Here is a 126326-nt window from a genome sequence, read left to right as displayed (position 1 = left end):
CTTAAAAGCAATTCTGGAGATCTACTGTTATGTTCCTTGCTTGGTTTAGGAAATTACCCTGTATCTCTACATTCTTGATGTTCTTCACACTGTCAACTGCAAATGTGCAAACTACCCAAACTCTGTTTAGCTCTAGACCTCTTTTTCAAGGCTGAATTTAGAGGCTGGGAATCTGCTGTTATCTTTTTCTTGGCAGCGTGGTTTGACAACTGTCTCGTACTGCTGGTGCAGAGCTAAGTAAAGTTCAGGAATTTTGGCAATGTATTCAGAGTGACTGTTGGAATTCCAAAAGATGCAACGACCTTATAGGTGAAGGATACTCAAGTTGACCTACCACAGTGAAGAAACGGCAACATTAAGTCCTTTACGTGGTAGACTTACAAGGTGAACTGCAGGGAGAGTTTTAGCAGAGATGCGCTGACAAAAAGCCGTTGAAAAACAAATTATATACATACTAAAGTATTATCGATGTTCTTTAATATTAGTTTTTCTAATAACCTTCAATCGTATAGTTATTTACATATGGTTAAGGATTGACAGAATTTGCAGATATCTCTGAAGCCTTTGTAAAGGGCTGCAGTGCCAGCAAGTTTTCAGTGAGCACTGAAAAGCTGGTGGGAAGGGAGCAGATGTTTAACTAACTTAGCTGAAGGAACCCTGCATCATGGTAAAGCTAAAACTGACAAGAAACCTTTCTTTTACATGTTGCAAAATTACTTAATGGCACTTAAATCCTATTTAACTGGCATGTTCCAAGGACCATTTAAAAAAAAACTTGACTTGAACTAGCTGCAGGGTCTCTCTCAACAGCCCAAGTCTTTTTTTCTTCCCTTTGAAAGAAGATTTCTAGTCTTTCTCCTGGCATACAGAGATTATGGTCTCTTCTTATTTTGGGTACAGACTCTAAAATTTAAACTTCGGTTCTGAAATCCCTGTGGCATTGGATTTCAGGAAGTATATAGGCAGACAACCTCTTAATTTTTTACTTCTTTGCTTCCTTCTTAATTGTCTGTGTAACCGTGTAATGCTTTTGACAGGATAATGTACAATTTTCCAAAAAATATCAGATTGTTACCTAGGCAATCATCAAAATTGAAACCTGTGTTGCTGAAGTTACATTTTATGTCCATTAGGTGTGTTCATTTGAATGGTATGTTCTAGTGGTTTGTGTTATTTTATTTTACTTATTTATTTATTATTTATTTTATTTTTATATTTTTATTTTTTAAATTCTAATTTTATTTTATATAAAAGTTCCTTTTTAAATTAAAACAAAAAACTTCAGTGTCTTGTTAAGTATCAAAGAGAAACTGCAGATTAATTTCTGCATTGACTGACTTGGTGACCATATTGGCCTGTCCAGTGTTTTTATCTTTTTTTCTTCTTCCTGGGGGAAATCGAATGCTGCTCTTAGGCCCAGAAAAAAACGCTTTGATAATAGAGGTAGTGAACGTGGTAACCATGGATTTTGTGGTTAAAATAAGGTAAGGGCTTTGTCTTTAGTCTTTTAATCTGCTAAACCTACCTGTTTAGGGTTTGGGGTTTTTTTTTGTCTCTAGCTCTTCCTGAGACTCGCAGTTCTGGAGTGGTCTCAACTGGAATTTGTAGCTTTCTGTGAAATATGTTTTCATCCCTGATGTTTATGTTGAGTTTAGTGACCTAATTTAATACTCATGATAAATGTTGTCTCCAGTGGTGGCTGATTTTGTCCAAATTATTTAGACTTTAAATAGTTTAGGACTCAGACACCAAATATGTCGTTTATTAATGTTTTGTTATGCAGTGATACAATACTAGCTCAGGATGCTAGAGAGCATTCTGTTTCATATTTTGTAATGGGTTTGTTGGAAATGACTGCTTTGTAAGCATTCTGGTGCCGTGCCATATAGTGGTTGACGGAGTAGAATGAATTTTCAGCCTACTAAATTTTGACTTACAACAAAATTTCATCCAATGCTAAAATCATGGCATCCTGGCAGAATTTTTCAGGGGAATGTTGGTGTCATTAAGAGATTAAACTGCAATGGTTTCTCATGTGAAGAGAGTCAACTCCTCATGTCTTAGATATGTTGAGTAGAACTTGTATAACCACACTGCAGCCAGCTTGAATCTCAGTGAAAATGTGTCCTTCACTGAAAACAGTACGAGAATGATGTTCTTGAGCCAGCATGGAAAAATCATGCAATATTTTCTTGCCTTTTTTTTTTTTTTTTTTTACAACTCATGAGATGGATGAAACTGAAAGCAGTTTGATGTGATGTGATCTTCAACTTCTTACTGATCTATAGGTGGTCTGAAACAAGTATGTGAGCATTGAAAAAAATTAAAAACACAAACCAAAAAACAACCAGCAAATTATTGTTTTCACTGCTGGCTTCTCATGTAGTTATCAGGCCAGCTGCAGGTTTTCACCTCAAGGAGAGATTCTCCCTGGCCACTGAGGCAGAAGCCGGTGAAGCGCTGAGGAGCCGAATAGCTGTGCGGTCAGAGCTGTGGGCTGCTGCCTCTGATGACCTGCGATTCCGGTATCCTTTGCACAACGCTGGGGTTAGTTAAACAGGTTTCTGTCACCGTCTAGTGGCTACATTTAGAAATTGCAGTCCAAGTTTTTTAAAAACAGTTGAAAGCTGCGTGTATCTTTTGAAAGGCTTGCCTGTATAGTGTGAAACCACCGCGTGTTCCCTTTGGTGATGGGGTTTTTTGTCCATTTCTGCCTTCCCTCCGCTGGACCCATCTCAGTTGCTCCAGCCTCAGTTTGAGGATTGTTATTAAGAGGAGACCTCTCCTTCCTTCCCAGGTGTGGCTTTTGGCCTCGCAGCCCTGCCCTTCAATGTTCTATAGTGGTATCAGCCTCGAGGTGCCCCCGCACCATTTCTGGGCTGCAGCTGAAGAGGTCGTAGGTACCTCCTGAAACTGGAACATTTGCCTCGAGTTGCCTGATTCCCTGTGTGTAGCTTTGCTTTTGTTTTGGCATGACATTTGTTTTCATACTGTGTATTTTCCAGATGAACTCTGTCACTAAATGTGCGTGTCCAGCTGCCTTAGCCCTTCTCAGTGAGAAGGTGAATGAGGACTCCTCACTGAGAGGAGGACTGGTTTATTGTAGCAACTGTATTGTTACGTTGTTTATTCCTTTTCTGTGAAGCAGTAAAAGTTGGGTTTTGATTTCGGTTTTTTCTGCATGTGGAATTTATCCAGCCTAATGATTTTGGAACAGCAGATCTCTGGGTCTTAATAGGAATAACTATGCATTTTGTGTATTCTATGACTCTTCAATGATTCTCTAGAGAGACACCGTTCATAAGAAATTTTTTTTGTCCATTTTTCTACTAGCTATCTGCATTTATTCTCATACTGTTATTTCTTTTATGCGCTTAGTGTTCTATGCTCCTTTTTGTTACCTTCTTGCCATTTCAGCCCTTGTTGGTTTATGTCCTTACCTGTATTTTGAAGGAGGATTACACTTGGATAATCATTGGGTTAAGTCTAGTATCAGTTTCAAATATCATTTAACACGCTGAGGCAAAAATTACATCAGGAAATGCCCTTGCTTTTGCTGAGAGCTTGGACGATAGACCTGGAGCAGAATGATCTATATGCTGGGATTTTAAAGCTTTCACTGGTAGTAGAACACAAGGCTTGAAAACTTCTGTACTTACAGTACCCAGGCCACGGAACAAATGCTTTTTCTGTCTCTCTTAAGAAGGTGTTGTTCAAAGATGCTGTTCCAAAGACAGGCTGTCTGTGTTTGTTATTGGGCTTAATATTTTCCCCTTATGTTTATATTTTCCCCTTATGTTTATGCTTCTTTTGACTCATACCCCGTGTTTTTTGTCCCCATGCATTTGTGTTTGAGTGTTGTTTGTTTTGGTGGTTTTCGGTGTTTTGTTTTGTTTGTTTTTTAATTTCATCCTGTCTTCCTATCATTGTGCTGAAGGAAAGCAATTGAAAAGTTTCAGTACATGTAACTGAAACTGAGGGAAACAATTGGAAGATGGACAATTACTATAGCAAATCAATACTATTAAGTTGACATTAGGGATAACAATTGCACTTTATGCTGCCTTTCTAAGATTTACTATTCCAATCAATTTTATGCTTGGATTTCTTTTTAAAGGCAATAAATACAAATTAAAAGTGAAACGTTATAAAGGAAAGCCATTTTCTAGCCCCCAAAACCCCTGATCTCTTAACTTCAATGACAAATTTTATTCAGACTACTACCCTACCAACTTAGTCAGGTCACTATCCCACCAGCAGACTCTAGGCCAAACACATCCAAACCCAACAGCTCAGCACCTCACGCAGGTGTAAGTGGCATTTCTGGAGGTATTCAGTAACTCTTTTTGAGATGACCCAGTTTATGTTAAAACCTTTGAAAACCAAAACATATTTAGTTCTCTCTCAAAACAAAGAAAACCCAAACATGGAATTCACTGTAAAGGCCTCTGCAACTTCTCACGTTTAACATTACCTTAGACACACATTAGATTCATGCGGTCATGTTGAAACTGGAAATTATACCTTTGGCTTTTTTTTTTTTTTGATGTTCAGTCGCTGCAAGTTGGCTGTCATACAGCAGGAACTTGTTCATGAGTCTGAGCCCCCAAAAAGGAGGGAAGAAGAAATGTTGGGGACACGCAGTCATACATCCATGTCTCTCAAATATAGTGTGACTTTAAGGAGACAGATAAAACGTTTCTCTTGTTCTTTATTTCATCTATCAATATTTTTTAAGGAACAGTCCTCACAATGCATGTAATATAAAAGGAACACAGCAGTCAGAAATCATCAGCATCATCATCAGGAAGTGAATCTCGTGCTTCAAAATAACACTGATCCAACCCCAGCAAAGTCCTATAAATTTAGCATAAACCAGTATTCACAGGCACTGAAGAAAGAAGTGTTCATTATATGTTTCAGTTATATTCAGTTAACACTTGCCTCTCAATTTTATGTATTGCAATTCTGGGTTGACGCAAAGGGCCAAATTACTAGGCAAGGTCCAAGGGGTAGTGGTCCAAGCAACAAGAGAAACACTTGCATCTTCATCCAGTGGGAAGCTCACAATCACTGAAGGATCTTGAACGTCCTTAAAAACAAGATAAAGCCAAAGGGGGAAAAAAGGGAAGGGGGGAAGGTTTACTGCATGTCTCAGTGAGAAAGTACAAATTTAGGAAACAGTCGCTACTACTGCCATCCACCAAAATCTATCTTGCCATTTGCCTAGTTCATCACTGTTGCCATAGAAGGTCAAGTGGCAACATAAGACAGTGCAAATTGTCAGTCCAACAAGGCCACGGGGTTAAAAATTTGGATTAGCAGGGAGATTGAGAATTAGCTGCCAAAACACCAGAGAGAGCTGACTGCCAGTTCCCTCAGGTACTCCTTATAATCCCATTTTAAAAGTTTATAATCAATCTCAGCTGTCAAGAAAATCTGCAGTTTCTCAGATACTGCTACAGAAAGTCTTTTCCCACCTTTTCCCCTCGAGTCAGGGAACAGGAAGAACAGCCATCACTTCAGAAGATGAAATCTCTTATTAAGGAGCTGTTGTTAACACAGGAAGAAAGTTTGGGCTACTTAAAACAAGAGTCCATCAATATTTAAGAGTAAAAAACAAACAAACAAAAATCTCCGGGAAGGAGACCTTTGTCAGCTATTCTATAAAATTTTGCCTTCAAATGAGTCAAAAGAATCCCCTGAAAACAAGTTTTTCTTTCAGACAAGCACAACCCTATTCAGTCATTTCACATACTATGAAAAGCAGATTGAAAACGCAAGTCTGATCTTACAAATGTGAAATTTTCACTGTTAATTTTAAGCACCAAAAAAAGGGTGCACAGACCCTCACCACAGGCATAGGTCCTATTCCCTCATCATATCTAGCGCAAGGTTTCCGTGCAGCATCACGGAACAGTTCACGGCCTCGTGGGACAGGCAGCTATTTCTGTCTGAGCTAAGGGCGGCTCCAGAGGGAGTTTTCTGTGAACATCTGCTGCAGTCAACAGTAAAACATAAATATTACATAACTCCCAAACCACATTCAATACCAAGCAAAGATCGAGCGATCACTACAGTTCTGTCTCTACCAATTGTTAAAGAACACTGTAGGCTATTCACTTTGTTTTCTGAAGCACTAACTTAACCACTTAGATAAAAACAACTAGCAAGCCATAAAAAATAACATGCAGGCTGCTCAGTAGCAGCATCGTATAATGTTTAATTCACTGACAACAGCAGTGGCCCTACAAATAGAATATGGTGCCAGTCCATACGCCACAAATCAGCGTATTTATGGTCTGTCCACAGTGAACACAGGATAGGCATGTTGGTGTGTTACTAGAGATTCTCCCTCCTAAAAAGTCTAAGAAAAAATAACAAGGCAATCGGTGGTTAAACTGAACTGGACACCAGAGCTGGTTTGGGAAAATACCCATTCCAGGCTGTTATTCACGGACCACATTTCTGTGTGCGTACCATCGTTACCTCATGTGTGATATAAATGAGACCCTCCCCCCAAATCCTGATCTACTGAGTTCAGCAAGGCAGAGAAATGGGATAGCAGCAAAAAGCCTTTTCTTCTGCCTTATGAGAGAGAAATTAATTTTAAGTCCTTATCTGAATTGCCCCCTGCTCATCTAGGACACTTCTGAACATCAAGCTTCTGTCAGGATATATTTTTCTAACCTCCAACAGAAAGACAATTAACATTTCAGCCAAATTCTTTGGGAAAATAGGACTGACACACACATAAAATCACACACACGTGCACACACACACACACTCACACGGTTAAAAACACGATTTCCCACCAACCAGGAAAGGCCTTTAGCATATTGACCACAGATATTAGGCAGAAAGTCTTCCATTAAAACCCACCAGGAAGTTTTTTCCCCACCTGCCAAGTCTGAACACTGAAAACATGCAGCACAGACACCAGTGGATCTCTAGAAAATGTCAGGCTGCTGCCCCCCAGCACCGGCTGCAACGGCCCCCCAGGGTTACAAAAAAAGGCAACTCCATTTAAAAGAATCCCATGGGAATGAATGGATCAGGCCCTAACTGTGGTGTACTTTCCTCAAATCAAGAAAATAGTTTCTGCACAAGCCAATGCTCTGCTGGTTTGACATAAAATTTACTTTCTTTTCTTAAAAAGTTAAAAATACAGAAGGTTCAGAAACTTATTTTCTCTTTGCAGATGTTCAAACTGCAGCTTAAGGAGAAAACAACGCTTCACTGAAATGGTGCTCTTAATTTTTTTTTTTTCAATCATCACCACCAGTAGGACAGAGGTTGAGGAGCAATGACTCCACCACTAATTCAATGACATAGTTTGATTCCAGATTCACATTTCCAGGTGCCAAGAGTCCAGAAAACAGCCATGCCAACTTCTGCCTTTGTTTGAGACTTTTTTTTTTTTATTGAACACAGCAGCAGCCATTGTTGCCATTGTTGGCATCTTTGAAGGTTGGTTGCTTTGAAGGCATCTTAGGTTGGTATTCCTCAAGGTAATGCAGCTGTTGGCGACTGAAAGCTCCCCTCCTTTCCAGCCTTATATACTGAACTGCATCTTCGTTCTTCATTCCATATTCAATGAGAGCAACTGCAACCAGGACAGCAGACCTTCCCAACCCTGAAGCACAGTGAACAGCGACACAGCCTTCAGGCTTATCACGAAATTTGCCTTCTATCAGGTTTAGCCAGTCATCAACTATCTCTTCGGGGGGTGGTGATCCATCAGTGAATGGCCAGGCTAGAACCTGGATTCCTGCTTCTTCAATAGGAGTTTGATCATAAGTGGCATCACAAACTCGCACCAAGGTTGTCACTCCAAGCTTCTCCAGCTGCTCTATGTACTTGCTGAGGGTTCCCTCACTTGGGCTGTGAGTGATCAGGAACCGCATCTTCTTATAAGTAATTTCTGTGAGGGGCAGATAGGGCATAATGGCAAACAAAATGTGTAAGGGGCCAAAAACCCATTGCGCTCAGCTCTCGTCAGCCAGGGTGCTGTGCTGGGCCTGCTAGAAGGCTGCCCTCACAATCAGAATCGTCATAAATGTGTGATGTGGATTCCAACAGAACACCTGGGGTCATCGGGGGCCACACCTATCCATGAACATCAGCTTGGGCTCAGCACAGGAGGGGCTGCTGCAGTCAGCACTTGTGTCAGGCGGGGCGGCCGCGCTGTCCCCTCACTCTGCAGCCGGATGCTTGCCCGGTTCCCCCGGCCCGGTCTCAGTCTTGATCCCTCTTCGCTGTCGGGCAGAGGTAGGGGACCAAAAAGATGACGAGGGTTGGAAGCAAGTTCCAGTTCGGCACCACGGGCAGTCCCCCTCCCTACCTGCTTTGCTTCCCCAGGTGCCCTCTGTAATAAGTTTCAGGCCCTGGATCTTGAAGAAGAGGTAGGTGAGGATGTGGTGCAAGGCCTACAAGGTCATGTAGGAAGAGGCGGTTGACTCCACACCTCAAGACTGCCTCTGATAAGAAAGAAAGAAGGGTAATTGTAGTAGGCGATTCCCTTCTGAGAGGGACAGAGGGCCCAATATGCAGAGTTGACCCTCATCATAGGGAAGTTTGTAGTCTACCTGGAGCCCAGATCAGGGATATCACCAGGGCAGTCCCCACCCTGGTGCACCCAACGGACTACTACCCACTGCTGATCTTCCAGACAGGTGGGGAGGAAGCTGCATCCCGTAGTCTGAGAGGAATGAAGAAAGATTTCAAGGCCTTGGGACAGTTGGTAAAGGAGTCTGGGGCGCAAGTGATTTTCTCTTCCCTGCTTCTATTTTTGGGTGACGACGTGGGATGGAATAGAAGAATTCAGTCCATAAATGATTGGCTACAAGACTGGTGCTGCAGGCAGGGCTTTGAATTCTTACCTGGCAACAAAAGCAATATACTTGCCGAGTATTGTCTCAGAGATACAAACACAGTCCCTCTGTTTGCCACCAAATGATGATCTGTTGATTATGGCAGTGTCACAACAAGAAACTGAAACAGCTGCTGAATTTTCAAAGGTGCATTTGCAGGACCAAGGCTGGGCAATTAATCTGTCTAAAACGCAGGGCCCTAGTGCTACTGTACTATTTTTAGAAATAGTTTGGCATAGGCAGCTTAGAGAAATACCAGATAAGGTACAGCACACAGTCCAGCAGTTTTCTGTACCAGCTGCAATAAAACAATTACATGCCTTTTTAGGATTTTTAGGGCATTGGAGAACTTTCATCCCTACATCTACTGTGGAGGAAGATTCCCCTTGTGAAGGGTTAATAGCAGAGCACAATACAGTTGATTCATTTGAGTCTTAAAACAGTAAGGAAGCAGATAATATGACCTCTGCCAAGCTGCATGCTCAAGCTCTACATGTGCATATAGCTTGTGGACATGCATCAGCTTATGCTGCACACGCATGGGACATTGCTCACAATCAAACCCCTTTGCTGTTATATACTTGTAAAACATGCTCACATCATTGTACTACTTGTACACAGCTACATTTAAGAGCATGGGGAAAGGTAAAACAGGGTCAGTGGGCTTTGAATACTTGTCAGGTTGATTATATTGGCCCCCTACCTCCGTCTAGGGGGTGGCAATATGTATACACTTCTGTGGATACAGTGTCAGGACTAACTACAGGGGAAATGAAATTATTCACACCAATGGATTATGAAGTGGGACTGCAGCCTATTAATCTAGATGTAAAAATTCATATGATTGCAGAGAATGGTGTATGGTTTTGTACGCTGACTTCTTATGTTACATCCTTGCTAATGCCAGATTCTTGAGTTCTTGTATTTAAGGTATCTTCAGTGAAAACCTGTGTTTTAGCTAGAGGAGACAGCACTGGAACAATGTTAGGGGTGTCACAGACTCAACATCCAACTGAAGTCCAATCTGAAAAAGTGCAGGCCATGACTTTCCAGTCTGTGTGCGCAATTAACCCACACCAGGTTGTTAAACCCAGAATGATACCAGCTGAAGGAGCTGGAGCAGCAGCGTATGTATTACTAGACGGTGACAACACTCCTGTTGATTAACTTAGATTTGTCCTGGTAAATTTGGTTTTGTTCAGCTGCTACTGTACCCTAATAATTTGCCCTTAATGTTTACGAGAAATTAACAGCTGCAGATCTCTTAACAGTGTGTTTCACTAGCGTGACAACCCTTATAGCTGCATTACAGAATTGTGCTCTGCTAAGGGATTTTAACATTAATGTTTCTTATTGTTTCTCTGAGTAAGTAGTGGCTGCAAATGCTGCTTCAATTTTGAAGGCATGTGTTGCTTCAACATAGATGATGAACTAGCCAGCATGAAGACATCTCACATCTTTGGGACTAATGCAGCAAGTGAAACAATCTACTGATAATGCCTGTCTGAATGACTCATTTAATTCCTTGATGAGATGAATGGGACACCTGATTATTATAGAAATTATGCATTATTGTAGAAATATGTTTTTTCCTTTTTCTGTATGTGTTTATTGTGTGCCTCTGTAAATTGCTCTGTGCTACACCTCACAAGCCCAAATGAACAACTCCGCCTTGTCGGCCCCAGCAGAAGCAAGTCACATGAGCAAGGGGGTGGAATGTATGGGAATGTAGCGGATGATTTGGCGAGGAGGTTAGTTAAATGTAAATACACCCAAGTGACTTGCACCTGTCTGTAGAAAAAAGCACATACATCACACTAATTGTTTTACTGACCTTGTGTGCTTGATGAGTAGAACCTCTGTGTTAGATAACATAGGCCTGTGAGAAACTCCGGGCACCTTATCACTATGTCTGAGATTCCTGCTTTATTGTGAGCAAGAGTGGGAGGCTGCGCCTGCCTGAAGCTTTGAAATACAGGCGAGCTCAGCAGGCCCAGTGATCTTCCAGCAGGGCTGAACTTACCAGTGCCTGCGTCCCCGCTTGTGTCACCTCTGCCTGGGAGCTCAGGTGCGACTTTGGAGATCCCCCAGTAGAGAGGTAACTAAAATAAAACTTGCTCTTTGCAATGCATACTGTGTATCTAGTAGAGAAAGTGGAGAGGAGTCTCTCCTCTTTGCATTTACTGCGGAGGAAGTCTCATTTTTTCCTTGTTTCTTATGCAAATGTTATGCCTGCGGTCTCTAGGCGAGTGAGCGGAGGCCTCCCTTACCTCTGGATGACTTCTGAATTCACAGATGTTGTCAGTAAGTTTATACCACCCAGTTAGTGTAACATGACTTGTCAGAGGAGAGAAATCCACTCATTTTCCCCACTTGTGGGATGTGTTGCGATGTGGATTTACTTGCCAGGTAAAAGGAACTTGCAGAACTCCAGACACAGGTCCATAGCAAGGGGTGCCTCTGTAGTTCTCAGTGCGAAGAAAACAAATGGTTTTTAGTAGGTTTCCTGCTGCTACAGTTTGATAGCAAAGCATGATCCTGTAAACACAATTTACTTGAAAAAGGCACAAAAATCTTGTATTGCATTTGAACTCAAACAGCTCTCGTTGCTTCCTGCTATGTATTAAGACAAGTAAGGGGACATTGGAGGCCACGTGTTTATCTTCTTGCTGGTAGGAATCTGAACTAAAGGCTCTTGGAAAATATTCTTATGATGCAGAATTCTTAGCTAATGAACATGACTGTATTATATATCTTTGTCTTTTCCTTTCTTAATGTTTTGACACTTGTTCAGTAGATTGCCTTCAATTATTAATTTTCAACTTCAAAAGGGGTGGCTGAGGAATAAATAGCCTTTCCCCCGGGCTCAGGCCATCCTGCTGCAGAACTCGTCGAAGGAACTGGTTGGTGTTGCGGGGCGCCCGCATGCCCGGTGCCCGCCGGCCCAGGACGTTGACGGGCCGGAGGGAGAGCAGCACCCGCGGCCGCACGGGCCGGTGGCAGCGGCGGAAGGCGCGGCGCTGCTGCTGCTGCTGGGAGTGCTGGTAGTGGCTGTGCGTGCGGCTGCCCAGCAGCTTCCGCGACCCGCCGGGGTGTCTCCCGCGCCGCCCGGGGGGCCAGCGCGACCGGCTGCCGCCCCGCCGGGGCTCGTCACCCTTGAGCGGCGGCGGGAAGGCGGCTCCCGGCGCCCCTTCGCCTCGGGCGGGCTCCCAGGGGGGGCGCCGCGCTCCGCCGCCGCACACCATCAGCTCCGCGCGTCGCAGCATCGCGGCCCGGCGCTCTCACATGCTCCTCGCCGCCGGCACAGCCCCGCCGGGCAAGTCCAGCGCCGTCGCCGCCCTGCCGCGCCTTCTGCCCTCTTCCCCTGCGCCGAGCGGCCGGTTGCCAAGAGCCCTGCGGTGTCCCCGCTGGCCGGGGCCTCCCCGGGCGCCTCTACCTTTTCACGATCCGCTCTGTTTTTTTCTTGAGCGGAGCGCGTTTATAGTGCATAGCCTGGCTGAAGGGCTGCGGGCTGGGGGGCAGCTTGACGGGCTCCAAGCCGCCGCCTCACAGAGATGATCTCGCTACTCCCCAGCCGGCCGCTACCGCGCTGTCAGCGCTCCGTTGACGGACGGCCTCCTTTTTTATAACATTCGGCGCAGTCCAACTGCAGCCGCGCCGCGGGGGGCGAAGCACAGCCGATCCTGAGCAAGCCTGTCCTCGTCGAACCTCACTCTCCGTGCCCAGTGATCGCGAGCGCCTTGTGAGCCACGACGAACCGCGTTTGGCCGCGCGGTCCTGTCTCCCTGTTTAATCGCGGGATCTTTCCCCCCGTGGGACGCGTTTTGGTTTGGCTCAGCGCTGCGGGAGCGTTTGTTTCTTCATCCCCTATTCACGAACACCATTTGCGCTCAGCTCCCTGCGCAAGCGCGGTTGCCCCGCGCCGCCGTGACCTGCAGTTTCCAGGAGAGCGGCGTGTCCAATGGGAAGCCACCTTATTGCACCGTAAGTGTGCCGCGCGCCCATTGGCTACCGCTGCCGGGTGTGCCCGCCGGTGTTTCCTGTCATGCTTTCCCGGGCGCGGTTGCATCATTGCGGGACGGGCGGCGCTGAGGTGAGCGGCGAAGGGGCCCGGCTCTCCCGACACCCCGCAGCCGCCTTCCTCCCCACACCGGCCGGGGAGCGGCTCAGAGGCCTGAGGGAGGGCTGGCGCCGGGGCCTCAGCCGCGTTGCGGGGTTTTCGGGGCGCTTCGTGGAGGCGCCGGTGCCGGGCGGCGCCTCTCAGGGTGTGACAGAAAACCGGCGGCTCGCACACGGGGGGCCGGTCTCGCTGTTTGCGGCGCGGCCGGTGCCTCTGCTGTCACCGGCCGGTGCCTCTGCTGTCACCGCCCGGAGCTCTGAGGCGCCGTGGCGGGGCGGGGGGGGCTCCGGCTGCTCCGCTCCTGCGTTTTGATGTTACTCGCGCCTCGTTTTGTGTGTGTAACGTTGTCGTTACGTGTAAGATATTTTACTTCCCTGTGTGCTGTACAGATTGTGCTTTTTCTGGAACTTAGTGATTACTTAAAATAGGTACTTATTAAGGGTTAACCAATTTCCTTTTTGCAGAGTTTGTTTCCTATCACGGCGAAATTTTGTTAATTAGTTGAACGAAGAACCTAAGATGCCTTGCAATGTGTAATATATCTTAAGCATTCCCCTTCAGCATCCTTTTAAAAGAGGGGAAATTTTTGAGGAAGGTGCGCTTTTGATTAGTGTAGCTGTGGTGGTTTTGATATTTTTGTTTTCAGTACGTGTTGCCCCCCCCCCCCCCACGCCCTGGGAGCCTCTGGAGACTGAAGAAAGCACATTTTTTCAGTTTGTTGGTGTCGTGCTTAGGGAGCGACTGTCAGGTAACAGCAGAGTTTAGTTGGCACATAACAGCAGCAACTGACACTAGTTTCTGATTTTTTTTTTTTTAAATACATAGTTCAAAGTCATTTCAAAACAACCTAGATTTTTTATGTTTGCACAATGACAAATTTTACACTTTTAATCCAGGTAATATGAAGACAACAGAGAAATTTGCATAAGACATTAGAGAGTAAAACACTTCTTGCATAGTACAAAATGTGTTTGTGTCTAAACATAGTATTAATTTATTAGTCTGCTTGCTTTTTTTAAACAATCTTTTAATTGGATTTTCAGCATGAAAAGGAACACTCCTTGCTGGGGGACAGATGGGCTTTAGTCCATCTCATACAGTGTTTTGTCTTGAGTGACGTGTTGAGATGAATTCATCTTAATACACTTTCCCAAACCCATCCTCAAGTATCAGGCTCAGCTTGAGGAGACTTAATTCACCTGTTTGGAAATTAAAAAAACATCACTTCCTTGTTTGCCAGTTTAGTTTTCTGATGTACTCAGTCTGGGGCATATTTTTCAATAAGAAAAGTTGATCTCATCAGTTTTGTGATCTATCAAATAGAGCAGTGGGATAATTGGACCCTTATCAGTCTGCTATGAATAAGGTGTACATATAAGTTTTCTATGTTGCCATCAACCCCCAAACTTTTGTGAAGAAAACCATGTTTTTAATTTTTTTCCTGATGTAATTCCACTTATAAATTACAGTGTCAGGGAGACTGCCCATGAAGGTGGCAACTTGATGTCTTTTTGAAGAAGAAAACTGGTTGCCCTTTTTTTTTTTTTTTTTTTTTACTAAGTGTATTCTTGCATTTCCAACTACTTGGTGGTTTATATGAAGTGCTAGTTAAAGTAGGATGAGATTGTTCAGTTTAAAAAGAGATTTTAAAGATAGACATGCATGACTTTTTTTCCTACCAGTTCTCAGGTCTGATTATTGTTGCAGGTTTTTTGCCTGTATAAGGCATTACCATGGATTTTCAGAAGCAACGCTTGTTCTGTAGCTTAGCATTCTGTTCCCATCCATCGTTTTATTTTAAACTTAATTGTTTCCATCTGTTCTAGAAACTGGTGCTTTTGATTATCAGATGGTCAGTTAGAATATTGTTACCCCAGAAATTGCCTTTCCGTAAAGCTCAGTACCTAAAAGGGCAGAAAGAGGGAGTCTAGTTCTGTATGTAGGTGAAACAGCGCGTTGTTTAACTTTGGAGAAGGTGTCTGTAGATGGGGAAAGGATGGTCTTCCTCGTCTCTGGAGGGAATTTTGTGCACAGGTCTCTTATATGGAACAGCTTGTGGGAGAAGGTGACGGGAACAAGGATAAGAGATGGATCATATACCCCTTGAAATCAGGAGACTGTGCACTTTTAGTTCATGCTGGTTCTGACTATTTTCAGTTTCTCAGTCAACAAAATGAGCAATATCTTGAAATCCACTTGGTTTTAATCATCTGTATGTGGTGTATGTAAAGTGCAACAAATTTCTGAACTATTGGTTCTCTTCATTCCTAGTGGTGTTTTTATGAAATTTTTGTTTTTAAAAATTAATTATTGATTAAAAAAATCTTAATATTGAAAAAATGCATGCTAACTTGCTCTTATGGTTTTAATGCTTTCTAATTTTTTTTTCTTCTAGATAAGAAGCTCAGCATAAGTTGGAGACTGCTGGAGTACAATCTACGAACTTTTGACACCTTTCCTATTGGATGTTATTACCTTTTCGAAAAAGTGAGTGTACTTAAAAAGTTCCTCAGTGGTGCATTGTCTTAAACTTGGACACTTTTTGTCAGCAGAAAATGAATAGAGAAACAAGAAAACAAACCCCCTTCGTGTTTACTAATCTGTGTGTAAATGTGGAGTGTTGTCCGAAAGTGTTGTTTTGTTAGATGCATTTGTGTAAGAGTTTCTGTGCCATCATTTGTGATGTTTTCACTCAGTCTGTGTTCAAAGTAATGAGTTGCCCTTGATTTTTTTTTTTTTTCTGATTTAAAATACCTGGATTGCTTATAGTAATGAACTTTTTTGCTGTACGTATAGGGAGTTATTCATATCTTTCTCTCTCTAAGCTGATGATGCTTTTCCTGAAAGCTGATGATGCTTTTCTTTTTTGCTCAGCTGAGGTTGAGCCATAGATGGATTTTTAAATGTGGTTTGTCTCTTGAGTCAATCTCTTTGAAATTCTTTGTAACTTGAACAAACTGACCTGTAGTGACTCTTAGTAATTCTCTTCAGTAATATTTTCCTAATTTTGACATAATAAACTTTTTCTGTGACATTGCTGAAAGTGTGTATGAATTTGTGCCCTGTGGTTACTGGACGCTGGTTTGTCCATCCAGTGCTTCAGTTGGTAGAAATGGGCCCAAAGTGATACTGTGATTTACGCATGGAGCCTGTGATACGTGAGCAGCTTCCATAGCCCGGTCGCAGTTACAGACCAAACTGTCAACGTATCTTCAATTAGTAGATTATAGGGACTTGACAGCTGGGCCAGTTGCCAAAACCTTTGCTGTTATTGTGAATGCTGATACTGATCTAAGTAAAATGTGCAGATCCTTATTCCCCTTCTCAAGTCAACTGGCTTGTAGGAAATAAGCTTTAAGGCTGAATTCTTCTATCGGTCATGTCCATTGTCTCTGGCACTGTGATCTTGGGGCTGTGATTGGATTACTGAGGAATGACATGGCCTAATTAGTGCTTTGTTCAGTGCTTTGAGATACAATTATGAAAACTCATGTGCAGGTTGCATGTACTGTAACTTACTGTGCTAAGACTAGTTCTTACCTTGTGAAGAATACATCCAGGCCATGTCTGTGTGTTCCTTGTCAGCTCATTATTTCCCCTCCAGCTGCTGTGTCACCTGGGTACCAGGTTGTGGGTTTCTCAGTGAACTTTTTGTCTTTTTTGGTAATCCGTGTTTATTAGTATGGGTTAAAGCACTGAGCCAGCAAGTTCTATGGCATTCTGGGTTTCATTTAAGTAAATGTTTTGGAACTTTAATGCTACCAAGCTGCATGTCACCTGTAACTTGAAGTATTGTCTTCATGCATTTGCATTTGTTGTTGCTTATGGTTGCTATTTGACAAACCTGAGTAAATCAAAAGATGCGGTCCTTGTGCCATTGCTTGTAATTCCACAGTGCTAAGTGAAACTCGAGGTTAACAGTGCTCAGCTTGCTCTGATGCAAGTGCTGCCGCTCCTTAGCACTTAAGTTAGACGTGGAAGAGCCTTTTTCTTTGCAGTTGTTTATGATAACCTTCATAACCAGTTTTCTTCTGTTATGGAACTCCTGTCTTAAATCTCTGTATTCCACAGAGCTTTTGCTTAGTGCTTGCTGTAGCATTTTGTTGAAATTTGATCCCTTTGGATCTTGTAGCAAGTCTGGACCACAAGACAGCTATGTCGGGTGTTTCTAATGATGTTGAGAATTCTTTTCCATCTGTTGTGAAGAAAGTTTGTGCGTAATTTTGCTTGTAGTGATTTTTGTTGACTTACCCCAAACTGAAGAATGGGTTTGGGTTCTCTGGCCAAAACCCACCAAGTAAAAAAAGACCTTCAGGAAATAGCCAGCAAGAAGTAGCCCCAAGTAGCTTAGTTCTGACATACTTGTAAAACTGAAAGGAAAAAAAAAATAAAGAGACTAGAAAGAGGCTAGTAGTTTCCAGTACTGTGGTAGTTAGAGCTTTTAAAGATAGACAGCTGGGGTCTTTGAGCTTTTGCTTCATCTATTTGTTCAGATTCTTCCCCACATGTTCATCTTTCATTAGTGTGTTTCAGCTATGCTATCTGAAGCTTTTAGGAGCATCTGAGCATGGTGGCCTAGCTAGATGGAAAAATGCCATTTTAGACTTTTAAGTGGTGGGAACAGATGTACAAAGGAGCCTCTTCCTCACTAGTTTTAGTTCCTACATTTAAACTAAATCTCAGTAGTTCACAAACTTATGCTGGAAGGTCAGTTTGCATTTGGAAACTTTCCCGAAAAAAACCCCAAACCAACAACCCAAACTTGTAACAAAAAATAATTTACACTGACTGTTTTCTTTAGGAAACAAAAATAAAAGCATTATAAAAAACCAATGACCATAGTTAGAGTGAATGGAGAATCCTTTTCCTGTTATAAAACTTGGATGCTAATTTGTCAAAATTAGAAGGCTTTTTTTGTTTTAGAATATAGTGCTTGCTTCCGTGTCTGCACTGAATCAAGCTCTTTGAAAAACTGAGATGTGGTTTGGTGCTATGGATTTGTAAGACAATTTGTATTTGTGAAGTAATGTTTTGGTTTTTTTTGGGTTTTGTTTTTTGTTTTTTTTCAATTTACTCAAATGTGTTTTCTTTTCTCTGCTTCATCGTTGCTGGGAAAGAATGGTTCAACAAGTTCCAGAAAACATAACTTTTCCAAATGAGGAAGAGAAGATATTGGAGCTCTGGAAAAATCTCAATTGTTTCCAGGAGTGCCTAAAGCAATCAAAGAATAGACCTAGGTAAGAATCTGCTAAAAGCTGTAGCAACTGCATGTGACAATGTAAGGCTGGCTTAGCTGTAATTATTTCCACCCCCGGCTGCCCCCCGGTCCTGTTAACAACAGCTGCTGCCTTTCCAGTTAGCTGTCTTGGGTAATGTTGCTGTCAGTGTCAGTTACCGTTTTTGTTTCTCTTTGTGAAGAATCAAAAGTGTACAAACACTAGTAATAAACCTGTAATTTCCTACTTGGTGGGTTTATAAAAGAAATCTGCAGGTAAGCAAGGACAACTCCTTCCTATGTCTGCCAGCTGTGGAGTGACATGCTGGCATTTTCAGTAGTGATCTCGGCAGAACTGACATTCAGCAGGAACTGAAGGAGTTGAAATGTCCCCTGCCAACGTGACACCTGTGCTGACTGATAATAGAAGAGGAAGGAATTGATGTTGTCCTAGTAAGACACAGGAATCATAAGCACTCAGATACACATATCCTGTTTGAATATTTGATGCACAGGTTTTGATTTAATTAAGAATGTTGTCTTGTGTCGTAGGTTTAACTTCTACGATGGCCCTCCGTTTGCTACTGGGCTTCCACACTACGGCCATATTCTTGCAGGAACCATTAAAGACATAGTAACCAGATTTGCTCATCAGAGTGGTTTTCATGTTGACAGAAGATTTGGCTGGGATTGCCATGGTTTACCTGTGGTACGTGTAATAAATCTGCCTACAGATGCTGCTCCTTGCTTCTCAATCACGTTTGTATTGCTCTCATGCCTGGCTTTGTTGCTAAAAGAGAAAAGGAAGTTCTTTGGCCGGTGTGTTGTTCTGGCTTTTGCGCGTATGGTGATTTCAGGTGCTTCCTACTGGTCGCCTGCCCTTTTCCAGGCACTCTGTTCATTACTATAAACATATATTTATTTGGTGTGTATTTCAGAATTTTTTTTTCTTTTGATAGTAAAGAAAAATCATACCAGCATTGTCCTTTGAGGTATCTGCTTAGTGCAGGTGCAATACTCACAAAATAGCAAAAGGATAAAGCGTGCCCTTTAGCCTCATTATACTGCATAGAACATAAGTAAATTATCCAGAGAAATCCCAAAAGCTTTTGATGACAGCCTTTGTTTTTGTCTGATTGCTTTCAATGCTCCCAGGAATATGAGATTGACAAAACCTTAGGCATTAAAGGGCCAGAGGACGTGGCAAAGATGGGAATTAAAGAATACAACAACCAATGCAGAGGAATTGTGATGAGATACTCGAAGGAATGGCAGGTAAGTAAAGACTCGGTGCATATTCTGCTGAACATTTCTCATAGTATGTGTGCAGAAGTCTTTCAGCTAGGGGAAGCTTCATCCCTCTGTCTGTTTGATTTCATACATAAATCTCATGTCTTCAGCTACCATGTTTCTCACTGGTGACCCTGAAAGGGGAACAAAAACCCCAACATTGTGGTTCAGAACAGGGAGCCAGGGGTGGTGTCAAGAGAAAGTTACTTAGTGGTAGCCTGGAGCTCCAAGTGTCTAAGTAAATACATTGAACATCTACTAGATATATGGACACCTAATAGATACATTGAACGAGTTCTCATTTAGTGTCTTTTGCTGTATAGAAAATGGAAAGTAAGATCTGACTTTGGTTTTCAAATGGAACCACTAAAGGAAATGCACATTAACCTCCCTGCTTTTCTGCCCTCCCACTTCTCAGTCTTTTGATTGCCAGAGGGTAGGACTATGTCTTGTATTTCTGGAACAGCAGAAGTTCTAGCATCTGGTTTTGTGTCAGAATAGGTGTGGGTAAAACCTCAGCCTTTCTAGAGAATATTGATCTAAACTTTGATATATTTGAGGAGCTCAGGTGTTCTCTGAAAATACAGAGGTGAGAGAATTCATTTGCTTTGCTTTCACTTTACTGGTCTGACATTCAGTGTGGTGTGTGTGTAATAGTATCAGGACAGGTGTCTGTGGGCTTGGTTATTTGCAGAGCTAAGGGTTCCAATAGCTGCGAGTTTAGTGAGTGTCACTTGTCCAAGTGAATCCCATAGCTGGCTTGTAACTCAGTAGTTTTCACATTCTGTGCCAACAGACGTGACCATAATCTATTGTGAGGCAGGGACTAACACCTGTCAGTCTTGTGGTGGTTGGCAGCCCTGTCATAGCTTTGCGAACTCAAAGGCGGCCGTTGGCCCTGAAATAGTTTTGATAACTTCTTGTGACATATCAGATTCTTTCAGCATTTCTTTGTCTTCAAATTACATCATGTTTTCAATGTAACTGAAAGCTGATAGACTCTGTTCTGGGTTTTGACTGTCTCTGCAATGAGTAGTTTTAAAAATAGAAACGAGACTGCTGTAATCAAAAGCAGTTTTCAGGCATTTGAACCTTGACTGAACCTTGAATGATCCACCATTTCTATTTGATGAATGATCCAAACGATCCACCGTTTCTGTTTAGTAGCGTTGAACACGTTTGCCTGTTGTGTGACCTCGGTTCTAAGCAATTATGTTCACGGTTTCATTCTTTCCTTATTTTTGTCTGTTTAAATATACTCTTAGGAACTGTTTTCAGACTAAGATACTTCATAGATGTGTTTCATGGATACGGGACAAACACCGCACTTAAAAATCAAGCCGTTGTACAGAATAAATGTTGGAAATGCGTCATGATCTTTTAATATTAAGCTGTCTTTCAATTTGTGTGTTTTCCTTAACAGTCTAGTGTTACCAGATTAGGACGCTGGATTGATTTTGAAAATGACTATAAAACTCTTTATCCTGAGTTCATGGAGTCTGTGTGGTAAGTTAACTTAATACATTGTATGCATGCTTTATGAATTTGCAATGATAAGAAGGCTTCAGTTATCGTAAACGTGTATTGGTTCATACGTCACTAGAACTGTTCCGAAATATGCCAAATTCAGATAAACAATGGGTAAAGTAATTAAGGGGATGTGAAATCTCTTGATGTCAAAGTGAGGGAATTAATTGACCTACCTTTTTCTTCAGGATAGTTCAGTTTTTCAAAATAATGTACAATAGTACTGCTTTTATGAAGCCCTGAAATCTTGCTGCTGCACATCAACTTAAAAGCAATTCTGGAGATCTACTGTTATGTTCCTTGCTTGGTTTAGGAAATTACCCTGTATCTCTACATTCTTGATGTTCTTCACACTGTCAACTGCAAATGTGCAAACTACCCAAACTCTGTTTAGCTCTAAACCTCTTTTTCAAGGCTGAATTTAGAGGCTGGGAATCTGCTGTTATCTTTTTCTTGGCAGCGTGGTTTGACAACTGTCTCGTACTGCTGGTGCAGAGCTAAGTAAAGTTCAGGAATTTTGGCAATGTATTCAGAGTGACTGTTGGAATTCCAAAAGACGCAACGACCTTATAGGCGAAGGATACTCAAGTTGACCTAACATAGTGAAGAAACGGCAACATTAAGTCCTTTACGTGGTAGACTTACAAGGTGAATAGCAGGGAGAGTTTTAGCGGAGATGCGCTGACAAAAAGCCGTTGAAAAACAAATGATATACATACTAAAGTATTATCGATGTTCTTTAATATTAGTTTTTCTAATAACCTTCAATCGTATAGTTATTTACATATGGTTAAGGATTGACAGAATTTGCAGATATCTCTGAAGCCTTTGTAAAGGGCTGCAGTGCCAGCGAGTTTTCAGTGAGCACTGAAAAGCTGGTGGGAAGGGAGCAGATGTTTAACTAACTTAGCTGAAGGAACCCTGCATGATGGTAAAGCTAAAACTGACAAGAAATGTAATGCTTTTGGCAGGATAGTGTAGAATTTTCTAAAAAATATTCAGATTGTTACCTAGGCAATCGTGAAAATTGAACCTGTGTTACTGAAGTTACATTTTATGTCAATTCGGAGTGTTCATTTTAGTGGTATGTTCTAGTGTTTTGGTTTTGTTTTGGTTTTGTTTTTTTTATTTGCCTGTATAGTGTGAAACCACCGTGTGCTCATGTAGCTCACTGTAGCTATTGCTGTACCGTAAGAAGATACTCTTGAGTCTTTTTGTGATAAGACTAGCTAGTGGGTGGGGAGAGAAGGAAAACCATTCCTAGTTATGGTAACAAATTGGTACTTTACATGTTTGAGAACATAGCTGCATGCTGCAAACTGCTCTGTTTGCTGGGGCAATGCAGTATGGAGCTCCCTTTGGTGATGGGGCTTTTTGTCCATTTCTGCCTTCCCTCCGCTGGACCCATCTCAGTTGCTCCAGCCTCAGTTTGAGGATTGTTATTAAGAGGAGACCTCTCCTTCCTTCCCAGGTGTGGCTTTTGGCCTCGCAGCCCTGCCCTTCAATGTTCTATAGTGGTATCAGCCTCGAGGTGCCCCCGCACCATTTCTGGGCTGCAGCTGAAGAGGTCGTAGGTACCTCCTGAAACTGGAACATTTGCCTCGAGTTGCCTGATTCCCTGTGTGTAGCTTTGCTTTTGTTTTGGCATGACATTTGTTTTCATACTGTGTATTTTCCAGATGAACTCTGTCACTAAATGTGCGTGTCCAGCTGCCTTAGCCCTTCTCAGTGAGAAGGTGAATGAGGACTCCTCACTGAGAGGAGGACTGGTTTATTGTAGCAACCGTATTGTTACGTTGTTTATTCCTTTTCTGTGAAGCAGTAAAAGTTGGGTTTTGATTTCGGTTTTTTCTGCATGTGGAATTTATCCAGCCTAATGATTTTGGAACAGCAGATCTCTGGGTCTTAATAGGAATAACTATGCATTTTGTGTATTCTATGACTCTTCAATGATTCTCTAGAGAGACACCGTTCATAAGAAATTTTTTTTGTCCATTTTTCTACTAGCTATCTGCATTTATTCTCATACTGTTATTTCTTTTATGCGCTTAGTGTTCTATGCTCCTTTTTGTTACCTTCTTGCCATTTCAGCCCTTGTTGGTTTATGTCCTTACCTGTATTTTGAAGGAGGATTACACTTGGATAATCATTGGGTTAAGTCTAGTATCAGTTTCAAATATCATTTAACACGCTGAGGCAAAAATTACATCAGGAAATGCCCTTGCTTTTGCTGAGAGCTTGGAGGATAGACCTGGAGCAGAATGATCTATATGCTGGGATTTTAAAGCTTTCACTGGTAGTAGAACACAAGGCTTGAAAACTTCTGTACTTACAGTTCCCAGGCCACGGAACAAATGCTTTTTCTGTCTCTCTTAAGAAGGTGTTGTTCAAAGATGCTGTTCCAAAGACAGGCTGTCTGTGTTTGTTATTGGGCTTAATATTTTCCCCTTATGTTTATGCTTCTTTTGACTCATACCCCGTGTTTTTTGTCCCCATGCATTTGTGTTTGAGTGTTGTTTGTTTTGGTGGTTTTTGGTGTTTTGTTTTTTTTAAATTTCATCTTGTCTTTCAAGTGTTCCTCATGAATCACAGGAGAACATTTTTCTCAGAATCCGTGCTGTTTGGATGCAGTCTGCTTGCTGAACTGTGTAGCTGACAGGAGTGTTTTTTCTTACATAGTGTGGTTTGTGTGATTTTTTTTTTTTTTTTTTTAAATTTTTTTCAAGTCTCCAGAGGCTGTTAAATTGTCTTTTTATCTTGACATGAACTGATACTAGGGCACAGAGCAATAATTTTGTTATCTATACTACCATGGATGTGTTGAAATAATACTCTTCTAGCTCCTGCTGTCATAATGTTTTGCCCACCTTACTTTTAGCCTTTGTCAGTAACAGAGTTCATTTTTTGTTTTTTAAACAAAAAAGAGGGAAAAGTATATGAGCTTGAAAGTAATTTTTCAATATCAGTAATGGGTACTTTCATTTTCTGGAAAGCTAGGAGCTTTCAAACCGTTAGAAAACCCTTAGCCAATGAGTCATTGCAAACGGAATCACTGGATCACATGAAATCACTTGATACCCCAATGAAACAGGCTGAAGAACTTGAGAAGCTCTAAGATCAAATCCTTTTTTTCAATATGAAGTGAATGTATGATGTGTTTGAGGAGAGAAACTTGGTTTTGCATCTGCTAGAGGATAATGTGGGATGTTGGATTTTGTGTGAGATGCCAAAGGTATTTTGAGTATTGCACTGACAGATTGAGTACCTTTTGGAAGCAAAAACTCCCTTTGTAGCAGTTTTATTATATCCATGTGGTGTTTGCATGGTGTGTATATGACTTGGATCAAAAATTATTTTAGCAAAGTTCCAATTTCTTGGAAATTATGCCTATGAAAATAACTCAGTCTTGGTTAGTAACTGGGTTTGAACCAGTTTTATCATCCCCTCCTGACACTTTAGGAGCAACAAATGTGTGTTTTCAGTTTGTGTTGTGCTTTTTAGAAATTGAAGCTACCTTGCATCTCTAGGGACCAGATTCTCTGTTAACAAGTAGCTGAAATATGCATCTTCAGTTCACCTTTTCCCTAACTTTGCTTTTCCTCAATAAAGGAGTATGTAAGTGCTGCTGCCAGAGCCAAGAGGATGTAACTAAATTTATTTATGTTTGAGGAGAAATGTAGAAGAATTTATGGCAACAGGATTTAATTTCTAACTTCTGCGAATAAACCTTTTCTGATTGTCACTAGGAGCCCTGTGGTTTTGTTAGCTTATTTCTTCAGAACAGACTGCAGTTTTATTTTTGGCTTACAAACCTGGGGTATCTTTCCAGCAAATTGTCAGCGTTTTGCAAACATAAGGGTTAAAACACTTTGATAGGTTATTGTCTAAAATACCAGATACTGAATTTTTAAGCAAAACCTGATATCTACCTGCAGTGTTCGAGCCAGGTTCATCTGTGGCGGTTGCTTTGTGTTGGGTGGGCAGTGCTGCCAGCAGGAAGCTCTTGGGGAGTTGTCTCCTGTCCATTTCTGGTCTCCCAAGAACTGTTCTCAGCAGCTTGCTTGTTACGGAAACCAATTACGTGTTGTTCAAGATAAGAACAGCTTTTTGTAGTGATAACGAGGGCTCTTGCATCAAGCAGCAGACTTGACTCGATCACAATTCTACTTATTATGTTGGAACAGTTGTCTGAGAGAAGTGGTTTTGCTAAACTACAAATGAGTGGTCGTCATGAACCGTAATGAGAGCTCTGGAGAATGATGTGGTTTGAGGGCCCATCTTTTTGCTCAGCCGGGAAACAAGTGGGGAGCACTTGGTTTGCAATAGGGCAGAGTTACCACAAGAGGGAGATGCTGGCTTGGATTTTTAACTTGGCAGCTCCATCTAGTGTTCATCTTTCCTAAAGTTTACACTTATATTTACAGCTCAGTTAAATATTCAGTGTTTCTCTGAGTAGTTTTCTTCTATGCTGTTAGTAGGCAGTGTTCTTTAGAAAGTAGAGATAAAGTGGAGCTTTTTTCTATAGATATTTTACTTAACTCTTTTTGAAAGGCAAGTGGAACACCTTCAGTATAAATGCTGTCACTTGTCACAGTCTGCATTAATTATGCCCTGAGATGGTACATTTAAATTTTAACTTGCACAAGAACTTCTGCAATTAGCCACCTCAAATGTATATGCTGAAAGCTGATGAAACTGTATTCATGAATCATTTATAGAAAAGACTGATTTATATTTATGCAATGCAAGTTTGAGTGGATACAGTCTCTGCACTCACTGCTATGATTTGAATTTGAGTTAGGGGTCAGGCAGCCACAACTTGCCTGTGGATGACATTTGTAACTTTACCAAGGTTACTTTTGAGTTGTGCGTGTAAGGTGAGGCACCTTTGGAGTGCACAACTCTGAAAGACTTATGGATTTGGCTCCTCTGCGACAGAACTTGATGCTGCTGAGGGTCTCTTAGCCTTTATCCATTTTAGAGTTCAGATTGTTTAATTTTTCTTATGTTAGTCACCACTCATAGGAAATTTTTGACTTTTACTAGAGGCCCATGGATGAATATGAGTGAACTGCATATCTTCTCCATAGGACAGTCTGTATTTTCTGCAGCTGTCTGATCTGCAGGATGATTATTCTGATTAGGACACTGTATGACTTTCATGACAAACCAGTGTATATCTTTTGATGTTCTTTTTTCAGGCTATAGATAGAAATCAGTGCGATAATCTGCTTGCATTTTGTCTTTAAGGTTAGGACTTAAAACATAGAAGGCAAGACACTGTCTTAAATGCAGGTCCAAATTCTCAAGCACAAAATGACAGCCTGCAGAAAGTGCTGCTTGCCAGGATGGGGTTGGTTGCTTAGCAATGAGCTATTTATCTGGAAAGGGACCCAGAAAAGTGATCAGGATGGTTTGAAAACAGTCTGAGTAAAGTTTTTAAAGACAGCAGTGTTGGAACAATTTGGATGTGGAATTTGAAATTGCCAGACTCTGCAGAAACTCTGATTTTTTTTGAGTTGAATTTGGCATGATTATTTGAGCCTTGCCCTCTCCTGCCTTTACTTTTAAAGTAGCCAACGTGCAGGCTATACCACTAAACATGCAAGTCAGTGAGACCTTATAAGCTGATAAATGTTGATGATCCTTTAGAAAATTCTGCAGTATTCTGATACAGAGAAACAGAGTTTTGTCTATCACGTGGACATTTGATGAGTTGCCATGTGAACTATTTTTCTCTTCCAGTTTCCATTCATCTTGAGCATTGACTCAATTTGTTATATTGCAATATTATTTGCTGTTTGGATTATTTCAAGAAGACATAAGGATCCAAATATGCTACAGGCTGTATTGAGGATTTCATAAGCAGAGTTAAAGCTTGATGTTAGACTGTGATCTAGGACAGGAACTGAGTCCAGAGTGGCATGAGCTAATAAAGGAGAACATAAATGTAAATTGAGGGACCACAAAACTGAGTTCATAGCTTTGCATGGTCAGCTGTGCCTTCTTGTGAAAAAGGCTCAAGATTTACTTGGAGTGGGTTGCAGGTATCTGTGACCCGTATCTGTCTCTCTTCTGTAGCACTGGTTGCTGTAGTAGGTGCTTAAGATCATGTAATGAGTGAGCTGCTGTGTCACTATATGTCTTCTCTCTAATTTATGACTGATTTCAGCTTTGTTAGGAGTTCAAATTTCAGGTGGTCTTTGTATTCAAGAAATTTGAGAAAGATTAATCAGCAATATGGATTTGTTTCATCAGAGTGCTATGTGCTGTGCAGTCAGTGCATGGAAAAACCAAGCTGGGAGAATCAGCTAAAGCTAAAAATCGGCCAGAAATACAGATGCAATCAATTTCTCTTTCCTTTTGACTTGCAAATGTTGTTTCTAGTTGATGATTGATTGTTTAAAAAAGGCATTCAAAATGGCACTCCATTTAGAGCAGGACCCCATTTTGCAGTTGATTTACCAAATCTGAAATGCCAAGTGCTATTCCGTGTTTTTTGTTTACTTCCAGGTGGGTTTTCAAGCAACTGTATGACAAAGGACTGGTGTATAGAGGTGTGAAGGTCATGCCTTTTTCAACTGCATGCAACACCCCACTGTCCAACTTTGAGTCCCATCAGAACTACAAGGTGAGTCAGTTTATGTGGACATTATATGTTGCAATCGGACTTCTCTGTTGTCTTCAGTTTGGATTTGGAAAGCTGTAGTATTTTTTGCTTGGTGGTAAATAGCCATATTATTACACTCCAATTGATAGTAAAAATTTAGGTAAACGGGTTATTTTTTTATTATATTTTGCTGTATTTGTTTGGGTCACTTGATATTAGCCTTCTTGCCTGTTTTTCTTGGTTACTACTTACAGGTATATAAAGTACATACTTTGTTTTATTCTGGTAAATTGCTCTCAATAGGAGTGTTGCCCTGTGTTGAGTTTTCATGGTGAATACTTAGAGGGAAGCTGCAGCTGTCCCTGTCTGTGCAGATCTGAAGAGAAAGGTCGTTGGCAGAGTTGAAAACCTCTGTGAGGGGCTTAATAAGAATTGTCAAAGACTCTGTTTGATTGTAGAACAGTAGGATAATAGTTCTTCTAAGCATGAACAATTTAGACTGAGAAATTCCAGGAAATATATGACTTAGTATAATGCCTCGTATAGTATATTTTATAAGATGTTCCTTTAAAAAAGAATGACGAGATTTAGTAGGTGCAGCTTCTCATTTGCAAGAAACTTATGTTCGCATATGTGAAGGCAAAATTTGTGTCCCAGTTTTCCAAGATTCATGTTAGTATGCGGACAGAGGTTTTGTATCCTGTCCAATCCCCACACAGGCCTCTATATCCTTATATTATAAATCTTTCAATAATGTTGTTACAGCAGAGAGCTAGCACAAATTGTACATCTCAGATTAATGACCTTTATTTAGAACACAGACTTTTGTGGTTTTTCGGTGGTGTGTGTGCGCGCCCCTTTTCCATAGAGCAAAGCTCTTTTATCGAGACTTAATCAAATATTTAGATGCTATTTGTTACTCTAGAATCAGTAGAGTATGTGTGCGGCATGTGCTGCTATGCCACTTCGTGCTACTGAGCAGCCTGCATGTTATTTTTTATGGCTTGCTAGTTGTTTTTATCTAAGTGGTTAAGTTAGTGCTTCAGAAAACAAAGTGAATAGCCTACAGTGTTCTTTAACAATTGGTAGAGACAGAACTGTAGTGACTGCTCAATCTTTGCTTGGTATTGAGTGTGGTTTGGGACTGTCATGATCCATTTGGTGATGAACTCGTGGTGGTTTGTTTACCTTGATCTCAAAGCGCAAAATTAAGGCAACCAAAATGCCAAGGGGTTATAATTCAATCAAACAGTGTTACTTTATTATTTTGCCTGTAAAGCAGCACGCGATAGAGAGAGTAGAGAAAAAGCAAAGAGAAGAAAAGGGGGAAAAAAGGTTTGGCTGCCACCACGAGTTCCAAAGGCGTCCCTATGGTCTCAGGTGCCGTACAGCGTCCTGCTGGTCCTCCGTCGCGATCCGTGATCCTTTGGTGGGGAGATCTCAACGATGTCCCGTCAGGAATCATCTTCTGTGCTTCTTCACCCCTCCCCTCCTCCCATGGATTGAGGCCAATCTCTGCATTTGTTTTGCAATGCAGGCTTAACTGTGCAGGCCTGAAGAGTCCCCGCTTTGCTTGCCAGAACCCGTCTGCGCCTGTGTTGCTTCGGTTCAGGGGTCTCTTGCTGGTCCGTTGGGTGACCTCAAGACCTTCGGCGAGCTTCTGCGCATGCTCTTCTTCATTGGCCTTAGTAGCAGGGAGGAGGTGGGGGCAAGTTTGGCTGAAGCAACAGGTGAAAATCCATCTTCTGGACAGCAGCTATTGTCTCCAGGTCGGAGAGACCCGTACAACACAATTCCTTTTAGGAGGTGGGGGCAAGTTTGGCTGAGGCAGCAGGTGAAATCCATACAGCAGCCATTGTTACCTGTAGCCCCCAGGTCAGAGAGACCTGCACAACACAATTCTTTTCCTCAGGCCTCTCTCCAAGTCATTGTCCAATTCTTTCTATCAGGGCAGCTGTTCTCCAAGTCCCTGATGGCGATGTTCAGGCAAATACTCTTCTTCGGACCGACTCTTACAGGGAGTTATGTAATATTTATGTTTTACTGTTGACTGCAGCAGATGTTCACAGAAAACTCCCTCTGGAGCCGCCCTTAGCTCAGACAGAAATAGCTGCCTGTCCCACGAGGCCGTGAACTGTTCCGTGATGCTGCACGGAAACCTTGCGCTAGATATGATGAGGGAATAGGACCTATGTCTGTGGTGAGGGTCTGCGCACCCTTTTTTTGGTGCTTAAAATTAACAGTGAAAATTTCACATTTGTAAGATCAGACTTGCGTTTTCAATCTGCTTTTCATAGTATGTGAAATGACTGAATAGGGTTGTGCTTGTCTGAAAGAAAAACTTGTTTTCAGGGGATTCTTTTGACTCATTTGAAGGCAAAATTTTATAGAATAGCTGACAAAGGTCTCCTTCCCGGAGATTTTTGTTTGTTTGTTTTTTACTCTTAAATATTGATGGACTCTTGTTTTAAGTAGCCCAAACTTTCTTCCTGTGTTAACAACAGCTCCTTAATAAGAGATTTCATCTTCTGAAGTGATGGCTGTTCTTCCTGTTCCCTGACTCGAGGGGAAAAGGTGGGAAAAGACTTTCTGTAGCAGTATCTGAGAAACTGCAGATTTTCTTGACAGCTGAGATTGATTATAAACTTTTAAAATGGGATTATAAGGAGTACCTGAGGGAACTGGCAGTCAGCTCTCTCTGGTGTTTTGGCAGCTAATTCTCAATCTCCCTGCTAATCCAAATTTTTAACCCCGTGGCCTTGTTGGACTGACAATTTGCACTGTCTTATGTTGCCACTTGACCTTCTATGGCAACAGTGATGAACTAGGCAAATGGCAAGATAGATTTTGGTGGATGGCAGTAGTAGCGACTGTTTCCTAAATTTGTACTTTCTCACTGAGACATGCAGTAAACCTTCCCCCCTTCCCTTTTTTCCCCCTTTGGCTTTATCTTGTTTTTAAGGACGTTCAAGATCCTTCAGTGATTGTGAGCTTCCCACTGGATGAAGATGCAAGTGTTTCTCTTGTTGCTTGGACCACTACCCCTTGGACCTTGCCTAGTAATTTGGCCCTTTGCGTCAACCCAGAATTGCAATACATAAAATTGAGAGGCAAGTGTTAACTGAAGGTGACATATAATGAACACTTCTTTCTTCAGTGCCTGTGAATACTGGTTTATGCTAAATTTATAGGACTTTGCTGGGGTTGGATTAGTGTTATTTTGAAGCACGAGATTTACTTCCTGGTGATGATGCTGATGATTTCTGACTGCTGTGTTCCTTTTATATTACATGCATTGTGAGGACTGTTCCTTAAAAAATATTGATAGATGAAATAAAGAACAAGAGCAAACGTTTTATCTGTCTCCTTAAAGTCACACTATATTTGAGAGACATGGATGTGTGACTGCGTGTCCCCAACATTTCTTCTTCCCTCCTTTTTGGGGGCTCAGACTCATGAACAAGTTCCTGCTGTATGACAGCCAACTTGCAGCGACTGAACATCAAAAAAAAAAAAAGCCAAAGGTATAATTTCCAGTTTCAACATGACCGCATGAATCTGATGTGTGCCTAAGTTGATGTTAAACGTGAGAAGTTGCAGAGGCCTTTACAGTGAATTCCATGTTTGGGTTTTCTTTGTTTTGAGAGAGAACTAAATATGTTTTGGTTTTCAAAGGTTTTAACATAAACTGGGTCATCTCAAAAAGAGTTACTGAATACCTCCAGAAATGCCACTTACACCTGCGTGAGGTGCTGAGCTGTTGGGTTTGGATGTGTTTGGCCTAGAGTCTGCTGGTAGGATAGTGACCTGACTAAGTTGGTAAGGTAGTAGTCTGAATAAAATTTGTCATTGAAGTTAAGAGATCAGGGGTTTTGGGGCTAGAAAATGGGTTTCCTTTATAACGTTTCACTTTTAATTTGTATTTATTGCCTTTAAAAAGAAATCCAAGCATAAAATTGATTGGAATAGTAAATCTTAGAAAGGCAGCATAAAGTGCAATTGTTATCCCTAATGTCAACTTAATAGTATTGATTTGCTATAGTAATTGTCTATCTTCCAATTGTTTCCCTCAGTTTCAGTTACATGTACTGAAACTTTTCAATTGCTTTCCTTTTGCACAATGATAGGGTATTTTTTCTTCTCGAACAGAAACAAACAGTGAAAATCAGTGGACTGGGTTTCATCCTGTGGTTTCTGTTGAAACTTAACTTTGGAAAAGTGTTCATTAAGTGGCAATATGGGGAAGAAGCAGCCGAAAACCAGTGGTTGATCAGCCAGATTATTCTGGGCAGTTTTGCAGCTAATAGGATACCATCTCGCATAAATTGAAAGGTTTTGTAATGCTGCAAGTGAGGGTATTATTATTGAGATTTATGTCACTTTCTGTTTTATTTTACATTCTAGATAATGCCACAGGAAAGATTTACATTTTGATGGAATCCAGGCTGATTGCACTGTACAAATCTGACAGCGAATATGAGGTACTTGACAGGCAAGTACATAAATTATTACACACTTGTTAACTTACAGTATTTTTATAGATCAGAAGTTAAATGTTTCAAGAAGTTGGATTTTGCAGTTATCTAAAGACAGGTTTCCCTGCAAGTGTGTATATCTTGCAAAAATCTAGAGAAGTCTATTCTACAAATAGAATAGGAGTTTAATTGAATCATTGTATTGTGGTGGGGAAACAAAAAGGTTCCTTAGTCCTTCCTTTTCCTTTGTGTTTTCTTAGAAAGACATCACTTTAAATTAAAACTCTAAAAAAACCCCCAGAGATTGTCCAAATGCTGAACACGCAAAAAAGCAAAGCCATTGTCTTTAACAAGCAAATACTGCTTCCGTAGCATGGTCTGCCTAAAGTTCTATAGTTAGTGGTAGTTAATGCTTTCTGAAGACTACTTATTCATCTTGGTTCAGTGAAAAATATGAATTATTTAATAAGTCAGACTGGAGAGGGGTTGCAGGTATTAAAATCTATAGCTCTCTTAGGCAAAATATGTAGCTTGGTTTCAGTCATTCTGTGTCAAGGAATGCACTGAGTACTTTGGCCTTTTTTTCTGTGGTGTTTTCATAGGAACTGTAAAGTACCTGCTCTTTAAGACAATCATACACAGGTACACAAGTTTCAGTTGTCGCTGCTTATGTCCCTGACTAGTTGTATTTCCAATTGTTCCCCCACCCCCAATCTTTTAAAAAGATCTTTTTAAAATCTTTAAAAAAAAAAACCCTATATTTTTTTTTTACCCTGTCTTTGTCTATACATAAGGCTGCTATCAAGTTTTATTCTCCTTGCAGAGCAGTATATTTTTTTTCTTTCTGTATTAGTGCTACAGTCTTCCCAAGCTGACTCTTTTTTTGGTCATGCTCCAGTTTTTGTGTTATGTAATAAATTAGTTCTCTCAAATGTGAAATGTGAGACAATTAAGACGTAGCTGGTAGCTGAATGGATCTTTTAAAGATTTAGATCTATGACTACATAAGTTCATGGAAATGAACTTGCTAATTTCTGTTTTTCAGTTTTTTCTTTATTTGGATAGCTGTTAAATTCTCAGGCAGTTAGGGCCTTGAAGGAGAAATTCCTGACACTTGTTCTATACCAGGTGGCAGGCTGGAATGATCAAGGAATGATCTTACTGAAAATTTTCTGTACTTAAATACTCTGAAATTCCTGAGTACAATCTGCCTTTCCCCCTGACCCTTCTCAAACCTGACTTTTCTGTCCCTTTTTTTCCCGGATGCAGATGGTAGGTTTTTGTGTGAGAGCAGATGGGAATACTTGTGTGCTTCACTGATGAGATGGCTCCCATCTTTATCAGAATACTTTCTGCTGCTTTTTTGCACACATGGATTGGTCTTGGTATACTGCCCCACTTGTGACCATTGAATGGCTTGTTATTTTAGTCAGTGGTAGATATGAAATGAGTGAGGATCATTTTCCCCCCGTTGTGTTACATTTTAGTCTATTTACATATTAACCACTTCATTTCTTTACACTGTTTTCCACTGTTGTGTCTTTTTGGATTCTAGGGAAGCCAAAAAAGAGATTTCTGAGCCTCTCAAGAATGAAGTATTTTAAATGAGTATGTTATTACTGTAACTTAGGTCATAAGAAGGCAGCCCTGTATAAATTCTCGTCTTAAAGTTCAGGACTCTGATAAATGAAGTGTTCCAGATATCAAAAGAGAAAGTCAGGACTGTGATCCACAATGCTTGCCTCTCACTTCCGTTAAATAAGAATTTAAACACTCTTTTTTAAAGTCAGTTCCAGGACTTCATGTTCTGTATCTGAGCGTTACCACATCTGTGTTGCTGAACATTGGGATGCTTTTCTCTCATCTGATTCTGATTAAGCACCTCAAACATTCCAAAGGCTGTTTGTAATATAAAATATATAAACTGTCCACAAAACTGTGGCTTAAAATAGAAAACTCTCCTTTTCCTAGTGGATATTATGTATGCTGAGCTGAGGAGTCATGCTCTTTAACTTGGCATTGCATACTACTTGAGTTTCTTTTTGTGCAATGAAACAGCTTTGAAGAGTTCCCCACTTGGAAGTAGTCAAATGTTTTATGGTTTGACCATTAGTTTTGGAAGATGTGGATCAAGAATAGTATATGGAGAGACCACAGCTGTGACACATTCAGAGAGGTATCCCATCTATTAAACAAACTTGTATTTTAACTAGACTCTTTCCTGAAATGGAAGATTTAAGTGCTTTCAGGAGAGTTCTGAGCAGTAAATCCCAACCTAATCACCATCTTTGACTAGTGTCAGAAGTCTGAAGAGAGCCAGATCGACAGGCTGTGTCTCTGTCTTCCATTTCTTGTCTGGCTCTGTTGGTTGCCTAGTCAGTCCGGTCTGTGGTGGATCTTTCTTCGAAATGCCTGTGGAGAGCTTGGATGCCTGGTTTTAGGATAAAGAGTAAGGCGTCCAAGCTTTAATGCTGCAACACCCTGTATCCCATTCTTCCGTGCATAGAACTTCCAGGTGGTTTGGGTCAGTGCTTATTTGGTTCTGTTGGACATGCTGAGCTATAGGGCTTTGATGTGGTGACTGTGAAATGGAAGTTGTGTTTCATCCAGAAGCTCCTTGCCCAGCTATACCAGAAATGGACTGTTATTAATGCTTAATCCCTACATTAATTTATAATGATTGCTTGATTGAAAGACCAGTTGTACCAATTGACTGTTAGCAGAGATGCATTTAGGACATGGTATGTTTTTTTGTCTTGAGTCCAAATTGCTGAATAGATGTAGAAATGGGAAGCAAACTATTAAGAAAATACTTTTTTCTTTGCCTTGTCTAGTCAAATTCTGTTAGGGATGGGGAAAAAGGAAATAAAAACCTAGCAATTTTCAAGTTGTTAATTTGTGTTCATGTTAATCTTTCTCCTCAGGTTTCCTGGCATTGCTCTTAAAGGCAAGAAGTATAAACCACTCTTCGAGTATTTTATTCAGGTAATATGAACAAGTTTGGTGTTTGATACAGGTTACAAAGACAAAAGTAAAACCAATTCTCAGTATTCCTTGTTTATATTATAAAAATCTTGTGTCTTGATAACCAACCCCATGTTCTATTAAAGCAGTTCAAAATCCTAGCGAAAGGCTGAAAAACAGAAGATTGACCTTTTTCTGTATTTTTTTTTCCCCCTTGTTTACTTTGACTTCAGATCGCAGAGAAACTTCCAATACACTTTAATAAATGGGCAGCATTCTTTCAACTTTTCATCTGGTGAGCTTTTGTTGTCTGGATTGCGGAGAACAGTCACAGACATGTAGTGTTTTCCATTGAAGAGTTAAAAGCCTTTGCTAAAATAACAACTGAGAGATATATAGATAGATGGATAGATATGATTTTTATGGATGTCCACCTGTACAGCACTTAAGCACTGCATAAGTCTAGTGTAGTTAATAACACTGCAGATGATAATAGAATATACAGCAATAAGAGAAGGGGTAGAGAATTTATAAATTTTTAAAAAAATTCTGATTAAAAAGGGATTAAATATTTCAAAGAGTTGAAGTGGATTACAGTACTGCTGGACAAGCAGCTGTTAACTCCTGTGAAGGATTTGGTCATTTGCGACTACCATCTGTTCTGAAGCGTGTGCTGAAGTCAGCAAAGGTGAGAAAACTTCGGCAGGGAGCAGGATCTGTTATTTCTAGAGAAAGGTCAAGCACATAGCTTAATCTAAAAAATGGCACTGCAGGTGTAAAGGTTTGGAATGGATAATTTTTTAAATCCTGCTGTACTTCTAAGGAGCGGATGGGAATCTACTGCTTTTTTTTTTTTTTTTTTTTTTTTTAGAATGGATGTCTTATCTCAAAATATCCCTCTGCAGAACAAGCCAAATCTAATATTTTGTAACATGTTTGGTTCAGCTGTGAGTGCAGTGATTTTTATTTTTATTTTTTATTTTTTTATACTGCTTTTGTGTTAAGGTATAGAAAATTGCTCTTTATTTTTCATTATCTACGTATTGAACTCACTGCAAATTTTCTGATCTTTTCTTGGCAATTTTTTTTTTTTAACATGATACTTACTACCTTCTCATTCTCTGGAGGAAATAAAGAAAAATGTGTTATTATAGAAGCAAACTTCTTTTTTAAAATCAGAAGGTACAGCCAACATAAAAACCATAAAAACACGAGGACTTCTGTCTATAGAGTCCCTGTAGCTTTCTTAGTTGTATCGTGCCTTACAGGAGTGTATTGATTTGCGGTCTGTTAAACACAGACCTTTGTGAAGATCTGTGGCTTGGAGAGGAATTGACTGTGAGGCCTTCTGGACAGATCTTGGATTTCATCACATTTGACACTATTTGAGTGAAGTGTAATGCCTGGGTGTCTTAGCTATGGGAAATGATGAAATACTGTTAGGAATGTCACATTTTACTGTGTTATTTTTGATGCATTTTTTTACTCTTGTGGTTGGCTAGTGGCTCTTCCATGTTCTCAAGAAGTCTGTTTTGAGATATATGTATATGCACACATATCTATGAGAGAGACATTTTTGTGTTGCAGTGCAAAGATAAAGGTGCCTTTACTGTGGTAGTGGACAGTTACGTGAAGGAGGAGGAAGGCACAGGTGTCGTACATCAGTCCCCCTATTTTGGTGCCGTGAGTATGAACCATATCTGTTCTATTCATTTTGTTCCAGCACATTTCTTGGCTTTCCAGCTCCTGGGGACTGTCCGTCAGGGTGAGGAGGATATAAAACATCCTCCCATTTGCTGCTTACAAATGTAAGACTACAACGTAGCATTGTATTCTAATGAGTTCTTGCACTCACTAGTGCCCTTTGTGTGCTAGGCCTGAGATTTTAGGTGTCCCTTGGTTTGGTTATTGTTGTGCTATGTGAAGTGAACTCAGCACTGGATCTTCTGAGTGTCATCGATCTTGGCTTTTCTCGAAGTCTAAATTTACAGCTTTGAGAAGAAATGATCTGTTGCACTGATCATCAAAACTGGCTTTGCTAAGTGATAATTTTGGATGGTGAGAGCAGTTCTGCTCAGCACACTGCCCCTCTTCAGCATTTCAATTTTATTACTCATTGGGCTTTTAGAGAATAAAAAAATGCTTTGACTGCTTTTGTCCTGAGACTTTATCCTTCTGTGTAAAAGGATTTTGTTGTACTCCATTCTTTTTTGTGTTTTTATTGTCCTTTCCCTTAGTTTATTCCTCTGAAGGTTAAGAGGGATAATTTTTCATGGATTTCATCATTTCAGTTTTTAGACAGAGGAAGTAAATGCAGTAACCAGACTCATTATCCTTTTTGTAATGTCCTGTCTTCAGCCGTTATCCAAAGATGCCCTCAAAAAACTTGCAATAGAGCTGCCAATGCCCTGCAATTAGCAATCCCTGGACCACGAGCTCTATCATAATTTCCAGAAACTGTTGGCATTAGTAATAGACCTCTTTGTATTCATGTGGAATATCCCATCCATTTCTTTTTTTTTGACTGCGGGTGGGTGGAGCAGGGGGCAAGGGTCAGAGGAGAAGAAAAAAGAGCACAGTCTCTGACAGAAAGTGTATCTTCTTTGCATCCCTTCCCCTCAATGTTAAGTCAGTCCCTTTGATAAATAGGGATAGATAGGAAGGTGGTTTTTTCTTTTTTTTTTTTTTTTTTAATTCTGCTTACTGATACATACTCTGTGTTGCTGATAGCTTAGAAATGTATTCTCCAACAAAATTTAAAGTAAAAATTCACCTTTATTTAGTTCCAGGATTTGTAGTTTCATTGTCTTCTGTGATGCTTTTGCCAAATACAAGCTGCCACACAGCATCAGAGTGCTCTATTATTTCAGTTCAAAGGCAATGAAAATTAAAGCTCACAGAACAAGACAAACCTGTATGAAAAACTCTGTAAAGTGATTGTACCTCCAAATTAACATGACACTAATGCATTTCATCACATGTAGATGTATCTAGAATCAACTTTTAAAGCTTTAGTAACATTTTAATTTGCATGCAAGCCCTATACTTCTCAGTATAGACACAGACTGAGTCACAGAAGTTTCATAGATACATTGCTGTTGCACTTCTATTTTGGTAAATTGCAAAAGTATGTTTTTTTGTAAGAAGTGCTGAAGGTGAACCTTTTGACTTCATGTTTTTGTTTTGGTTTTGTACATTTCAGACAGAAAAGCTTTGAGTTCTCATCAATTAGCTGTTGAATAGCTTCAGTTTTATTCATTTTGTGTATGAATTTTAACTTTTATTTGTAATCTTTTGAGAGACCTAATGGTGGCAGGGGTACAAAACTGAACACTATGACTTCGCTCCTTGAAAGAACTGAAATTTGTCGTAGCTTTCCAGTGGAGCTTAGCATTTGTGGATTTCTGTATGTGCCTGAATATATTCTTGGCTTGTGGTTACTGAAGCAAATCTTAATTAAATCAAATGGCAGGTCAGTCCAGAAGGCTTTTACATTTAAGTTTGAGTTCTTCAAAAGAAAGGAACTGTAGAAAACCAAAATAGCAAAGCCCTTTATATATCATTGTCTGCATCAACGATGCAAATCGAACTGAACCACCTCTTGACCCAGGTCCTGTGAAGAGGAAGGTTTGTCATTATGTTTTAGCTGGGTTGTGCGCTTGCCAAGCTTTGTAGTCTTTCCTGGCTGCTTCTTCAAAGCCTTTTACAATTTGCTGCCAAATCAGGGTTGACGTTAGTTCTGTCATCTGGCCTACATTTTAACCACGGCAGTCTGCTTGCTGCAGCTCAGCAGTAATAGCTGATCAAAGGTCTCAACTGAGAGAGTGGGCTTATCTCAGTTAATCTATTGGCTGAAGAAGCAGGTTGACCCAGGGGAGGCTGAATAATCGCGATGGCTGTCTGCAGCTGCTGAGGGCTGGAGAGAGACTATGGCCCACAGTAAGTCAGTGCTGTAGCTGCAGTGGGGTTTTTTTGTTTCTATGTGTAATGCTGTGGTACATCAAGTAGTCAACTCCACTATTGCCGCGGAAGAGTTTCATCATGGTAAAGGGTACTGTGGATCAATGAGCAACATCTGTCACATCTGGCTTGAGGGAGCTGGTAACTACAGGGACTAGTGGGTAGGGTTGGAGGTAAAGGCTGAGGACCACAGAAAGAATCTTGAAACCCTGCTCTGTCACTGCAAATTTGACTTACCAATATTGGTTCTATCTAGGAAAGGAAAAGAAAATTCTGTTAGCTATGGAGCACTTGCTTACTTACACACTTGATTCTGGTGTGGCCTCCTTGATTAAGGTGGACGAATTGCTTCAGAGTGCAGCTCCTATGAAGTAGCTGCAGTGTTCTTGTTTTACAAAAGGTGAATGAGCTCTAAGCGTAGAGGAGGGTAACTGTTGAACTGCTGCCAGGTTTGGCGGGCAGGGTCACTGCAGCTTCTGTTTCACACTACATGAAACTTAAGTTTTTGTCCCTGAAGTCTGTGGTTTCCCCCGTTTGCCAGAGCAGCGATATGGGAACTGCCAAGACTCAAAAATCAGCCTGGCTTGCTGCAGGCTTAGACAGGGTCTTGCTCTTTGAGGAAAATTAAGCAATTCTGTGAACGTGCTGAGAGTGACTGATCTGCAACTGTCCGCTTCTCTTTTCGCCTTCTGCCCCTAATAATGTTTGCTTGCCCTTGGGCGGGAGGTGGGTAATCTGGAGTGATAACTGCTCAAGGTACAGACTTACTTTGACTTCAGACTTGAAATTAAAATCTGAACTTTCCCATTCCCCTGACAATTTTGGTTTGCCTTTTTTTTTAAGATACCATTGTTGTTTAGTTATGTTCATGAAAAGTCTGAAGTACCCTATTTTCCTTTAAGTGTTTTTCTTTTTTTTTCCCCTCTCTCTCAAATTTTTTTTTTCCCTTCCTTACTGCTACAGGAAATTAAAAATTTAAACAGAGGCTGGCCAGGAAAATAAACTGTGATGTTGTCCACGTGTGTGGTGCTTGGTCAATAGCGTTTGCCTATTGGCCAACAAAGATTGAGAAATACAGATTCAAAGGCTTTAGATCATTTAGGCATTCAGAAAATTGGAATTCTTGTGTGGAGTTCTGGAATTAAATGTAAACACACTGCCTTCAGAAAAATGCCATGCAGGCTTGTGTGTTAAACAGATGAGTCTCTGAGTAGTACAAGAGCATGATGTGGTGGCGGTCAGTTCCTTTGCTATCTGATAGTAGCCTGAAGCTGTTGGCTACATGTATGTATGTGTGTACATACACACCAAAGATGTGTGCATATATGCATGTATCCCCTCTACTAGGTGAGAGAAAACAAATATAGTGAAGAAATCATAATTTCTGTGAGGAATAAAAGTACGGTCCTGTAAAATACGTATTTTCCTATGTATATTGGGGTTAGTGAAGGCTGAGTGTTTCAGTATTCTTGTCCAGTCATCACATTTTCTATTTAATATTTAAATTCTTTTTCCAGGGATGGATATTTTAACCAGTATTTTGTACTTCTGCAACTTGGTACTTGTCTCTTTTGTTAGGATGATTACAGAGTCTGCATGGATTTTAATATTATTCAGAAAGATTCTATGCCTGTTTGTCCTGTTGATGCATCAGGCTGCTTCACAGCAGAAGTGACTGATTTTGCTGGACAGTATGTGAAGGTAAGTGGTCTTGGAGAAAGTAAATGCTATTTTATTCAAGATAAATGTTATATATGGTAAAAGTGTCCTTTTCTCTTAGTGGCTTTGTCTTTGGGACCTGGAAAAATTAAAAATGTGTTTTAACATTTGCATCAATATTGGAATTGTTTATTACAATATCTGAAAAATAATTTGAAATGTCACTAATACTGTGTATCTAGTAGAGAAAGTGGAGAGGAGTCTCTCCTCTTTGCATTTACTGCGGAGGAAGTCTCATTTTTTCCTTGTTTCTTATGCAAATGTTATGCCTGCGGTCTCCAGGCGAGTGAGCGGAGGCCTCCCTTACCTCTGGATGACTTCTGAATTCACAGATGTCGTCACTAAGTTTATACCACCCAGTTAGTGTAACATGACTTGCTAGAGGAGAGAAATCCACTCATTTTCCCCACTTGTGGGATGTGTCGCGATGTGGATTTACTTGCCAGGTAAAAGGAACTTGCAGAACTCCAGACACAGGTCCATAGCAAGGGGTGCCTCTGTAGTTCGCAGTGCGAAGAAAACAAATGGTTTTTAGTAGGTTTCCTGCTGCTACAGTTTGATAGCAAAGCATGATCCTGTAAACACAATTTACTTGAAAAAGGCACAAAAATCTTGTATTGCATTTGAATTCAAACAGCTCTCGTTGCTTCCTGCTATGTATTAAGACAAGTAAGGGAACATTGGAGGCCACGTGTTTATCTTCTTGCTGGTAGGAATCTGAAATAAAGGCTCTTGGAAAATATTCTTATGATGCTGAATTCTTAGCTAATGAACATAAATCTTTGTCTTTTCCTTTCTTAATGTTGTGTTGACACTTGTTCAGTAGATTGTCTTCAATTATTAATTTTCAACTTCCATTTTTAGCTTAGAATGCAAATCCTGTTTAGTTAGTAAAGTATAGTAAAACATGCTTCAACTTCTCTAACTATAGTCACATTAGAGGAATATGTTGTAGTAAAGTCTAAATATTAGGTAAGAAGCACTATATGGCTTCCTGCCACAAAATCAGAAGACTCAGTAAAAGATTTAAGATATTAAATAACGAGTTCTGACTTGTAGTAATGCTACAGAAAATTTGAGTTTTGTACACAGTTGTGTGTATGTGGAAACAAAGTTGAGGGCAGAAAGTGTCTGATGCTGTATACCAGGATTTGGAGAGCAAGTAAATCTCTAAATTTAGTGTTTTCCAGTGCCGGTGCAGTAAGTGCATGAATTGTGTAGAAGCTTTTTGGATTTTTTTGCGTGTCTAAATACTGGATTATTTTATAGGGGTTTTATTAATTTGGGTATTGGAGACAAATCCTGTAGTAGCTTACTGAAATTGTGAAATTGGAATTCTAAGAAAAATTTTTTGTTCTGTCGTTTTAGGATGCAGATAAGAACATCATTAAATTACTGAAAGAAAAAGGCAGACTGGTTCACAGCAGTAGTTTCAAACACAGCTATCCTTTCTGCTGGAGGTAAGAAGGGCATATGGCTTTAAGATTGAGGGTTCTAACTGAGTAGTTCTTCAGATTTGTCTTATTTTTCCCCTCACTTGACCTACTTAATTTTTTTAGGAAGACTAAAAGTAATAGGAATCAAGGATAGTGAATTAGGAGAGCTCCAATTCTGGTTTGGTAATGAAGTAAATTAGGTTTTTTTGACCATAAGTCTGTTGAATTTAAATGTAATGCTGCAATTTTTTTTTCTATTACAATTTTACAGGTGTGTTTTTGTAGTTCTCATTTATCAGTGTTGCATGTAGTACTGCTAACTACCTTTTGAAGATGGCTGTAACAAGTCTAAAAAAGCTAATTTTCTAAACAGCTAAGTACTGAGTGGTGGAAAAGGATATTTTGGTACCCTTGGAGTTGTACACAAATAAGTATATTGCAGAATATCTTTGAGTGTGTGTGTGTGCGTGTGTGTGTGTGTGTGTGTGTGTGTTCAAACTTTCCATGTTTTGGATAAAATGGCTGTATTATAGCTGTTATCAGAGTTACTTTTTAACCTTGTAAAATTACTTCTTTCTTTGGAGTCTGGTAGAATGCGGTTGCTTATAATGTGACAATTTCTGTATCGTTGATTTAAATCGAAGTTAGCATTTATCCACTGCAGTGGGTAGTAAGTGTAATACATAAATACCTTTTTCTGTTCAGTCATTGCTGAATCGAGTTCACAAACAACGGTTCTGTCTCTGATTAGAAATAGCAGTTGACGTGTTTATAGTATCTGTGGGGACCTTAGAAATGTTTGGGTTTTGTCAACTAGAAATTCAAGATGAACTCTGGAATGTCAGAAAGATGGTTCAGCACAGTGAATCTTCCTTGTCAGACTGGGAATTCTGCGGAGGTTGCAGGAGGACTCCATGTGCATATCTCCATGGGCCTTCAATATAGTAAACAAACATCAGAAGATATGGTTGTGAGAAATACAGACTAGGCAAATTTAATTTAGAAATGAAGCATTTTTCTGGTAAAGTGGTCTCTGGTTTTAAATGTATGCAACTGCTTTTGAAATTCTGTTGTCAAAATTGAGAAGTGCACACATAAATATATAGATATAAATCATTGAGCAATGTCATTTAAAAAAAGAAACTTGAGTAATTTTTTAGAAGGAACGTTGTATTAAACTGCTTTATTGCAAGTAAAGACACACTTAAAAAAATTCTAATTTAATATCTGAAATCACTTGAACTTTTAAAGCCATATCTGATGCATACAGCACCCATACTTAAATAACTGATAAAAGCTTTTCTCTAGATGTAGCTTTAATGCTACTAGGTGAAGCGTTTTAGTAAGTGCGTTTATCTTTGATCTACAGGAAGAATAACCTTTCTTTGCTCTTGAATAGCATGACTGCTTTGTTCCCAAGAGCTACCTAGAGGAGGAAGGGGAATTACTCTTCAAGGGTTATGTCCTTGATGAACTGGGACAGTTTTTGAAAAATGGCAGCCCCAAAACAAGCAACGCTTGTGTTTTTCTTATGTAGCAATTCAAACGTACAGTCGTGGCCTTCTGAGGCAAACCAGTAATGTAGAAATGCTGATTCTGTAGAACATACTTAATCCTGCCACTCTGTTGACATTTTTGTTGATTGATGATAAGTTGCAGGCAGCACCTAGCAGCAAATTATGTGGTGGGAAGAACAGAATAATGGATTCTACTTGAAAAGCTCATTTCACTGCCATCAGAAATCAAACCATAATTGGAATATGCTAAAAGTAGAAGAGTAGTTTTTAACTTTGAACATAGTTATAAGTTATTTTGATTAATGTGAGAAAACTTTGAACTCAAACTCTCCTACTTAGGTACTACTGTTCATGCTTTTCCCTGAAACCAGGCTGTTAGTGGATCCTCAGCACTTCAGCATTTTCCCTCTTTTTACATATAATTGAATTAGGATCCTTCACTACATATTCTTGTTACTGTGATATGTAGTAATTTTCTGTCAACTAAACTTTAAAATCTAAGAGAGGGGAACACTAAAAACTTGGTAAGTACACACTAGATGGTTTTCAGTTAGAATTCCCCTTCACTGGAATTGCTGCAGGTCGAGATCGTTGGTCAAAACTGCTCTGTGTACAGATGAGATCTGGAGAGTCTGGATGGGCTAAGCAGGAGTTTAACAAATCCAAAATACCCAAGGTAACTAGTGTGACAGCTGAAGTGTCCACCACAGCTACTGGGTGCCATTCCCTTAGAAAGCAATACTAGGCAGCTCTGTCATGGACAGATAGAGCTCTGTCTTTTTCAAGCCAGTGAAAGCAAAGCCAAGAAGCATCTTTCATAGCATGTGGACAATTACCTATCATTTGTTTCCTAAATTATGAGAAAATGGAATGGGAGTAAGAGCACAAGAATTTGTTTTAAACAGCTGTGCAGTCCAAAACAGGTATGAGAATTATTCAGAGCGTGTGGTGTCCAGAGAGAATGGTCTTTCTGTCTAAATCTTTCGAGTATAAAGGTTGTATTTCAGAGAATGCTAATTTTGTGGCACTGCTAAGGAACAGGCAATTTGCTCAGGTGCTTTCGTTCCTCTGATACAATTCTAAACAACGTATTTATAAGGGGAACAAAACACTGTTTGGTTGAGACAAAGGGCAATGTCTAGGCAGGAATTTTGTAAGCATCAGTCTCTGATTGAGGTCTGTCTGGCTGGTTTTTTAATTGTCTTGTATTGATGGAAAACACAACCCAGTAATCGGTATTTCTCATTTGATTTTGCAGCAAAGAATTTAATCTGTTTTCTTCAACCCTCTCACTAGTCACGAGGGGCAGGAATGTTTAAGATGTTACCAGTGGGCTGAGCAGGTTTTCAGCATGTTGTTCTGTTTTTGTCTCCTGCTGAGACACTACTTGGCAGTGCAGCCAGAAGAAAGAAAAAAAAAAAAATCAGGAAAACTCTGACATCTCCCATTGCTTATTACCTTCATGTAGGTGGAAACAGTGCTCTGGGGGTGCTTTGGAATGGTTATCAAGTATTCAAAGGTTATAGGGTTGGGTTGAAAGCCTGGGAAATGATCACAGCTTCAGCTGCTTGTCTCTTTTTCATAGATCCTTTGTGTCTGAAGCTACTTTTGCACTAAAGCTTGTCTTCCATCCGCCCCATCTGTCAGCTGCTTACTCCTGATAGAGGTTGGGTACCAGTTTATTGTCCCAGCATTCATTTTGCAATATGTTAAGACAACGTGAGAAATAGTTATTGTCAAGTTTTAGTCTTCATGTTTCCAGTGACTCAAGATCTTGCACGTGATAGCAGTTCATCATCCTTCAGCACATCTGAAACAAGATGCTCAGTGAAACGAAAATATTTCTGGAGTACCTTGTAGCTTACAGAATACTGCTGTGTTAGGAGTTAACAGAACTATTCCCTTTTTTAGGTGTTAGGACATAAATTTGAGAACCAGAACTTCCAAACTTAGTGTGTTTGCATTTAATAGCTAGAATGCTACTATATTATTATTGCTTTGAGCTCTTATCTATAACCTTACAGGAAATGGTACTTCAGATCTTAAAAGATACAGATTGGAATGTATAGCTTTTAGTTAAAAGGAAATATCTTCTGAAATATAATATTAAGAGAAGTGATATGTTGTTTATTATTGGGCTTTATGCAATGTAAGTGCAGTTTTTTCAGGTTCGAACGACCTTTGCTGTGAGTTTTCTTTTCTTCTGTTGGTCAGGCAGATGTAGCTTTAGGAAGTGCTTCCACAGTAGCAGTTTTAATTTACATCTCAATCTCCAGTAGTTTATGCATTTCAAATGAGTCCTTGACATGGATATAAATAAAATGAATTAAACTTTTAAGATGGGTTGTTTACAGTGACGACTGCATGTAGGGGATAATGGTAATTTCTCAACTATTGTTGAGCAAGTGTATTTCCAATTTCTGAGGCAAAGTGACTTCAACAAAAGTAATACTTCAAGAAACATTTTGTGGTGTGGGCACTGTACCCACAGACAGATTCCTTCCCCTAGGCTTCAGTCTCCCTTTTCAAGTTGGAGTAATGGGATGGATGTGAAGGATTAGAAATACCTGAACTCTAAGTAATCCCAAATTGTGAATCTGCTTCTGTCCCATATGGGTTTTGTATGACTTTCGTTGACTGTTGAAGTAAGGAACATATTAAGATATCTTTATTAACTTCTTACTTTCATATACTGCTTTGGATCTCTTTCCTTCTCCTCATGGAATGGGACATTAATCTAGTTAACCCTGGGTACTGTTACTTTATGATTTATTTTTATTCTTTTAAATGTAAATAGTAAATACATAGCATACTGTTTTCTGACTTTTCGGGTTAATATACATATTAAAAAGATACAGCATGAGCTCATGTAGAAGACTTAAATATGACTCATTTTAATAGTTACTAAAGTTCTTATCACTCTGCTACATAGGAACATAAATTTTAAATTCAATTATCATTAGAATGTTCTCATAATTTCCCTTACTATACAAATTCCTTAAATCACTGTATTTGAAGGCTTTTATTTTTTAATTTTTTTATTTTTTTTAGGATTTGACTTTAAAATAGTGGCTCGCATAAGTGTAACAGTTTGTAATTTAAAAAACCAAACCAAAACTCAACCTTTGTGATAATTTCAGGAAAAAAGAATTCAGTCTGTAGAAAGGGGACTGTGGTGTACACAAATACATTTTAAGAAGTATTTTATAAGTAATGTAGCACTGAAAATGTGTTTGTTTTGTTCCCTTCCCCATCACCTTCCTTCTACAGGTCAGATACTCCCTTGATATACAAAGCTGTGCCAAGCTGGTTTGTAAGAGTGGAGCACATGGTGGAGAAGCTACTGGAGAATAACGCCCAGTGCTACTGGTAATGTCTCCTGCATATATTTTTGTGTGTGTTCCAGAACCCTACAAAGCTCTGTTTCACGGTTGGTGTGCCAACTTCATATTTCCATTCTGGTTTTCTGAGCCAATGTTACTGGAATGGGGCTGGTAACCAGTTTTAAATAGTGTTTTATCTTGTGTTTCACAAATGTGCCTCAAACTGGTGGAGCAATGGGATAGTCTTCCTGGTATAGACAGATACAACCTGCTAGTTGCGTGTCAGCCCAGGGCTTGAACATGTTTGCACACTATCCCTTTCTTGTGTTAAGGCTTTCTTTGCTTGTGTAAAATCCCAATGAGAAATATATTTTAGGGTGTAAGTAAGGATGAATACATACTAATAATTTTCAGTGAAATACTTTAGAGTCGTTAAAAATATCCTCAAATCATGTTATACGATCCTGAGAAATTCAGCATGGGATAAAAACTGCAAAGGAAAATCAACCTGCGGAAACATGGAAGTGCACAGTTAAGCTGCCCAAAAGGGTCCACTAGAGGGGGGAACTTAGGCAGCTAAACTCCAGGTATTTATTGTTCCAAATTCAACTAACCTTTAGATTTTTTTTTTTTTCCATCTAGTTATTGCAGATAAGTTTGATACTTTGTCATAGGTGCATTTGAAGAAAAAACCAAATAAAACAATACCCCTTCCCAAACCCATCCTCCCTCCAAAACACCCACAAAAACCCCAACCCAACTGCCTTAACTTGTGTGTAATAGTTGTAAGTAAACTCAGTTTCAGAGCTTGAAATCTTTTTTTTTCTACTAGTGGCAAAAATTAAATCTTTATATGTACACAGGGAATGTGAAAAATATTTATGTGAAATTTACAGATAAGTTTTGGATAATTTAAATACACTATTAGATTAGCAGGATGATGGAACTATTGGCAATGGTAGCTGTTTTGAGAGTCAATGGTGAGTTTATGGTATGTTAGTAACAAAAGGACCCTATATTCTCCACCTCTGTAACCTGTAATTTTATTTCCTCTCCTCTCATAAATAACTTGTGCCTGGGAAGTTGAGAGCAGGTGAGGGCAATGTGGAGGTTCCAGCCTGCTCAGTTGTACTGTGTGCCATCTCAGTTGTCGTTCAGTCTTGTTGTACGAGGACTGTAGGAGAGTTGGGATCCCACCACTGTGGGCCTCTGGTCAGCAGCTGAAATGGTCTTAAAGAAGGTGGCTCAGCTTCCAGTGAACCCTTACAGCTTGTGCTGCGTTTTTTCATGGACAGTAGGTAGCAATTAAATTCTCCATGAGCAGCTTTTGCATAACTGCTTACGTGGTACGAGCACTGTAAATATTGAAATACGTGGGAAAAGTTAGTGATCCATGATACAGACTGTCCAAAAACGCTGCAGCGTTGGCTTGCTAATCAGCACATGCCCAGTCGGGCTATGTAAGATTTTATAGATTAGTAAGTGTTGCTTTCTGTTTTCCATAACAGAACATACTGCGATCCTTCTTTTGGGGAAAAAGAAGCTGGAGAGGGGGTGAAAGTGTTTGTTCTTAGCTTTAATTAGCTTTCTCAAGATGCTTTTACTGTTTTGATGGCTGACAGTAGACCTGCATACTTAATTTTCACTTGAACATAAGAAAAATGTAATGATTCTGTTAAAGAAGTGTTTGAATGGTTGAGATAGTTTTGCTTTTCCAGAAGCAAACCTTCAAGAAGAAACTGTTAAGTGACCTCCACTCATCCAGGAGATGTTAGGAAGAATTAGCAAACAGTTTGAAACCTACCTCATCTACATATTTGGATTTTAAGTGCTGATTTTTGTAAGTGTTTTTTAGTGTGCATACAAGCAGAACCAATGTGAGAGCTGCCGTCGCAAAGGTTGGGTGGGAAGGCCAGGCGATTGTATTAATTGGCAGTATTCAACATGCTTGGAATTAAAGTAAGGTAATTCTTGAGTCTCAGTGTCATTCTAACTCAACAGAGAACTGATTCCTCAGGACTTCTCTCAAAACAATTTAGTCTGAAAGATTTTTGAGAGTGTTTGTAGGGAATGTGGCTACAAGTAGAGATGTATTATCACTAAATAATTAAATAATAGTAATGCGTATTTGCAGTATGTGATTTCATAATTACTAGTTTGAAGACTCAATGCCTTTAGTTACATGAAGATGGCTTTTTAAAAGAAAAAGGCATCACTTCTAAATTTTTCTTCCTGTGTTCTCTACTGACGTCAGTTTTGTTTGGGGTGTAACTTCTTAAGTTGGCATGGAGAATGCTAGCCTTCTTCAATATTCAATTATTTAAATTTTGGGAACTCCATCCTTCCTAAAACCTACTTTTTTGGCTTTTGAAGAGCCTTGATCTCTGAAAGTGTCACAGGAATAATACCTAGCTTTTTAAAAATTTATTTCTGGACTCTCTGGGGTTTCAGCATGTCCTGAAAATGAGAAAATTGGGGATAAATGCTTTTCAGACTATATTAACCTTTGCAAAATGAGCTTGACTGCATTGCTTTTTTTTATTCCCATAAATGACTGATAGGTATATTGTCCCGTAAGAATAGCTGCACTCTTTATAGATATCCTTTTTGATGAAATAGATTAAACATAGTTGGACAAACTTTGCAACCTGATTGCATTTCTAATTAGTTTTTTGATGAATTAGCCTACTGATAAAGCCATAGTTATTCAAAATTTCTTAAGGCCTGCAACTGTATCATCATTTTTCAAAATGAACTTAACTGTAGTTTTCAAGAATGATTACATGAGTCCTGTGCATGTACTTTTGTAATATCAGAAAGAAAAAAAACCCCTCTCTTCTTTCTCCCAACCTTATTCTGATCAGAGTGGAAAGTAACTTGTGCTGGATGTTGCTGAAAATGCAGGATTGGAACAGTATTTTATTTAAGAGGCTGTGTTTCAGTCTTTAATCCAAGGTGCCGTAGTGAATGTTCTCTTTACCATACAAGTGCCAGAAGAGATTATTTTTTTAAAAAAAAAAATATATTTTTTTAAAAAGGCATATCTCGTATTTTGTATTCAGACAACCTGCTACTGTGGTACCTGAGATAAAGAGAGGCACATTTGGCTGCTGTACCATTCGGGGCTGTCAGACCTTGGTTTCCTTTCATGTCGGTATGGAGAGTTAAATGCAGCACCAAAGCTGGGGCCCTGGTGTAAGTGGTCTGGATTTCAGCCTTAGTTGTTTGTTGCAACGATTGTTTTATTGAATGATTTGTTGAAAGATCATTTCCTACATAACCACAGACAAGCAGCTAAACCGTGCCACCTTACCTCACACTGAATAATACAGGACTAATTCCTGTCATCCCAGAGTGCAAAATTGGTATAAATAACAAATTCATAAGTTGTTGTAAAGTGTAAATTGATGCAATTTATTCCTGTTTCTAAACTGCTGTAGCTCACAGTTCTGGCAGTGTATCTGAAATTTTTATACTTGCAGGTTGGTAGAAAAGGTTCTGTGGACTGTGTAGTTTGTATTTAAATACCAGCTTTGAATTTGCATTCATTTATTTATTCATTTATTAAAAAGCCTCCCTCACTTAAAGTTCTGCTGAAGTAACTTCTGAAATATTTACCTCGAACAGTTAAAAAGTTTCTACTGTTAGAGACAATTGCACAGTTCTGACATTGTTTACATAAGATGTACAGCACTTGGGATAGTGGAAAAATGAGCATGAGTGGAAGGAAAGCAGTGACTGCACAGTCAGGGACTTCAAAGAAGCCAAACCTCTTGTTCTTGCATCCTCTTGGCATTGAAAAATTCAAGCATTGTTTGATGTATAGGTCCTTAGTGGAAGGTATCCTTTTTTTGACTCTAAGAACTAACAGTTTAAGTGATGAATGAAAATATCACAAAGAACGCATTCGATAGACCTTTTTTGCTAGAAGTTAATTTCCCGGTTTACAGAGTATGAATTTTGCACACGTTTCCTGCTGTTCCTGTATTGAGCACTCTAAAACCAAAGTGTTTTCACATGCGTCAAACACATTAATCTTTTGAGAAGCTTTTGATCTTGGTCCTTCTAATCTTTGACCAGCCGCTGCCTTTGCTGAACAGCAAATTGTCTCCCACCGTTTGGAAGGTGTGATCTGGTCACAAATGACGCCTGTCTTGTAGCATAAACCCTAAAGCTAAAAGGTGGGCTGTAGAGCCCATCTGCCATGGAAAGCTGACATTTGTTCTACTATACTTGTGATTTTTGTACAGATGAGAAATCTGGGTCTGTAACAGGGGCAACAGAATTTGAATGCATAAGAGAATTTTAGCATAATGGAGAAAATCAGTTAGAGTCCCTCATTTACCTCTTTTTTTTTTTTTTTTAAGAATTTTCTTTCCTAGTTTTTTAGCGTTAATAAATACGTTTTATCAGAATGGTTTTAAATGCATCTTGGGGGATTGGAGGTGGGATTTTTACGTTTTTTTAATATGACCATGTAACTGTAAGTCTTTTTGGAATCACCGATCACACTTTTCTTATTCAGGAAACGTGAATATAAATGTCATCTCTCTAGTAGTGACTGTGCAGTGTATAGCAACGTGCAATCGCTAGATGGCAACATTTCCCGAGGAAAAATTCAAACTAGTGCCGTTGCTTACAGTAGGAGGTGAAAAAAAATTGCTGCAGGGTTAGCTTTGTCTAATTTAGAGCAGCGTAAATTGGAAGATTTTATTACTGGCTGTTATCAGACATAGTTGAGGATTAGAAGTGAATTTTGGGACTTGTTCAGTTGATTTTGATGGCTTGTGTTCTGCTGTGTCCTAATTTTGCCAGTTCCTCTCCAAGCCTCTTGAGCAGAGATTGCCCGTTATGTCACGAATACAGCAGATATCTTTTCAGTCCCAGTGAACAGCCATCAAAAGCTTGTTGTTTGGTTCAAGTAATACCTTGCTAAATAAAGACTCCAAATGTCAGTTCACTAAGCAATTATAGTTCTGTGTTCTTAGGCAGCTGGTAAATCTATCTCCATGTGCAATATGTTAAATGTCTTCCATCTCTATAGGATTGCAAACATATTCCTGTTTATAAATTGAAATGAATCCTAAGTGGTAATGCTGTTTATAAGTACTTGGTAGCTGTAAACGTTAGAATATTCCAAAGGAAACTATGCAGAAAGAAGGGAAGCGAAAGCTTCAGGATGCAGGAATTTTTGCCATTCTTGATAAGACTTAAGGATTTTAATAGCAATTAGCATGGCGTCTGGGTCATACAAATAGACCAGGATTTTTTAATCTGAGTGTATCATAAAATTAGAGGTTACGGCTTCACTTAATCTTGCCTGGCGAAGCAGCTGCCGCTGCTGACGCGGGGCTGTGATGCAGTCTGCAGCAGCATTGCAGTCTCACGCCAAAGTGTGTGTTGCCATGGAAACCGGGATAAAAGAGCGCAGGGAAACATTGCTATATCAAAATGATTGAAAGCGCTATTCATTTAGCAAATGTAAGCTGCGTATGAGCAGAAAAGTGTCTTGCAGCGGTGGAGAAAACCTGAGCTTGAGTAGGGTATGTGGTTGTGCACTGTCCTAATAAGCTTTCGTGAATCGAGGAGGAGAAAGAGTCTGCTGCAGCGGAAATTCTGCGTGTTTGCAAACAGCTGACCTTTCCTCTCTCTACCTCTTTCCTCCCCCGATGTTTAATTAGGTCCATGATATAGATTGGCACTAATTAAAGTGTGAAAAGGGCATGAGTGGTTGCTTATTTTATCTCCTTGAATTAAAAACCATTAAAAATCAATTTGAGGGCATGTTGAAGGAGGCTTGTTATTAGAGTAAATTAACATAATGGAATTTAAGACTTTGTCTTCAAAGCATTGGTTCATATTTAAAAAAGAAAAGCAAATTCTACACCTAAAATGAGAAAACAGCTGTTATGCTACGAATTTAACTAAATATGTCCATATTTAGTTAAATGACATTGGCTAACTACTTAATCAGCTTTGGTTTTGGTGTAACAACTTGTCTGTCTTCTGGAAGAATGACCTCCTCCTTTCCAGGCAGGGAAATGATTCCTCATTTCAGATGTGGCTTAAAAAATTACAAGCTCCCCAAACAGGATAGATCTGGGACCATCTTCTCGGAACCAAACACATCAGATGCTGAGTGCTAATCTGATATTTGATTTCCTAATTCACGCTATTTAAAATAGTGTTTTCTTTATCAACTTTATGGTCTAACTCTTATGGGACTGTTTTTCAAATAATTCATAAGCTAGGAGCTTCCTTCAGTAATTATGAAATTGCTGTGTTTTTTTCAAGGAATGTCATGAATAAAATTAGCTGATGAGAATGATGATGATGAGTGAGAAAGGATTAGTATATCTTTATGTAACATCTTAAACAGCTTTTAATGGTGAATTGATGGTAAAACATATGAAGCTTCTGCTGTTTATTTCAGCAGCAGTATTTGTGTGTACAGCAGAGAGGGACAGATCCTGTATCCTGTGGGTAGAGCAAGGTGAGCCAAGTCAGGGAGTCCTGCACAGCACATGTGAGCTTGGAAATGGAATAACAAGTTGAATTCAGTATTTGCAATTGTGTTATGAGCATGAGAGAGATACTTCAAACACATGTGCAGAAAAGGAGCAGATGTCTTAATCCTTTTATATAGTTTCCTTCTGGATTACGTAATAATTTAGATGGTTTGTTTGTTTTTTGGTTTTTTGGGTTTTTTTTCCTCTCCATCCTGCACATTTCTTTTCTGGAGAAAATAGTCACTAAATATACCAATTTTAATTGATGCTGTTCCTCCCGTAGTAGTCGATGATAAGAAGTCACTGGACCAGCAGCCATGGTAACTTACTGTTAGCGCACCCGTTCATGCTCTGGGATTGAAGATGGTCCCTAACTTGCTATTTTCAGACCCATGCTCACACAGTGACTTGGTTGCCGGGCAGTACATAGGCTTTGAAGGCAAAGAAGATGGTTTCTGTTGTGATAAGCTAATAAGTGTTGTTAAAGGACTGGATTTTGTTTTGCTTTTCATGGGCTTTTTTTTTCTTAACTTGTCAAATGGGGTTTTTATTTTAGATGCTAAGAAAATGAGTAGCTACCAAGAAAGGATGTGCGAGTTCACTGTGCAGAGGACTTAGCAATGCATGAGTTTAGCAAACCCCAAAATCTGCTGCAAAAATAGGAACAAACAGTCAAAAATGGACATACAAATTTGAAGCAGATTAATAATTTTCATCGTCTATAACTTAAGGTAGAGTTTTGATGTTTGGGAGATAGAAATTAGCATTCAAATGGGTTGAAACTGGTGTACTTTAATTCAAAATCTTTCGAATATATGATTTGACAAATTGATATTTATTCTTTTGTTTTGTGGAGTTCTGTTCCCTGGACTTTTCAACTGCTGAAATGTCTGCATCCTGAAGTTTATTTAGTGCCCTCTCCTCGGTGCCAAGTTGAAATCACTATTATCCCATGTTATTTGACAGGCATGAATCAAGAGCTTCACAACTTGCTGAGACAGCAGCCTCCTTAAACCTGCTAAATGTTTGAAAAAGAAGTATGAAATCTTCTCTGTGTCATTTTACAGAGAAATTTGAAGGTCAAAACCAACACAAATTGTAGGCCAGTTGGGAAATAAAAAACCTGTTTCTACCAGCAGAGCTTTAGGAGCTGCAGTAGGATTATGTTAGGAGAGAAGTTGCTGCGTTGGTTTCACTTGCAACCTCGTGGAACTATTTGATGCTGGAGTGTGACCTTTTCTGAGATGTGAATCTGTTCAGTGCCATTAGCAGTGGCTTGCTCTGAACGGACTGTAGCACTTGTCACCTTGTCATATCAGCTGCACATTCAGTGGTCACCAGCAGAAAACTGAAATTTGTGCTTTCAAGCTGAAGGGGGTTTGTGATAGAAACCTGATTAAACATGAAAAGCATGCGTATTGGCGTATGCGAAGGAGATCTTTTCCTATATCTTTGTATTGTAAAATAGGGATATTTATGTGGGTGGCCTTGCTTTTGTTTTTTGTCTTCTAAAATCCTTTTAAAAATATCCATTCTGTGAGGACAGTTTTGATGCACAGAGGTCAGAGTTTGTCAAATTGTGCAGCCATTAACTTTCAGGGGACTGTCAGCATTTGGGTTTAGGCAAGTGGAGTTTAACACAGCCCAAAACTTCCTGAAAGCTAAGGACCAGCATCCGTAGCGATTCACGGTTTTATCACAGTTCTGTTTGCAATGGACTTGGGAATACAGATGGAAAAAATAACAGGGAATTATGAGGAAGACTGTGGGCTGGTAGATTAAACACAGTATAGCGTAGTGTCAGGGCGAGACCAAGTTTCTTCAGTTACTGCACGGGAGCAAAAGGAGCAGAATTCACCGGACGGCAGCTCTCCTCAGGCTGCCCTTGCTGTCTTTAGTTGTGTAAAACAAACTATCTTTCTGCACGTTTAAGAAATCATTGCGTTGTGTAGATAGAAGAGCAAAAAATGCTTCCTTAACTACTCATATATACCCATGGCAGGATATTATCTTTACTAAAATTTAACAAGAGAAGTATATCAAGAAAATATCTAAGAGAAGAGGATTAAAGAGAAATGGAAAAAACCCTATGGAAACTCTAACCTGGAGCTGGTGTAACATAATGATCAGGTGTTAGTAACAACATTGTGAGAATACACTGTTCTGTCTTCCCAACCTAGTGAAATATTGAAGTAGAAGGTGCCTCTGAGTTTTTATTTTTGTCTTTTTTTCTTTTTTTTTTTTCCCTTATGATATGTAGGTAAGTCAGAAGTGTCAGACTGAGAGATCTGTAGCTAAATCTAGTGAGACTAAAGAAAAGAAGCAGGCTCCAGTCTTGCCGTGCGTGCCTGGCGAGGCCGTTCTCTGCTGCGGGTCCCTGCTCCAACGTGTCCCCAGCTGACGCCGTCCCTGCTGTTGGGTGCCCGGTACCATCTCTGGGCAGCATCTGTGCGGTGGGAAGAACCACTTGTTTTAAGTAACACATTTTTTGAGTGATGGGCTCAAAATGTGTTTGAGATACAGGCTCTTTTTGTTTTATTTGACGGCTGTGTCAGTGTTGTTTCTGTATGGTACCGCTAAAGAGCCATTAATCGTTGCTGGAAATGTGGTTCATAGGAGATGAAGTGGTTTGTGTGTTATGTTCCACTAAAAACTGGCAGCAGGGTCAGACAATTTTACCAGCAGAGGTAAATTATATGCTTTCATAGCTCAGAGAGAGTGAGAGAGAGATCACACCACATACATTTTTGTGGTTAATGTCCACTTTGGGGATAAAATTAATTTTTCATGCATGTTTTGAGGAAGCAGAGTCGAAACTCTTAGTGTTTTAATGTCGTTGGGGGATTGTTTCAGCCTCTAGCTATGTTAAATGGGACTAATAATATCAGCTAATCAGTGTCTAACAACTTCTGAAAAATGGAAACTAGTTTAGGAGTGATATAAAGAGAAGTTTTCCACATTAGTGGAATGTTAGGCAAATGCTAATGTACAGTTTCCACTTGTGTTTGGAGAGAAGGTCTCTTAAGGTCACCACAAAAAGTTCAGAGTAGTGAGTCCTACTCTTAAATTGTGCAAGCCTGTATACACTTCTCAATTTCAAAAGAAGGGATACAAATGTCATGTGAAACAGTAGTCACTGAGTTTGTTCAATTTTTTTTTTATATTACGGTTTTGTTTAAGAGATGTCATAGAAGATAACTTGGCATCTGAAAGTAGATCTAGAAATAAGTGAGTCTTTTATTGGTAGTTTCTATCCACCTGAGACAACACTGGCATCAGGAAGTTGTTACATCTCCCCATGGCATCGTCATGGGTAAAACTTCTAAAAGACAGTAGCTTTCATTTTCATCAGTAGATTTTTGAGGGATGCTCATACTTGTTTCATAAATCTGCTGCTGGGCCAAAATCTATCGTACTGTGTCATGTGAATCTGTTATTTTAATTTTTCCTCTAAAGGATTCTTTGATCTTTGTTACTCTTGGGTCTGATCTGTGATTAAAAATAATTCTTCAAGAAAATAGTATTTGATAGAGGACTAAGTGCTTCAAAAAGAAAAGGTAGAAGAGATCATATGTTTTCTGTAGTTTGGCTGTTCCTCCTTTAGAAACTCTGGATCTCTAAATCCAGTTCATACTAAGGGAAGGGCCCTTCTAGTTACACTGGAAAAACAAACCTAGATAAACTTGCCATGGTTTGCTCAAGAACTCAGTTCTAGGGTTATTTGTATTTTTGTTGACCATTCACAGCTTCTGTGCATCTGTGATGCTCTCTTAAGGTTATTCTTTCCTTGAGTTTCATTTGAGGCTGGTCTTTTTAAATGTGTGTTTAGGCTTGAAGGGAGTATATTGTTGACCTCAAAACCCATTGCTTTTCCTTATCTGCTACTTCATCATTGTAATAAATGGTTAATTATTTGTTTACATCATAAGAGAAAACAATTGGTTCCTAATCAAACAATCAGGCTGCTTAGTATATCCAGGAAACTTGCTAGGCATCGGATTCTGGTGTTAACCTTTGAGCTCCAAGACACTTCCATATGATGAAAATTTGTCTTTAACATCCCTCAGAGCCCATCAGTGCTCAAAATGAGTTTTTAGCAAGCAGTGATATGGTTTTGTGTTTGGGGCATGTGGTATTTTTTTAATTGGAGAATGAAAAGTGGTGATGATAGTGTGAAAAAGCTTTTTCTGTAGGATATATCAACCTAAGATTTCTTTATTCTCAAATCTGAAGGTAATGTGCAAATACCCGGATGCCCTTGCACAATGCAAGGTGCCTTTTGATGCTGTTACTCCAGGCTTTTGCAACTTTGTAACTTCATTCAGCACCAAGATCACTAACTGGTATTTTTTTCTGTATGTAAAATAAAGCAGTAGTATTGCTACCCACCCTTAGCCAAAATCCTCCAGTGTTGGACCATCCTGATGGATTTTGGCCATTGTTTCATACTTAATGAATCTATTGTATGTTGCACATATTTTTACTAGAGATATTTTAGGCTAAAATAAACATGGTATTTCTCAACTTCAGTAGCTTCCCTGGAGATCAAAGAAAGGCAGAAGAAAGGGTATTACGTCTTGGGCAGCAAGTCTGTAGGCCTTGCAGCAGCCAGTGCTGCAATATCAGTGCGCTCCAGTTCATGCAATATGCTGGAATTTTGTGGATGAAATAAAATATAACTATGCTTACTACCTTTCTTTTAAGTGGAATGTAGTGATAAAAGAATGCTTTTCTTATTTTTGGAACAGGGTTCCAGATTTTGTGAGGGAGAAGCGTTTTGGGAACTGGCTTAAAGACGCACGGGATTGGGCGATATCTAGAAACCGGTACTGGGGAACACCCATCCCTTTGTGGGTCAGTGATGATTTTGAAGAGGTAAGAAAACAGGAGTTTCCAGTTGACAGGAAAGCCTATCTGTATGTGGTGTTTGCTTATTTTGACAGACTTTTGTATCTGTGGCTGCTGCAGTCTTAAGTTCTATTAATATATCCTAACAGTATGTGTATATCTATAACAGGTGATAGATGCATGCACGCATTCGTGTGCCCATACACGGTTTCTTTGCTTTTACTTGGAAACTGCAAGCAATTTTGCTTGGTTTTTATGTAGAATTAATCTTTTATTTCCTGGAAAGAATTTGCAGTGATGGTAAATCTAATGGAAATAACAGATGTGGTGAGAAAATGGCAAGGAAGAGATTTTTATCTGAGTATTTTCAGTCTGCTTTTGAAGTTCTGATGGTCGGTTCTTCAAGGCAGATGAATAGCTGAAGGCGTAAAAGCAAGTCCACCACAGTACAACAGTGAAAATATGTATTCGTAGTGCTATAAATGTGAACGTAACAGATTGCAGAAATGTGCATCTAGTGGAATGACGAAAGTGTATAAAGGGAATGCTAGAAATCCAGGTTTTTAAGTTGTAAGGTACCCTGCAGCTGGTAGCATAAAGCTAACTGCACAACTGAATCCTTCACACAGTTTTGATGACTGCTGTTTTCTAAGTGTCAAAACATCAAGTTTTAAAACTGTTTCTGAAGATAAAATGGTTTGGTGTGGTGTGTTTCTTTTTTTTTTTTTTTTATTTTCTATTTTTTTTTCCTTCCCTCTGTGGGTTGGTTCTGTTAGAAATGTGTGATGATTCTTCCTCATGCTAGAAATAGGAAATGATGATCAATGGCAGGATCTCCATGGAAGGTGAATACCAATGGCAGCATCCCAAGCCTTGATTTTTATCTCTCTTGATTTTCAAAAAGTTTTATTTTTTGTTTTAGATGTGGAAGATCTCAACCGGGAAGGCATATGCTAGAAAAGTATCTTATTGTTTTAAACTGTGCTGTTGCTTAGAAGTGTGCCCTAAAACATTTTTTTAATTTCCTCTTTATTGGAAAGCTTGCTGATAGGCAGGGAAATATTGGGCAAGGGAGGGAGATATTCCTTGCAATTATGATTTAATATTTAAGAAAGCCTTGGTATTTGAATTCTGTTTATGCTATGGGTGTTTTAAATTACTGGCAAAGCAAGTGCTTCTCTCAAATAACAGTTAAAGTTTAGTTCGAAGACTGATAACTTGTACCTAAAATTTTGTATGAATGTTAAAAATGAAGTCCCTTGTTTGGTATAACAGGTTTTTTTAGATAGAGAAAAGGCTTTCAGTTTTGTGCTGAAGTATTTCAAGACTTCATTCTGCAGCTGGAAAAGATTGTGTAAAGGTTACATTACTCCCACTCCTTGCCTCTAATAACATTTCATTTTCTGTCCAGTCTCCCCATGTCTGTATTCCTGTGTGTACAGATTTTTTTGCTTTCTTAGGTTTGATTTGTTTGTTTTTAATAACAATATGGTGTCTGGCTTGGAAAACTGACCTTTCCTTTGAAATTAGCTGCAAATATTCCTCAGGGCTTGGTGTTGTGAATAATGATAGAAATGCTAACAGATCTATTCTTTTTATCTGTAGGTGTTATACATTGCTGTTTATTCTAGAGTCTGAATGTCATGCTTCAATAGTTGAGTATGGTTTCTAGACCATGCTAAATTTCAAGTTAGGGGGTTTTAGTATTCACTTTCTTTTTATGCATGTGGGATATAGCTTAAAAATGGAATACCATTGGAACTGATGTGTAACTTAAGGCCTAAGTGACATCTGCTCTCATATAGAAATAATATTCACTCAAAATTTCCTGACTTGAGTTTTACTGCAGCCTAGTGCCATGTGAGATTGCAGAGCCTCCTATTCGGGTCTTGTTCTCAAAAGAACACTTTGTCGCATGCAATTATGCTGTGCATATTAAAGCCTGGAGAAGTAATAACTGTTCCTTATTTAATATACAGTAAGGTGAATTAATTGGCATTAAAGTGAATTTTATTACAAATCAATATCTGGTTTCCCACAGTTTTATCGTAGCTTTTATTTTAGTTTTATTTTAGTGTAATTATCAGGTAGAGATGCATAATGGAAGTTAAATGTTGAAGTTTGCGTTTATTACCGTATTTTTGCTGACAGTTTATCATTTTAAGCTCTCAAATCTCAATGATTACCTCAGTGGAGGAACACATCTCATTTAGATGAGATAAAGTTTTTTAATATAGCACCCAAGTTGATAAAACAGGCATAAGTTAACTTTATAGGACTTGCATACAGATTGAAGTATTAAATACTCAGTGTTATGGAAATTCTCTGATCGTTTCGTTGCTTGTCACTCACATAAACTGTTAACCCTCTGCTAGTTTTGATGCACCCAGTCTGGTGTAACAGGTCTGGAACAAGAGGACTCTGGCTGTGTTCTCCTGAAGGGAGAGGGAATTTCTTAGGTCTGTTTCCAGTCTGCTTGGAGGCTGCTTTAAGAGTGCCACTTCTAGTCATTTCTTTCACTAATTACTATTCAGACGATGCTTTCTAAAGATCCCAGGATGTCTTGCTGATATACTGTTACACTGCATGGACTTATTTCTTACTATGAACACTCCTCATTTTTCAACTATAGATACTTAATAGACCTGAAATGGCAAATCAACAAAACCAAACGCTTTTGCTTAATAGGGACTGCAGAACCATGCCACAGGAGTATTGAGGTCCATGAGTGGTGCCAGGTGGCTTTGTTCTTCCTGTTTACATGGATAATCCCAGATATAATGCTAATGTTCATTTCATTAGAAGTATTTAACCTTGACCTCTGATTTCACATTAGGTCTCAGTGATGCTGAAACAGGATTAAACAGCCCTGGGTCCCAGCCTATTTATTTCCATCTTTGCTGTCCCCTATTAAATGTTAATATAGCTGGTTTTGTAGTAGATTTGCCTGAAAAATAACATGGGGGAGGAACAAGTGTCTGGTAGGGCAAGGGGCCAGGCTACAGAAGCAGGCATTGCTGCTGAAGAAACGTATCCAAAGCCGTAGCTTTGATATGAGAACACAAACCAGCTTGAGAAAACAAACCAGTTTGCTTCTTGCAGTGAGGAGTGGGTGCACCTGCTGCCTGCACACTTGAGCTTATACAATTACTTATGGGGCCACACGGTGAATGAAGAGCAGATCTGGGTTAAAAATTGTTTATAAAAGTGTATTTTGAACTGGGATCAACCCCCCAGTGTGGTTTGCTATACAAACTGCAGGCTGTACTTGACTATCATAATCATTGTAATGCTTCACTTCCTATACAAAAATACGATAGATAATTTATGGAAAAAATTACATTTCAAAAGTACTTTAACAGTAAAAGATGGTGATTAGTAATGCAAATCAGCAGTTGAATCAGACTAAGAAAATCACGTCTTAAAAACCAAATCAGACTGAGTTTCTGTCTTCTTTGTAATTCATGACAGTTTTTTGGAATTAAATACACCAAAACCTTTTGGTTAGTCACAATTTCTGTGCGTGTACATATGCATATATTTAACACTAGCTATAGGAACGGAACAGTACTCTGACTTCTGTCGGAAGAGCAACTTAGAAAGTTATCTTATGTGAAAAATGCCTAGCCTACTTACAGCTTCTTAACGTTGGTACCTTTAACTCTTTCCCTATTGAGTCTGTCAGAAACCAGGTTTTTTCCAGGGCAATTCTAGATGAGCCTGACAGCATATGGGACGGGCTCTCCAGAATCCAGACCTGTACAGCAGCTTGTGGGTCATGAATCCTGCCAGTCGAGAGGGGGCCACAGGGCTCAGGGCGGGTAAACTTGATTAAAATGTAAAGCCAAGAAAGCTTTGCTTTTCTCTTTCTCTCCTACACACAGTTTTTCAGAATCACTTGTTTCATCAAGATTTCATGACGTGCATGCCAGTCTGTTGCCAAAGCTTTTTGCTTTTTCTTAGATAGTGTGTTGATGCCTTAAAACCAAGAAAAGTCTGTACCTTTCTGAACAACCACTTTGTGACACTTTTTTTTACCACATTAAATAAAATGCCATTAATATGAACAGCCTTGTGTACCTGGGATGGAACACTTATTTAATTATGAGCAATTTAGCTGCTTATCTTAGCTTCAGAAGAGGAACCTGGGATCTGAAGCTCCTATCTGCATAAAAGTCAGGATCACTGAACTTTCAGAGGTGATTGTGTTGTAGGTTGTTTGAAGGAAAAACAAAACACAAAAAATCAACCAAACAAAAACCAACCAAACAACAAAACCTTACCTTTTTTGATATTGGACATGTTTGTTCTTTGAAGTCTCCAATTATTCTGACACATCTCGTATTAAATCAGGGCAGGGGTCTCTAACAGCATTTGCTGCTTTGTTAGATTGGAGAAGGGGATGTTGTACAAGACTTTTGTTGGCTTTTCAGCTGTATCAGCTACTTTAGAAGATACTGACTGACTTACAAGTCTCCTGTCTAACGTCAAAAAAATATAAATGCTACTGTGTGCAAATAACTGACTAAATTTCTTGAGTGTCTCTTTCAGGTAGTTTGTGTTGGTTCAATGGCAGAACTGGAAGAGCTGTCTGGAGTGAAAGTCACTGATCTCCATCGAGAAAGGTTGGTCATAGACTGTTAAGTAGTTGTCAAAATAGTTGAACATACCTAAGAAATGTTGGTTTTCTCTGTCCAAACCCTGGGAAACAGATTTAGGGAAAATACGACAGTACTAAGAGGATTTAAGACTCGTGGTTAACATACATAAATTGAATTTTCTTCTGTCTTGGACACTGATAATACAAAAAAAAAAATCTCTAAAATAGCTTAAAGTATAAAATTTTCAAAGGAAACGCTGACCTTTTTTGAAGAATCATTAAAATTAAAAGCAAAACTCCTATCATACCTGATGTGCAAGCACAATGTTTTTATACTAATTTTTTGTTTTGTTTCGAATTTGTCAATCTCTTTCTTTCCCATAGTATTGATCACCTAACCATCCCCTCACGCTGTGGAAAGGGTTTACTGCACCGCGTTACCGAAGTCTTTGATTGCTGGTTTGAGAGCGGCAGCATGCCTTATGCACAAGTCCATTATCCATTTGAAAACAAAAAAGAACTTGAAGATGCTTTCCCTGCTGACTTCATTGCTGAAGGCATTGACCAAACCAGAGGATGGTAATTTTCTGCCACTTTGTGATATTATTGCACTGTATCTAACACTATTACATCTGGATGATCCTTTAATGTTGTCTAGATAAGTGTATGATTTCTTTTTTCAGTAAAATGCAAGGTATTCCAAAGCTTGGTGATGAAACTGTGGCAGAAAGACAACATGTTAGCAAGCAGTCGTCCTGGCTCTTGTGGAAATCTTTAGGTAATAGGGCAGATCTTTGGCCTGGTCAGGAAGAATCTCAGGAGTTGAATTTTCATAGAGTTTGAGTTCGCTACTAGTAACAGAACAGCAGTTGAGTCAGCTGAAATGAAGTCAATGTTTTGAGGATTTTGAGCCAATGTATAAGATAGTAACTTTTGCCCCCTGGATTAAATGTGAATTTTGGGTTTCTATGAGTTGGTAAACAAACAAAAAAACCCCAAATCTTGTGTTGTTAGGGTCTCATCATTTAGAAAAATCAAATTTTCTAACTGTAAATTTCATTCACTTCTTTGATTCCTGTCTGGATAAATGCTTTTCAATCATTGATGAAAATTCTTCTCTAATCTCAGATTTTTTCTGGGTAATGTTCTCATGCATATATGCATGCATACATACAGTTTTAGTTTTGGCATTTTTAAGTGTTTATTCTATTTTTTAAGTTTGAGGTTGGCTGTGAATCACAGATTTTTTAAGATGAATTTTTGTGTTGTCTAGATTAGTACATTTGACTATGTACAAGTAGAATTCTTCCATTCAGTAACCTGTTATTAGTATTAAATAAACTAAATTCCTCCAGAGCAGAGTTGGTACCTCCCTTTGCTCACTCCTCTACTCCCCCAACCAACCCACCCACCCAAAGCAGCACGAGGTGCATGTTTGAAGTTGAGAGCAAGGGTTATACATACTTCCAAAGCCAGGAGGCTTGAGCAGGGAAATGTTTGAGGCATGATGCTAAATAAATAAGAGTTTCATGAACATAGTAAAAGGTCTCTTAACTTTGCAACCCCTTATCTAGGTCCTCAAAACAGAAGTTACATTTGCAAATTTGGCAGTTAGGGAGGGAACACTTAAATCTCGCTTAGTAAAACGTGGACTCCTAGTGGTATATTAAATACTTTTACAGAATATAGCTCCACCGTACCTAATTAGTGAATAATGTTTGTTGTGGGTCCTCAAAGCAGCACTTCACATGGGTCATAATTAGGGCAACCTGATGAACTTAGAATTGGCCTTTTAAATGTATAGTCTTTTTTTTTTTCCCTCCTCCGAAAGTAGTCTTTGTTAGACCATCTGTTTGTGTTATTCTTGAATTTTGTGCTCTCTGCAATTGTGTATCACATTCATTAGTCGAGGTGACTTTCGGTGTTAGCGTAAAACCAGGTGCTGTTGAGCTGCATGAACTCCAGGAGCAGAGAGACGTCCTGATCTCGTTTGCAGGTCACTATTTGATGCCTCTTGCTCTTCAAGCATGTTGGATCCAGTATATACAGTGAACCCTACGTTTCTTCATTTACTTTTTCTTTACTGTTGCATATAGCATGTGGATACAGCACTGTTAATTTGACAAATGCTAGTTTAGGAAATATGAAATATAAAATGGAATTTTATATACTGTATTATATCTTATATAGTACCTGTTTGTTCTTGAGGAGTGAAGTTGTTTATCTGGGAGAAAAAAGCTTATTTTGGAGGAGCTGTGCTTTGGGGACTGGAAGGGGCTAGTAAAGTGTTAGAATGAAGAAGGAATGGAGAAAAGTGGCTTGAAAAGTTGTAATATTAGTGATTCCCTGTATTTGTCTTTCTGGATCATTCATTATGTCCACAAAAGGAGAATTAAAAACGTAGTCTTTCCTCTTTTTATTCTTGCCTTCTGTCTGAAAAAAAATCAGAAAGTTGTGGGGTTTTTAATTTGGTGTGGTGGTGATTTTTGTTTTTAAGAGACAAATAATTCCTGACAAAGACACATAAAATGCATGCAAAAGGCACAATCAGGAACTGACTTTCTCTGTTACACTTTATAAAGATAAGAGGGCATTGTTTGTACTTTAGATGCCAAAAAATTGAAACAAATTTTGAAAATTCTACAATGTAATTATACGTACTCTGTGCAAGCGAACTACTGAATTGTAAAAATTCAACAGAATTAAAAATGGGTTTGATTTTTATGTGGATACAAAATCCATTCCTCGTAGTTACAATTCCAGTAAAAACATAGGAGGAATGATAAATTTTAGGTTTCAGGCTTAGCTATTTGAGATTGAGATGTTAGAGTGGATTAATATGTCACACACGTACTGTGGTGGTTCTTTTCGTGCTATCCTGTGAAGTGTGTGGGAGACATGACAGATGAAAAGATACGTTTGATCTCATATGCCTCCAATGAAGCTCGCTAGTATCACTAAAGAATGCATTTGTAGTTTTTACACAAGTTGGACTTTTTATTGTATGATATCGAGTGCCATGCCACATCCAGATCTGCTAAACTATCATGTTTCCAGTTTATAAAGTTATTTCTTTTTTTTTTTTTATAGTAAATTCAACCTCTGCATTTCAGGTCACTGATGTTGACCTATTTGCAAATTGCTCCTGGAAGCAGCTTCTTTCCCTTTTCTTAGTGGGTTGGACTGAGTCCCACCACTAATTCAACTGAAGATTGGCCCTGGAAAAACAACAAGAGAAGTTGGAGCTGTTGCTAATGCCAGTGGTGACTCTGTGCTTCAGTCTGAGCCCCCAGGCTCGTTTTGTGCACTGCAGGCAACGTGCACATAGACACTTGCTCAATGCAATCTGGAGTAGATCGCTTTTCGTTTTTAACATCAGCATAGGAGTTGCTGTAAGTCTCACCATACCCAAGTCTGTCTCATCAGTTTGTGGGTGGAATATCGAAACACTTGCCTCAATATATGATGCGATACCTTCCCCACGGCACCGATGTCTGTTAATAAGATGGTGCTTTGGTAACAGCTGTATTCTGTGATTTGCAAAAGAGCACTTCCGTTTTCTGAAAGAAAGAAGCAACTAAGATGTGAGTGAGGTGGCTGGGTTTTTTTGGTAAAAGGTAAAGCTGTCTCAGGCTGTTCTTAAGAAGGGTCCTCATTCTAAAACTGTTAGGCTTTTAGTTACCTTTCCTTAAGTCTTGGGAAAAATGAGGATATTTTGAAGAGAAGGCGCATGTATCTTTCTGCAAGGATGGCAGAGCTATATCATGATAGGCGTAAGTGAACAACAAGCTGCTGAGTTCTGAACCGTTAACAGCAAAGTATGTGGGTTTTATGTGAAGCATTCTGTAGAAAGTGGTAAGATTCAGAGTGAAGATTGGTTTTGTGTCAGGTCAGAGACTGCTGCTGATGTGAAGTGAGGACTGGTAGGTGGTGAAAGGCTCAGGAGGTGGAGGTCTGGTGCCTTCTGTTTGACTCAGAGACGGGGAGAAAGTCAAGGGAGACAAGGAAATAATTAGCGTGACTAAGGTCATGAGCTGAGAGAACAATCTTTTTGATGACTGTCTGCATGGATATGAGAAAGAGCTCAATTATATTTGTTTAGGCCAAAGGAAAAAACCTTACAGAAGTTGGGTTGCAAGACTGGCGGTCCAGATGGGTTGGTAGGAAAGGCTCTATCTCTGATTCTATTAATGTATAGGGATGTGCAACATGATTTATAGTCATGGTCAGAATGTGGTGGTTTACAGGGAGTTCACAGCGGAAGGTTTTTGGCATGAATCGCAGGATTATGAATTTACCCACAATTGTTCAAGAAAGAAGACGACAGAGAGGGAATGCTTTCTCCCTTTTGGGAGGAGTGCAAGAAAAGGGAAGAAGAGCAAAGAAGTGGATTTCTGTCTCTGCCATTAATGGGGTTTTTAGTATTGTTTTGGCTGACAGCTCTGCGTCTGCAAGGACATAATGAGAGCAGACTGAGATTTGGTGAATGGAAGATTAAGCAGCAGAGATAAGTCAAGGAAGTTGTCAGAAACAAATGTGTATGTGGCAAAGATATTTCAAAAATGAGGTGCAGAGAGACACCCCTTGCAAATATTAAGAGAGAATGAGGTGAATTTCTTTTAAAAGGATAATCTGAGAAAGAATGAGAAGAGTTATGTTGAGATGGTGTGTAAACCAGGGGATCAGGGGATCTCAAAGGCAGTCTGATAACTGTCATCAGCTGAGGTACCTCATTGCAGACGCTCATTGGGTTTGACAATGCAAATAAGATAAAATTTGTGAGAAGTTCTTGCATGTATTTTTTCAGTGCCCACGGTCCATCTGTACAATTTTCCTAATACAAACAGTATTGAATTCTCTTCTAGTTGCTTCTGCTTGCTTCTTTTTAATTTGCAATGCTCTAATATGAGAATTTGTGACCAGTTTGCAGAAAGTGATGGGAGTGTATCGATGAGGTACCTTCATACTAAAGAAGTCCAGCTGTGTTTGTAACAAACTGTCAGTCTTGTGGGCTTGAGGTGTCGGTCATTTGCGTGAATGCTCAGATGTTTGTGCTGAGGGGCTTTCTTAAGAAAAGGTTAAAACCAAAGATGACGATTTTGAGTGCGTGTGTTCGTGTGCAGGTGGAGGAGCGTTGGTTGAAATTCATGAAATGACAATGCAATTCAATAAAGAGAATTTGTACCCTGCTGTGTGAATTGAGGTAATTTTGAGAGCTAAAAGCCTCTGAGAGGTAAGCATCAGCGCTATCATATAAGACAAATGCACAGCAACCTTTACAGAGCTTTGGACCTTCAAGTGTCAGAGTAATGCTTTTGCAATTGCAGGCAGGATTTTGATAAAAACTACTTCGGAATATACAGATGGAATTTTTTTTTTTTTCAGCTGAAGTGTTTCTCCACTAAACCTTCATGCAAATGCATAGTTCTGAGGCATAACCTCCTGTGCCTTATTCTAAATCAATTAGCTTTTGTATAATCATCTGCTGTTTTAAGGTTGCTAAGCAATTGTCAGTGTGATACTCATTTTTAACTGGGAAAGCTGTGGCCCAACCTCCAGTTATTTTCTTAAAAGTAATTACCAGCAGTGCAGTTAGAGAAGCTTGTAGATACCTCCTTTGGTGAAGGTTCTGACTCCTGAGTATGAAATTATCACATCATCTTGCACCTCCACTTAATTTCTCAGATATAATCATATATCGACATATCAAACAATAGGTGCCTGTGCTTGTTCCAACGCTGATTTCTTAAGTGTCCTAGATATATTATACAGGTATGGTGAACACATCAAATGGTGGGGACACACACACCATACTGCCCTTTGCGGAGAACACCTATGTTTTCATATTTTCTAGTGCTAGCTAATTTAACCAGCTAAGTTTGCATCAGAAAGAGGCTCCACTGACTTTTGCAAACACACGTGCAGACGCGCCAGTCCTGTCTGCTGTGTTTGTTCCTGAATGTTTCTGTGGTCAGAGGTTTACAGTGAGCAAATAGGGAGCTTGATCAGCAACAGAATTCTCTTTTCTGTATTAAAGGGGAAAATGCTACAATTTTATTCTTCGCAGCCTTCCTAATCCTTCCTATTACATTTTTTTCAGCCTTCTTGGGCTAGTAGGTCACAGCTGAGCAAACAGCACGATGCACTACAAAGAGGAAAAAGGTCCACTTACAATAAGCTCCTCTTTTGAGTCTTTGTCACAGGAATGTTCCACATACTTAAATATTAACTTTGCTAGAGTAAAACAACGTGATGAAATATTTCTTTTGTAATGAAGGACTCGCAGTCTTTAGCTTGGTGTATTTAGAAAGTCACATTTCCACTGTCTCTCATTTCAGGTTCTACACTTTGCTGGTGCTGTCCACTGCTCTTTTTGGAAAGCCTCCTTTCAAGAACGTAATTGTGAATGGCCTTGTTCTTGCCAGGTTGGTATGTCAGTCAGTTTTTCCCTGGACAGATTTTTAGTGAAATACAATTTCAGATAAGTCCCAGCAAATTGTAAATTAAATCCGAAAGGGACTTGGGAGCTGTTAAGGCTTGTCAGCGAGATATCGGTGTTGCAGGAGGTAAGAGGCACCTGGGAGGGTGAGGTTTCCATATCCCAGCTACCTGTTGCATGAGGTTCCTTCCAGCAGGAGTAGTCCTTCCTAGAGAGAGAGAGAAAATGCATAATGAGTCAGAATAGGAAAGAACAGGAAATAAATGATACCTGTTATGCAGAGTAAAGGCGATTATAAATGTAGCTTTAGATGTAATTTTAAATCAGTTAATTAGATTTGTTTCCCTTTATTTTCAAATAAAACTTTCCCAGTGTGCTGGAGGGATTGATTCAAAACCAAGTGCATCTTGCCTCAGCTTTGGTAGGAAAGCCAAATTTCCTGCTTAGATTTGTAACTTGGGAACCTCTTGCGTTGTTTTTTCAGTTGCTCTTGTCCTACGGTCGTACTGAAATGATGTGCTAATACATAATTACGTTTATGCTACCAAGAACATAATAGGAGAGCAAAACGAAGCTGGATTTGAAGGGCCTTCTTTCTTTATCCATGTATTACAAGAATTCTGGGAATTTATGCCTACATTCTGATATTTTCTAGTGATGGCCAAAAAATGAGCAAAAGGAAGAAGAATTATCCTGATCCAATGAGTATTGTGAATAGTTACGGAGCTGATGCACTAAGGTAGGATTTCTTTAATGAATGCGCCATCCGATACATTAGCTTTCTGTTCCTAGCGGACATATACCAGGAGGGCTGCTTATGGGGATTTGACAATTTGCAGTAGGAAGAAAGTTAATTTTAGAAACTTCCAGACCACTATGGCAGCCAAGTAGCTGAAAGAGTGGATCACTCAGAAGAACTGGCAATAGTTAACAGTGCCTGGACTTCCCATAACTTTCTCTTATCTTCCTTAAGATTGGTAACAACCAGAGCTGCTGTGATGACTGGAGACCTTTTGTCAGAAAATGCATGTCCAGTTTGTGCAGAATGCTTCCATGGAGCCAGCTATTGCAGCTAAGAGGCTGAGCTGACCCAATGAAAATTTCAATAAAGTATTTGAGAACAATACTATTACTTTACTGTTAAATCGTTATTTTAGGGAAGGATTACTGTATAAGGCACGGAAATGTTTGTTTGCCGCTTATACATTTTTTAAAGAGAAAGCATTTCTTTTTTGTTGATGTAAGTTTACAGTACGTACCTAATAGCACTGAAACCAGAAAAGCAGAAGTGGAGCAGTCTAATGCATATATATAAGTGGTCCTGGTCAAACAGAGATTAAACACTGTTCAAGTGCTTCATTAAAATTATACAAACGTATAAACATAACTATGCAGTTGCCTGGTGCTTTGCTTAAATGCGCTAAGTACATGCATGAAGCGGTACCTCAAGGTAAAGGTGTAATAAAGACATTCTAATAACTGCAGGATTACACTACTTACACATTTCTCAAGAGCCCTGTAGTTCTTGCTGTATATCAGAAAACCTCAAACTATCACACACATTAAATTGTATGTTACAACTACGTGTGTTAATGATTGGGCTGAATGAAAACTTAGTGTGTCGTGCTTGCTTGTTTGAGAAAGATGATGGTTGTTTAAAAAAAAGCAAAGTTCCTTATTGTTTCACACTTTAGCAGTATTATATTATCTTCTCATGTATGTTTATGATGGAAAGATGGGTGGATTTCTTAAATTTTATCACGATTGTTCTTTACAAATAATCAAAATGTATTAGCAGAACATCAGGGAATTGGTAGCTGAAGTTGAGTGAAAAGAGTTGGAGTTACTCGTATGAGAGATTTTTAAATTGCAGGTGATGTTTCAGTTGAAAAAACCCCTGCCTTTTTCATAAAACAAAACCAAAAATCTCAAACACCAGAAGTTACATTTCTTTTTTTTTTTTTTTTTTCAAAAAAGCTAATTCATTTTTCTGCCTGTGTACTCATTTTTTTAATGTCACATTTATTTATATGTACACCCACATAGAGAGTAAAAAGCATTGCAGACTAGGTTCATTTATGGAAGCAGCTCTGCGATTCCGTTGTCTCTGCTTATTCACTGAAGCACTTGATGTGTTCTGTTTATAGAAAAAGCTACAACTGAGGGGTTTTTTTCCTTGGCAATGTTTCCCTGCAGAGTTGCTTTAGCTTTTGTAGAACATATATGTTTTATTGTAACGACAGCTTTGAAATATTCTCAGCAGTAGCTTGATAAATAGATCAGCAGAAAATATATATGTAAGTTGTTTAAATGAATATGGAGGTGAGCAGAAAAGGCAATCGTAAGTAACAGCACAGTAAATTTAACAACACAACTTCAGACTTTCTGAAAGTTGAATCCTGTGTGAAATCTGTAAGAATTGTCGAAAACAGATGTATTTTGATATTCCTAAGACCTGTGACTTGGGTTGGATAGGTGTCAGAGTTGAAGTACATCAGAAAGAGAATTTGCTGGTCATAACATCTACAAGACCTTTGTTTTCATGTACCCCGAGGGAGGTATTGCAGTTAGAAGTGATGTGTTACATTCCCCTCTCAATCTGTTCTCAAGTGCAGAAGAAATAATGTGATGCCACAGACTGCTGTTTTAGAGAGATGGAAAGGAGGTTACTTTATTGTTTCTCATACATTGTTAGAAAACTTGATAATACTGGCTTCATTTGAAGAAGATTTTATCTTCTGCTTAATGGGTAATATCACTAGATGTAACTGAATTGATAGAAATCTTCGTTTATCAGGTGCCTTATTTCTCTTTCTGTACAATAGGTGTAAGTATCTTTGCATTGGAATAATTCAGGAAATTAGTATTCTTTTAAGGGTCACATATTGTGAGTTGGTGTAGGGCTGCTATGTTAAAAACAAAACAAAACAAAAACAAACGAGGGCTACATTAACACCTCATCCTGAGAGCTGTTTTAAGAAGACTTCTGAGATTCTGCAGCGAGTGCTGCTGAGGTGGGCGCGCAAAGGAGCAATTTAGTGGATCCTTCATAGTTCCGATTAGTTTGCATCGCTGCCTCCACAGGAGGAAAACGGTGGAGGCCATTGGCAGCGGTCATTGTTCTGGGTAAGTCCCAAACTGGAAAAGGCCTGGAGCATCCTGGTGTACCCTAGGGCCAGACAAGCAAAGTTATGCTTGACATCTGAAATAAATAATAAGCACATAAATAATTGTGATAGGAGATTTGGTGTAAATATATATTTATGAGTTTGAGTTTAATTTAAGGACTTACTAGTTCCTTATCATGCTGAATTGTTCTGTACTTTTTAAAAATTTATAATTTGAATTCTTGTATGTTCAAAAGTACTTTTTTTTTTTCTCCTTAATGCCGTACTGAAAATGCCCATTTCTGTGCCGCATTACTGTCTGTTTACTCTGGCAGCTCTATTTTTATGTATTCATTTTTCTGCAAGAAGCCCTCTCCTTTAGAATTCATGGTCTGGTATTCTTGAATGTGTTGTGTCAAACCCCATTAAGATTTTAAAGCCTCCTAAAAGAAGGGCCTGTAAAGATATAGTAGTTTAGAATCAAGATTATTAAAGTTGATAAAATGTGAGAAAATGAGTTAATACATTTCTATTGAGAAATGCTACAATCTTTAAAAAATGTTCGATTTGTTTTTCATATTTGGAAAATCAAATGAATTGTATCTAAATCAAGTTTGCATTCAAGTTATTTTGATACCTGAGTAAGACCTGATTTCTTTTTGAGTTAACTTGATAGACACCAGTTTGTCTCTATAGACAGAATATTTGTTTAGGGAATAGGATGGCATGAAGTATAAAAATGATTGATTTTTTTTTTTTTTATTTTTTTTTTTTTTGTGAACTCACAGCCAGCAAGGAATGGGGGGGATGTGTCTGTCTCTCTGCAATGAGGAGCTTTTAGCCTGAGAGAGATGGAGCTGAGAGCATTTCCCTGGCCAGGGTGGGTTTCATGCAGAGATGAAGTCCTTGGGGCAGGCAGGACTCTGTGAGGCGCTGCTGCTGGGATAAGTACTCGGTGTCACCAAACCCTCCGCTTTGCTCCCAGAGCTGTTTCTGGAGATGAGGCATGTTTGGATTTGGTAGGAGAGACATCCTTTGTCGTCTTCTTGGGCTATTTTTCTTGAAAACATTAATTTATTCTCTCCTACTCTTGATTTGCCTGTTTTGCCTTGCTCCTTAGTTTACAATGAGCCCAAAGCTTTTTATAACTGAGGAAATTATTTAGATTGAGTAGAAAGGTATTGTGTCATTGTTAAAGAATTCAAAATATTACTGAAACAATAGATGCCATTCTAAAGATGAACACTAATTCCATGCATCCAATGGTTGATTTATACTGTGACAGCATCTGAGCACGTGTTATTACTTCAAATAACTTCTAGAGTAAAATAGAAAACTTACATGCTAATTCAAATTGCATATGCAGTGTCATAAAAATAATCCTGTAGCACTAGGAGGTAATCTGTCGTATGTTCAGTATGTCACAGGCTTACAATACTGTCCTCCTTAGAGTTCGTGGTGTGGAACTGCTTCCTTGGGTATCTTTCTCTTGCTATGCAGCTCTCTAGGATTACTGTATGTTCAAGTGCATTTCTATCACTATATGCAGTTTTAAGCTTTTAAGTATTGCTTTCTTATTTTGCAGGTTATACCTGATCAATTCTCCTGTGGTGAGAGCAGAAAATCTGAGATTTAAGGAGGAAGGAGTAAGGGATATACTGAAGGATGTCTTTCTGCCCTGGTACAACGCATATCGCTTCCTTGTTCAGAATGTTCAGATCCTGCAGCATAAGGTATGGATCTCTTGAGCGTGGAAGAGCCAAGTGGAAGGGGCTTTGTGCATTTTCCACTGTTGGAGTGAATTAGCATTGCAGAGAAAATTAGATTGGAAGGGACCCCCGGAGGTCCTCTGATCTTTGTCCCCTTGTTCAATGCAAGGCTGACTTCCAAGTTAGGTCACGTTTTGGATGCTTGCTGTTGATTTATGTGGTGTTTGCTGTTTGTACCCTGCTTTATAAAGCTCAGCACTCTGCGTCTTTCTCTTGACCCAGTTTATTATACAGGAAGGAGTGGAAGGTAGGGGACTGTCAAGACATAACAGCTGTCATTTCTCAGAGTAGGGTACTCTTGATTCCCTTTTATTTGAGATAATGCTATTGCATTTGTACTCTTGAAACTGGAGAACAAGATCAGGACTTTGAGTTCATGGGATTAATACATACTCAGCAATGATCTGCTGCTGGTCACCTTGCTCAACACCAGTTAAAAGCCATGTACCTCATGTGCTTGGGGTAATCCATCTGAAACGTTCCTACTAAACCTTGTTGGTTTTCTAGCAATTGTATTATCGGTGTTTGCGTAGTAGCTTGGAGGCAGTAGGTGTCATGAATACTGCCTTGGTGCTGCTGCTTTTGCTTTGCTGTCGCCCCACATGGTGTAGTCAGGCATGGCCACATCACAGGGAGGATGCTGTCGGAGGGTGACAGCTGGACTGCAAGTGTCTCTGCACTGAGAACATTGCTGAGTAGCGCACAGATTTAACACAAATGGAACTGCAAATAAGTAATGAAAATAAAGGTTTTCTTCAGTAGTGTCTGCTGTGACAATTTCTTGAGCTAACTCATTTACTGTAACTTTAATTATGAATCTGCATTAAAATGTTTAACTTGGGAATACTTGATACTGAATACATTAGCCACAGCAAGAAGATTGCCTTCTGTAACATGACAGTTCATTTTTTTAAAGCTAACTTATAAATACAATTTAGGAAAAAAAAAAAAAAAAGAAATGAAGTGGAAAGGAAGGTAAATCATCTGCAATAATGCTTTAGACTTGTAGATTACATTTGAAGTCTGCTAAAAAATTCTGGATGACTGACATGATTTTCTACACTTTCAGAATGAAAGCAAGATTAAAATTCCTTTCTTATAGTAATTTTTCATTTAAATTGAAGATTTCATGGGTATATTGTATAGCTTCTGTTGAAACCAATTTTAATCTTTCAGCTAAGATAAATGATGGAAGGTTACCACTTGTTAGTGCAGACCTCTATGGGAGTGTGGGTACTAAGCAAAAAAAGTTCAAAACTTATACTACACATGAAATTGCAGTAGCAGCCTAATCACTTTGAAGAGCTGCCATTTGAAGCAATAACGGCAGCTGACTTCAGTAAATAGTACAGTAAATAGCTGACGTAAATTAATGGTTTTATCTTTTAACAACGCCTTTTGGGAAGAAAGTCTGGTAACTTCAGACCCTACTATTTAACAAACCTTCTCTCAGGATCCCTAAGCAACATTCATCAGGCAAACTTACACGTTGTCCCAAAAGTGTATTTCAGTTTTTCCTGTTTGACCTTTGAATTATCTGAACCCTGCTTTGCAGCTTTTTGCTGTGATCCCATTAAATCCTGCAAGATCAGCCAAGTTGGGGATGGAAGACCTCGATTAAAAAATCCAGGTGCTTAAGCAGATATTTTTGGTAATTCAGCCGATGTAATTTTTCTTTCTAAATGTCTAGAAACCATCCCTATGCACCATATTAGGCAAAAGAATGTGCTGTTAGAGGTGATAGTGCTTAAATTAGCTTTCATACACAGGCTTAAGCAACTTTTTCATTGAATTCTGCCTCCTGCAAGACAGAAACTACAATCCCAGTGTCCTGGATTAAGTCTAATACTAATTTTATGCTTACTGTAATTACCACAGTAATTGTAGTTGGTTAAACGATTGCTGACCTCTCACTGGACCGATGCACTTGTGGGTGTGCAGATGCATTTCTTTCCTAAGAATCTTCTCCTTTATGCTATGTAAGTGGATGCATAAATACTGGGTTGGATAATCCAACCAGATTTTTCATCTGGACTCTGAAGGAAGGAAAAGTCCAAAGATACTTAAAACTAGATGTCAAATACTGATTGTAAATCTGAAAATATAAACCCCCTGTTTTAAACCAGTCATAAGAATGTTCCCGGGGAGAAGAGTCAGGCTGTGGGCACTGACAGCTGTGCTTACTTGTCTTGCTCACGATGCCCTATAGAATCAGCAAAGTGTTATGAAATTTTTCAGATGGGTGCAAGCATCAGTGTTCTGGAAAGCAACAAAAGGTACTATTTGCATGTTGGATGCCTAAAACTTCCACCTGTTTTTTCAGTTGGGGTTGTTACCCTCTTATATGGTTTAATCTGTTGAAATCGTCACATGCTCTTAAAAAATAATTATGTTTATACACCGTTTCTCCAAATAGAATTAATCTTCGTAGTACATTTCTTGTAAATGCTTCAGATTCTCCTAGATGAAAGAGTTCTATAAATTCCAGGGTCCTACCCTGTGTCTGGAAGATGTGATTTATACTGCAAACAGGGAAAGAACAACTGCATAGCGTTGTGTGCTGTACTACTTCTTGTCTTTTAACAGATCCAAATAACTGACCTCCTTTGTAGCTGAAGGTACGGTGTGGTGAAATCGAGAGCAGTGGGAGTCAGGGTTTCCTTAGCCATTTCTCTTACATGTTTCTGGAATTTAATTTTCTTTCTTAAGGAACCAGTGTAACACAGTAAAGGTGAGAAAATAATAGTGGCTGACAGGTGGTTCTATATAGAGGTTGGAATATATACATTTATGACTTAAAATGTGTTTTGTGTTTTTATGTTGATGATAGGATGAGGGAAGAGAATTCCTTTACAATGAGAACACAGTTAAGGAGAGCAATAACATCATGGATAAGTGGATTCTTTCTTTCACCCAATCACTCATTCAGTTCTTCAAAGCTGAAATGGCAGGTATGCACGTTGGGTCGGGTGTGTGTACGGGTGTTTAATTTTTGATTAGAGAACTAATCCAGAAGTGTAGTTTCATCCAGAAACTTCCAGATTCCACATGAGACTTAAAGTTCAGATGAAGGAAATCTTTAACCAGCTACCATAATACATGGAATGCTGCCTTCATGGGTGTTAATACAGATTTTGCTGTGCTTGTTCACGAGATTTCAGAAAGTGATGAGGCTTTTTTTGTCACAGCTAATCCCATGAGTGTGCTGATGTAGCTTGTTGCCGTAACAACCTCTTATGCAGTGCTTGGAGCAATTAATAATATTATTATAGTAACTGAAAGACAGCAGTAAAAAGGAAGCCAAATAGAATTTGGGGAAGCTGTAAAAAAAAAAAAAAAAAAAAAAAAAGGATAAAATGGACAGTGCTATTGCCAGCTAAGTAAAATAATTTTGAGAGGTACATGAGCACAGGGAATAAGTTTTCCCCTGCACAATTCCCTGGAGAGAATTTCTTTGTAATCGTATTGGGAGTGTGTACAGCAGGATGGAATAGCATTAGCATATTGCATAACAGTAAAAAGATACTCTCCTGTTTTTTCTTCCTTTGTGTTGTCTTTTTCATCGTCCCATACCTCTCAATGATCACATAATATTAAGACAATAGTAACTGGAAAGAGAAAGTGCTGCAAGAGTCCCCCGAAGTAGTTAGTCTGATCCAGCAGGCTTGCAAACTTGCAGGTAAAGTCATGGCGGGATTTGCAGAGGTTTTGGTGCCTTTAAGGGCACTAGAAATGTAGATATTGGAAAGAAGGTGGCTTTTGCCATTGCGGTCCTTGTGTATGAATAAACCTCCAACCCTGCTGATACCAGTAATCTGAAGTTGCTCTCTGAAGAATTTTCAGAAGCCTTCTGCAGGTGTACTTGGGCTTGGGAAAAGAAGTATTAGTGGGATAATAGATAATGAGGAAACAGGTAAACGTCAGATCTGAGTTTGAGGACACAGGACAGTCTTCCTCTGCTTCGGTCATCTCTTGTGTTTCCCCTCTTAGAGCTGCATGTTCACTCTCACCAAGACCAGTAAGAGGAGTTTTATCTTGTGACAGTAGATAAAGTTGGTCATTTTGGTAATAACAGAATTCAGATGAGGTCATCTAAGGACATTTCATTAAAGGAAGAAAGAATCCTCAAGCTACCAAAACTAGAATATATTAAAAGATGTCTGTTGTTGATGCAACTGTGACTTCTTCACAGAAGTTTTGTCCTTGAAATTTGTTGGTAGTGTGTATTGAGTCTCATGTGTTGCCAAACAGAAATATGCAGAGCCCGTGCAAGATTACATGCTGCAAGTAAAGAGGAAAATATATTGCGGGATAGTGGAAAATTAATTTGTGAATGAATTTGTTCCTGGGATTTGGTGTTAGTGCACAGTTTAAACAATAGCGTTTGCAGGAGGATGATCATGGCAGTAGAAACTTGAACGCTCTGCTCTGGATTTCTAGGCGGAAGGTGAAACTAATAAAAAGGGATGTGTTAGCTGACATCTTTACAAAGCAAAGAAGATCCTTTGAAACAGGAGTAGAAAATTCCTGTTGGAAAATGACAATGACTTTCAAGACTGTAGTATTGATATTAAAAGCTATTGTCATGTGTTAGATGGAGATAACGTGCTCATCAATTGAGTGACACATCTCATTTGGGAGTGATTACTAAACATGATTTTCAAATTATTTTTCTGCATAAACTCTGAATTCAGTCAGATAGATAATGTAATGCAGTAAATTTGTGTAGTGCGACATGATACTCTTGTGCCGATCCTTTTTAAAAAAATTAGCTTGGGATTTTTTTTAAAAGATTTCCTACTTCATATGACTTGAAGTAGGAAAAATGTCAGGAACAGGTAAAGGAAGAATATAACAGTGAATGATAACCTCAAATGCTGGGTAAAGGTGATAAATACATTACACAAGCTGCATTTTAGAAGCCAAGATTTTGAAAATAATAATAATAATAATGAAAAAAAGAATATACAAATGAAGAAGCTATTGTAGATGTAGCATGATGTGCACATAAAATGATTACATTCGCTAACTAATGCCATACAACTGTGTTATCTGCAAGATGCATTAAAAAAATGTTTTCTGCCGTGTCTAAAATACTGGTGAGGCAGTGGGGTGGAGGTGACATTTGGGCACGATCTGTCGAAGAAACGGCCCGGTGTGCATCGTAACGTGCTCTTCCCTCTGATCACGTGTAAGAACACACCGCCTTCAAACTCCAAATGGCAAGGAGACACCACTGACCAGAAAAGTGTTCCAACTGAGCTGAGCTTCTTCCATTCAATCAAGTGTATTTTAGAGTGGAGCTAAATTTGACACCAATTGCCTGCCTCTAGAAAAATGTTGCCGTTAAGTAAAACTCATGTTAATTCTGCCCCAGTTTCTAGTAGTAGCTTGAATAGCCAGCAGTATTTCAGCCTAAATGGAGTCCCTGACAGTTCAGCGTTGACCTCACTTGAACAGCCTGAGGCTGGGCAGGGGAGGGTACCTGTGCACGCTCCAGCTTTGGGTGCTTTAGAGAGCAGAGAAACTTGGGCAAGGTCCAACCAACCAAAGGAATTATTAGCTATTGAAGGGTCGTATAGTTTCTCCACTGAACTTCATCTGTTATGATGGAAACTCCTGGGATTTGGGCCCTTTGATAAATAGGGCAAGTAGTAAGGTATTGGGAAGATATTATGGAAAGTAATAGGGCAAGCAATCCTTTGTGCTTTTTAAGGGGGGGGTAAAATTCCATATTTAAAAACAGTAAGCCTTATTAAGCCCTTTTTTTTTCCTACTAAAAGTGCCCAATACAATAAATGATTTTACAAAACGACTTTTCTCCTGATGACTGAAATGAAGTATGGGTGTGCCCGTGTCTGCATGTGTGTGTGGTTCCATGTTCACGTGTGCCTTTTGCTTGAGTCCTGAAAAAGTAAGATTCCACATTTTGGTTTGTGAACTAGGATTACAGCTGTTGAGGGGGAAAACGCGCATTTCCAGGCTAGCTTGAATCTCTTGTTAAAGACATACTATCCCCGACGGGTGGTTATTTTAAGGTTTTTTGTTTGTTTTTAACCAGTCTCCTAACTAGATAATGCATAGCTAGAAGAGAGCTGGGAATTTTTTTAGGAATACAAATACTCACAGAAATAATGTCTTCCCCACCATGGCATGAATCTTCTGAGCATTTCCTTTTTAGGTCTAAATACGAGTACTCTGCCTTTAAAAACACTTCTGGTTTAGAAAATGCAATGAAAAGTGTAGTGAGGCTTTTAAGGCAAAGTTCCATTTTATTCAGTAGCTGCTTGATTAATAAAACTGATTCAGAGTAGAGATCAAAATGCTCTTTGCTTTCAGAGAAATTATATGTAAGTTTTTCCTTAGAAAAGTGAGTCCTATTTAAGGTCCCTTCTCGCCTCCCCCCACCCCCCCCACCTTCTCTTGTGAACAACTGAAATTTGTTTTCCCAGTTGCATAGTGATGCTCATGATGACCTTCTTTTTCATGCTGGCAGTTCTCCATTCTTTTAAGTTACACAGAACTTGAAAATAGAGCTATGTTTATCTTCTTACCTCATCAGGCTTGCTGTTACTTTACATTCTTTTAGCCTACTGTGTTACTTAGAAAAATAATAAAAAATTGCAAGTAATTCAGGGAGAATTCATTGAAATAGGTGTCTCATTTTAAACCTGGCAAACAAAAAAGAAAATGTTGGCAGTAATTGGTAATAAAATTTTATTGTATGATTCTACATTAATTTCTGTTAAACTTCTAGGGACTTGGCTGTATTTACAGCATGTGCAAATCTAGGATTTGCCAAATCCTTTGCGATTAATAGTCTCTTATCCACTATCCTCTTTACGAGTCAGATAAAAGCATAAGGCTTCCATAATGCGTGTTTGTGTAGGATTAAGGGAGCAGTTTGGTGGTAGATGTATTTGTCTTGAAGCATGAGAACTGATGACATGTGCAAGTTCAAAATATGGTTTTAACATAATAATATGTCTAATCACTTCTTGGATCTTGCTAACATACGTGCTTCTGCTCAAGTTTTATGTTTAACACCAGAGCTACAAACGATAATGTGTTTCTTTAAGTGAGGAGCTTGATGCAGAGGGCAAATACTAACTCCGGGAAACATTTTTGCTTCCAGCTTACAGGCTGTACACCGTGGTCCCTCGATTAGTGAAGTTTGTTGATATTCTGACCAACTGGTATGTTAGAATGAACCGCAGAAGACTAAAGGTAGGTATCTGCTTCGGCAGTCTTGTGCTGTAAACAAAATCCTCGTAGTCTATGTTAGTTGAATCCATAGCAGCTTCATGGCATTACCCAAAATCTTTATGCTATGGTTTCAATATGGTCAGTGTGTACCTGATAGTGGGAATGAGAAGATAACATGGTGTTTTTCCTTCTCTTTGCTTTGAGGAAGACCAAACAAATGAAACGCTCCATAACTCAGTTTTACATGCTGAATGGGTTTGAGCAAAATTAAAACAGTTTAGGAAAACAGTTTCTTGCATTAATGTAAGAAATTTTTGAAGTTTATTGAAGTGCACTTCCTAAAATTGCCGTCGTTTGTTTTTTCTTGGTGAATTCTTCAAATAGGGCGAGAATGGGACTGAAGACTGCATTATGGCCTTGGAAACCTTGTTTAGTGTTTTGTTCTCCATGTGCAGACTTATGGTAAGGGAATTACAGCCCACTACAACTATTTGACATTTTTAATGTAGTTAATCTAAAAGCATGCATCTTTGTGTCTAAGCAGACTGTAGAAACTAGGGCTACAGAGGCTGAATGCATGGGAAGAAAAAACATGTTGCTACTGATTTGTGTAGCACAGTTTCATTTTCTACATCCACTTTTTATTAGCTTATCTGGCCCATGGTGCTATAAAGAATGCAAGTATCACCTGGCCGACAAAGAGACATTATGATTTCTTATCTGATGCACAAAAGTAAAATGTAAATCTCAGTAAGGAGGTGAATAAGTAGTAGCAATTACATCATTTATTTCAGTCAACATTTTGAAGAACATCACAGTTCTGCACTGAAGATGCTGTGTAAGCATTGTTTTTGCTGAACTGTCCTTATGCAATTAATAAGTATTAGTGATTCATCATGGACGAACAATAAAGAAAAGATGATGATTGAATCCAACATTACAGGCACCATATACTCCATTTATCACTGAACTGATGTACCAGAATCTGAAGACGCTTATCGATCCGGTCTCGGTTCAGGAAAAGAATACAGAAAGCATCCACTACCTCATGCTTCCCCAAGTGAGGTAAGAGACAGCTGTTATCTGGGGTTTGGCCGGTTTTTGGTTGGGTTTATATGTTGGTTTTTTGTTGTTTTTCTCATTTCACAGAACAGTGCTTCTTCACTTGTGTTCAAAACAGTTTTGCATAATGGGAAAACAAGCTGCTTTAATAATGTGAATATTCCTTTGCCTCAGGAAGAATTTTAGGTTGATAGATAACACATTCTTTCCTATAAGCAAAAACTGGTTTAAGTTTTGATTAAACTCTGATTAATGTAAATCTCTGCTGAAGGAGAACAATTCATTAGCAATATACTTCACACCCCACTGTCAAAGTTAGCTGGGAATTTTCCCTCCATGCTTTGGCAACAGACTTGTGCTGGGTTCAAGGATTGTAGGTAGGAAGGGAAATAATGAGGAGGAATGCACGTTCCCAACTCATAATGTTTCCTGCTTATGGTGGGCATGGAATATCCTTTTTACTCTTGAAAATTTGGGCTGACTAGGAGCTGTAATGCCTACCTATGAATCCAAAAGGATTATAAAACTTCCTCGCGGGCTGTATGTTTGCGAGAACGTGTGCATCCCCCAGCTCTAGGCCTTTTGTAGTGGATGCTGATGCCAGGTCCCGTGTGGATTAGAATTATTGTTTTGTGTGGACCACATACAGAGCCAGAGGAGTGAGTTCTTTTGGCTTCAGATCAAGAATTTAGACCATTGTCCAGAGATTGCCACTTCCTTGTAAGAGGATGCACAACATGAGAGAGAACTTTCCTGACAGATCGTTTCTTTGGATGCTGAGGGATGAGGATTTCTGTAAGTGCCGGTGTGTCACAAAGGTTTGGGTCCGTGGTGGCTGTACTGGACATGTGCTCTGCGTTATCTTGGCATCGACTCAACCCAGACAGAACTTGACACCTGAAGTTGTCTTGGTTTGGAGGGTGTGTGTGGTTTTTGGCTTGGAGTTTTTTTTGTGGTGGTGTTGGGTTTGGTTTTGTTTTGTTTTTCTTTTCTTTTGTCCAGCCAAAGGAGACACTAGTATTGCAGTACTGAATTGCTCATTAATGCCTTGGTGCTATGTTAGTGGGTGAAGTTAGTGCCTGCGTCGCAGTCTGCTGGTAGTCACCAAGTAGGAGAGAAGCAAGCTTCCCTTTTGCATTGCAGCTCAGTTTGAAAAGCCTCAAGGACAAGGGAGCTGACCTTGATACTTTACATGCCAGTTTAAAAATTTAAACCTTATAGTAATGTGTCTTTTATGGATACTATATCCTTTGAGGAAGGGGTATGTTCTTTCTGATAGCTTTAATAGTGCATGTTATTGCAACAAGGAGTTTGAGATTGACATAATGATGGTGCTGATTTTCTGTTCCCTGGGAAAGTGCTGTGAAGAATATGTAATCAAAGAATGCAAAAATCATCAGTGAGCTCTCAGAAATGGCTTTGGGCTCCTGTAGGATGGAGTAATGGAAGGACAGTGAGCTACTTGCAGGAACTCAGTTCAGGCATGGGCTTAGCATGAGCGTTTAAAAGTGCTTTAGTCACTTCTTATTCTTGTTAGTGCTGACTGAGTTGCTGCTGCATCATGCAAACCTAAGATGTATTTGAATGGCTTGCAGGGCTGTTCTCTTTTTCTAGTACTTTGTTTGGATTTTTGTCTACTACTAGTTTGTGTAATTTACTGGATCCCCTATGTACCAATTGTTCCCTTTGTCATATAAAAAGGCATGTTTTCAGAACTAAATTATTGAAATTTTAGAGTTCTACCTTGAGTTGCTATGCACATAATTGCGTTTTTCTTTGAATGTTTTTCTGATAGCTGTGTAAGGACAATATTGTCAGTTAATAAGAGAGATTTTTGGATGCAGTTAACAGAAAATAGTAGTTTAACAATATGATGGCTACGTACAGATAAAGCCAAGGCACTTGGCCACTTTCGCAACTGAACTTGATTCAATATCTGTGTTACAAACCCCACTGAGGTATTACTTGATTGATTAGTGTCTGAACAGATTGGTTGCATTACATTTGGTGGATGTGCACGCAGTCCATGAAGACTGTTCTCGTTTTGTGGCTTCACAATGTTGTTAAGTAATAACAAGTAATATTGAAATGCTGCCACATTATAAAATACGAACCTTTCTGGGAGCAAAATTTTCTGTCTCACAATTTGTGTGTTTTTCCAAGTTTTTGGAGGACCATCTTGGAGACTGGCTTTTGGAAGAACAAAAGCTTCAAAATAGGTAGTAACATCTTAATGAAATCCCTAGTGCAGAAGATGGGGACATTTCAGTTGTAAGTCTTGCTTTACCAGTTCTGTTGTTCTGGACAGTCCTTATTGGATGCATGGTTTTCATCCCGGGACTTTTGCTATTTATATTACAGCAAGAACTTTGTTCATTTGATTCACGACTGTCTTTTGATCCAGTACCTCTGGTCATGGTATGACACTTGCACAGTTTTAAATTTATGCAGCCACTCGAGAAATCAAGAAAACCACATTCTCAGAACTGTTGGCCGCTAGTACACTTGAAAGAAAATGTAGAATGTCAGTTTACTCAAAGAAAACTCAAACCAAAAATCCAAAACAAAAAAAAAACCCAAACCAAACCTAAAGAAGAGGCCAAAAAAGCCCCAGTCCTGCCTTGCCTCAAAACAGAAGGGTGTTAAAATGATGAAGCCAGAAAAAATGATGAAGCCAGGAAAGATGACAAGACTGTCTAAAATATCAAGCTAAAATATCTAGAATTCCTGGAAAAGATTATAAATTGTGATCCAGTCAGTTGGTTGCATTATAGGTATTTTTGCATCTTCTTTGGTGTTATTAGTGTATATCTTACTTTTTATTGGATATTAATAGAATAGGTAGAATGACTCAATCCACCGTCTCCATCTTGTGAGAGGTGCTAACAAAAGATGATTGAAAAATAGCTCTGTTTGTTGTTTTCAGCAAGGTATTTCCTCATCTTCTCCACAAAGAAAGAAAACCTGTTTGTTCATTTTTCAAATTGCCCCAAACAGGGCACAATTAAGTCTCTCATAGAATATTTCAGAGAAGATGGTAAAATGTTTTCAATCTGCTCAGACAGATACAATGAAAATGAAGCAATATATTGTTTCCTTTTTAATCTAGGGAGGATCTCATCAACAAAAAAATCGAAAGTGCCGTTTCTTGTTTGCAGTCTGTTATTGAGCTTGGACGGGTAATCAGAGACAGAAAAACCATTCCAGTAAAGGTTAGAACTCTTAACATCTCTTATCAATACCTTGGGAATGTGCAATAGCTTTGTAACTTTGGGGTAAGCCTGGGAAAATTGAATAATCAAGTTTAGAATAGCAAACAGAGTTCAACAATAAAATACTTCAAATGATAAATAATTTCTGAAGTTCTTTATTTTCAGTTGGAAAGACAAAAGTTTGTTTTGTTTTCTTCTCCCCAGTATCCTTTGAAAGAAGTAGTTGTTATCCATCAGGATCCTGAAGCTCTGGAAAATGTCAGGTCTTTAGAGAAGTACATACTTGAGGTAAGAACACAGTGAACACGATACTTAACTGGATTATGTGTGTCAGTTACCCGAACAAACAAAACCCCAACCTTCCATGTTGATGATATTAATAAATCGCCAGGTAAAATGAATTTAAAAGAGAATTGTAGTGAAAAGGGATATGAAGGGGTACTGTGTACAGAAATAAATGTAAATAGGTGGTGATCCTTAGTTGTAGTGTTGAGAAATACTTAATCACTCAAACTGACCACATAGAACTAAGAGGCGAGTAGAAATGTTCTTTTTCTTGATCAGAGAAAGGAAAAAAAAAACATTTTCTGAAATAAAATAAGCCAGTAGTCAACTAAATGTTGTCCAAGAGGTGGACTGTAGAATTTGTGATCTCCTTCAGTTGAAGGGCATTAAAACCAGTTCAACAGGTTTGGAAGGGCTGATGGAGAGGAGGAGTTCCATGTAAGGAAGAACAGGGGACCAGTCAAGATTTTTGAAGAATGTTGTTTAGGAAATAAAATGTCAGATAAAGATGATGTTAGTCTATACAATTTCTTACACTCATCTGCTCCTGTATGCCACTGCAATACTCTCTCAATGTGTGTCCGTTAGAGAAACTCAGCCTGCCCTACTTCTGAATCTTTGGACAAAAGCCCCTTCTTGTTCTTTCGAGCAGAACTTCCTGAAATTGGCTGCACTTTCTGCTTTTAGTCAGTCATGTAAAAATCCATAGTATTTTAAGAAATAAATTAAAAAGGAGTTTGCTTATAAATAAACTTCATTTATCTGTCTATACTATAAATAAGTCTTTAAACTTCCATTCTGCATTTCAGAAGTTGTAGTGAAGGGACAAAGTCTACTACTTTTTGAATGCTTAAAAGATTCTTTGTAGAGTGAGATTTTTTTAGTTTTCATGTTCAATTAAATTGCATTACAAATAGATTTATGTGCATCTTCTTTCACATCTGTGATGTACACGAGAAATGAAACAGTAAGAGGGAATGGTGAGAAGGAAGAGTGTTTCAGCTACAGTGATTAATTTTGATGACCTCTGGTGTCTTTATTCAAAACAAAAAGGAAAATAAAAAAGCTACTATGCCAGTGCGCCTTTGAACTTTTTTCTAGGTGTTTGGGCCTTCAAAACACCTTGCAAACCGGTGGTTCTTACTACTTAAACCTGTCGTGATCATGCATTTGATACCATGAGCTATGCTATGTGTAATTTCTAAGTGTTAGCAGCCTGGGGGCTCTATAATTGCTTTGCGGAGCAGGGAGTTAGAGGCGGTAATATCTCCGCGGGGAGACCTGAGGCGGGGTGGAAGAGCCAGCCTGGTGAAGCAGTGCTGTTCTTTCTGAGCAGCCTTAATTCCCTCTTGCCACAGTGGTCTCTCCTTGGGATAGATGATCACTTTTCACCCAGCTGTTTCATTGTGTTCCCTGGGGAGATAAGCCATGACTTCATCTCTGTAACTGTACGTGTTTTGGGGAGGAAAGAATTGCACTTCAAATAGCAGCTCTTTGCTAAGAAAGCAGAATTCCAAAGGAACTGATTTGTTGTTGACGTTGAGCGGAATGCATGCATTAGTCTTGAATGTAAATTGGGGATTACTTCATGGCAATAATTTCTGTGTAGTAAACTGTCTGGATTTTCACTTGAATCCTTCCCTTATGCAATCTTTGTGTGTGGCTTTTAATTCGACAAAGCGGAATACACGCCAGCTTTCCTCTCGGATGAGAACTGAAGGAGTGGTCTTGCAAAACAAAAACGCCAAGGTACTTGTTCACATGTTGCCCCCTGTTCAAGACCTCCTGATAAAAACATTTCTGAGGAAGGGATACTAGCTACAATGCAAGGGCCTTGTTAGAGAAGTACAGCGTAATACAAAAACTAACAACCCCCCAAAATATCAACTTCCTGAACTGTTATAAGAGATTTCATGCAGAAGTCTTAATACCGTTTCTGAAGGCATGTGAACTGCAAGCTTAGCCTTATGTCTTGTGCGCTCAAATCTGATGGTATGAAACAATCTCTGTTTAAATGAGTAAAAACCAGAAGAAAAAGAATTATGAACAGCAGCATAGTTGTACATCTGAACATTTATGAAAGACTTCCTTCCCTCCCCTCCCGTGATAACTTCACATCTGGAAGGTGAGCCATAGGGATAATTGCATTATCCTCTGAAGTCTGTCGTCATCTTGTATTTTAAGTGCTTGTAGCCTATATACTAAAACCAGATTACTGTTACAGCTTAAGTCTTTGTCCTGTTTTACCTCCAGTGTACTTCCCGAGCTACTGTCATATTAGTGTTTGGCTTCTATGTGTTCAAGTAGAGTAACCGGATGGAAACGCAGGGATTCTCCACAGTTCAGAGTGGTTCCTTTTCTCCAGCTCCATCCACAGCACTGAAGCTTTGGATCTGGCATTGCAGAGAGCTTTGTCTCCTTGCTGTCTTCAGGAAACTCTTACCCTGTTGTGATCACCTTAGGAACTCTGTGTTTCATAGAGCTGATATAATACAGAACTGGTGGGTTCAGCAATCTGTCTTTAGTTTGTGTTTCTGTTAAATGGCCTCTGGAGTATTAAACAAAATGTGTTTCTACTGATAATTGGCCTTTGACCTTCGTGTCATCTTTCATTTGTCAGAATCTGTCACGTTCCAGATCAGTTTATATATGTTCATGACAGAGTCAGTTCCAACGGCCGTACTAAGGCATGTTGGTAGGACATGAAGTATAAGGTTATGATGCTTTTTATTTAATGGATTTCTCTTCTTCCATAAGTGTTATTGCATTCGCTAAAGGCAATGAAATGGATCTTCAAAGATAAGTGAGATAGGTTCTTTTTCTATAGTAGTAACCACTGACAGTACAGTGTCTAAGGGTTTTTCCCCTTGTTCAGAAATGGCATGGCTCTTATCATACACCTGTCCTTGGTAGGTTAAAGATACTTTTGTCCTTTCAATAAGTATCTTCAGAGGGTTCTGTAACACAAGATCTAGTCATACGCTTAAAATGCGATGGAACTTTTTTAGTTCAAGTTGTCATTCTCACCATCAGCTGCTTTGCATTGACAAAGAGAACAAAAATCTGCATCTACCCAAGCAAGATCAACTCACCTCGCTTGTTATGGAGAGAGCAACCGTGTCGCTCTAAAAAATTTGAGAGGTGACTGAAGCAGCAGAGGGTCTCTTAAACTTCTAATTATGTATTACTCCCGCAATACCATGTCTCCCCAAGCCTAAACGCACATCTGAGGAAGGCTTCTAAAAATTCTGTGGGCTCCAACTTAAGAGCACTGACTAACGGAGTCGTGACTGAGTGCACAGGACTGCTAGATCGGTGTTGTATGCTTCTTGCTTTTGATTACTGTGGGACTTACATTCTTAAGAATTGTGCACTGAAGGAATTTTAATTAAAAAATCTGAATTTATTTGCAAGCGGGATTGGTAGGGCTTTTTTGTCATGTTAGCTTATTGATTATTTTTCTTACAATTGGCAGTTGTGATGCTTCACTTCAGATTTGGTATTACAATTAATCATTTCAATACCTGGATCTTTTCAATCGCAAAATTTTGTCAGATTTAGGCTAGTGTCTCACATTTTCTTGCTCTGAAAACTGGATTTGTGGATTTTACAGAAGCCACTTTAAAGGAGATGAGGTTGCTTACTCAAATGACTTCCAAAAAGATAGCTGACAAAATTCACTGTCAACTTTTACAGCTGGTAAAAGGTAACAAAGAAGCTAACAACTTGATGAATTACTACGTAATTGGACTGTATAAAAGTATGTTTTAATTCATATTAATTTGCCACTGCAAACAAAGCTAAGGTATGTTCTTTGGGGAGATGAGTTACAACAAACTCAAATACCTTTGTGGAAGCACAAACACAAAATACTGTCTGTTGTCCTGTTTCTATTACGTATCTTAAAATTCAACAAGCTGATGCTGAGGCTTCATATGTGTTTTACTGTATTCCATGGCAATCAATCTGGTTGTTTACTAGAACCGTTCAGAGCTAAAGACGTTAATGAATACAAGCAGAGTGGGTAGTATTAGTTGGGCTGTATTTGCAGCTTTGTGCATCAACCTGCTACATATTCAGAGCTTTAGAACCTTTAGTTATTGCCAGAAGTGTGTTTCTAGTAAATTTGCAGGTGCCAGAGGTAATCTGTAAGAAAAATTACACCATTTGATTTCATGCAGTTGCTGACAGAAGAATTGGAAAAATACACTTGTCAGGTCTTCAAAAATTTCATTCATCTCTTTTTCAGAAGTAGCTGTATTCTTTGATCTGCACTTTTACGCTATAATCATCGGAACATAGCAAATCACTTAAATAAATGGATTTTAATATTAGAACTGTCAAGAGTATAGAGTTGTCATGCAAAAATGACCAAGCTCTCAAAAGGAAATAAATACAGAGCGCGTTTAGCAGCAGAACACGGTTGCATTTTATTCATTTGTACTTGAGGCCTTTTACAAGTTCAGGCCTTCTCTGCCTAACTACTTCCAGGGAAAGCTTTTCTCTGAGTAAATTTTACACTATGCACAACCAGAATCTTGTTTGCATCCACCCTTGTATACCCTTCGATTTCCACCTCTATGTATGACTCTAAGAAAACAGAAAATTGACTTCCTCTTCAACAAATTCAAGGTCTACCAGTATTTCATAACACTAATGGTGTTACAGTAAAGTCGTAGATTGAATCCATGAATGGGCTGAATTAACTGACGTGTGAACTGTGGTAGCGTGTGGCCCTTCAGTATTTTGTTTCTTACAGTATTACACAATCAATGTTTATTTTGCTCTGTGGGGTGTTTGCTCAGAGAGCCCGGCCCAGCCGAAGCACAGCACTGGCAGGTCCGTAGCTGGGTTACTGGTCGATCTGATCCAGTCTGGCACGTGGCACCAACCAAGGGCCCTTGTACACGGGAATGCCTCGGCACACAGATCCTCCCCCTGGCAGTGGGAAGGACTGCTTGCCTCACTTCGTGTGTAGGAGACTTGGAAGATGTGTCACGGAGCTATTTTTTTATTTATCAAGAAGCTAAAATTAAGATCTATTTTAAGTCAAAGCACCACATTGAGGCAGATATAAAGAAACCTAAGAGACAGGCTCGCTTTTTTCAAAGAATCTTTCTATTTGATTATTGATAATGTATGCAGAAGAGCGGTCTCCTAATCTAATTAGTATAGAGAACTTGCCCTGATGGAGTTGACTTGTATGTAATTTATCTAATCAGGCCCAAAGTCATCTTTAAATTTGTGGTATTTTTTGGATTGTTATTTCTTTTTCCCCATGAGGTCACCATTTACCACTTGTGGGCTCATTTCCAACAGGACCCATTAAAACGGAATTTCTGAAGTACTGGTACTTTTCATTACATTTCCTAAAAGATGTATTGAATAAAACTAGATTCCGTTGTATTCTTGGCTTCTCCTGTCAGTAGGACTTCCTAGGGAATTAGGCTGTGGCTCAGAGGTTGTGTTTAAGCATTACTTCTCAATCTAAATGTTTAGCTACTTGCTAGTCCTGTCACACTGACAATACCCTTTACTTCTGCTTCCTAAATGGCTCGGAGTAGCTTGCTTGCCAAATGCACTTGGTGATTTTGTATGATGTTGACGTAAACTTTACAACCTTCTAGTGGAGATTGAAACACAAAATGCTTCAAGTATTGGGCAGTCTGACAGACAAAACCTGCCAAATTATAGTGAAATGTGCTCCAGATACGTGCAGCTTTGTACCCATCGAAGAGTTGCTTGTTGGCAACTAAAACTCTCCAAGATCCGTCCCTGGTACGTTACACCAAGAATAGAGAGAGTGAGGTCATATGAAACTGGAAACGTAGGTAACAAGTCCTGCCTTGTGTGTATTTCTTACTTAGCTTTACAAAGCAATGGAAAAACCACAGTCTCTTAAAAAGGCACAAAATAACATTGGGAAGCAGTGCCGTTATTTACAGGAGGTATACACAAAGACAGTATTTCTTGGTGTTACTAATAATGTGTGTAATACATTTGTTTTTTGGAGAGAATTAAGTGTAGAGCGGAGAGGTTTGCTGTGTATTTTCAATTTTGGCACTCTATGATGGCCAGCGCGTGCAATGAAGGTTTGGGGTCTTTTTAATGGTGGTTTTTAATGTGCCTCTGTGATGAGGAAAACAATTGTAATTAAGAACATAAGCGATGACTTTGTGGTTTAGACTCGTGGCTCATCTAGCCCATGGTGCTGGCTCCTACAGTGGTCGAGTCCATTTAGAGAAAGCTCGAGCATCTGGCCACTTCTTGCAGTAGTTTCCTGTCATCGTCAGCCATCTGCAGCTATTTAATTAAAGATATTCAAGGGCACATGTCTGCCTGTTTCCTTTAACATCTTTTCATGTGCCTACTGTTGTGAGCTTAATTCCTTTTGGAAGTTGGTGGTACACTCCTGCTGACCTCCTCTGGCGGCATGAAGTTCCAAGGGTTAACTACTTGTTTGTTTTCTGTTTTAAACCAATCTCCTACTATTTCCACCGCATAGTCCTTTACTTCAGGGGTTGTTTGGGGATTCGGTGAATAACAGTTTTACACTCCCTACGTATCTCTCTCTTAATTTTCTAAATCCCAGTCAGATCCCCCTTCAGCTTTCTTTGCTCCGAAGAGTTGTAGCCCTGGCTTTTCCTCATACGGTAGCAACGCTGTCCTTTTACTCAGTTCTTCTGTAAAACTTCCCGCAGCACCACTATATTCCCCTTCTGATATGGGGACAAAACCTGCACACATTACTTATAAAACATGGGCGCACCCAAGTTTCTCTGGCGGCAAAATAACATCCTCGGTCTGGGGCCTCTCCTGAAGTCGCTGCCGGTTTTACAAGCTTTTTTGGCTGCCCCTGCACACTGATCTTCAGGGTTCTTGTGCTGCAGAGCAGACAGATGGTTTGCTGTTCAGTAAGGTCCTGGAATGAACAGATAAGAGACGAAACGAAGGAGTCGCGTTTGTACTACCTAAACCATAAAATTGTTGGTTATAGTTTTCTAGCATAATGTGTACTGAAGAGACTCTTTCAGCAAAATTTGTCTTCCTGAATTTTGCCAGACCATTTTCTAATGCCACTGCACACAAATGTAATAGTTCTATCTCTTCAGGCAGTTGTAACAATGAAGTAAAAAAGGTTGTTGAATAGGGATCTGATTTGAGTTGAGAGCTGACTCGTGTCTATTAGTAACAGCGAGATGTCGGCCTGAAGGCGGAAGAGGAGGAGGAGATCTTCTCCTGAAGGATAGTTTCAGTTTCAGTATTGGTTGGGTTCATTTGCTCTTGCAGTGTTGGCAAATTGCTTAGTTCATGGAGACAACCATGTAAAAAAATTTGTAGCGTGAGACTTACGATTTCACTGGCCCCTGGTTTTGTACCCTTGCCACAATTGTTAGAGATGGCTGTTCTTTAGCTTCATTTTTTAAATCTCGATGTATTTGTGTAGGAGCTCAATGTACGTCAAGTGACATTATCTACTAATAAAGATAAATACGGAGTCCGGCTGAGAGCAGAACCGGATCACATGGTGCTTGGGAAGCGCTTGAAAGGTGCATTTAAGCTTGTCATGGCCGCAATCAAAGAGCTGAAGAGTGAGCAGCTGGAGGAGTTCCAGGAGACAGGTACGTAGCGGTACGAGCCACTGAACAATGGCAATGTTGACCAGAAAAAGAAGATCCAAAATCCTTTGGCTCATCACAAAAAAATCAAGCAATGGCTCTTGTTTTGTGTGTATTGATCAAGCACTTGCAGGAACAGATGCAGAAGTATCATTCTGTGGGTTTAGGGAACTTATGGCCCACTTCTCTGTTATCAACCCAGTTAAATTTTATGGTAATGAGAACAGAAGAAAAGTTATTTTTATTTTTTTGCTGACAGTAGATTGGAAGTGGCTATGTATACTAGTCTTACACTGTTCTCCTGTTTAAGTGCTATTTTAATGCCAAAATGAAGTAGAGAGTAAGTCGTTCTGTAGGACTGAATCAAATTTGAACTGAGTATATGTGCAGTGGTTTATATTCTAAAAGCAGAGCTTCAATTCTAGATTTACAAGTAGCTGTGAATTTTCCAGCTATACCTGTTTAGTTAACTGCTTGAGTATAAATTTTTATTTAGTTGGGGATACAGGTTATTTTTAAATTTTATTCTATTTTATTTGGATGGTACACAAACAGTTGCTAAAGAATCTGCATTTGAGTGAGTTCTGCTGCCTGTAGAAGTGCTTGTGTGAAAAATCTGAATGTGGGATAGTTTGTTTCTTACTAGTGCTAAACTGCTATTTAAATGTAGTGCAAATATACTGCATTTCTTGTGGTCGAAGACTGATACTTGTCTTAAGCTTTTTGAATTTTAAAAAAACCCCATCCTGGTTGTAAGAGATGCTCTTCACCTGCCGATTCTGCAGGCACCATTGTTGTAGAAGGACATGAACTGCATGGGGAAGATCTGCGTCTCATGTACACCTTTGATCAGGTTGCAGGAGGATCTGCACAGTATGAAGCACATTCCGATGCTCAGGTATTTTATTGGTTACCTCTTTTTTTTTTTTCTTACTAAGGAAAGAGTTTCTCTAGAAGTAATATGAAAATGGTGAGGTGAAAGCTGGTGTGGTTTTGTCTGCTCAGTTAGTTCAACAAATTCCAGGAGTCTATCTTCTGAATTTTGGAGGTGTTCAAGTGCTCTCTTCAGCATCACATTTTGTGAGGAGCTCTATGAAAATGTACCTGAGCTTCTGAGTGAGTTAATACCAGCTTGTTTGAAGTTTGTTACCTATTCAACTGTCTTCTTTGCATCATCTCAGGTTTTAGTTCTGCTGGATGTTACCCCAGACCAGTCCATGGTGGATGAAGGAGTTGCCCGGGAAGTGATTAATCGCATCCAGAAGCTTCGCAAAAAGGTTAGGAAGCAATGCTTTGGAGCAAGACATTTTAATTTAAGCAATCTTTGGGCAGTCTGCAGCAGAAACAGATCTTTTTATTATTCTCCTAATGTATAGATTTCTGATCAGACATTAGTTTCATTTTGAATTTCCATGTTGGTAAGTACCTAGAGTTGAACAACATGCTTGCTATACATCACCCACAGTGCATTAACTAATTTATTTGTTGTACTGAGCCCCTCTTGTTTTCTGACTTCGAGGCACGTAGCAGTGGTTCAGTCCCGGGTAAGCAGCTGTCATGCCCGCCTGCCTCCTGCAAGTGTTACGTTCTGTTCCGTCTCGTTCCGGCATGATGCATCAGCTGGGCTGGGGAGAGCTGAGACATTTGAGCGTGGGATTGCCAAAAAAACCAAACTCGTGGCTTAGCAAATTGCAGGAGGCATTTCTGGCACTGATTTGTATATCTACATTAACGATTCTGCTCTAAATTGTTCTCCTCATACATACAAATGATGCAGTCTGACCTTTATGTTAAAGCACTCTGAACCTCTTCCTTCTCTCTACAATACCAGTCCAGAAAGTGCTGTGCTCACTATCTCCATTTTGTGCCAAGAAGGTGTGGTCACCACGGAGGTGAGGGCAAGTCTGAAAAGCCTTTAATCTGAAGAGGACATTGAGTCACATCTAACTTGGTACAAAGAATTCTAAAGGTTTCAGAACCTTCAAGTTTGAAAAAACCTCATAAAACCAAACACTCCCCCATCCCTTCATGCACGTACACATTGCAGATGTGGAACATGTTGTTCTGCAATATATGTACAGTTTTCCTCCTTGACTAAGTTGGTGGCAATGTGCTAGAATTTGCATCTTTTTCAGACTTACGTCTGAAGAAATCTGGCAAGAGCTCTAAATGGTGTGTAGAGAAAATTTTCATGGGATATGTTTTTGGAAAAGATATCTGTACAGTTAAGAATCTGCATGAATCTCCAGTATAAGACGGAAAAACTACAAAACTACAAACCTGTACCAAAATAGTAATAGTAATGTTAAAAAAAAAAAAAAATATATATATATATATATATATATATATATATATATATATATATATAAAGCCTATGTAGATTTATTTCTGTGTAAAATAAAAGCAGGAAGGAATGTGGCCATGAAAAGAAAACTCTCTCATAAGTTGCTGGATGATTTAAATTTACTTCTGTCATAACATAAAGCCATAATTTGTTCTTACTTAAATGAATATCAAAATACTTAATCTTGCCTAATAATTCACATGATGCTAATGTGCACTTATTCTGCCATTCTTTCGTTCCCACTCCAGTTATAAAAGTGTACATGTAATAAAACACCACAGTAACTATTCCTGGCATTAGGGCAGTCATTACTTTTAGCAGATTTTAGAAATAAAGTTTTCTTAGTGCTGCTATTTTTTTCCTCGAAACCATTTTCTTACTGAAGCAGAATTTCGCTCTAATTCAGCTTTAAAGAGTGTACCATTCAGGCGAACTGCTCTTTTTCTGAGGTATATGTAAGTACGCGAGATGTGACAGAACTAGTATGAAAACTTAAAAGCTGGGTCACCACTTTCCAAAAAGATACCAAAATGTCTGGGAGACTGTTGGGTGTTAAGAAAATGTCACTGATTGAACATTTGTTCAATAAAGAGCCAAGGGTTTAATTTCAGGGTGTGTAAATGCTAGTAAAATTCTCATCCAGAAAAGCTTTTAAATGAATTTGGTAGGCCTTCAGCTCACTAAGGGGGTGAGCTGGTAAATGGATTTGGAAGCAAGACGTTTTGAGTAAGGTACGCGATTTGGTCATTATTTTTTGGGAAAAAAAAAAAAATCATGTTTCAAGCCTCTTTCCTGCCCTTCTGACAAAAGAATTGTTTTCTTATAAATCTTTTGTGGAAACTTTTAACAAATGCCTGGTAAAAATCTTTCTAAGATATTTTTTTCTTCAACTTAAGAGATATCTATCTTTTAGTTTGGATACGTGGAAGTCATCTCGCTGTCATTAACAGTATGTTTGGTGTATCCTACAGCGAAATCTGGTACCTACAGATGAGATTACAGTGTACTACAGAGCACAGCCAGAAGGTGACTACCTGGATACTGTTATTAAGGAACATATGGATTTCATTTTTGCAACAATAAAGGCTGCCCTGCAGCCTTACCCGGTGCCTACCTCAAAAGAAGTCCTCATCCAGGAGACAAACCAAGTAAGAAAGAAAAAGCATTGACGGCATAGTCCGTTTCGTTACCCGCTTTTAACTGAACAAAGTGCCTCGGTTACGGAAAAATTTTATGTTAGTATTTATATGTGGTTTCATAAGTTTTGTGGATGTGGTTTCATATTTATACATTTCATATTAGTCTCTTTGCTTTAAAAAAAGAAAATGGGTGTGTATTATAGTGTTACTTGAAAATGAAGCCGCTTGGGTACCAAAATAAATAAACTAGCTAGTTGTTTGTGTAAGCTTAATACACATTGTTATTTGTAGCTGGGTTAGTACATTGTTTAGACAGCAAAAATATTGTTGCTCTGATTTCTCTTAAGTTAATATGCTTTTGTATTAGAAGCGTTCTCCTTCGAGGCTAAGGAGACTTTGAGGCCTTTTGGCTTAAGACCAACTTCATGTATTAATGTCTGAGAATGTTTTTTCTGCCCCCGTCTCTCCTAACAATGCAGTTTCCTACATGGGCTTATTCTTTCAGCAGCAGATTTGAACTATTTCCTTTGTTTTATTTGTAGTGTTTCTTCTGACATGTTTTGAGAATACTTTTGCCACAGTTTTATTCAAACTTGTATTCAAAAGGCATTCCTAGCAGAATTGTGGACGAAACATTCTTCCATCTAAATTTCATGCTAGACTAGAAAGACAAGAACAAATGATACATCCAACTTAAAATTTGATTTACAGAATGTCTTGGGGGTCTGAGATTAGCTGAAAGGAAAGTGCATGTTTCATCCATCCTACAGTATGTGTATAGGAAATGTTCTATACTTATTAATTACACTTCTGAAGTTGTACAGATTTGAAACAAAGCTCTCTTTGGCCTTTTTCAAAGCTATTAGTTTAATCTCAAGACAAACATAGGGAAAAACAGTATGTAAAAGCAGAGAATATTGTGGTTGAGAAACTGGTGAAAATATTTGGCTATTTCTTCTAAGTACTTATTTGATTGGGATACTGCTGATGGACAGTTTGATGTTAAGTCAACATCAAATCTGAATTGCAACGTAAAAGTGGCTAGGGAAAAAAAACAAGTATAGTGCTGGGAAACACTTGTCTGATTGCCTCTGAAATTGCCCAGAACTTGAGCTTTACGCCTGGTCGCTGTGTCGTTCCATAAAGCTTTCCTGCCTGTGCAAGGGTGGTTCCCCCCCCATTATTGTTCTGGTTTTTAAACCTTAATTTAGCAGATTCTAGTGAAGAAAAACATGGTGGAAAGCTGAAAGATGAGTCTATTGGATTAGTTTTATATAATGCTGTCTATGTAAAGATGAAATCTTGCCCTGACAGGTGCTGGTTATTACGGATATAATTGATAGCTGTTGTCTGGATGTCAGCAAAAACCAGACATCTGTTCTGTTTTGGAAATGATGAGCCGGTATGTAAACCAGGGAGAGGAGGTTTGTGGGTCAGGAGGTTTGTGCATTTGCACAAATATCAGATTTCAGACTGGGAAAACCTAAAAAATTATAGCTGAAATAACACTATATATGGCAGAGAGTTCTGTGTGGCTATTGCAGTTGATTAAGTTTATAGACATGTAATAATCTTGTCATGGTCATGGAGCTGCGAGTGCCCACCTGTCAGCTTAGAATCTCAGGTGTGGAGGTTTTTTCCAAACAAAACCATCAGCAGTGGTTGATTGCAAGGTCTGTGTACCGAGTCTATAGAGTTCGGGTATGGTAAATGGAAGCAAAGAAAAGCTTTTTAAGTAACCGCAGAGTTGTTTGTCGTTATTTTACTTTCAGGAGTCCCAGTCACTACAAAGTCCCTCCCTACAGAGTTAACCTGTGGCTTTGGCCGCTTGGGTTGCCCTCTGCATATTTGGATGGTTCCTGTATCACAGACTTGCTGTGCCTCGAATTGTTAGTCAGATACTTAGACTTCAAAGTAGAGGTTGCAGAGAGAAAGAGGCGACAGATTTCAGTGCAACCATAACGTCTTCCTTGGAAGTGGCGCTTTCTGGGCTGTGGAGGTGGATTGCTTAGCGCAGATGTTTGACTCTGTACTCTGTTTTTTCTGTTCTAGTGAGCTTGTCACATTCAGAGCCATGAATAAAAATATCTGAAATGAAAAAGCTCCTCTTTAGGGCTTTGCTTTGGCCCTTTGGAGAGTTGAGGACAGCTGCAGCTGTGTGCCGTGAATTTGTGGCTCGGTACATCAGGCACGGCCATGGTTGGTTGTGTCTTCAGCAGCTGGAGCTGCGTTGTGCGTTGTACTAACAGTGTCAGGCATAAAGACCAGGAAGATGTGAGTTCCAGCTGAATTGTGCATCAGCTGCCTTCTGTTGGTGGGGGCTGATAGCAGCACTGACATGGAACATGCTTATAGTGACCACTGGGCACTTTCAGACATAAAAGCAGATGCAAGTAAAAATAATAAAGTGTGTAATTCCACAGGCGAGTTCATAAATTACAGCAGCCACGACCGGATCTTTGCACCAAATTTCAGAAAGCTATTAAAAGAAGTAACAGAAATCTCCACAATGTTGAATATATGTGAAGATCGGGAAAAAATGAAATGCAGTCTGTCTTTTCTACAAGTAATTTAATTGCATTCAGGATCAGTGTTTCTGTAAAATTATGCTGGATCAGATTTTGATACAAGGCCGTAATTATGAACTCTTGTCCCAAAGGTCTGCTCTCAGAGACAGCAAAAAGTCAGCAGTTGCTCAGAAAATACCGGGAAGGAAAAGCACCTACTTGAAAAATGAATTTTTAATTGCTCGTAAAATTGAGTAAACACAAAATTAGATTTGCTGCTCCATAAGCGTCTTTCCCTACTTTGCAATAGGAGCTCAGCAAAGACGGTCACTTGAATGTTTGTCTGACTCTGAACCTTACCAAAGACTGTCTCTAAATTTACAAAAAATTGGCTTAAATGGCCACTTAGTACCAGTTGTTCATGTAAGTGATTTCCTTATGATATCTGTTTAATAACAGATTTTAATTAAGAGATCTTTTAAAGTGTGATTCTCATGAAAAGCAGTACAGGTGCAGGAGTAATTCCAGCTTGTACTTTGCTCAGGAAGAGAGACCCATGCTTGGAAAAGCTACCAAATAAGTCTCTTTCTGTAGTATTGCCACAAGATTCCCAAGGGTCTTCGTCCTGTTTCTCATACTTGTTCCATTTCTTGATGGGGTGCTTTTAATTAAGTTTCAATTGATTCACTAATTGCTAATGGGGAGATATGCAAAGGTTGACTTGGTGGCCCCTTGGAGCCCGGTGAAGGCTTCTCCAGACAGCGACTGCGAGCAGGGCCCAGATACTTGGAATTACCTCCGGAAGAGTGTTCCTCTCTTAAGTATTAGTATATTCACTTCTGGATTATATTTTCGGAGACACTCATCACTTGTGAAAATCAGGCTGTTTATTCCTCTCTGTTTTTCTTATGTGTTAAATGCTGTGATATCTTTAATATATATTAAAGAGAAATTAATACTTGAAACACTCTGAAGGAAGATGTGGCAAAAGTTGCTGTTTTATCGCAAATCCTGTTTAGTACAAGACAAGACCTTAATGTTGTTTTTTTTAAGCAAACTATTTTGTTGTGTTTGTTTGAAACAATATTCAAGTGATCATAATATTCCTCTTTCTTCAGCTGAAGGGATCAGAGCTAGAAATTACACTCGTCCGAGGTGGTTTGTGTGAGTGTGTGGGTCCAGCCTGTGCCTACGTCAACCTCAAAGTTTGTGTTAATGGGACAGAGCAAGGTAGGAATGTATTAGGTTTGATTTGTCAGTGGGGGTGTTAAAAGATTATTTGGAAAACCGTGTGATGAATGCTGGAGCCATGGAGTTGTTTGAAAGATGGTGCAAACTCCCTTCCAATAGTAGCGTTAAAGACTTCTTTTAAGTAAGTTTATTAAAAGCAAAAGCACGTGCTGTCCGTGAAGTCTTCTGCTGTGGACCCGAAGTAAATGCTCAGGTGTGCACATGAATTATTTATATTCTGCAAAAGGGTTTGCATGTGATTATATGGAGGCGTACACAGTCTATATTTGTGCGTGTATGTTCCCCCACGCTCAGAGTGTGGACCTTGAGAATTTTTAATTCTTGATGCAGTCCTGTAAATGTAGGTGATGCATTTCTCTGGAAGAGATACTCATTTTGAAAAACTTGGATATTAAGTATAGAGCCAAAAAGAATACTTAAAACTAGAGAATATGACTGTGTCTTGGATAATCAAAAGACGAGTATGGTGTTAAAAGTGTTACAAGGTTGAGTTAGTATATTAAAAGGGGAGAAAACTAAATGTACTGTATGGAATTTTCTTCCTACATGTGTTTACAGTTTGTGTGTCGAAATAAGCGTGCCTTGTTCAACATGGTTCCGAAACTGCTTACTGGATAATCATGAATGTAACTATAGAAGCTGGTAAACATCTCAGGGCACACAGTCTGACAGTTTTTAATCAGTATGTTACTGGATTATAATTAAGTAACAAAAATTCAACTATTTTGTTAATAAAAACAAATACAGCTTCCATACTCTAAATCCGAAGTGTACTTGAGTCTGTTTCCCTGTTTTCTTCCCTCTTTCTCTTTCTTACTACAAAAATTTCTGGAAAATGCAGTGTTGCCAGTTTTAAGTTAGATTGGAAACCTCACTGGAAGTAATTAGAAAAACTCATTAGAAAGTCATTGAGACTTGGATGTTGCTTCCAAACTGCATTTTAATTTCTTAATTTTGGTTTTAGATGGTGTATTGCTGCTGGAAAATCCAAAAGGAGATAATACTTTGAACTTCACTGGGCTTGTAGATGCCGTCTCCTGCATTTTTGGTCTTAAAAATTCAAAACTGACAGTTTTTAATGGAAAAACAGGTAAATGGAGTATGACAAGGAAAATTGAAAGTTTTTCTGACAGCAGCTAGGAGTTATTTACTGTGTAATTTTTCTATGTACATACAAAATTGTGAAGTAAATGCATAAGGAAATATTCTATTTTACGGTACTTAGCTTATGAGACTGTGTTATAGTCACATCAAAATGTTTCCAAAAGCTGCTGCTAAATGATGCTCGTCTCTTCTGTTTTTGTTATTTCCATTGCAGTTCTCATCAGGACAGAATCTGATTTATTTCAGAAAACGCTTCCACCGGGTGCAAGCAATGCTATATATTGATGGCGAGCTGCCACCAGCTTTTGCATGCCTTTTTTTTCCCTAATGCCTCAGTAGGCAGGGTGAGAACTTAATTTGAATGCAAACTGCTATCTGTAGAGGAAGAAGTGTTGCTTTTTCACCCTAGAGAAACTTGAGGATCTCTGCATTTCTTCTTTTTAGAAAAATCTATGGAATATTTTTGCAGCTTGAACCTGGCCTCTGTTAAGGCTTGAGAATGTAAATTATCTCCTATGGGTTATATATAGAGTTACAGACTATATCATAGTTGTGTTCATGACAAAGATGATATAGCTGAAACAGGGAAGAGAGAAGCGTTATGGAAGTTGTTGCAATTAGTGACTGTACCAGCAAACTGGTGTTCTCTCCTGTGATGAAGATGCTGCTTTATTATTACATTCCATATGTAATAATATGTACTTCAGTACATCAGAAAAAGTTACGACTTAAAAACCAGCACACTGAGAACAAGATTGCACTAAAAACCAAACACTTTAGTGAAGAAATACAGAAAGTAGAGTCCTTAACAGTGGCCATGCTGTAATATGACTTTAGAGATGTTTCAACAGTAATAAAACCTCCTTGTACATAGTGTGATTTACAGGCACATCTTGACCTTCAAGCTTTGTTTTCACACCGTTAATATTAAGTCTAAAATGAGCGACACAGAAATTATACTGCAAAAGCGTTTACTGGACGGCTATAGAAACTTTTGCTTTGGGTTTTCATAGAAGTATTACTGAAGCAACATCTAAGGGGGAGGCACTTGAGTGGCTGTTGCGAAAGGCTGGTTTGGGTGCCCACAGGGCTGATGAGGGTTTAGTTTGTCTGCCTGTCAGAAGGGGAACAGCCTTGTGTCTGTCACGTCACTGTTACTATCTCAATCTTTCGTTTTCTTATTTGTCTTTTCCTGAAAGTATTTCTAGAAGAATTATTTGTGGGAGTTTTCATACCAGATGTGCAATCCATTTATCTTACTGTGGCAAAACCTCTTTCCAAGTTGTGCTCAGCTGAACTGAATAGTTTTATCATACAAAATGATTATTCTCTGCTTTCACTTGTAGATGATTTATAGGAAATTCTGGATCCCTCAGTATCTTCAAGTTTCGGTTATGTTTTAAAGGAGGAAATAGTTTTCCTTGAAATAATTTTCCCAATAGTAGTGATATGCTTCATAGCAGTGTGGTCTGTGCCCACAGAGCTGGGTGGGCACTGGTACAGTTCATTACCATCACAGATACCAAAAGATGACCTGCAAAAGGTCAAGAAGAGTTGGGGAGCTCTCATTAAGATTATTAGCAGCTTGACTCCTTATTTGGTTTCCTTTCTGCCACTAACAGGACAAAAGGATGCAGCATAAATCTATTAATGCTGAATTCCTGAAGGAAATGGTAAAGAAAATGTAAACCTTGCTTCAAAGATTCTTTTCTGCTGTAGCAACGAAGGCTTTATTTCTTTCCTTTCCATGTTGCTTTTGCTGTGTACGTACCATTTTGGGATTTTCTATCTTGGCATGCTGATTTTAATCTTTCACTCTCTGTAAGTGGTCTGGGCAGAGCAGCTTTTTTCCCTGCCCACTTATTAACAACATGAAAATTCCCTTGGAAAGATTAGATTATCAAATTCACTTTTGTTGCAATTTGGCAGAGATCTCAAATAAGTACCGATCAGCAGAATATATGGCTTCCCGAGGAGTCAGGGTCAAAGGCACGTACAAAGGAAGTAGCTCTTAAAGATGATGGAGAATAGAACCGACGTTCCTGAGGTTTGGCTGGGATACAATCCCTTTGCTTTATCTGCCCAACCTTTGCACGGGTAATGTTAGGTGAGGCCTAATGGTGATCCCAGGGTCCCCTTAGGTGAGGCCTAATGGTGATTCCAGGGTCTCTGGGTAAAGCAGGGGGTTGGTATCAGCTGCTGCATCTGAGAGGAGCCCTGAACAAAGCTCACGCACTCCGGACCAATTCTTGATGAATGGTTCCCCTGTGTGTTAATAAAATTGTGACCCAGTAAAACCATATTTCTGGCTCCTTATTTTCTTTCCTGTGGTTCTTAGGACTGTCCACTTTACTTGCAGTAAGTTATTATCTTGTTTTCTAATTGTAATAAAGATTTACATAGGGTTGTGTAATGGCACGAAACCAGGCAGTTCTTGTATTAGGGCAGGCTGAAATATGTCCTATCCCTGGTTTTCAGTGCAACATTGAAACAATGGGATAAACATTTCTTCCCCAACAGTGAGCTGATGTATTTTGAGTAACTGCAAAAGCGCTGAGCAAGGCTCTCAGATTTGTACTGATCTTCAGAAACCGAGAATAGAGTTTGTGTCCTTTTACATTAGAGAACAAAACCAACCAAACAAAACAAACCACCAACAAAAATAAAACTTCAAGGAAAGAGGCTGGGCTCAAGTCAGAGGGTAAAAACAGTTGTCTGTGATTTTCTTTGTGCTCTGGGTTGCTAAAGCTGGAAATTTTCTAAACTTCTTATTGTGAATGCTTTTTCAGTTGTACCTGGCTTTGATGGAAGTAGCCCATATTGAAAAAGTCCTATTTGAAAAAAAAAAAATCAGCTATGGGAATAAATGAAGCTGTAAATCATGCTGGGCTCAAAAAAGGAGTAAGGGGAGGAAGGTGAGGCAGAAGTCCCTGTACAAACTTCTTGGTACATGTCTTATTTCATCTCTATGATTTTTCAGATGGCTCACTTTTAAAAAACTCTATTCATGGCACTGTTTTCTGAACAAGACTACAAAAATATTTTTTTAATCTTTAATTTTTAAAAGACCATGAGGCTGTAAGGTACCTTAGAAGAGTATTGCCACTTAAATCTCAGCTTCAGGGAGAACAGACTTTAAAAGTGATTTTAGTATTGATGAGCACTTGTACTATCTGCTTGTTTTCAAGTGTATTGTTATAGATGAAAAATGATCCACTTTTTTTCTTGCTCTAACTAGAGAGTTGTATGAACTGACTCCATCGGCAGCACCCTACATGAGCTGTTCCTTGTGACAGTGTCAGCAGTCCTGTCACGTAAAATGCTCCATTAGCTAAATACAGAGATGGCCACGGCTGCAGCTCGTGCCCTGTCACCCTGCACGGACCCTCGAAGCTCCCTGAGCCGCGCTCTGGCTCTGCGGAGCGCCTGCTCACCATGACCTAATGACCGTACGTACATGGCGAGCAGCGCTGCTCTAGGGTTCTGTGGGGAAAACCCTGCTGCTGACTCCCTTTCCATATGATGAAATCTTGTTAATTCCTCTCCACTTCTTAACTGAGTTATTTTCTTGCTTTCCTGTAAGTAAAACCAAAAGCAAAGCCCCCTCCTCTGCTTGGCACATGCCCGCACCTCGAACGTACCAAAGCAGCACTTGGGCAGCTGGCAGGTCACCACTCGCGCTGGAAACTCTGCAGTCTTGAGAACTGAATTTTAGGAGCAACAATGAAGTTTTGTCTTTTTCTTTAAAGATTTATATATACACACACATATAAATAACACGTTGCTTTTTAAAAGGTAGCACTTTGGAATCTTAGCGGCTGTCTGAGGTCTCCATCCTTCCTTAGGGCAGTCTCACCAGCCTTCCATGGTGCATTGCACTTCGGTCTGTGGCAGCTGACAAAATTTTGGGAGTTTGTAGCCCGTGATTACTTTTTACCTTTTCTTTTTCATTGAAGTTGTGGTTGGTTGGTTTGTTAGATGTTGTTTGGTTTCGTAGGGGGTTTAGTTTGTTTTTCATTTTGAGTTTATAAACATGACTGGAAAAAGAAGTGCCCCTTCTGCCCCCCTGGAATTCATGCAGATGAACTGATGGAGAATAATCTTTGTAAAGCGCAGGCCCCGTGACGTGTGAGTAGGGCTGATAGGGAAAGAAAACTGTTGGAAGGAGATGACGGATGTGCCTGTTCCGTATGTACAGGCAATGCACAATCCTCACAAGAATTTAGATCTACTAATTCTTACTGGTTTTGGTCTTTGGAGTTCTTTTGTAGCTGCTAAAAGCTTTGTAGCAGAGTGTGATGGTATTTCTCTGTATCTTTAATGTTGTGGCTATCAGCAGCTTTTTTTTTACCTCTGTGATAAGACAGGCAGCTGCTCATGAAGGTAGCGCAGAATGCAGCCTTCCATACCTCATTTGTATTACAGAAACCTCATTAGCTTCTCATCCGAGGGCTTCCAGGGTGCTGGTATTACTTCTAAAATCCTTGGAGACGCAGGTCCTGTTTTGGGTCTGATCTTCCACCAGTTTCTAAATACGCATGGCTGGAGTCATCTGCTGAATCATCAGCTACTGCCAACACTAAACACAAATTTTAATACAGGGGACATTATTCAGGAGCCAACCAGCCACTGATTTTATATTTATTGTCGTCTGGTGTTTAATGAGAGAAATGTCCTGATGTGACACATCAGTGACACATATCCAGTGCAGCTTCAGCTAGTGAAGTCAGGGTAGAGGCAATGGTTGTAGGTTTTAATTTAATGAGATAAATTGTTTGGCTTAAGTGAATGATTTCTTGCTTGGTTTAAGTTATTTAACTATTTTATTGCGTGAGTAATCATGTTGTATATTTATGTGCATAAGATATGTTACATAGGAGCTAATTTCCATAGCAGATTTAAGTACTCTGTGTTATTAAAAAAACAAAATATTTCTGCAGAAATTCCATTTTTCCAACTAGAGAAATGCTCTTTCTTGAGCGAGGAATTGCGAAGAGGGAAACGCTTCCACAGTGGAATCAGTCGTTAGAAAGACTCGTTGTCAGCTAATGGAGTGAGAGCTGGACCTCGGCTTCTCTGTAATGGCCTGACTCATCTCATTGCCTTTTCAGAACTGATAAACAAAACTGACTTGCTCAGTCTCAGCGGAAAGACTCTGCATGTGACAACAGGGTCAGCACCTGCTCTGCTCAACTCCCCTGATGCTCTGCTCTGCCAGTATATCAACTTGCAGCTAATGAATGCGAAACCACAAGGTACGGTGGATACTGAGCCCTCCTCACATACAGGCTGAGCTTTTTTGTGATGCAGGTTTTGGGCACCATTGCTTACTGATGAAGATAAGTACCTGTATTTTCATTGATGGTGATTTTTCTTTTTCTCTTAGTATGTGCTTTCTGATAAACACAACATTTATATTTAGCTTTTCTTTCTCTTTTCGTAAAAGAAAAACGAGAGCCAGTTAGAGATAAGGGACAGCTTCTAAACATGAGCCCTTCAGCATTGTTCTCCTGTTTGTGACCATCAGCTCACCTGTGCAGTTTATTTTAAAAGGCTGAGTCTAAAACTGATCAAAAATGAGGAGGGCAGTGAAGGAGCTGCCAGCTGTTGACTGAGGCATTGTCAGCGGCCTGTGGAACACTTCTCAGTGCTATTTAAAAGCCAAATGAATTGTATTATTAACCTTATCTGGAGTATAAATATGTGCATGTAATTCTGTTCCACAGCTGCTAATCTTGTAACTTCTCTGAATCCTCACATGGAAAAAGTTGTGTCCTTAGTCACTCCCTCTTAATCTCTGCCCTGGTATGAGTCTGTTCTAGACTGTCCATGCAGAATCATATTGACACTACCGGGAACCTACTTGGGCTCAAAATTTGTTTTTAACTGGCAATTTGCTCATCAGTAGGTACTACTTCTGTAGTTGTTAGTGGTTTGTGTTTCCAGTTGAAATATTTCATGTTTCCCAGTCTCCAGGTTTTCCAGTTCTCCTGTGTAAAGAATTCTGCAAAGTTTTCTTTTATTTGTCAAGCTGTTAATAATCACTTATACTTCCAGTTCTATAATTCATCAATATATTTAGTGGATATCTGTAAGTAGGTTGGTATTGGTATTTACTCAGCACTATGAAGAAATGGAGATGAAATGGAAGAAGAAATCCTAAATTTCGATTTACCAAGACAAAGAAGTAATATCATTCCTCACCAATAGTGATCCAACTGTTTATCTTGTTCAGGATGTCAGAAAGGAACAGTGGGAACTCTTCTAATGGAAAACCCTGTTGGTCAGAACGGATTAACGTACCAAGGTCTTCTACATGAAACAGCAAAAGTTTTCGGGCTCAGAAGCAGGAGGCTAAAACTGTTCCTGGATGAAGCACAAACTGAGGGTAAGCACAAACTTTTAGTTTGCTTGTCCAAAGATACTTGGAAGTTCTTGCTGAGGAGCAGCTAATGAAACCTGAGATCTAGTTTAATTACTAAATGCATACTATTTACACGCTGGCTTCTAATTTTGCCCAGTAATTCAATAGTTATTTCATTAAGTCCTTTAAGCACACATGTACATTTAGAAATTCAAAGCTCTAATGCATTCCCTTCATGAAATGGCCAAGACAAGATCTGTAAAAGTTTTTTCCTTTTGGAATAGAAAGGTCAGTCAGCAGCGGAGATGTGTGCTGCGTGCTGCTGGGACTGAGCACGGACAGCAAATCTCCTCCCAGGAATGAGTGAGTCTGAAGTGTGAATATTTGAAGAACCTGTTCCAATTGTTCCTGTAACATTCATATTGTTGCGGATATTATTTTTTTTTCTTACTTTTGGAGAAGGGGAGTGGGTGGAAAAGAGTATCAGATCTATTTTAGACTTGTTTGAGTAGGTCAGACTTCGTAGGGTTCAGCAGCTGCAATTCATTCAGAATACCTGGGAAGTAGGAAGCTTTATCACACAGTCGTGTATCTGAAATGTTAAAGAATCTTCCAAAACCGCAGACAGATGGTGAGGCTTAGAAACAAAAATCTCTGATTCATGAGAAAGATAAAACTAGAGATGTACTCAGTTGTAGTGCCAAAAAGTTGGACCTGAGAAAGATTTGGGACTTTATTTGACAGGAAAAATGGATTTGAAACTACATGGTAGAAACCCCAGATATTTCTGTGTGTTCAGGAAAATCCAACTCTTCAAATGAAAGGCTGTCAAGGATTCTGTTTCCAGTTTATCACAGTGGCATGATTTACAAGTGGTTTGGGAGGGATACATGACACTTAACTTATCCCATGTTAGGTTACCTGTCCAGAACTTAGACATCTTGTTTAAACTAGTTATCTAATCACGGGGTGGGCTGGGTTTCCTCTGGGGGCACCTGGCAGCTGAGGGGAGATGAGGAGTGTGGCTGAGGCGCAGCTGCCCGAAGCTGGGGCCACTCACCGGTCCCTGCCTTCACGGGATTCCCATAGGGTACGTTAGAATCAGAGCAACGGAGGGGTGGGTTCTGTTGTGCATTTTTTATACGTGTGTGTGGGGTGGTTGTTGTTGTTGTGTTGTGTTTTGTGTGTGCGCATTTTTAAATTATTATCATTTTTATTTCATGTGACCTGAACTCTGTTTATTCAAAAGCCATTTTTGTAAGTAGAATAGATCTCAAATATCGATGAGACTTGCTAGTGACAGTTTGAGCTAATGCTAAAACTAATGTGCCGAATGGTGGTAAGAAACACAGAGAACTGGAGACTCGGTATTTCGAAAGAGCACAAGGCCCAACAACCAGGTATACCAACCACACTCACTTGGCATAAACAAAAAGTGTACTTGTGCGTGAAACCTTGCCGACTAGGAATTTAGCCATTCAGGAACAATTGATTTTGTATCTATTTCTCTTTTCTGTCATTGTTACAGGGCAAAAGGGTTCACAGCAGCACATGACATAGCTAAGATACTAAAATAACTACTGCAGAAAACTTTTGAGCTTTGAAAGAGGAAAATGTATAGCCTTTAAGTCTCAATTTATGTAAGGATTTTTTAAATGCCTTTACCTAAAAGGGAAATTGCTATAACATTTGTAGGATGAGTTCTCCAGAACTATTTAAACTTTATTTAAAGTGTATAAAGTGACAACTCATGATGATGTGAAAGATCAGATTTGATAACTCTTCAAAGGCTAAAACAACTGATTTGGGTTTTTTTAGACTCAGAATGTAGAGAATTTGGTCCTGAAGGTTTATTTGTGTAGCTAATGAATGCTTATGCCATATAGCTATGCATCTGCTGTCTGAGATGTAATTCTCACCATGCAGCTCTTTTAATAACATTTTAATGGTATAAACACTGACATAGTTGTACTTTATCTTCAGATCTCTTTAAGTGCTGCATATAAAACAAATATTTTGATGCCTCTGGAAAACATTAGTTCAATTAATGTTTATGTGCATTGTTGCAACTTTGTAATCCCCTACTCATCTTTTCATCAATATATTTTAAGGTTCTACCTTCAAAACAAAAAGTGTTCAGTCTCTTTTCTTGAGTAGGTTATTCTAATTATTTATTCTAAAAATATAAAATAAATTATTTGCTGTTAACAATTTGAAATGTTTGAAAATAGGCCATGAGCTGAAAGGTTGATGCCTGTTTTTATAAAAGGAAAAGAAAAAACCAGTCACTTAGAGGAAAACAAGGTATCAGTTTTGAAATAATTGTTTTTATAAATGCTGTCAGGTACAGGCAGTTGGGCGTCTGCCGTCTATTGCACAACAGCTTGCCAGCTTTTCAGAAATGAATGTGTTCTTCACCCCCCTTTGGAATACTGGAAAAAACATTCTATAAATAAATGTCAAAGTGGTGAGCGTTGCTTATTCATGAGAATGAAACACGGGTTACAGGTGGCTGATTCAGACGCGTTCGGGATGGAGGCAAAACTTGTTAATGTGCTAACGTCAGAGCTGTCCTGCGGAGGAATTGGCGGAGGCAGGAGGGTGTCCTTCTGTTGATAAAGTTTCAATTTCTAATAGTAATTATTGTCTTAAATACTGTTGAAAACAGTGGCTTTATGAAGTTCCTCATTATTCAGGATTTTAAAAACGAATCATTAAAAGAGGACTTTGAGACCACGTTTGGAGTTTGTTTGGCTGCTCCTGCAGGCCAAAATAACTTTTTTACATACGGATGTAACATTTTCGTGGGGAGGGAAGGAAGGTTAACGAGGAAATAAAGCACTAATTGCTGAATTGAATTATACTTCCACTCTGTAGTTCTCTAAGTGGGTATTCAGCTGTTTAAAGCAGAGCATTGCGCTGGAAGAGAACTCCTGAAAAACAGTACCATCAAGATCCATAAGGGCTTCTTAATCAATTAATAGATGGCTTTTAAACTTTGATGCAGACTATATCTGCTCAGTCTAAAAATGAAATATTTTTTTGAAGAAAGATGGGGGCCTTAATGTTAGAAGGAGCGTGAGTGCTGTTACTCGGAGACAAACCTCTCGTTGCCATTTCTAGAACCAGCGTTCACTTGGACACCACGTTACTGAAAACGAAACTGCTTTTATGTGATGTCCATGGAGGCACTTCTCAGACTGGCCCTCCCCACCGCACACGCGCGCATTTGCACGCGCGCATTTGCACGCGCGCATTTGCACACGCGTGCCCGCAGCCCCTCGGTCGCTGCCGACTGGGCAGAGTTAGAGCAGCGGAACATCAGCCGTCAGCGCGTGACACAGAGCAGCGCACAACCAAAGTGTTTCTACTGAAAAAACGCCCAGCCATTCGGAATGTTATTAATCTGTCATCTGCGCTAACACTAGTGCCAAATTTAAAATTTATCTTTTGTTTGCTTGTGTTGTCTTTAGGGATTCTAGTGTGCAGAGGAACACCGTAACCCCCCGATATGCTTTTGCTTTGGTTTCAGTGGGTGTATTTGTGGTTACTGCGGGGAAGTTTCTTAGGAAGGAGACCTCTGGGATATTTGTCATTCAGATCACTTTTGTTCCAAAGCTGTACCTCCCAGTATTCACAACAATCTGCTCTGTCCTTGGGGGAGTTTGTTACAGCTGACGGGTGCTGGGAAGCATTGAGCCAGCAAACATCTGACTTCTTGGGAAAAATGCTCTGTGAGGTGGCAAGAAGAGTGAAAGAGATTTCCAGTTCCTACCAGCTTTACAAGTGACTTTTCCTGTAGCCACAAAGTACAGTTACTCTGTGTTTCATAAATAATCATAAACCCTGAATAAACCTGTTGGAAATATGCCATATCCTTAAAAGAGGTTTGTTGGGGAAACTTTATCCTATTACTGTTCCAAACAATATGCATATAGCTCTGAAAGACTTAAGGAATTGATCCGGTATGCTATGAAATTCCTTAGGCATACCCGGCGAGATTGCTACATTAGTTTTTCAGCAGAGACTGCTACGATCCTTGTTTAAAGTATGAAACTCCCGTTAATGTATGCACGTTCTTATCCTTGTGCTCCTTTGCACGCACCTTCTATCTTCCGTCAGGGACAGTGCACTAGAGGAGGTGGATCTGCGCGGCCATTCTTGCAGCGTGTTTACACAGGACTCTGGTTTTCAGTGCATTGTGTTGTATTGTTAATATTGACCTCATATCATTGCATTATAAAATTCTTAACTAGATATTTTTCTGTGGGAATGGGCAAGCCGGGAACTGTGGGCTGACAAAGGCTTTCAAAAAATTCTACTTTGTCACCTAGAACAGTATATTCATCTCTTGCAGTGGCAATCGTGGCGTGTGGTGACCCTCCCTTTAGTGCACCCTGCTTTAACAGGAGGGGATTTTGAGCTGAGCAGTTTCTGTCCAAGTCTCACTTTGAACCAGTAGAACTGTCTGAACAAAATTTTTTTAAATGTTGTTTTACCTGTCACCAAGAGCACTGACTGTGTCCTTCTGCTTCTCTTGTTTTCTTGGTTCAGAGATCACAAAGGACATCTCCATGAAGAACTTGAACATGAAGACTGTGTATGTTCGTGTCATACCCACCACAGCTGAATGTTGAGAATTCCATTTTTATGAATAAGACCATGTAGACTTTTTTCCACAAAAAATGACGTAAAATTAAATCAGTAAGCTTTTAGATTAACATCCAAGTTGTGTATGGTACTTTTAACATCTCAAATTGCACACAGGATGTTTTCTACCAGTGCATGTCTAATATGCTGCTCTTTGGTTTCAAATACAATGTATTTTCATGATGTTATCTTATAATACTGTAAAATTGGTCCAGAAAAAACATCAGAACTCCTTAACTTTAGATATCTATGCAGTAATTTGCCTGAAAAAAATGGGACTAGTACCTCAGTAATGCTGTTCTCTGCCCGCCCTTTATGCAGGGGGCATCCTCGATTTTTTCCATGGGTTACCTACAAGGCTCTATGATATATATTATATATATACACCACGTTACAATAGCTTTGAAACTTATTTAAGAGTTACCTGGATTTGTTCATTCAAACTAGCTGGATTTTCATGAAGTGTGTGGCTGTTGATTTAAAATACTCCCTAATTTCAAGGCTTGGAACAATAAATTTGCTTCATCTCCAAACTCTTGTTTCTGTGAGTTCAGAGTACTTTGTTTCCTTACATTTTCTGAAGAAGACAACACTTACAGCACTGTAGAGATCAGGAAAACCTAGAGAAACTTGAAATCTGAAAATGTCCATACTGAATGCTAATTAATGACTGTTTGGATTATGATACCATCAGGCTTTGTGGATTTTGTTTAGTTAGAGTTTTTTGGGAGGGTTTCAGACTTAAAACCAATTTTAGGTCGAAATTAGTGTTGGGTTTTTAGTTTTTATAATAGTCAGTACAACTTGCCGAATGTTTTACATGTTAACTCATACATCCATAGGCAAGTGAAATGATCAGGCCTTTTTTCAGTTTGGGGATGTTTTTTGGCTGGTTAACTTAAACTAGAAACTTCAGCACACTTCAGTTTCACCATGTTTCAGCGTGTTGGTGACGGGCGCTGAAGCTCGCTGCTGTACAGCACACTGGTGCGCCAAGGGACACGTGTGTGCAGCTGCCTCCGCTGCTGTGCCTGGGGTGGCTTCCTGAGAACAAGATCACGTGCACTGCAAACAAGAATTAACAGAGAGTAACACTTTGTAAGAACAACAGTCCTCCTTAGCGTGTTTTTTCCATTGCTCCGTGTTTTTTATCTTTACGCTATTAATATAAACCAAAGCATTTTTGTGATAACACTGTGTTACCAGGAATAACTATAAATAAATGTTCTGTGTAACTACAGTGCTCTAGTGGGCTGTATCAAAATTGTGAGTACTCGTTTGAAGTAAATAAGTCTCTGGCATTCAGCTTACATAAAATTATTTTTATCAGTATCAAAAATGTCAGTGCCTGAACCTACTGAATCACTGGCCTGTCCAGTGTAATGAATATTGGACATCGCCCTCTACCTTTCCCTGTAAGTCAGCTTGCTTATCTTCTTATCGATATAGCGACATGGAAATCAGATTTATGTCAATTTTTTTTTTTTCAGTCACATTAAAAAATATCCAGGTTATGTCTTCTACAAAGGTAAGGTTGCTGTTCCTAAATGGAATAACTTTGCTTTATTATTTATGGAGAATAAATGAAGATGGCAAATGATTGCAATCTAACCTCATTCTTAATGAGACGATCTAAGGGGACGTTACTTGCATTTTTAAAGAGTTATTTGGGGTTTAACATTGTGTATGTGTAACTTTTTCTTTCTAAGGATGTTGGCTGGCCAGGTTCTGTGCAAGGACTGGATTAGATTATATATATATATATATATGCTTTCCAGTGAATTAAAAGCCCAGCCAAGATTTATAAATTCACTCTGAGTTACAAACAGAAAATCTTTAACAGAATCTTTTTTCTTTCTCAAATATGCTTATAGCTGCTTAATGTCAAAAATAATCTGCCCTTAAAAGGAGAAATACTTCTTGTGACCTTAGTCCAATCATCTGGTACTTCACATGAGTAATAGTTGATTGGATTTCCTTGATTTTCTTTATGTAAATAACTGCTTTATGCTGAAGATGAAAACTGGCCTTTCCCTTGCCTTTATCTATGAGCTTTCTCTGTGAAGGCGTTCTGCAGAATAGCACTGCCTGTAACAACAGAACTTACTGTCAGAGGTAATGGATGTAAATTGTTTACTCCCAGGGAAAGAAGTGAAGGCAAAAACATTGCTGATCCTGCTGTGTGTGTCCCTTAGTTCTTCAGGAACCATGCAAAGGCATTCGGCTTTAAGACAAAGTTAGTGGAGACAGCGCTTTATTTCTGTAGACCTGATACTGGTCTAGTTTTGTGCATGAGGCTGCAGGGAGGTTGCTGTATGAGCGGAACTACCCGTTATCTGCTTCTCAGAGAGTGTTTATGGAATAATGGAGTTTGTACCATACTCTGAAGAGCCACCTAAAAAACACAGGGAGGCTGCAAGAATGCTTTCCTGCGGGCTTCTAGTCTTGCCACGAAATAAGAAACAAAATATGGCCACAAAGATAATGGCATGTTGAGCTGCTTTCACAGAATCTGCACGGTGCAGGTACAGAGCGCACCTGGAGTGCAACCCTTGTTTTCAGACACAGCTTTAATGGAGGCGTGTTGACTACGTGGCACTTCATATTTTATAGAAATGGATGTCTTAGATTTGTCTTCATGTTACCTAGCTGCATTTCTTTCATTTTAGTGAAATACAGGTATATATTCATACTGCTTGAGCTGGAAGTAAATGGTACCACACTTTGAACAGCGTAAGAAAGTATTTCCACTTGCTGTCAGCGTGGAACAGGGAATGGCGCAAGTCGTGTTGCAAGTGGCAGCGTGGCACGAAGGTTATCTTTCTCAGAAATGGAAAACTCTTCCTTGTCAAGGAATGTGTTCAGCTAGCCCTAAATCTGTCTTTAGAGAAGTTGACCCAAGAAATCCTTCAGTAAGATCTATTTTTATTTTCCAGTTGAGTCTTGAGCTTAAACATTAGAGAAGGAAGAACTTTAAAGTAGATTTAGTCTGTAGGGTGTGTAGTGGAAACTACGTTCAAGCTGTTGTCTCCCAGTGTAGCTTGATTGTGCTTTTTTTTTAAGGTATTGATTCTTTAAAGTGAAGTGGGTGTTGCATGGGCACAGAGTTACACTATCTGCTTCTTCGCAGGGTTATGGACTTAATTTCCAGGGTCAGAAATAGTGTGCGGTGCTCATTACTGCTTCCCTTGCCTCAGTCTCCTTTCTTCACTGTGTATACGCTTGTCATTCTTCCTTTTTCTTTCTTTTTTTTCTTTTTTTTTTCTTTTTTGGTTGGAGTGTGGTGTTTTGCTGTTGTGTGTGGATGGTTTGGTTTTGTTTTTTTAACCTTACTGCTTTTAGTTTCTCAGCTGTGGCTTTTTATCCACATCCACATACTCCTCATAGGTTGTGATGGCTGGAACATAAACTGAGGTGTGCCCTTGCACTTTCCAGTCTTATCACATCACAAGGGTGGAAATGCCAGTAAATGCTATTTCTGTCTTTGGTAGGATCAGTAAAAGCTGGCAGAGAGGAAAATTCAATGTGCTTAGGACAGGTAATGGAAGAATGAGACCAGAGTTTATCAGAGGACACTGCTGAAAATGCTGCTGGGTCAAGTAACTGTAAATCAAGCTTTTATATAAGTAGCATGTAATTAAAAAATGTTGCAGAGTTATAGTTTAATTTTACTTTCAGCTGCCACTCTGTTAGTTGGCTATCATCTCCTATCTCTAAAACATACTGACAGTGAACATTAGGAAATAATTGTGACCCATTTGGGTGAACTTGTGCTTTTTCTACCTTCCTTCTCCACATTCGTTTTTGGTATTATTTTTTTTATTTTTCTGGATGATACCTAATCATTGCTTGAGAGAATTTGTCTCATGGGATCTTGAAGTGGGGAATGTCTCCTAATTTTTTTATTGAGGTTTTTTTAATGCAATTCCATAACCTCATCTAGGTTGGGCTAATAATAGTATCCTGGCTTGATGTGATACTCTTCAGGATTTATATACTTCAATTAGATCCCTCTTAAATAGCTTGTTATACAAATTAGGTCCCAGACCACTATTGCCTCTCTCTGCACAGAGAAAAGGGCTACTTGTGCACTCCCAGAACAGTCCTACAGCGTTGACTCTGCTCTGTACGAGTTTGTATCCTTGAATTCTGATGCGGTCTGACCTTCCACCTGCCAGCGAATGCAGCGCACGCTGTGTGCAACCTCAGGCATGTGCAGCATCCAGCGATCTGCAGGAGCTGGACTCTGCTGAACCAGCTTTTTGCTGTCGGGGAGCTGTAGGCACTGATAGAAAATAGGTCTGTTGTTAGAGCTGTATCCAGAAATCGTGGTGCTGTGGTTTGAAAAAGAAAAATTGAGACATCTTTTTTTTTTTTTTTTTTTTTAAATTTTTCCTTTCCCCCCTCACACATGGCTGTTTCGTTGCCCCATTTCCCCTCCTTGTCTCAAAAAACACTCCCTTCAATCTGCAGAGGCTGGTTTGGACTGAAAGTTGAAAGCCCAATTCGATATTCTGTCCCGTTTCTACCAGACAGGGCTCCACTCGCTGACCCTTCCTGGCACCTGACAGCGTACTCAGCAAAAGGGTCTGGCATCGGCCAGACTGGTGGCAGGTGACAGACTGGTCAGGCTTAGCCGAGATCCACCAGCAAAGCCGTGCAGACTCTACAGCAACAGGCCTGTTGGTTCCCTCTCGGGCCAGTTTCCATGTTTCATCAAAATAAGTCAACTAGTGGTGGCTCAGCCTAGCTATACACCATAGTACTTTTTCTTCCTTTTTCTGTCGAATGTACAACAGACAAAAACTCACGTTTCTGTTTTGCTTTCATGCAGTAAAAAAAAGACTGACTTGGTATCCGCCTGCAAGTAACTGCCTTCCAGAGAGAAGAATGGTTTTAAGGAGAGAAACAACAAAAAAAAAAGTTTCTCCTCATCCTGTTATAAGATGAGGAGCAGCTGATCAGCTGTACAGCCCTTTTTCAACTGAGATTCTCTCCATTTTTCTGTCAGCAAAGGTACAGTGTAGGTATCCTTGTCATTACTGGTTAAGCACCAAGCAATTATTCAGTATGTCAAGACTTCTTTTCCTCTTTATCTGATTTCTTATGGGATAGACTCTTGACACCGATTAAAGAGATTGAAAAAATAATGTATGCAACTGCATAATAAAAGGTGAAATTCCAAATAGTCTCAAATGGTTTCCTTTAGCATGTTTCTTTCAGAGATGGAACAAAAGAGCAAGCAGCACAGTATCAGCCACACACGGACAAACGCTTTAAGGACAAACGCTATTTGCTGAGTGAATTTTACTCTTGGTGTGCTGCGAGTGGTTGGTAACTGGGCTTGGGGGGAGCATGTCTTCAATTAGCTAATGTTTTCCCCAGTTAAAATTTTTATGTAACCAATATAATTATAGCTTTTATGTAATTGGAGGGGAAAAGGTTCCTAGTTCAGTATGTCCGGATATTTCAGTTATAATAATTTCCAGTCTCTGTCTGTACAAAGTTCTAATTAGGGGTCAGAAGACTTCTAAAATTCCTTGTAGATGCAATTAGAATAAAATTGCCCCTAAATATATTTTTTAAATTTTTGTTAAGCCTTTCTTGATAAGGAAGTTCTGTATACATTATCCTAATTTTGCAGTTTGTTCCAGTTCTCTTTAATGTTCAAAACAGTACAGTTGAAATCTCCCAAATAAGCAAAATGCACCCTGGCACGTAATATTTGCCATATTTCATCAAGTATGACAGCTGGACAGCTGTGCCTAAGGTTCTTCCATGGAATATCATCTGTAGTACACCTGAAGGACAAATTTACTTTCCAAGTCAGCAATTTTGCAAAGGTGAAGACTATAAAAATTTAGAGGGAGAGCATGTGTTGTGTGATTAATAGTACCAGCAAACCCCAAATCATGGGATCTTTGGGACTTACACTGCTTATGGATATCGTATGTCAGGCATTGCAAATGGGAGGAGGGGAAGATAGAAGCAGCATTGCAAATTGAATTTAGGAGATCTTCTACTGCAAATCTTGCTTATGGACATGATATAGTCTAAACAAGGATGAAGGATCCTGAATATTCCTAAAGGTAAGTGAATATTTGTAAGATGAAAAAGAAATGTTGCTTACTATGTCAACTGAACAAGCCAAAAAATAGGCTTATGCTCTTAGAAACCAAGAGCTTTACAATAAAGGGAGTTACAATGGATTAGTAATTAAACAAGAACAAATCATTTCATACTCTTGCCAAACAACACAAATACCAAAAAAAAAAGCCAGCACTGGGCTGTATAAACAAGACTATCTGTAAGATGAAGTAATCTTTCCAGTCGAGTACTGATAGGGCTTCTACTGCAGCACCGTGTCCAATTTTGGGAACCCTGCTGGAGGAAGATGTTGACCGTTTGGAGGGAAGCCAGTAAGGAGAAGCAGGAATAATGTCTGGGAAATGTGACCTGTGGGGAAAGACTGGAAGAATCTGCATGTTTAGTCTACAGCAGAGAAGACAGGGTGAGATGTGATAAGTCTTCCAATAAATAAACAGAGCATAGTAATGAACAAGTTTTCGGGAAGCTTGTGGTTAAATTGGGTAGGGATTTAGGCCACACACCAGGAGAAGCCTTCTGTTGATCAGAATCCTGCCCCTGGAGTGGGTGGCCTAGGAAGGTGACAGCATTTTCACCAAGGATGAGTTTAAGATGAACCTAGAAGAGAGTCTCCAAGGAATAGCGTGGATATAGAGATAGTTCTTCCTGGAGCTGGGGGTAGACTGGGAAATGTCTCAAAGCCTTTTCTGACCCATTTTTAAAACTTATTTTGTCACCTAAGGAAAAGATGAGTTTTCAAAAAACTCTTGACAAATCTCAGCCTGTCCTTAGCTAATCTATGAAAATAAAACTGTGGAAAGAAGAAAAACTTTTCATTGGTTCTAAGATGTGTTTTGTTCAGATGTCTATAATAATGTGTCCATCATTCTGATGTCTGAGCACCTCTATTGCACTCTGAATGCTTTTCTGCACTCTATTTGATTTTATATATAACTTCATTCTGATGTCATCTCAGAGAAGCATGCCAGTACGGATGCCGCCTAGGTGAGACAGACCTACGCGGCAGGATATTCCGTATGTGGTTTGTCAGCTACTCCATGTAGAAGCCAGATACACCAGCAGACTTTGCTGGAAATATTTGGGTACCTTCAAGAACCTGTCATTCACCTGATGTCAAACAACCAGCATCTAACTTCAACCATCAGCTCTGTCAGAGGAATGAAAGTGACTGGCACAGAATGGGCATTAAAAACACAAACACACATTATTTTCATCTGTGTGTGTGATGGCTGCTTGTCCCAAAGGGCAACAGAGAGCACGAGCTCAAAACTGGGACACTTAGCTCATACTGCAAATCATTGGATGATACCATTGGTCTCTTGGACTTGAGAGAAGTTTACTCCTGATCCTATTTCTCCAAAAGAATTAGCACAAAAAAGTGGTTTAGGTCCCCCTTTTATCCTTTTGGGTTTGTGAGTTTTGTTTATTTGTTTTGATGTCTTTCTCAGTTGCTTAGCCCTCCTCTCAGTGGCATAAATTTACAATTCAAAATGAACAAAGTAGATTAACTGGTAAACGTCCACAATATTCTGTCTTTTCCCCACTCATTTTTCCTTGATTTAATGTTAGGGTATCATCTCTCTGAAGAAAAAAGTGAAAAAGCAGCCATGTAATGTCTCTTACACAGTGATTATGTGCAGATGTAATCACTGATCATGACATCAGAAAATCTGTATTTGTGGTCTTCCAAGTGTACTGATGGTCAACATCGCAGGGTCAGTACTCTTATGTGACCTGTGTCCAATGCTAGACTTTCTGCATTTTATAATACAGAGTTCCAAATTTCTGTTTTACAGGCGGCCTTGAATCTCTTCCGCTCCATGGCTGAGAACAGCCGCTGCCCTGTGCATCTGTGCTTGCATTTTATCACTTCTGTACATTAGCCAAAAAACACTGGCTATTTCAGGCGATATGTAATCCAAATAGATGTCTTCCTTCCCCAAAGGAAAATAGCGAAGAACCAGTACCATTCATCATTTAAAAAATGGAAAAATCTACAAAGAGGTAGTACAAATGTAGAACTTAATGGTCTGTGTCCAAATGACATTTTTCTGGTGGTATCATCAAATGCAAAAGACAAACACAAAAGGCATATCATGAAGAAAGACAGCAATCTTATCGAAACTGAGTTTGACAAAATTGTGAAATATTTAGCACTGACCTCTATTTTTGTGTAAAATGTTGTTTTCAGCTGATCTCTTACTGGATGCACAGGCCTATAATTGGAGTAGAATTCTGAGATGTACTAACCTGAAGATGTACAGCAAACCCCCGAGGATCCCAAGGCTTTGCTTCCCTTTTCCGTATTTCCCTGTGATGTTGCCTTGCACGTTGCAACACTGTTCTTTGACTGTGAGCTGGTTTTGGCAACTGGCTGCACAGTGGTTTTCCATTCCTGCCCTTCTGTTCTAGATTCTTGTGTATGGACTCCAGGGATTATTAGACTCAAAGCTGCGTTTCTTAAGCAGGACTTGTTTCTGTGCTGAACCAGAGAGGCATGAACATGGTGACCGCTGCCAGGGGTCCAATCTGAACATTCATGGGTGTTTTTCCCCATCACTGACACAGTTTGAGCTTCTTAAGAATGGTAGTCACGTTACTTTCCTGTTTTCCAGAAGGCATTTTGTATCTGACAGTTCCATAATGTATATTTATATTTTTAAATGTTAAGAGTCTCCTTGAAAACTTGGCTCTCGGTCTGTCCTGAGCGAATTCCTACTTGCAGATTACTTTTGTGATGTGCATGAGTTGCTCAATGAATCTGTGACTTCACTTGTTAATTACATCATGCATATGTGACATGAACAGTGAAGTCATTGGGGGCAGGAATCAAAACCCATTATTTATTTCAAGCTGAAGAAATATGCTGATTATTTCATAGGTCTGCAGTTTTCAAAGCTAATACATTAACTTGAAACCTGTGAGTCTCGTCCTGCTTTCTACTTAGCTCCATAGCAAGGTGTTGGCTCTGCCGTAGTCCTCCCAAAGCTGCCACTCAGAGCCTGAACCCAAATTAATCTTTGTTATATGATGTCAAAACAAAAATAAAGAAACTGACCCTGGAGTCACTAGCAGCACTTTAGTTCTTAAATAGTTTCTATCATAATAGGAGGAAGGAAGAGAAAAGAAATGAAGTCGTAACAAAGTGAAAGATTTTCATGCAATTGTATATAATGAAGAGAAAGATAAGACAAGGGAACAGAAACACAAAGTATGCGCAGTCTTTATTTACGAGATTCTCCTTAAGCAGATGGTTTTAGTGTGTTAAGAATTGCAAAAGGCTGAAGTAATTTACATGCAGCAATAATATCAAACGGTTTTTATACACCTTTGTAGTAATAAGCCTAAAATATTGCCAGTTTATAACTATTTTCACATGGAATAAGAATCGCTTTGAAAAAAATGTATAATTTCCTTCAAAAGAGTTATTAAAATATTTTGTAGTTGTAGCTAGCAGTTTTGTGTTATGGGTCTCTCAGCTTTTTCCTGTATTACACTGCATGTTGTCAGTAGAAGACAGCTAGAGTGGGGCTTCTCTTTTTTGGGGAGTTGTGGAGGTTGGTAACATGATAATCTTATTGTAATTTTAACAAAAGAAAGAAAATTAATTCCGTTTTGGGACACTAATCAAGGGGCATAGTTCTAAGGTAAATGGAATTTTCTACCTACTCCTGTCTCCTATCACAATAATCCAGAACTGTTCAGAAATTTTTCCAGTCTTGTTGAATATATCCCCTAATCTGCAAAGACCTTTTCAGAGCAGTACCTTATCTCTGATCACATAAACATGCTCATTTCCTTGATAAACTGCAGACATTTGGCAGATACGTCAGCAAGGAAAGGCTGACCCTGGTTGTTTCAGAAAGGAATTGCTCCCTAGTGCCAGAATTAAGGACAGAAGGAAATCATGGTGTGAAACCGGTGATACCAGTTAGTGTTAGTAAGAGCTTAAGTAGTCATCTGAGCACAATTTTATTGCATATAGTTGTTCCTATTGAATTTTGATTTCAGCATCATAAAACTTGCAACAAAGTCTCAGACTTCCCTGCTGACCACTAAAGGTATGATCTGTAATGATAAAACCAGAGGGAGACAGAACATGAGACATCATCTCAAACTAGAACTCAACCATTTCTTTGCTTCTAAAATAAAGATCCTAGTTCTGTCTTCCAAAAACAAAGCTGTACCAGTGTTCTCTGCAGACCACCTAGTTAGAACGACTGTTGCACTTAAGGAGGTGAGGATGCTCTGCCGGGGCACTGGTGAGTGATCGCAGCTCCCTGCCATGATGCTGAGGAAGAGGAGGCGGTTTCTGAAGCAGACAAAGACAGTTAAAAGTGGCACCTTGGTTTTTTTGAGTTTAGTAGAAAGCCCATGTACGTCTAGAAGAATTGCTGTTTGCTTTCAGTAAGATGTTCCACTTTGTCAACAGACTGAATTTTGTGTTAAATCCAGCTTTCTGATAGACTTAATGTTGTGACTAAATGGCTAATACATAGAAAAGCTGCAATGTGTTATATTAATTCAGAGGTGGCAAATATTAATATAAAGAACATGATACAAAGGGGTGCATTTGGAATAATATTTTTTTTATAGCTGGTGGTCAGAAATACATAACTTGACCAGAAGTTTATACTTTGGGAATCTGGAGTTCCATTATAATGCAATACAATAATGAATATAAACAAAAAGGGTGTACAGGTGGAGATACAGATTTAATCAAGGAATGTGAATATTTACACAAAAATAAAAATATTTTAGAGTTTAACTGGTGAAGCTCTTAGAGATTTAAGGTCAAAAGCAGGTTAGTAAGGATTTGAGACAAGAACTGTAGTTTCTGATACGTGCGTACTTGTCTGACCATCACTTATAGTCTCAGGTTGGATAGTCTGTTTTTCCTAATATGACAATTATATTAAAAATCGCTTCCCATAGCTCATTTATATTTACCATTTTGAGAGACAACAGTGTAACATCCTTCATCCTCCCATTCTTTGGATAAAGCTTGTTAGTAAAGAAAACCTAGACCTGAGATGCCTTTAACAGCTGAGGCTGCAACTTAGCCCAGGAGTTCTCAGCACAGCAGAGTTGAATTAACGAAATAACTTTTTTCCATCTCAGGTAAAATACCTAAATTGCTGACCTTGAAACTTCTTAGAAATATCAAACTGAAGATGAATTTTTTTCAGGTCCTTAAACTATCATCTCTTTCACAAACAGATAAACAGAAGCAACTCTTACCATTGTGTTCTTTGTAGGGAGGGTGAAGTGGTACAGCATGGCATGTAAGATCTTGAACTGCTGGTTTCTCCATTGCTACACAAGAACAAGAAATAAAGCAGAGAATAAAACACATTCTATTTTTGTGTTGCTTATGTATTGCTGGCAGTATGGGAATTCGTTCCACCCTTAGTATCTCTATTAATTTGCATGTCATTTGCTTTCCCCTGTCACTAATAAGAGGATCAAGGCCTAACATTAAAATGAGATGTAAAAGATGATGGAAAAGCGAAAGTGAGCTGGAGGATCTAAGTGTCATCATGGGCTTTCTGGGGCTCTCACACTTGTGTGCAAACCCTGAAACTGCAAGAGGTGGAAGGGCTGGGTTTTTCTTTTCCCCTCCTTCACCTCTTTCTGTTCCCTCTGTTTTGCTCAACTATAAAGTGCTGCAATGTTTCACAATCACTTTGACAAAAATTGGTACATGGAAACATTTGCATAGTCTTTGTTCATTCCTATGCAAAACATGATTTATTGAAGGTTGTAGCTTGACAAGGTAGCATCTGAATATTCAAGCACCACTTTTCCACAAGAAAGGAGGGTTTACTTGTCTTTACCTACTTTAAAGTTGAGTAATTTCCTATAAATACATTGAACATAATGAGGATTTAGGCATGAAACAGTCTGTGCTAGCGTTTTAAGAACCAATCTTGTATTTTTTTATACACTTGAAATACATGCTAGGCTAATCTTAGAATGCCTTTTAAAGCTTAGCAAGGTCAAATAAGTGCTTTGTGCAATCACACACCTAAGTTGTATTTAACTTTTCATTAACTTTTCAGTGTGCTAAAAAATATGCATAATTCATTTCCCTGCTGTTTTTATGTAACTGTATGATAAATGAATAGGAGATGGGGAAAAAGGATGAGAGAGTGGTGAAGCTTTGTCATGCGTGCCAACCACTGAGGAACCACTACGACTGCCGACTCAAAGAGCACGTCACTGTATAGCTTAATTTTTATTCAGATTCTAGTAAGTTATATAATTAAAATAATATTAATCTGTACTAAGTACATCTACTCGAACAACCCTTATAACTGTAGAACTTTGCAATAATTACCGCTTGGGTATAGTCTTTCTGATTAATATATGCCATTGCAGTTCATTAAAAGTAATTAACGTGTGTGCATAGTCTGTGAAAAGTTTTAAGGTATGGGTGAAGATTTGCTGGTATCTTTTTGCTGTGCTATGAAAGATGGTTGCTTTTCCTTTATGGGTTTACTGTTGTCTTGTATAATAAAATAACCTTTTTCAAATATTTTCTCTTCATAACTAGGTTTGCTTTCTTTGGTTGTACATAACTGAATATACATTTAAGGCTGTCCTCTGTGCTTATATGCAGATTACAAAATTTTCATAGTATCTGGGCAGATGCTACTTTGCTCAATATGAGTTTATTTGCTGCCTTTAACGTTTGCCTTAGTGCAGAAATTTCTGGATTTTCCTTACTGAAGCTCTTAGAAAAGCAAATCAAATGTGTACTTTCAATTTTGCCAGTTGTTAGAGACTAAATGCAGAAACAACTAATGAACATCGATTTACCCAAGAAATAAACCAGAGACAGAAAACTTAAGAGAAGAAACAGTGATGACATAATTTACAAGACACAGCCCTGCCTGCCTCCTTCGGCTGGTAACACAACAGCCCCTCTTTGGTATTGCCATGCTGTGCAACACCTCCTTCCTTTCTTCATCAGCAGAGAAAGTGAGGAAACGCTGTGGAGTAACCAGAGGTATTGGGGAGAAATTCTTGATGCTTATCCCAACCTGTTCAATCATGGGTAAAACAAGTCATTGAATTGCAAACAGGAAGATTTCTGAAAGACTCAGGGACTTTTTAATCTTACCAGTCATCCCACAACTGCTAACAAGCCACATGGAAGGACTGGCAGACC

At 39.2% G+C, this 126326-nt stretch overlaps 2 protein-coding genes and 1 non-coding gene across 5 annotated transcripts; 2 read left to right on the top strand and 1 right to left on the bottom strand.

Annotated features, from left to right (window-relative positions):
• Positions 1–4693: 4693 nt before the first annotated feature.
• On the bottom strand, positions 4694–12470 carry LOC135992972 (protein tyrosine phosphatase type IVA 2-like). 3 transcript variants are annotated; one of them, XR_010606792.1, is made up of 2 exons: positions 10708–12470; positions 4694–5092 (listed from the first exon to the last, which is right to left on the bottom strand). XR_010606792.1 is itself a non-coding variant. In XM_065642499.1 (2 exons), exon 2 carries the CDS (start codon positions 7944–7946, stop codon positions 7422–7424), a length of 525 nt encoding a protein of 174 aa, XP_065498571.1. In that variant the 5' UTR covers positions 7947–8882; positions 10708–12470; the 3' UTR covers positions 4694–7421. The 3 variants fall into 3 exon arrangements, 2 of the variants coding, with proteins under 2 accessions (XP_065498571.1, XP_065498572.1); XM_065642499.1 differs by having other exon boundaries at positions 4694–8882; XM_065642500.1 differs by having other exon boundaries at positions 4694–8882; positions 11144–12470.
• A 427-nt stretch (positions 12471–12897) lies between these two features.
• IARS1 (isoleucyl-tRNA synthetase 1) lies at positions 12898–113571 on the top strand. The gene is made up of 35 exons (XM_065642476.1): positions 12898–12966; positions 15389–15480; positions 18111–18230; positions 18761–18917; positions 19364–19483; positions 20922–21004; positions 27539–27656; positions 30598–30745; positions 32040–32127; positions 35035–35095; positions 36662–36757; positions 40613–40735; positions 42122–42213; positions 46977–47075; positions 58287–58413; positions 62938–63011; positions 63371–63565; positions 69325–69411; positions 70081–70164; positions 74118–74265; positions 77132–77252; positions 81437–81528; positions 81892–81969; positions 82451–82572; positions 85679–85781; positions 85986–86069; positions 93514–93688; positions 94471–94583; positions 94867–94962; positions 97001–97177; positions 100794–100905; positions 101891–102016; positions 107142–107285; positions 108266–108418; positions 112949–113571. Exons 3-35 carry the CDS (start codon positions 18112–18114, stop codon positions 113029–113031), a joined length of 3798 nt encoding a protein of 1265 aa, XP_065498548.1. The 5' UTR covers positions 12898–12966; positions 15389–15480; position 18111; the 3' UTR covers positions 113032–113571.
• LOC135993270 (small nucleolar RNA SNORA84) lies at positions 16053–16187 on the top strand. Its single transcript, XR_010606845.1, has one exon. It is a non-coding gene; the product is annotated as a small nucleolar RNA SNORA84 (small nucleolar RNA).
• Positions 113572–126326: the final 12755 nt, after the last annotated feature.

Source organism: Caloenas nicobarica, chromosome 11 (genome assembly GCF_036013445.1).
Source record: "Caloenas nicobarica isolate bCalNic1 chromosome 11, bCalNic1.hap1, whole genome shotgun sequence".
Classification (NCBI taxonomy): domain Eukaryota; kingdom Metazoa; phylum Chordata; class Aves; order Columbiformes; family Columbidae; genus Caloenas; species Caloenas nicobarica.
Note: the sequence above shows the minus strand (reverse complement) of the source record. Positions and strands in the feature narration are given on the sequence as shown.

Bases quoted from the DNA above. Each gene is read 5' to 3' on its own strand.
- LOC135992972 (XM_065642499.1), bottom strand. From the start codon at position 7,946: ATGCCCTATCTGCCCCTCACAGAAATTACTTATAAGAAGATGCGGTTC.
- IARS1 (XM_065642476.1), top strand. From the start codon at position 18,112: ATGGTTCAACAAGTTCCAGAAAACATAACTTTTCCAAATGAGGAAGAG. The intron at 36,758-40,612 runs GTGAGTATGAAC...CTCTTTTGTTAG, and splicing joins AGTCCCCCTATTTTGGTGCC to GATGATTACAGAGTCTGCAT. The intron at 42,214-46,976 runs GTAAGAAGGGCA...TTCCTTCTACAG, and splicing joins AGCTATCCTTTCTGCTGGAG to GTCAGATACTCCCTTGATAT.